Below are 143,420 nucleotides of genomic sequence, written 5' to 3' on the forward strand. Positions count from 1 at the left end.
ATTGATCCCCATCTGCTTGATTTTAAGCATCTATTTCAGAGAGGCAAACAACCTTCAAAAGCAATTTCAGGTTATTTCGAAATTGTTTCCAAGTATTGGCTTTTACCTTTTTTTTAAATGTAGTTTCATAGTGTGCAGTATTGAACTTTAGTGTCTGGTCAACTTGTTGACTGAGGTATTAGACTTGCTTAAAGGAGCCAAGCTAAAGAGGAATGATGAAATTGTGATACTTGTTTTCATGTCTATCGATTTCCTCATGCATCTGTGAGAACCTTGAGCGTCACTTTCATTGTAAAGAAAGCGGCAACTACTATAATTGCCATTTGTTATGGAAAATTATACCCTTATAATTGATGTGCTTTTGTACATAAGTGCAGATTTTCCTATTGAACTTTTGACTAATAGGGTATTGTATATGCAGGCAAGTCTTCTACTTTGGGTCGTCGGGTGGGTTTAATGCTAATATTCAAGTGTTCGATATCCAAAAAGTTCCGAGTGGAGGTAAAGTTGTTTGTTTGATTAAAATATTCATTAAGTAGGAGAATACAGATATTTGTGTGAAGTTTAAACATAGATATTTGTGCTGCATGCTTTTGCGTATAATCAATCCCTTATGAAAGTTGTCAATCCCTTGCAAAGATGCAATATACCTGGTAGATGTATCATACAATTTACTTTTTTTGGATTCCTCAATGTTTTGTGTAAGATCTCATCATAGATTAACCGTTCTGCTAAATGTGTATACATACATGAAAAAAGACCTCACTTTTCAACTTAATTTGATGATAACATGCTAGATTGGATCTCAACTTACACTTATTTCAAGTTTCTTAGGCTGTTGTTGCAATTCCCATATTGTCTTATGAGTTGTTTGTATGAATTTTGTAGAATGGTTTACCAGCAAAGTTCAATCCGAATGAATTTATCATGTAATGGTAGCTCAAAGATTTTCCCTTCACGGATTATTTTGTGATATGTATGTCCAATAGAATTCATATTGCTGTGAGTAGATGTTAGAATTAAGTGCACGAATAAAGTTCTCATAAGTAACTTTTTGGGTGTTTTTGCAAAGTTACTCTGAATTGGTAAGTTATAGTTTGTTGTAGCCTTAGTCATGTCCAAAATATTGAGGGAAATTTTAAAAGATAGTGAGACTGTATTCAGTCGTGATGTCGAAACTGGGCTGCATTCGGTCGTGACGAGGACTGAAAGCTGGGAATGGAATGTTCAGCTGCTGGATGGCATAGTACGTGATCACCGATTGGGCAGAGTTTGTTGCTGATCATGATATTCACTAATTTGAAATTGTCTTCTTGCTTTGTTATGAATGAGCTTTGCGTAATTATCTTGGTTAGCAGTGCTATAGCACCAAGTGATACAGTAGGTGCTGCTATTTCTGGGAATGAAGGTGTCGGTAATAAGAAAACTACTATGATTGTTTTTAGGCAACTTTTGTCTACCAGTGAAGGCAACTGTTTTTTAGGTTTCATGGTAAGTCATGCTTTCCGGTTGGAAAGTTTAACTACTACCGCATCACTTGCATCCATTGATTGGTGCATCATATGATATCCCAACTTTTCTAAGCATAGTTCACTAATTTAGTAGTAGGCTGCTTTAGAATAACAGGCCCGAAATTCCTCGTGCTAGCACGAGCTGTCCACCTAGTCATTCTCTACGTACATGATTAATTTGTACAAATTTCCCTACGTGTATGCTAAGAAAGAAATATGTAAACATCGCGAAGGTAACCTAGGTAGGCCTAGGGCATCATGTCTTGTCACGAACTTATGAAAACTTTCGCAATTTGTTGATTGAATTGAATTTTGTCAACTAATGAGAAAAGAACCAATTTCGTTTTGTCATTGCGCACCAAAACAATTTTACTCCATTTATTTGGTGTTTCGGGTCCGCGCGAACAATCTAAAAGAGTTCAAAATTTACCGGTTGAGTGGGATTTTGTGGGCCCAAAAGAAATGAATCATTTTTCGATGGGTGTTTACGTTGTGATTAACTTATACAGAATAATTTTTTGGTTGTCTTTATTTGATTTTTTTTTTGCATTTGTTTGTTTTACGCTAAACTTTTATGTGCTATGAGTGAGTAAGGATGAGAAGAATCGGAAACGTAAAATTTTAACTTTTACACAAGTATTTTGAGAATTATCCAAAGAAAAGCTCAAAAAGTTAGTCTTTGAACTTTTTCTTGAATATTTTCCAAAATACTTGTTTAAAAGTAAAAAATATTTTTCTCATCCTTACTCACCCATGTCACATAAAATTTTGGCACAAAACTAACAAATGCAAAAAAAATTGAATAAGGACAAAATCCAAAAATTATGGTGCATAAGTTAATTCACTAGCGTGAACGGGCATGTTGCCCGAAAATTGAAAGGAGTTTGTTTAGTCGTTAGTGAACAGATTGCTTCAATTTGGTTGGATATATATACGGGGCGGTTTCGGAGACACCGAAAGAAACATCCAAAAGTTTCCAATCAAATTTTGATGATCCAAGCCGTTCAATGTGTTTAAAACATGTTTTTAAAGGTATTCTTGAAAAATCATCTCAAAATATGACCAAGAAATGCTCAATCCAAACAATTTTTCATAAAACTATATATATTGACATTTAGGAAAATCTGTTTGGATAAAGCACTTTTTGTTATATTTTGAGCTGATTTTTCACGAGTACCTTTAAAAATAAGTTTTAAACACATTGAATGGCCCTTGCCACCTGGGGGGGACCAGAAAAGGCCTTTTGTTTTCCCCCCTTCGTCGGCCCTTGCCACCTTCCTTAACAACCCCTCGAGCCTCATTTGCGCCGCCTTCCTCATAGAAGCCGCCGGGTTGACCCTGAAGGCCAAATTCTAGATTTGGGTATTTTTTTAGGTGTATATAAGATTTTTGTTCGAATTTGAAACCTTAATAACCTACATTTAGTATTTTTTTTTTGGTTAGATATGAGAGAATAAATGTTTTATCGCATTCGATAATAAAATTATACAATGAGCCTTCTATTTATACAAGAGAGGGAGCCTAAATATAGAAGGAAATCATACTAATTAACTATTGAAGAAAATCATCCTAATTACAATCAGATCACAATGTCAAAATCATGATATGATCACGATATTATTTAGTATATGCAAGGATTCTAACATCCTGCCTCAAACTCAAGTAGGTCTACTGACTTGAGTTTGAAAAAGCCCATAGAAACTAAGAACAGCCAAGCCAAGCCAGGAGAGAGAAACAGTCAGAATAGCCAAAAACAAGGAGCCAAGAGAACAAACAGGAAGAAGACCAAGAGAAACCAAGAAAAAACGAAAAATGAAGAAGCCAGTAATTGAAAAGCAACGAGAGCGCTGGTGGTGAAGAGGCATGATAGGTGCAGGCAACTGGAAAGTGTGAAGGAGATTGACAAAACAATTAAGTGCCTGGCGGACGCCTACAAGGCTTAGGCTGCCCGTTAGGAGAGAATATCCACATGATCTAGATCTTATAGCTCTGATACCATGTTAAATATGTAACGACCCGGATTTTCGACCCTATTTTTTTATAATAGCGTTAATATTATTAATAGCATTAATAATATTATTATTGGTATTACTTTCTTAATATTTTTCCATAAAATACATATATGCATGCATTTATACTACATGCATGCATTCTTCTTTCTTTCTTTTTTTGTACATGCATGCACACACTCTCATCTCCCTCACCTCGCTCTCTTGCAGTCTCTCTCCCTCCCACAGCTCCATTTCTCTTCAACCATTACTCCCTCCCTTTACTTTTTCTCAAAGAAAATCAAAACTTATCCCCCATTTCCCAAAACAAAAAAATTCCTTCATCACCAAGCTAATCCGAATTCAATCAGTTCATATCCATTCTCTGCCTCCTCTCTAATCCCAAATTCGGCCCCAATTCATCCATTCCAAATCCCATGAACCCAATTCCATTAAATTTGATCTTATCACCTTATTCAAAATTCACCTATATATACTCCATCACGTCAACCCACGAGCTCCAGATTGCAACCACCACCCTCCTCTGAGTAAAAACCAAGAAGAAACCATGGTCAATTGAAGCTCCAATCCATAGGGTTTTAGAGATAGAAAGTGAGAGAGAGAAAAGTGAATTTTGTATCTACGCCCAACCGAAATCCAATTCAACTATACCAATCACCTTCTACAACCCATGGCATCCCCAAACAACATTCAATTCGGTCCCAAGGTTCCTCCATAACCAAAACCGTAGTCATCTTCTCCAAATTCAAAGTTTCGGTTTTTGATCCAATTCTACCAACCCAAGGTACTATAATCCTATCCAACCTCCTCTCTAAGTATATTTATGTATTTTTAGGCCTAAAGTCAGGTGAACCCATGCATCGAAACCGAAGAGAAACAAAAAAAATTCGAATCTAGCGTTCAACCTTGCGGCCGCAAGGTTCGGGCTGCAAGAACCAGTGCCGAGTTAGCGGTTAACTGTTTCACCACAAGGTTGACCTGGTCCAACATTGCGGCCAGGATCCTAGACGCAAACTTCCATCGATTTTTGATAAAAACGGTTCGAAACCATTTTGTGACCTTCCAAACATCATTTTTGACACCCGGACTATTTTTCCTAAACTTTTCACACCTCAAAGATCATAACTTGTCAATATCACATTTTCTTATTTTATTCTCTATTTATTATTATTTATTCTTGTTTTCATTTAAAGTTTACAAACGAAAAATCTTTGCGACCTTCCCAAGAACTTTTTTACCACTCAAACTATTTTTCCTAAACTTCTCGCATCTCAAAGATGATATCTTGCTAATTTTATTTTTTTATTTAAATTTACTATTTATTATTATTTTAAAGTGTTTCCAACCAAAATTACTTTACGACCTTATAAACTACGTTATTATTGCCCAAATAATTTTCTTTTGACTCTTTACACTCCTAAGATGAAACTTTTTTTAATCTCAACATATTGTATGTATTAGATTATTTATTATCTATTTATTTTACTTTCGGCAACTTTCGTTAATATCCTTTCTTATATATTTCCACGACCCTCCGAATCCAACTTTTGATACTCGAACATATTGCATAAGACTGTAGGACTCGTTTTAAGGTCATGCTACTTCACTCAATATTATCATCTATTTTTTTTCATTTATCATGGTTATTTATCTATTTTAAATTCTTAAATAAAACTAGTATAAGCCTAGGCTTACTAATTTTTGACCAAAATATTATTATTATTTTTATTAATTAGATAAAAGTTTCTTGCTTAATTATTAACTTTTTGGCCATACAAGACTAAGGGCAACGGCCCATTCATAAAAAGTTACGTGATTGCATTGCTTGTTATTATTTTAATTACTATTTTGATTAATTGCGTATTGTTCCAATGCTTGATTTGAATGCTAGATTGGACCCTAGAGACATGGGGTGGTATGCGAATAGAATTAACCTAGATGATGCTATGTTAATGAAAAAATAGTAAAGTGTTGAAGTTATGAGATTGTGGATTATGATTTGGCCATGGCTAAGGGTGACCTGCGGGGCCCGGTGATGTTATTGTGGTGACCCTAACATATGGTACGCCATGGGAAGTTTCAAAGGGTAATCGTGCCTTGCAAGGCCAGCAAGGGGGATTGTCCCATGACACAGTCATAGTTAGTGGCTTAAGTATGGTGGCGACCCTAACGGATGGTACGCCATGGAACATTCCAAAGGGTAATCGTGCCATCTGCTATGGTCTTAAATGAATTCATGCGAGGTACATAACTTAGGTGAATTCATTTAAGACCCCATGTGCAGGACAAGCAAGGGGGGTATTTTCCATGACACGGTCATAGTTAATGGATATGGGAGAAAGAGATCTCGTGGATGAGATCTTAGATTTCACGTAGGGTTAATGGATAGTAATAAACTGGTTTATGAAAACTCTCTGTTTTGCTTCCTTGCATCATTATTATATTTTGCTTGCTAGCTGTAAAGTAAGAGGGGTGGTTGGATTGGATTATTCTACTGGGTGATTTATCACTCACGGATACGTCTGTATCCTGGTAAATCGATTGCTTCGGCGATCAATTTACCAGAAGGCGCAAGATTCAATGGAGGGGATTCAATGATGGTGCAGTTCGACACGGAAAGAATATCAGGAACGAAGATCGAGTATGCTTGGGATTCGTATCAAGCCTAGAGTCAGCTCTGAAGTTAATGTATTTTGAATCAGTAAACTTATCTTGTGATTGTAATAGCTAACTCTTTATTTTGGAAAATTATATCTGTTTAGCAAAATTTTATTAAGATATTATTTTCTTTTGCTCCTGAAAAATTGGGGCATTACAAAATATGAGAGAATAAATATTTTATTGAATTCGATAATAAAACTAGGGAGCTAATAATGCCAAAACTCTTTTTGTTTCTGCCAAAACTATTTTTTGCTCATGCCAAAACTCAAGGTGTACATTTTATTGCATGACTTAATTGTCCTCCGGCCACTACATCACTTACTTTACGAAAATACCCCTTGAAATCCGGAGGAGCAAGCTTGAAGATGTAGTGGAGGGGACAGTCGGAGGTTTTTGGATATCTGTATTGGAGATTAAGCGCGCTCTCTCTCTCTCTCTCTCTCTCTCTCTCTCTCTCTCTCTCTCTCTCTCTCTCTCTCTCTTATTTTGTTCTTATGTAGAGGGAAAAAAACACAGGGGCTCAAATTAGGAAGAAATTTGGTGAGAACTAGCTAGTGTTAATTTTCGGCTAGAAACGAAATTTGATCTATGATTGATCTTTGTATCATACAATGGTAACTATTTCCGTTGTTGACTGTTCAGAGATTTTGTTTTGGGTCTTTCATTAAACTCTGGGATTTGGGTAAAGGGAAGAGATAGTGTACGTGAAAGTTTTTTTTTTTGGGGAAACTTAAATGGAGGTCTTATTCTACATTGATACTTAAATCTTAATCCTTATAGATTTGAAAACTTATATTTTCATCCTGAAATTTAAAAAATACTCATATAGCCAATAATTTTTTATATTTTAATAGAGCTGCTGCGCGGACCAAATTAAGTAAGGTATATTGACTTTGTCATGTTTGGACAAAGTCAATATCCATTATTTAATTTGGTCCGCGTAGCGGCAATCATGACAAAATCATCCGAAATCACGACAAAATCATCCGGGATGTAAAACTAACATAAAGCCGTGTGGGGCCCACTCCGAGCCGAGCCGTTCAATAATTTTAGAAAAAAAAACTGATTGGGCATCGCGAAACATTAGCTCGATCCGATATGTGTAGGTGCTCGGATCAACCTTCTCACCTTTCTGTACACCAGAAAATTAATCTTTCCATTTTTTTCGATTTTCCAAAGATGAGAAGGTTGATCCGAGCACCTACACATATCGGATCGAGCTGATGTTTTGCGATGCCCACTCGATTTTTTTAAAAAAAAAATTATTGAACGGCTCGGATCATCTGTGCGAGGCCCAGAGTGAGCCCCACACGGCATGCGGTGGCCGGCCACCGCATTTTGGTGCGGTGGCTGTAGACTTTCTGTTTTTTCCCACATGTCGTCCTACATTTTTTGTACTATATATATATATATATATATATATATATATATATATATATTTTGGTACCCCTAGCATTTTTGGTTTTTTTTTTTCCTCTTATATATCTTATCAGAAACATGGAGGTTTTTGACTTTTCAGTTCCACCATAAAAATCCTTTAGAAAGGATTTACATTGGCTGAAAATGGCCGTTTGGTTGGATAAGTTGGGTGCAAACATGATGAAATAGAGTAAGGAATTGAAAAGGGATTTCAATAGATATTTTCATAAAGCAAGTGGAGTAATGGAGGGCAATTGAGTCATGCAATGAAAAGTATACCTTGAGTTTTGACAGGAACAAAAATGGTTTTAGCATTATCAATTTCCTAAAAATATATAATGAGCCCTCTATTTATACAAGAGAGGAAGCTGAATTACGGAAGGAAATCATACTAATTAACTATGAAACAAAATCATCCTAATTACAATTTCAATATCACGATATGATCACGATATTATTTAGTATATGCAAGTATTCTAACAAGTTAAACCTAATCTACTATATTCTAAGGGATTTTGGGAGGGGGATGAGTGCTTACGAGAATTGAACTCTACCCATGTGTATGAGAGTATAAGGGAGGCACACTGCACTCCACTTCGTTTGCTTGTTTTGTTTTAAGTTGAAAATTTTGTTTTTGGGTAATTGGAATTGGGCGTCGGCGACAGACGCGGTGGTGACTGCGATGGAAGAGGTGGACGTGCATGGTGAATGGGTTTTACTTTCGAGTGGGATTAGGTGAATGGTGCTCGAGAAGTTAGGGTATAATGGAGGTGTTTATGAGAGAGGAGTGGGTGCTAGTAATAAATTAAGAGATTAAATTGTACACGGCCCCGCCATGTACAAGAGTTGTGCAGCAAAGGCATGGATGAACGTCACGTTACCACTTGGCTCATCCAGCGCCTTCAATTTCTCTCTTTCCAATCACTTTCTCATACTCAATTAGTTTAAATCGGTGTGAAGATCACAATTAAGTTGTTTCTAGAGCTCTCATAGTTAAATATTTGCTATTTATTTAAGACCTTATGGAGCAGAAACTTTATTATAACTTTAGAGACAAAATTAAATTATGACCCTTTAGAATAATATGATAAGAATAACAAGATATTCGCACCGGTTCAAACGGATTAAAAATTGAAGCACTTAAGTTTTTAATATATAAACGGTCTAAAAAAAATTAAGTGCTCCAATTTTTAATTTGTTTGAATCTGTGCAAAGATCTTATTGCTTTGATAATTTTGTTCTAAAGGGTCATAATTAAATTTTATTTCTAGGGCTCTCATAATCAAGTTCCTGCTCCAAAGGGTACCAAATACAGAGAAGATACTTAATTATGAGAGTCCTAAAGATAAAATTTAATTACGACCATTTCAAATAAAATGATCAAAATAATAAGATCTTCGCACTAGTTCAAACAGATTGAACATTGGAATACTTAATTTGTTTAGACCGTTTATATATTAAAAAATATGGTTAAAATCGGAAGTGCTCTAATTTTCAATCTGTTTGAACCAATGCGAAGATCTTATTATTCTGATCATATTATTCTAAATGATGATAATTAAATTTTGCGTTTAGGGCTTTTATAATCAAGTTTATGTTCCATAGGGTCACAAATAAAGAGCAAATACTTAATTATAAGAGCTCTAGAGATAAATTTTAATTACGATAATCGCATTGGTTTAATTAGATTGAAAATTGAAACAATTAAAATTTTAATATATATATATATATATATATATATATATATATAAATAGTCTAAAAGAATTAAACTAAATTAAGTGTGAGGAAGTGATTGGAAAGAGAGGAATTGAATGCACCAGATGAGCCAAGTATGACGTGGCATTCATCCATGCCTTTGCCGTACAAGGGCCTTTGCCGCACAACCTTTGTCCACAGCCCTGTCCACAGCGGGGCCGTGTACAATTTAATCTCATAAATTAAATGGTGTGAACATAATTACGATCAATAATTTTGATAACCATATTTGAGTACCATGTTTTGAATATAATGTGATGGGTCACCAATGTATTGATAGAAATATTATTTTGATGAAACATCACATGATACCCAAAACATGAAAGTGAAAGGTAATGACCATAACAATGCTCACCTACATGAGTCAAAGGACGACTTGTGCATGGCACGTGACCAGGGCAAGTGAATGGATGAATAAAAAAAAAGGGTAGATATCAAATATTTTTAAGTTTTCTCTTGTTTTATTCATATTAAAAAAAAAAATTCGAGCTTTTTGAGCTTTATTTTAGATATTTTGAATAGTATTTAGGTAAAAGTCATAATTTTTAACTTTTTTGTTTCGTCTTGACGAGTCAAATTAATAAGGGAGGCTTAATTATTCATCCTAGAAGCCTAACAGAGTTAAGATTTCATCCTCCCGTTTTTAACTAATTATGATTTTGTCCTCGTACTAGTTTTTATCCCATTATTGCCCTTTTGTTGTTGTTATATATATATATATATATATATATAAACATTGAAATTAGGGACGAAACCTTAATCCCTTTCGTCCTTGCGAGATTATCACGATTTCCGTTCAATTCCGAAAAATTTGGATCTTAAGATTATCAACCCAACAAATCCCATAAATTTTGGAAAAATCATTAAACAGTATCCCTCACCCCCAAATCCCATTTCCAAATTTGCAGATTTTGGAGAGAGCGGCGTCTCCGATCACCGCCCCTGCCACAGGCACGCTCAGAACAACCACCAAGATCGCACCCAGAACCAAACACGGCCTCGCGTCCATCATCCAGGTCTGTAACAACCCCATCAGCTCGTGGATCCTCTTCCGCAGCACGATCAGGTTCTCGTCCACCACTGATCTCCCGTAGTTCTCGTTCCACAGCGACGCCGATACGGTCGTCGATAATGCCCTGTTTGTTTTCCTGTGGGGGCTGGTTCTGGTGCAAGGAAACAGGGGTAGTGAAATTGCTGATGTGGATGCCAATGGTTTTGGGATTTGGAAATTACTAATGGGTTTGTGAAATTGATGGGGTTTTAGCGTATAAGCTCGCCGCACCGGACACCTGAAACAAATTGATCATCGGTGGCCAGAAAACGTTCGTCGGTGGTCGGCGAGGACTGGGCTTGAGGCACTGGCGAGGGCTGGGCTTGAGGCGATGTCTATTTTGGTTCGATTTATTCACGTTTTTCGATTTATTCATGTTTTGGTTCGATTCATAATTTGAGGGCTATTTTGGTTCAATTTATTCAGGATTTTCTCAACTACTCCCATTCGATTTAACTGGGTTCTAGAGGAAATCCCTTTGCTAGAGTTTCTCTTCCAAGACTCTTGTTTATTGCCATAATTTCTTGTTTGGCTGTTGAGAAAATATCCAAAGAAATTGAAACCGTATACCATGAAATGAAACCGTTGAGAAAATATGATTCTCTGTTATTTTCATTTGATAAATCATTTGAACCATTAACCATGAAATATTTGTTCGAATCATGGGATATTTGTCGTGTTCACGTTGTAATCGTCATGGTAATTTAACCATGTAACGATTTGAGTATGTCATGTTATTTCTTTTTTTTATTTATGGTAATTTAGCCATATTCCGTGTAATAAGATCAATGGAAAATATGACTTTTTGTTGTCTGTTTGGCCAACTCGAAGCATGAAGAAAACATGCAAAGATGTGGTCAACTTATCATGTCATGTTCCTAAAAAAATTGATCTTAATCCATGAAATACGGTTAAATTACCATCAAAACAGGTGTTATCGTGATCAGCGTTTCATAGTTAAATTACCATGTCAATTTCAACGTTTCATGACCATTCGTAATCTAGCTTGAAACCGATTTAATAAACATGACATACCTCCAAATATTATCATTGAAATATAAAAGTAATCAATCATATTAAAATTACCAAAAAATCATGAATTATGATTGTTTTGATGCAATTTAATTTTAAATATAAAAGTAATAGGATAAAAAAATAAAAGTAGTCAATCATATTAAAATTTACCTAATCCCACTGAATTAGGAAATCAATCAAATTCAATCCCACTAAATTGAGAAAGCAATAAACATAATATATGTATATCATAGTGAAAGGGTAAGAAAGGTAATTCACACATTAAGAGGATGACAACATAAGCATGAAAAAAGGGCATGATGAATTTTTACATGGCATGAATAAAGAGGATGTATATTTAAATATTTCAATTAATAATCCACAAGAGTTAGGCGCAAAACTACCAAATGAGAAAAAAAAATTGAAGAAAAAGAAGGTGAAATTACATGGAGATCCCTCATCTATACATTTTGGACACGAACACCCCTTAACTTTTAAAAATGCCCACAGACACCCCTTCATGTATTACCATTACCCAAGTTAACCCCTTCCATTGGATTGCCGTTTGTTTCAATGGCATGTGCCAGTGCTTTTGGCCTTTTTGAGACAAAAATACCCTTGCAAGAATCCCCCCCCCCCCCCCCCCTCCCCTCCCTTCTCTCTCTCTCGCTCTCTCCCCTACGGCAGCCATGGATTCGGAAGGGTAAATGGAAAGGCAATGGAAGATGTTGGTTTTGACGGAGACTAGCTAGACGAGAGGGACAAGGGAAATGAATCGCTTGGAGACCATGAAGCATCTGCAGAGGCATTTGATGTCGGAGATGTTGTCGAAAATGTTGACTACGACGTCGTCCGGCAAACAGTCGAACTGATTCTTTGCTTCTTCTTCTCCATCGACATAGCTCATCTCTCTTTCTCTCTCTACTGTAACTGCTGCCAGAGCCAAGTTTGATGAGCACTCAATATTGTAGATATTTGGTGCGCTTAGTCCTGTTTTATGTCGTTTATCTTATGTTTATCTGTCGTTTTTAGTGATTTTGCGCGTAAGGTTTTCCGTTGAGCATTTCAGCTGATACGCAAATAAGAGGGTTTGTTTTGATGTTTTGAACAACCCTTGAGGGCAAGCGAGTAGGTGAGGCCTTGAAGAATACAGCCGTCAGGTGTCAAAACAGGGCACGAGGAACTTGATCTGCCAAGAAGCAGTACCGTATCGATACGGGCAATGGAGTATTGATACGGTTTCAAAACAGAAGGAAATCCAGCTCTCAGCGTATCGATACAGTTTCTTGTGTATCGATATGGGTCGTCTACGAGGAATCCTGGGTTTCAGAGCAATTCCAGCTAAGTATCGTTACGGCTATGGAGTATCGATATGGGAGGCTTACCGACTCACTTTTTGTCAGCTTTTAACTTTCCATAAGTGGCAACTTCCCACTTTTTGGATATTTTCTGATATTTTGGAGGGGAGAGAGAACCACTTTGTATAAAAGGTTCCTCTCTCTCTCCCCTTTTGAGTACGCGGTCGTGACTCTCGCTTGAGTTATATTGAGAACCGGTAATGGCCTTTGTCAAGGGATAGACGATCCTTACACTTGCCTCTTTTAAGTTCATAAAGCTCATTTCTAGTCTTTTCATTAGAATTTCCACCTTTCAAAGCAAAACCAAGTTGGCTATCTTAAACGCCATAATCCATCTTATAAACCTACAATCCGATTAAGCTATCTTTGAATCCCTGTGGTACGATCCCGGACTTACTGGTTTATTATGCTATTGACGATCTAGCCCTACGCTTGGGGTTTCCAACCTTATATTTGAAGGCGAGGTTGCGGCGTTAAGCATTTTTGGCACCGTTGCTGGGGATTTCTTATTTTAGATTGTTTGAAGGATTGACAAACCACTGTAAGTACTCCGTTTATTTTTTCCTTTGTGTAACTCGAACTCAATTTAGCGGATACTTCTAACTGAGCCAGCAATTCGACTTGAGGTTTAACGAAGCTAATTTGAGCATCATTTGCCTTTTTACTGTTTTATTATATAGCCGTGCCGGTGGGATAACCCCACGAGACTGTTTGAGAACAAGGCGACAGTCTAGCCCTTCTAGTCTGTTTAACTAACTTGTGTAGGGAATATGCTCAACGTGTATCGTAGCCCTTTTTCAAATCGGTTGCATAGGTCTACTTCACCTCCGAGAGTACGTAATATCATCCAGGCATATTCTCCACTGCGCGAATTATCTCCTCCGTTAAGGCCAATGGCAGATCCACCGGCTCAAACTTTGCGGGATTATCTAACTCCGGAAAGGGCTCCACATGTTTCACCGATAGTAGTTCCGAACACCAATGCCTCAAATGCATTTGCTTTCAAGCCAGAATATCACCGGGTTATACCTGAGTTTCGAGGGTGTGAATTTAGGATCCTTATGCTCATATTTGGGATTTCGAGACTACTGTTGGTACCATTATTACTGGCCCGGTGCAGCTAGATCAAGCATGGCTAAAGTTGTTCCATTTCTCGCTCAAAGATAAGGCCAAGCAATGGTTCCATTCTTTGAAGCCCTGATCCTTACGAACTTGGAGGGAAGTTCAAGATGTGTTTACCACGAAGTTTTTCCCAGTCAGCCGAACAAAGCTTCTCATGGACCAAATTTAGAGTTTTAAGCAAAAAGATGGGGAGGTTTTCTACAAGTATTGGGAACGCTACAAGAATTTACTTGCAGCTATTCCACATCATAATTTCCCCATGTACCTCTGGATCAACTATTTTTATTTGGGTTGCTCTAGAGATAGCAAACAGCTCCTTGACACGATGGGAGGTGGAGATTTTATGGGAAAGAATCCCGATGATGCATGGGAGTTCTTGGACAATTTGGCGGAAAGGGCTCAAACTTGGCAGGACATAGATCCGGGTGAGCAAGCAATGAGAAATCAAGGCCGGAGTGGCTCCAACAAGTTTTCGGTAAGCGAGCATAATGTCTTTGAATCAAAGTTGGAAGAATTGTCGTCAAAGTTGGGGAAAATGAAGTTGGACGCGGCCCAAGTTAAGGAAGTGAAGGAAGTTCGACAGGTGGAGGAAGTGTGTGTCATTTGTGAGACTGTGGGTCATTCTACCAACAATCGCCATACCATTCCCGCCCTCCGACACCACTATAGTCAACTCCCCACAGAAGAGGTATGCGCATTGAACCAACGTTGGGACCCGTACTCCAATACTTACAATCCGGGGTTGCGGTTTAATCCGATTTTTCGTTGGGGAAATCAGAATGAAGCGGGCACTTCGTCAACTTCTCCAGCTCCTCCCCCCGTTCAGAATCAAACCTGGCGACAACCGCAAATTCAAGGCTCACCACGGTTTCCTGCAATTCAAGGCCCACCAGGATTCATACCACCGGGCCAATTTCCAGGGCAAAATCAATTTCCACAACAAGCGCCACCTCTGCGACGATCTTTGGAGGATACTTTGAATGCGTTCTGTCAATTGCAAGCTACTACCAATGAGCAGATTGCTCAAGCGATGAATGACATAAGGAATCAAATGGGTAAATTGACAACGGCTATTGGTGTGTTACAACAAGAGAAAGGGAAGTTTCCTACTCAACCTTTGGCAAATCCACAGGGTCAACATTTGATTGGTAGCTCTTCGGTGCCTTTCCCCAGCAAGCCAAGACCATTATTTCATTGAGAAGTGGGAAGACGGTGGACAATGCTGATAAGCACCCGAGAATGTAATGTAGGGTGCGCTAGTATCTAGTTTTAGTTTAATTTACTTACTTATTAGTTATTATTAACATTGTTTGCTCGTATAGTGTTCTAGTCTATTTTGTAGGTAAATTGCCACAAAGGGGAGTGTTCGTTGCATAATACATGTTTTTGCCCGAGCAGAACCTGTCATGGCCAAGGCAGAGGTTGATTGCCCGAGCAAAAGTTATCATTGCCCGAGCAGCACCAGATTTGCCCGAGCAAGAAGAGGCTGGCAAGACAAAGCAAGAGACTAAGGGCTGGGCTGAGATCGATCGGCATCGGTAGGAAGAAATATAGTCAATCGGTACCGAGCTTCAAAACAGCCCTAACTGGTTCGGTATTGGTACCCTGAGATTTCTCCTATCAATACCGAGATCATCATGCAGCAGCCCCTAATAGCTTCGGTATTGATACCAAGTGAAATAGTCTATCAATACCGAGTGGCACAGTGGCAGCCCTTAACCATTTCGGTATTGATACCACCTTTGGGCATCTATCAATACCGAGGTCATTAGCACAGCAAGTTGAGGGCTTCGCGATCGATACCGAAGGACTTAAAGTCGAATTTTCAGAGCATCTGGAGAATATTCCAGGCGCGGAGCTTGGAAGTATAAAAGCTTATTTCATTGTTTTGTACAAGGGTGTAGAATTAGATTTGCTTACCTAATTTTAGATCTAGATCTAGATTCAAATTGTTCTTGAGTGTTCTTGTTGTTCTTCATTTTTCCAACACTTATCTTTTAATTTTCTGTCCTTAGTTGTTACTTTTTGTTATTGTTACCTTAATTAAAGTTGTTTATCTTCTCCCGATCTATCTTAGTCTCTAATTTTCTTCTAGTGTTGCTTTTCAATTATGTTGAGTAGATTTTTGCTTGCTTTTATCTCTCTAGATATGAGTGAGTAGTTTCAAGGGTTAGGTCATGGGATGATTAGCATCTCATGACTCGGGCGAAAATTGCATTTTGCACCCAATAAAGCTTTAAACTTTGATTTGAAAATTGATGTGGGGTTCGGGTTTGTTTGTCAAATCACCGAGGTGTTAACCTCTTTGATCATGTGTAGGTGGGAGCTTCGCCTACCCACCACACATGATGCTTAGAGCTCTTTCGCACGAGGTATTTGCCAAATGAATTCTAGAGCTAGCTTGATTCCCAAATCATTTTATTTTCCAATTTGAGAACTTTAACCGAGTATCTTGAATTGTGTAATTGGGTGACGAGTGTGATTTAGCTCGGGTCTTGGGTGTTAATAATTCCTAGACCTAGCCTATCTTTTCTCTAGTTAATTCCTTTTTAATTTAGCCCTTTTATTTCCACCATTAAAGTAAAACAAAGTTGGCTGTCTTAAAGCCGAAAGCTCCTACTTGCATCTACAAATCCGAGCAAGACATATAATTATTCCCTTGGGTACGATCCCGGATTTCCGGTTTATTATGCTTCAACAGACGTTTTAGGCCCTACGCTTGGGGCGTTATTCCATTACATCGGAGCAAACGAAGCAAATGCTCAGGTGGAGCCGCCGGTCATGCCAATCTTGCTACCTTTTCCCATACCGTCAAAGCCAACTACATCACATGGGGAATCTCCCAAGCAAACTCTTACGGAAGAGGAGAAAGGAAAGACAAAGGAAACCGAGGCTCCACAAACCTTCACTGTTCCCGCCCCATACCCCAACCGACTAAAGGCGCCGGCCAAACCAAATTTGAACACCAATATCTATGAAGTGCTAAAGCAAGTGACAGTTAACCTTCCTTCACTGGATGCTATTAAACAGATTCCGTTTTACACCAAATTTCGGAAGGACTTGTGTACTCATAAACGCAAGCTCCAAGTGCAAAAGAAGGTGTTTTTGACCGAGCAAGTGAGCTCGCTTTTCCAGTCGACCCTTCCACCCAAGTATAATGATTCGGGGTGTCCTACGATATCCATCACCATTGGGGGTAAGGTTGTTGAGAAAGCTCTCCTCGATTTGGGTGCAAGCATGAATCTCTAGCTTTTTTCAGTGTACGAACAACTTGGGTTGGGATAAATGAAACCGACTCGGGTGACCTTACCATTGGTGGATTAGAGTATCCGAGTTCCTAAGGGCATGGCGGAGGATGTTCTTGTTCAGGTGGACCAATTTGTTTACCCGGTTGATTTCGTGGTTTTAGACACATGTTCAACGCTAGCGGCTCAGGCATCTGTTCTAATTATTCTCGGGCGTCCTTTCTTAGTAACATCTGATGCCGTGATCCATTGCCGAGATGGCCGACTTAACATGAGTTTTGGAAACATGAAGATGCAAGTCAACATGTTCCACATCGGGAACCAAATGGGGGATGATGATGATGTATGCAAAGTTAGCATGATTGACTCACTCGTTTAAGACCATGTTGATGAGTTCATTTGCAATGATGAGTTAGAATTGGCGCTTACTTCCATCGAGGCCGATTTTCTTGATGCCCCCGAGGTTGCGTATTTGTGCTCCTTGTTAGATGAGGAGGAGACGTTTGGTATCAACCATGGATCCCAAAATTTGAGGAGTTGCCTCCTATTGAGAAGCGAGCCGTTCCGTCTAGTGTGGAGCCCCCAACGCTCGAACTTAAACCACTACCGTATACACTCAAGTATGCTCATCTTGGCGATCGCCAAACATACCCGGTGGTGATCTCTTTCGCCCTAAATGAACTTTAGAGTTTAAATTGCTAACTATGTTGAGTAAGCATTCAAAGGCTATTGGGTGGTCCATAGCCGATATCAAAGGAATAGATGCATCCCTTTGCTCTCATCACATTTACATGGAGGATGATGTCAAGCCATCTCACCAACCTCAACGGCAGTTGAACCCGATCATGAAGGACGTCGTGCGAGCAGAGGTACTCAAGTTATTGGATGTCGGCATCATTTACCCGATATCGGATTCTAAGTGGGTTAGCCCGATTCAAGTGGTCCTTAAGAAGTCTGGGGTGATAGTAGTGAGGAATGACAAGGATGAGCTTATTCCAACGCGTGTTCAAACTGGTTAGAAGGTGTGTATTGACTACCGGAAGCTGAATGCAAGCACAAGAAAGGACCACTTTCCTCTTCCCTTCATCGATCAAATCTTAAAAAGGGTGGCCGGCCACAAGTTCTATTGTTTCATAGACAGGTACTCCGGTTATAATCACATTGAGGTGGCGTTGGAAGATCAAGAGAAGACTACATTCACGTGCCCATTTGGGACCTTTGCTTATCGTCGTATGCTGTTCGGGCTTTGCAACGCCCTCGGTACTTTCTCGAGGTGTATTATGGAACTTTTTAGTGACATGGTGGAGAAAATTATGAAGGTGTTCGTGGACGACTTCTCCGTTTTCGGTGACTCTTTTAAGGCGTGTCTCACCAACTTGGGGCTAGTGTTAGCCCGATTCGAAGAAAAGAACCTAGTGCTATATTGGGCGAAATGTCACTTCATGGTGACTAAAGCATCGTTCTTGGCCACATTGTATCTTCCAAGGGCATTGAAGTAGATAGAGCAAAGATTGGCTTGATTGGGAACCTTCCTACTCCCAAGTGCTTGAAGGACATCCATTTTTTCTTAGGGCATGCCGGTTTCTATCGGCGGTTCATCAAAGATTTCAGTGCCATCGCCCGGCCTTTATGCCATTTGCTAGCCAAAAATGTTCCTTTTGAGTGGACGCCGGCTTGTGAGGCTGCCTTTACCAAGTTAAAGTCAAGTCTTACCTCTCCACCTATTGTGCGGTCTCCGGATTGGGAGTTGCCATTTGAGCTTATGTATGATGCGAGCAATTACGCCGTCGGGGCCGTTTTGGGCCAACGCAAAGGGAAATAGCCGTATGTCATTTATTACGCTAGCAAGTTGCTTAATAAGGCCCAAATGAACTATTCAACTACCGAGAAGGAGTTGCTTGCCATAGTTTTTGCATTAGACAAGTTTCGGTCTTACTTAGTGGGAGCTCAAATCACCGTTTACACCGATCATTCCGCCCTCAAATAGCTTTTCACAAAGCAAGATGCCAAGGCAAGATTGATTCAGTGGATTTTACTTCTGCCTGAGTTTGACCTTACAATTAAGGACAAGAAAGGCGTCGAGAATGTGGTGGCCGACCACTTGTCTCGCTTGGAATTCGAAGATCACACTTCTTACATTCTGATTGGTGACTCTTTTCCCGATGAGCAATTATTTGCAATCTCCACGGTTCATTGGTATGCGGATATTGTGAACTACTTGGTTACCGGCTTGATGCCTACTCATTGGAATTTGCAAGAAAAACATCGATTTTTTGGCGGAGGTGAAACGGTTTTCTTTTGATGACCCTTATCTGTTTAAGTATTGTGCTGACCAACTTGTCTGCCATTGTGTATCCGACTCCGAGCAACAAAGTGTGATTAAATTTTGCCACACGGAGGCTTGTGGCGGCCATTTCTCGTTCAAAAAGACCGCCGCCAAGATTTTGCAGTGCGGGTTCTACTGGCCACACTTGTACAAGGATACTTTTGCCTTTTGCCGGGGTTGGGCACGGTGTCAACTTTTGCGGTGTGTGATGCAATGTAATAAGATGCCGCTTACACCCATTTTGATCATTGAAGTCTTCGATTGCTGGGGCATCGACTTCATGGGGCCGTTTTTGTCGTCCTTCGGGTACCTCTACATTTTGTTGGCGGTCGACTATGTCTCCAAATAGGTAGAGGCAATTCCTACGCGCGCAAACGATCATTCTGTTGTGGTAGAATTTCTAAGGGACAACATTTTGTCAAGATTTGGGATGCCGCGAGCTATAATTAGTGACTAAGGGTCCCACTTTTGCAACCGGTCCATTGCCGCTTTAATGAAGAAGTATGCAATTATTCACAAAGTTTCAACGGCATACCATCCTCAAACGAATGGCCAGGCGGAGTTAGCGAATCGGGAAATCAAGAATATCTTGGAGACAATGATTAATCCTACCCGTAGCGATTGGTCAATGCGTTTGACTGACGCCTTATGGGCTTACCGTACTGCTTACAAGACAATTTTGGGCATGTCACCCTACCGACTCGTCTATGGAAAAGCTTGCCATTTGCCGGTGGAGCTTTAGTACAAGGCGTATTGGGCGATGAAGAAGCTCAATTTCAATATGGCTAAAGCCGGTGCTCGCCGAAAGCTTCAATTGACGGAACTCGAGGAGATGAGGTATGATGCTTACGACCATTCTAGTGCTTACAAGTCTAAAATCAAAGCTCGACATGGTAAGAAAATCGTGGTTAAAAACTTTGAGCCGGGTCAAAAAGTGTTATTGTATAACTCTCATTTGCTTCTTCACCTTGGTAAATTGCGCTCACGTTGGGCCGGTCCTTATGTTGTCAAAACTGTTTTCCCTCGTAGGGCAATAGAAGTAGAGAGCATGAGCAACGACTCCTCTTTTAAGGTGAATGGTTAAAGGCTTAAGCCCGATGAGGTTTTGGCCGATCCAGTTTACACGGATGACCCGTTGGTATAGTTTTGTGTTTCATTCATTTGCACGGGGAGCGAAAGTGTAACCGCCGAACTTAATTGTTTGTCGAACCCGGCCCCTCGGGTAGGGGGTACCCACCATTGACTTAGGTATATATAACTCCGCACGTTGCTACTAAAAAAGGATCGTGTTCCCAACTCCGGTTAGTAAGGGCAATTTTAATATCAATGACATATGGCTTTCATTAGCTTTTCTAATAGGAGTAATTCACAGTGCACCACTCACGTCTTCCAGATTAGCCCCAATGGGGGCAGTATAGATTTTAGGTTAGGCCTTGATATTCCCGTGTTCCACTACCGCACTTGGCTCTATCTTGTGCTTGCCTACTTGCGATCTTAGGGGATGCTAGACTTCATTGTTTGGCAGTGTCCAGCTGTGACTTAGACGCTCCGAGCTCTAATACTAAATTCTGTATGCTTGTACATTTGTGAATATGGTATATATTGTTTTTGTTGTTTTGCATGTTTTCCATGTTTTGGGGATTTTCTCACCAAGAGATTTCACCAATGCATCATTATATCGGGCTTTAATTAGTCCTTCTTTGTAGTAGTTCCATTAATGATCCATGCTTTCCAGATATGTCCCTATCGGGGACAGTTTAGGTTTTTGGGTGAGACTTGATATTCCCGTGCTTTGGCGCTAGGCTCTGTCTGGTCTCACTTTGTTTTGATCATAGGGAACGCTGGGCTTAATTGCTTGGCGAGGTCAAGCGGTGAATTTTACTTCGGGCATGATGTAACAAGTTTCGATGGTCTAGTGTAGCCACCGTGTCTTAACTTACCAGTGAGACTCGGGAAGAAAAGTATGACTCGTGAGATTGCGTGAAAATCGGGTGGTGTTCCTTGTTGCGTATTTGTATTTATGTTTGTTGGCGCCCGGATAGCACGAGCCGAGCGGTTCTAATGTCATTTGGCTCTTAGTAGATAGTTCGAGCTTAAGTCTTTTGCAGGGTGTACGTGCTACCACACCAGCCTTGGTGGATTGGATCTACCGTTAGAGTGATTGAGGCATTCAGGAGCCCTCAGCATGGGTGCGATTGCGTGTCGCGGTTGTTAGGCCAACAAAGCTTTGACCATGATCCTGTGTGACTAGCTGTGGTTCCATTGGAAGAGCTGAAGGAGTCGACCTTAAAAGCCATTCGGATGACGAAAGGAGCCGGTGATACAAAAGCCTCCAACCTGGTCGAGGTATAAGGGGGTTGACATTCCCCCGCTGGTACGATCTTTTGTTCCCTTTCCTTACTGTTGTTCTCCATGGACGCTCCTCTTGCGAGTTCTACAGTATTGGACCGTACTCGCAGCTTGCTTGAGGGTCCCTTTTGCTGAGCTTGGTACTTGGGCGATCGAGTGGCTAGCTAGTGGAGTCTATGTGCAAAGTGTCTCCGTAAGGACAAGGGGCACCACGTTCCTTTGAGTCCCCATCTGAGCAGCAACGCTCACCAAGAGAGGACTAACCTGCCCATCGGCAGGAACCAGCAAGTAAGCAGCCAACAAACAGATCTGTTCTCATTGGGCTTATCTTAGGACACCTGCGTTATCTTTTAACAGATGTGCCGCCCCAGCCAAACTCCCTACCTGACAATGTCTTCCGCCCGGATCGGCCCGCATAAGTGAGCCTTCGGTCCAAAAAGAGGGGCATTGCCCCGCCTCCGATTCACAGAATAAGTAAAATAACGTTAAAAGTAGTGGTATTCCCATGGGATCCCTTTCCTTACTGTTGTTCTCCATGCTATGAGGGCATAGTATATTTCAAGTTGGGGGGAGGGGTGTGTGTGTGTGTGTGTGTGTTTTACTTTTTTGTTGTAGTTTTATGCTTTTCGTATAAATTTTTTGTTAAATTTTTCGTTTTCAGTAGAGCAATCCTTCCGTTATTACAAAATTAGTGGATTAAAACAACATGGCACATGCTCATGAAGTATTATTTGCAAAAGTTCGTTAATGCAAATTTTGTATATCGCAACTTGCATGAATGGACTAAGGTGGAATTCACGACGTTTGAGTATGTTTTGATCAAGTTTTTCCCATATCCCGTATTTGTTCTCATTACGTTCGTAGTTAGATAGATAATCTCATGCTCATGCCTAGATATGTTATTGTCTAATTTGAATCGATTTGGAATCTATGGTGCACTGAGGACATGATACAAGGCATTTTTGTGTGATTAAACCACATATGAGTCTCATTGTCCTTATGAAAAAGCCAAGTCCGAGTTGTTCCTACTTTTACCTTAGGAAACCGGATGTTTGGTTGGACTTGATTGTGTCTCAGTAGTTGAATTACTGGTTTCTCATGGTTTTGGGAATATTTTGGGTGTTTGTGAGTTGCATGTGGGTATTGGAATGAGCAATAAAGGGTTGAAAATTGAGGAGTGTAGGGGAAACAACAACGTATCGATACGGATCTCGATGTATCAATATGGTTCGAAAACAGTGGGTTTAAAAGGCTTCAGCGTATCGATACGAGTAATGGAGTATCGATACTGGATTAAAACAGAAGGTTTTGGAAGTTTCACCGTATCGATACGGAGTTCTGGGTATCAATACGCATGACCAACAGATTTCATGGTGAATTGTTTCGGTATCGATACGGGTCGGTAATTCGGGTTTTTAAAACATAACGTGCCCGACCTTTTTCACTTCTAAACATTCCACTCTTTCTCTCTTCACCTCCATAACCGCCCACCTCTCTCAAACCCTAACCCTTCTTCCAACCTAAAAACCTCCAATCCACCACCATATCCTTTCCTAACCACCTTCTCTCCAAGTCTCAAGCATCAAACCGTGGGTTTCAAGTATCAATCACCAAATCCAAGGTAAATCCGAACCTCTCTCTTTCTTTCTTCGTTTTCTTTGTTTCCACCACCAAAAACCCCCCAAACCTTCGTATTTCTTCCATATAATCTATCCTATACCCATTCCTAACATCATTTTCACCCCTACCTACCAAATTCCGAAACACTAACTTTTTCCCTTCCAAAATTTTCAATTTTCTTTTGAAATGCCGAGACTAAAGTGTGCTACTAAGAAACCCCCAAGGGTCCCGGTTCCAAATGTAGCTTCCTCCTCACGTCAAATTGAAATTGAGGAGAACGATGAGATTATTCGGGACATGGAGGAAGAAAAAGAAATGATGGAAAACCTGGAACAAGTGGCCCAAGTCGGTTCAAGGCGGAAACGGACTTCGGAAGAGGTTAAAGCTGATAAATAGGCTAGGTGGGAGAAAAGCTTTGCAAAACGGGGGGTGAAAAACGAACGCCATGACGATGTGGAAAGTATTGGACCAAACCACATTTGTGTCCAGCAGATCACCGAGCAAGGTTTGGCTTACTATTTTACTGAAAATCCTGGGTATATTAAGGGTTTAGTGGCTGATTTTTATAAAAACATGAAAGTTCCCGAGTTAGGGAAGATTGAGGAAAAGGGTGCGAAAATTACTTCGAAAATTGGTCGGGTCAAGATTGTGGCAGACCCCAATGTGATTGCTAGGGCTTTGAACTATGAGCGACCCCCTGCTGCGTCTGTTAATTTGCCAAGAGAAAATTTTGCCTCGAGTGATGAGGTTAATCAGGCTTTATATACGAATCCGGCGGAAGCTAAGCATCCTCATGTTCTGGGAAAGTTTAAGGACGAGTACCGTTTGATTAATCAGTTTGTACATCATAATTTGAACTCGAGGGGTACTGAGAACAAGCCGACGAGGATTGAGGGTGAGATGCTTTATCTTTTCATGGAACCAGGGAATGTGTTGGATTGGGCTAAATATATCTTTAGTCAAATGGTTGAGTTTAAAGTTAATGTACCTACTTATACAAGGATGTCATACCCGTGTATGGTTACCAAAATTTGTTTGGAAAAGGGTGTTTCGAAAGATGAATATGGGGAGTGGGGAAAACTAGAGCCAAGGGTTCTTAATAGTAGCATCCTAACTAGGAGTGTTTCACAGTCTCAAGGGGCTGTGGGAGCTGAGGGTGTTTGGGGTGGTAATTATCTCACTTCAATGCCGCCTAAACGTGCTAAGCAGTCGGTATGGCAACTATGAACAGCCACCGTAAGCTTAAAAAGGAAATTCTGGAGAATGCTAGGAGGCAGGAGAGGATCGATCACAAGTTGGATTATGTGCTGAGGAGGCAAGAGGGGTCTTCCAGTGAGCCTTATGTGCCACCACCCGTTGAGGAAGCCGAGGACAATGATGATTTTGCCGGAGAGGAACCGGAGTCGGGCGATAAGGAGTAGTTGGTGGTTTAGTTTTGTGAAAATCCCTCTACTTGGTCGGGGTGCTTTGTGGTTGACAGCCCACTTATCCTATCTTGTTTTTATTTTTATTAGTTGAACTCGTAATTAGTAGTTTAAGACGTTTTTGTTATGGCCAGCATGTGGCCGTTGACTTGGTAGTTTACTGTTGATGGCGGCCAAGGGTAGATAAACCAAGCCAGTATATAGCCGCCACCCATTTTGCTAACCGTTCTTTGTTAACCGAGGTCAATATAAGCTTAATGAAGTCCTTAGTTGATCTGTAGTGCGCATTTATTCCGTTTTGATTCAATTGTTGATGATGTGCATATTTAGTTATGGCACGTTTTCTTTCGGTACTTTAGTTTTCGGCTTTGTAGTTATGAAATCTGTTTAAAGGAGCTCTCCTCATATAAGGCATGGTTTTTGTTGTTCTCCATTGCCTAGTTTCGAGCCTTTTTTCTTGGGATATGGTTTGTATCGTGCGATTGCATATGTGTTGGCCGTATCCTCCTTTTTTTTATAAGGATACGGACTTTTGTACTTGGTTTGGAGTATGCTCAATACTTAGTTATCCATTTTAGTTTTCAGCTGTAAGTTGCGGGTTTTCAATAAATTTGTTTTTGGAACTCTTGCTAGTTGGAGCCGGTGTGCGCATGTACTAAGTTATTTTATCGGAAGGATTGCATAGTTAGTTTTAGTAGTATGTTTTTGCTGCTCAGGACTAGCAACGTTCAAGTTAGGGGGCATGATGAGCACCCAATATTGTAGATATTTGGTGCACCTAGTCTTGTTTTATGTCATTTATCTGTCGTTTTTAGTGATTTTGTGTGTACGGTTTTCCGTTGAGCATTTCAGGTGATACGCGAATAAGAGGGTTTGTTTTGATGTTTTGAACAACCCTCGAGGGCAAGCGAGTAGGCGAGGCCTTGAAGAATACAACCGTCAGGTGTCAAAACGGGGCACGAGGATCTTGATCTGCCAGGAAGCAGTATCGTATCGATACGGGCAATGGAGTATCGATACAATTTCAAAACAGAAGGAAATCCAACTCTCAGTGTATCGATACAGTTTCTTGCGTATCGATACGGGTCGTCTACGAGGAATCCTGGGTTTGAGAGCAAATCCAGCTCAGTATCAATACGGCTATGGAGTATCGATACAGGAGGCTTACCAACTTACTTTTTGTCAGCTTTTAACTTTCCATAAGTGGCAACTTCCCACCTTTTGGATATTTTCTGATATTTTGGAGGAGAAAGAGAACCACTTTGTGTAAAAGGTTCCTCTCTCTCACCCCTTTTGAGTAGCTAGCTCATTACACTTTTAGGTTTCTCTCCATTAATGTCTTTCTAAGCTTTTCAAGTGTAATTTTCATAGAACTCAAGTAAGTACTTCTCGTTTGTTCAATTCTCGTTTATTAAAGTTGAAGCTACGACTTGGATCTTTATTAATATCAAGTTTATTTTCGATTTCATTGGTTAAAAGTTATGTCTCATTTTTATGCTCTCTTTTGTGCTTTAACTATGTGCGAGTAGTTGTTTGGCTAAGTCTCGGGGTAATCTTTCTCAAGGACTTAGGTGGTTACTTGATTCTCAAACTTTTGGGCTTAAAAACATGATTTTCGGAATAGGGCTTAACTTCCATTTTTGGTCTAAACAAGGGGTGTTAACTCCTTAGTAAGGTGCTTAGTCAAGCGGTCTTAGCAAGCGGCTCACCGAGGGATCGTGGCCTCCTATGTGTTCGATTAATTTGTCAAATGAGTTGGGTTGCCTCCATTTAATCACATCTTTTAATAAACGTAATCATTAAAGTTAAATCTTCCGGGCGTGAGCACGCGGTCGTGACTCTTGCTTGAGTTATATTGAGAACTGGTTATGGCCTTTGTCAAGGGATAGATGATCTTTAGACTTGCCTCTTTTAAGTTCATAAAGCTCATTTCTAGTCTTTTCATTAGAATTTCCACCTTTCAAAGCAAAACCAAGTTGGCCGTCTTAAATGCCATAATCCATCTTATAAACCTACAATCCGATTAAGCTATCTTCGAATCCTTGTGGTACGATCCCGGACTTACCAGTTTATTATGCTACCGACGATTTAGCCCTACGCTTGGGGTTTCCAACCTTATATTTGAAGGCGAGGTTGCGTGTTAAGCAAAGTTCTACCTCACTCTTTCCTCCCACAGCTGTGAGATTTGAAACCCTAAACCCTTATTGTACGATTAATTTTATTTTTACCCCCTAAAGTGTGGAAAATCCATTCCAAATCAGTGAGCCACTCTCGGTTGGGTTTCGTTCTTCACCCAAGCTTTCCGGTTGGGTCCTCTCAAGAACCAGCACCGAAGTGCTCTCGGGTATCCATCGTTGCCGGGGGTAGGTACCTTTACCCAACAGATCTGAGCCAGAGCTGCTCGGTGGTTCACGGTGGAAGGCGGCGGCTCGCGGGACATAGCTCCGGTCAAGTTAGAGGTATTTCGGTTTATTGTTTCGGAATTGAGATTATTGCTCCATTTAATGACCAGAAATGGCGCCTTAGATCTGATTGCGCTGGGTTGCCGTTGGAAACTCGTGCTTTTCATTTGGGAAAAGAACTGACTGGAGTTGAGGTTGGCCAGAGATGGACGTGCTGAGTGAAGAGGGGAGGGAGATAAGGAGAGAGTTGAGGTGTGAGATAGAGGAGAGACAATGCAAGAAGGAGAGGGAGACAAAATTAGGTGTTTGCAATTTTTTTATATGTGAGTGTTATTATAACAAGGGTATATTTGTGTGAGTGCTATTATGACAAGGGTACCCTTGTCATTTCAGCCATTCCATTAACAGCGTTCATGATTTTTTAGTTTCAAGTAGATGAGGGGGTGTCTGTGGGCGTTTTTAAAGGTTAGGAGTATTCGTGTCCAAAACGTATAGATGAGGGGGTCTTTGTGTAAATTCACCTAAAAAGAAAAAGCCCAAAAAACTAAGTAGAATCGTACTCCTTTCGTTCCAATTTGTTTGTTTAATTTCAACATTTGTGCCCTTCAAAAGATTATCCATATCTTGCATTTATCAAGTATAATATATATTCCTTTTTTTTTTTGTCTAATACTAGAAAAAATTGAAATTTATCAAATATGATCTATATTTCATATGAAAAACATCACAAATCGCAAATTGTAGACAACTTTTTTAGATGTCTCAAATGTGAAGAGAGAAATAAATAGGATTGAGGGAGTAACAAAAAAACAGATGTAGGTGGAGAAGAATGAAAAATAAAAAACAAATACATGAAATCAACTTTGAAAAAAAGTTTGTAAAAAAAAAAGGAAAAAAAAGAAAGAATTGGTGATGATGTCATCAAGACACTGCTAAATTAGTATTTCTTTACTCTTCCTTTTGTTCTATGATTTTCGCGGGGTAGTGTGTACTTTAACGCTAATTTTGTTTTGTATCTTGACCGCCTTTGACAAACCCAAACGAGGTCTTAGAAACCTAAAGTTAAAGCGAGATGGCTAATGCCAAAAGTGCTCGTAGTATATTAATCTTGACTATCATCAAATTGTTAAAAATCATCGATCGCTCCCTTTTAAGTGTAGCGTTTCAAATGAAAAAGTTTGCGTCGACTAATTTCAAGAGTTAATAACCCGAGCTTTCAATGATCTTAAGAGTTTTGGTTTGGTTGGTGATGAGATTCGAATCTATGAGCTCGAAATTTGCTTGTATTCATTTTAAAGCAAGGTGACTTAAATTTGAAAAATGACACCAACACATCACTCTAATTTGTGAAAAAGAAATATGGGCGGGTAGAGTACTTCTAATTGCTACGAAAACTAGTTATGTGGTGCGTGTATCTATGAACAACACAGAATAAAGTCCTGGAAGTTCAAGTGCTTTGGATATCTTCTTTGCATTTACATCTTTAACCCAACAAACTTGAATGTTACTTAGAATATATGTTGTAACGATGATGACAAGTACATTTGAAAAAAAAACGAATACAGAATCGATATTACTTGCACATTTTTGCTACACCACTTTTTCGGTTAATCTCAATACACATGTCTGCATTTTAGGTCCAATTGTAATTCGCTTGATCAAGATCCAACTTTAAACTGAGGCAAAATTCACTTTAATAGTTCAATTTTTCTTTGAAATCTAAGATAAAAAGTTTGCAACCTGACAAGTTATTGTATAGACACACTGCGCTGTACATTGTGTTGATCTGGTACTAAAAAAAACTCCCAGTAAATTGGAGTTATAGGAGTTAGAAGAAGGCTCTGACAGAATTGTTGGGCAATGATTCCCGGAACTCAGTAATGACGCGTGTAGATTAGACAACAAGAAAATCGCAAAATCCTACAAGGCGGAATTAGGGTTTCACCTCAACTCCCTGCGACACGAACGCTGGTTGAATTTGTCATAGCACGTCTTGCTATAAGCCACATATAGTATTGCTCGACTGCACCTTACGATCTTCTATCATATTCCCTTCATGTCTAGAACACGAACGAGTGTGAACTCTTTCGTGATCTGTTTGCTCTCTCTAAGCCTGCCTCTATTTCGTAAATAATAGAAAACGTATATCTGACCTAGAAAGCATAACGTGTATATATAAGGCTACGATATAGACCTAAGAAGTAATAAGCCCGGGCTCCTAGTGTAAATAAGAAACCGTAATCCCACCAGAATTCTATTTCTTATTTCACTAATTATAATTCATCCAACTACAGAATTATAATTGCACCCACATTCTTATTTCAATTATATTACGAGCTTCATGATATTGAATACTTATTAATTTCCTCACATTAAAATTATAGATACCCGTTGATTAAAATAAATTACTAATAAGAATCCCTTTCAAGTCTCTTACTTGAATGTCAAGAGAGAGACAAAAAAAGGAAAAGAAACAAGATGCTGAAGTCATTGGTAATTCCAAGAAAACATGATGCTTGTTTCTTTTACTCAGAGACCTGGTAGAATTCTATATGTATATATATAGTGTGAATCGGAGTGGAGTCGATTGTTGGGGAGCTTGTTAATTAGGAAGAAATGGCAGAAAAGGATGATTGGGTGGTGACAATAGATCAGGAGGAAACGGCAGAAAAGGATGACAATTGGGTGGTAGCAGTAAAGGATGAATTGGAGCTAATGGCACCATCAGCCACTATCCGAGCTGCAGATCTAGAAAAGCGGCACTGGAAGCGATCCATATACAGAGTCCCTGCGTTCGTCAGAAACCTGAACATGAAAGCCTACGAGCCTCAGTCCGTCTCGTTTGGGCCTTTCCATCATGGCAAGGACGATTTGATGCCGATGGAAAAGCACAAGCACCGCGCTCTCCTCCATTTTCTCAAGAGATCCAACGTGCTTCTTGAGTCTTATGTCCGCTCTTTGGCCAAAGTCGCTCAAATTCTGAAAGACTCGTACGAGTCGCTCTATCCTTATTGGGAAAGAGACACCAACAGGTTCTTGCGATTAATGATTCTTGACGGCTGTTTTATGCTTGAGGTATTGCGTAACTATACGCAGACAGTTAATGATTATGCTGACAATGATCCAATCTTTAGTAGTCATGGGAAGCTCCACATTGTGCCTTATATCAAGCGGGACATGCTTATGCTTGAAAATCAACTACCTATGCTTGTTCTCACCACGCTTCTTGCTGTTGAAAATGAGGAAACTAAGGTCCATCATCTTGTATCTAATTCCCCCTCTGTTGCTTGTTTTAGATCGATGGATCTCCTTCTAATTTTTGCATTGTACAACATATGTACTAATTTCGTCTGATCGTTAACGCCACTGCTGGAGGTATGTAGGGCCTGGGGTTGCCCTGGCCCCTCCCGACATTTGAAATGTTTTACTTATATTACATGTAATATGGTTATTATTTATATAATTAGTATAGCAATATCCATAATTATGAATTATTTTGATTTGATCTAGCCAAAAATCAAAGGTATTTTAAATTGTCAGGTAAATTTTCTCAAATTCTTTAATAGACGAAAATAATCACACATGTGCGTAGCAATTGTCAACAATAATGCAAAAGATATTATATGCAATACCGATATACTAATATACCACAAAGCTACACCATATATGAGTACATTTTTGCATGAAAATACTTCTCTGCTTATATACTTCCCTCGGGCCAAAATTCTAGCTCCGCCACTGGTCAACGCCTTAAACTTTGGAATTTGCTCCCTTATAATATCTCAAGTTCGGAATTTCTTAGGCAAAGCATAAATTGACCTTGACACCGTATTTATCAAAATAAAGTAAGAGCTAGCATCCTCTCGTCCCGACTCATTTGGATGATCGAAAACATTTTTTTTTAGAGTCCCTTAGTTATATCAATCCTTTAATACAAGATCATATTGATTGGATATTGATCTATACGATTTCGGGACATTATTTTGGAAAATAGTATGCTGACACACTAAATCAGAATTCATTGATGTCAAGGGAAATGTGTTGCGACCATCAGAGTGAGCATGAGAAGTGCTCAGCCATAACAGGAACCCGACCGAGTCTGAATCCTATCGGAAAACATAAAAGTTAGATCGTGAATAAATTAAGTCATCCTTTACAAATTAAATTATATAGTAGTAAAGATGTGTACTTGGTTTTAACTACACATGCAGAAAGATGAGGAATTTGTGAACAAACTCATTCTGAAGTTTTGCTGCCGCACCCGGTTCCCACTCGACTCCCGCATGGGCAAATGCCTGCACTTACTCGACGTGCACAGGAAGATCATCCTTTGGGAAGACGAGATGAAAAGACATGATGGCGGAGGCGACAAGGGACAAAAAGACAAAAAGGGAAAAACAGACAGCAAAGCAAGTGCTAGAGGCGTCAAGATCATCCGGTCTGCAATGGAGCTCAACGAAGCCGGAATTATTTTCAGGAAAAGCAGAACCCAAAGCCTCAAAGACATCTCCTTCATAGGCGGAGAGCTAAGGCTCCCACCCATCTTGGTGGACGGCACCACCGAGTCTATGTTACTGAACCTCATTGCTTTCGAGCGGTTCCATGTTGGGGTGGAGAACGCGGTCACATCTTACATCTTTTTCATGGACAGCATCATTCATAGTGCCAAGGACGTCAGCCTCCTGCACGACAAAGGCATCATCCAGAATGCCATCGGTAGTGACAAAGCCGTGGCCGAACTTGGTGCATAAGAGGGTTGATAAGTACTGCAAGCATCCGTGGAAAAAGTGGCGGTTGAAGCTCTATAACTTATATTTTGCTCTTCTCGCGACAAGACCGTGGTGGAAATTCTCTGTCACATTGGCTCTCGTGCTTTTGGCGCTCTCTCTACTGCAAACGGTATACACCATGTTGTCCTTTCACCGTCTCAAATGATTCTCCGACTCCGTGGTCTCCACCGGTGCCTTTACCAGATCATCAAAGTTCACCTTCCCATTGACTTGGCTAATTTGCAATATTTACTTTGATTGCTTGCAAAATAAGGACTGTTTGTGAGTCTATTATACTGTGTGGTGTGTTCAATAAAGTGTTCCCTGAGGCTGGTAAACAAAAAGAATAATAATATGAGAGAAACTTATTCACGGTCCAAATTTTAATGAAGTTTTTTCGGAAAAAAGTTTAACTCCTCTGCAGAAAAGTTCATCAACATCCGGATCATCCAAAACACTTTTGGACGGTTACGATTGACTCCGTAAACAACTATTTATGACTTCGCCGTTGAAAAGATCTTCTCTAATAATATCAAGTTGTTCTTGTCATTCCAGTCATTCGTTATTTATGAGAATTTTATTGTGCTTACCATTTGTTCGACTACCTAAATAAGGAGTATTGTCTTGGACTCAGAACCCAACAACTTCGTCAAACTAAGGCTCCGTTTGTTTGGACGTAAGATATTTTCCCGTAAAATACTTTACCCATTTTCTGGCGTTTATCTGTGCAAAGCACAAGTAAATTGTTTTCCCCTGTAAAATGTTTTTGAGCTATGGAGAGAAAACAACTTCCGGAGGAAACCTCCGTAAGTCAATTTTCACCGTTCGCCGGTATCCCCCGTTCCCATCAAATTTTACAATTTCACCACGCGTATGCTAAGAAAGAAACATAATTAAGGGTGATTACAATATTCAATTGCGGTGAGATCAGGTGCAGGAAATTAAAACGCAGGAATGGTCTTGGTTTTGTTGGGTTCGAGCATTAGGTGTTTAGTTGGTTTCTTATCAACTATTTTATTTAACAAATCGAAGGGTTGAAGGGGGTAAGTTAAGTTAAGCGAGTTGCAGCACTAGGACAGTATTATACTCTTCGAAGCTCTCTCAATGTATTTTCTTTTCTTACTGTAATGATCTCATTTTTTTTTTTATCTTTATGATATGATAATGAGATTTTCTTTGTCGTTTAAAAAGAAAAAAAAAGAAAGAAAGAAACACGTAAGCATCGTGAAGGGTCCCACATTGGTTAATTATGTTGTTCTCGTATTTGTAGCCTATTATAAATAAGGCTTTTGGAGAACTTTTAGGAATTATCTTTTGGGCTTTCATATTGTGGCCTTTCTAGAGTTACGGATTATAGCCGGCTCTTTGTATCTCTTCTTCACGTTGGTTAGTGAATCCTCTCTCTCCTCGCCCGTGGGCGTACCCATCTTGGGGAACCACGTATATCTCGTTCTTAGCTTGCATTCATAGCGTTCGTTACAACAAACTGGTATCAGAGCTTTAGGTTGCAAAAACTAGGGTTTCGTTTCCGATTGTGGCTATGGCGGCTAAATTCGAGATTGCGAAGTTTGATGGGCAGAGCAGCAGTTTCAGTCTTTGGAGAGTAAAGATGAAGGCGTTGTTAACCCAACAAGGATTGCACAAGGTTTTGTTAGGCAAGACTAGTTCTGGAATTAAAGAGGAAGATTGGGATGATACGGATGCCAAAGCTCTGAGTTCTATTCAGTTGAGTCTGGCAGATGACGTTCTTCGCGAGGTGGAAGAAGAAACTTCAGCGGCAGGAATTTGGCTGAAGTTGGAAGGCATATATATGACGAAGTCGCTCACCAACAGGTTATATCTCAAACAACGTCTTTATACATTTCGTATGCGAGAAGGTATACCTGTTAAAGATCATTTAGACGAGTTCAACCGTATTATTATGGATCTGAAAAATATTGATAGTAAAATTGAGGATGAGGACCAAGCCCTAATTTTGCTATGTTCTTTACCACTCTCGTATGAGCACTTTGTTACAACCCTATTGTATGGCAAAGACACGATATCCATGGAGGATGTTAAGGCCAGCCTATATTCGAAAGAATTGAGGAAAAAAGTGTCAGGTGAGGGTGATGCACATGCGGAGGGTTTGTTTGTTAGAGGAAGAACAACAGAAATGGTGGAGTCGAGTAATAGGGGAAGATCCAAATCATCAGGTAAGAAGAAGGGAAAGTGCAATTATTGCAAGAAACCCGGGCACTGGAAAAGTGACTGTTTAAAACTCAAGGAGAAGGAAAAAGAAGACCAGAAAGGGGGTAAAGTAATTGCTGGAATTGCTAAAAGTTCAGATGAGTCAGATAATGTGTTATCAGTTACAGAGGGCGATTCACGCTCTACTACCGAGTGGGTTCTAGATTCTGGATGTTCATACCATATGTGTCCGCATAGAGAGTGGTTTTCTACTTATGAGGCGGTCAATGGTGGTAAAGTTTTGATGGGCAACAACATGGCCTGTAAGACTGTTGGTTCAGGAACGATTCAGCTTAGAATGCATGACGGTATTGTTAGGACTTTATCTGAGGTTCGACATGTTCCGGATTTGAAGAAAAATCTTATATCCCTGGGTGCTCTTGATTCTCATGGTTACAAATTCCTCGGTGAAGGTGGAGTTTTGAAAGTCTCAAGGGGTGCATTAGTGCTGATGAAGGGTCAGAAGCGTGGTAACCTCTATACACTCCAGGGCAGTACAGTTTTAGGTGCTGCAGCAACGGTTGCTTCATCCAAGGTTTCAGATTCAGACTTGACTCGTTTGTGGCATATGCGCCTTGGGCATATGAGCGAGAGGGGGATGACAGTTTTGAGCAAACAGGGTTTGCTATGTGGCCAGAAAATTGAGAAGCTGGATTTCTTTGAGCACTGTGTTTACGGCAAGCAGTGCAGGGTAAAATTCAGTACAGCTGTTCATCGCACCAAAGGCACGGTGGATTATTTTCACTCAGATCTTTGGGGTCCCGCAGAGGTAACTTCTAAAGGTGGTTTTCGATATTTTATGAGTATTATCGATGATTTCTCTAGTAAAGTTTGGGTGTATATGTTGAAACATAAGAGTGACGCCTTTAATACATTCAAACAGTTTAAAACTTTGATTGAGAATCAGACTGGTAAGAAAATAAAACGTTTGAGAACTGATAATGGTATAGAGTTTTGTCTTGGCGAGTTTGATAGGTTCTGCAGTGATGAGGGCATTGTGAGGCATCACACAGTGAGAAAAACCCCTCAGCAGAATGGTGTGGCTGAACGAATGAACATGACTCTTTTGGAGAAGGCACGTTGTATGTTGTCCAATTTCGGATTGGGCAAAGAATTTTGGGCTGAAGCCGTTTCCACAACATGCTATTTGGTGAACAGGTCTCCGTCGACTGCTATTGAGTGTAAGACTCCGTTTGAGGTATGGTCAGGTCATCCGGCTGATTATTCTGTGTTGCGTGTTTTTGGGTGTCCAGCTTACGCTCATGTGAATGAGGGTAAATTGGAGCCACGGGCCAAGAAGTGTATTTTCTTGGGTTATGCAGCAGGTGTCAAAGGGTACAGGTTATGGTGCTCTGATGATTTGAAGTTTTTGATCAGTAGGGATGTGACTTTTGAATTATCTGATTAAGGGGTCTAAGCAGGTTGATGATACAGTTCAAGAACATAGTGTTCCAAAGCAGGTGGAGTTTTTGAGTGAATCTTCTGACTCAGGGAAGAAGCACATTGAGAAGCCAATTGAAGAGGAGTTCAAGAGTTCAGACACAGAGGTTGATGCGTTAGTTGAGCAATCACACACTATTGCTAAAGATAGGCCAAGAAGGGAGATTCGGCCTCCTGAAAGGTATTCGGCTTATTCTGAGATGGTGGCCTATGCTTTATCAGTTGCTGAAATAGTTGAGTATGAGGAGCCTTCAAGCTATACGAAAGCTGTTTTGAGCGCTGAGTCTGCACAGTGGTTTGTTGCTATGAATGAGGAGATTGAGTCTCTTCAGAAGAATCAGACATGGGAGTTAGTAGAACCGCTGAAAGGGAAGAGGATTGTTGGATGCAAATGGGTCTTCAAGCGCAAACCAGGTATTCCAGGGGTAGAAGACGCTCGGTTCAAAGCTCGGCTAGTGGCGAAAGGATACAGCCAGAAGGAGGGTGTTGACTACAATGAGGTATTTTCACCAGTTGTAAAACATAGTTTCATTCGCACTTTACTTGCTATTGTTGCATGTTATGATCTTGAGTTAGAGCAACTTGATGTCAAAACTGCGTTTTTGCATGGCGAGCTTGAGGAACAGCTTTATATGCGTCAGCCTGAGGGATTTGTTGTTTCTGGTAAGGAGGATCACGTTTGTTTACTTCGTAAATCTTTGTATGGCCTCAAGCAATCCCTTAGGCAGTGGTATAAGCGGTTTGATACTTTTATGATAAGCCAGTCATATTCAAGAAGTGAGTATGACAGTTGTGTGTATTTTCGAAAACTTCCAAATGGTTCATTTGTTTATCTACTGTTGTATGTTGATGATATGCTTATTGCTGCCAAGAGTGTGTCAGAAATCAACAGGTTGAAACAACAGTTAGGTGGTGAATTTGAGATGAAAGACTTGGGTGCGGCAAAACGTATTTTGGGTATGGAGATTTGCAGAGATCGAGTAGCTGGCAAATTATTTTTGAATCAGAAGTCTTATGTTCTTAAAGTACTTGAGCGCTTTGCCATGCAAAACTCAAAGCCAGTCAGTACCCCTTTGGCAGCACACTTTTGACTTTCAGCTTAGTTGTCACCACAGTCGGAGGATGAGGAGAAGTATATGTCTCAGGTTCCATATTCGTGCGCAGTTGGGAGCCTTATGTACGCCATGGTATGTACTCGTCCTGATATTTCACATGCAGTTAGTGTCGTTAGTCGGTATATGGGGCGTCCAGGAAAGGCACATTGGGAGGCTGTGAAATGGATACTACGGTATTTGTGCGGAACTGCATGTGTTGGTCTATTGTTTGGGGTTGCCAATTCTGGTAATCATGCTATTGGTTATATTAATTCGGATTTTGCCGGTGACCACGATAAGAGGAGGTCTCTGACAGGTTATGTCTTTACTCTGTCCGGAAGTGCCATTAGTTGGAAAGCTACTTTACAGGCTACAGCTGCGCTGTCTACAACAGAAGCGGAGTATATGGCCATTGCTGAAGCTGTGAAGGAGGCATTGTGGATGAGAGGTTTGCTTTGTGAGCGTGGTCTTGCACAGGGTGTGAGTTCAGTTTTTTGTGATTCGCAAAGTGCTATACATTTGACTAAAAATCTGATGTATCATGAGAGGACTAAGCATATCGATGTCAGGTATCACTTCGTTCGAGATATCATCTCACAGAAGCAAGTTGAGGTGAAGAAAGTGGGTACGGCAGATAACCCAGCAGATATGTTGACTAAACCGGTTCCGGTTGCCAAGTTCAAGCATTGCTTGGGCTTGCTTGGTATTTGCAGTTGATCGCCCCTCGGGGGCATTTGGCGAGTGAGAGGTTAGAAGGGGATAACTATATTTGGTGATTTGGTTCAGTGGAATTCAAGTCAAGGTCAAGAATTGTTGGGAATGCCTTGTATTCTTTAGTCCCACATTGGTTAATTATGTTGTTCCCGTATTTGTAGCCTATTATAAATAAGGCTTTTGGGGAACTTCTAGAAATTATCTTTTGGGCTTTCATATTGTGGCCTTTCTAGAGTTACGGATTATAGCCGGCTCTTTGTATCTCTTCTTCACGTTGGTTAGTGAATCCTCTCTCTCCTCGCCCGTGGACGTACCCATCTTGGGGAACCACGTATATCTTGTGTCTTTGTGATTTCTTGTTTAGTTTTCAATTTCTCGTTCTTAGCTTGCATTCATAGCGTTCGTTACAACAGTGACCTAGCTAGGCTTAGGGTATCATGTCTTGTCACAAACTTATGAAACCTTTCGGAATTTGTTATCGAATGGAATTTTGTCAACTAACGAGAAAAGAACCAATTTCGTTTAATCATTGCGCAACGAAACAATTTAATTTAATTGGTATTTAGTGTCCGATTGACCAATTTACTGCGCTTATCCGCCTTAACAACAAATTCCGAATATATTGCATAATCCATATATCACAACTGAAAGTTCATACAATATCGGTGGTTTAAATGCTCCACCAAAACTACCAGAAAACTACCAGGCTGTAGCATAAGCAATCCTTTTGTTCTTGTGATGCTTTTTTTGGTAAGCTATATAAGTCTAATAAATGAAACCAAACAACATGTGCAAAAGGGACAATTCCCCTGAAACTAAAATATCATCAGAGCTTAGAATAACCACCAAAACAACCTTAAAAGGAAAGAAATCTAAATAAGTACTTATTTTTTAAGAAGATAATTTTAAGCTAAAAAATTATGTATTTACGCAAATAATTTTTCTAGCAATATGGATCTTGTTTGATAAATCTTATTGAGATCTTTTGAACAGTGCAAAAAAATTGAAAATTTATTTTCCATTTAGTATATTATTTTTGAGTTTGAAAATGTGAAATAAGCTACTTATTTTTTAAGAAGGTTTTTTAGAACGGAAACAAAAATCTAAACAAATCAAAGGACACCTTTTTTTTTATAGGCAACAAAATTTTATTCGAAACTCGACAAATGATAGATCGAGGAGAGACCTCTTACGGACCACATAGATTGAGGTACCAAAAGAGGCCTCCAAGAAAAGAAGAAGAAAAAGGTGCATGGAACACCTTAATTAGTGCATGAATCAAAGAACACCTTAATTAGTATAAGCAACTCCAGATATCCTTCAAAATGCTAGCTAGCATTCACACTTGTCCTTATGAATTAGTTGTGGTTAGATTAGACTGTGTAACTAATTACCAAAATCGTGCTAAATCGTGCCTCAAACATCAATTTTAATCAATCAACGTTCACGAAAGTTACAACATGAACGAATAAATAGACAAAAAACACTCATGGCAACTTATCGTGCCTCAAAATGTAGCGTAATTAAAGAACTGGTCGAGTTTGGTGAAATTGGTTCCCCACTTGAAAAGTGAATCGATCATTGTCATCGATGCAGTCACATGGAATTTCAATATTCAGAGACCGAACCCAAGTCAACTTAGCGAGGAACCAGAGAACAGAAGTCGGTTTTTTGGGTTTTGTCATAATTTTTAACTTTTCCTATTCGTCTTGACAAGACGAATTAATAATCCACAAAAGTAACGCGCAAAACTAACAAATGTGAAAGGAAAAAAATTAGTAAGGACAAAATAAGAAGAAAAAAAAACAAAAAACTTATTGGAGTTGTACTCCCCCTGTCCCAATTTCTTTGTCCAATTTTGACTTCGAGCCGCTCAATGTGATCAGAACGTGTTTTTAAGGGTACCCGCGAGAAATCAGCAAAAAAAATGACTGGAAAGGGCTTGATCCGAACAGTTTCGAACGATTTTTTATTGAACGGTTTAAATAAAAACTGCTCAAATCAAGCCTTTCCCAGTCAGTTTTTTTGCTAATTTCTCGCTGGTACCTTTAAAATCACATTCTGTACATATTGAACGGTTCGGATCATAAAAAATTGATCGGGAACTATAAGATTCAGATTTGGGGTTTTTTTTAGGTGTTTTTTTGGTGTCCCTTGAACTGTCCCGATATATATACATATTTCTCGTGGGTACCCTTAAAATCACGTTCTGCACACTTTGAGCGGCTCGGATCGTCGCAATTCGATCGAGAAAGGGGAGTCCCGCACGGTAAGGCAATGCATGATCTCTCATTGGATCCCGAGTGTGTGTATATATATTTGAATTTTTTTTGTCTACAAGAAAAATAAATAAATATTATGAATCCCAAATTGTAGACAACTTTTTCAAAGTTTTCAAATAGTGAAAAAAGGACAAACAAATATGACGAATGGAGTAAAAATAAACAAATTTAGGTGGAGTTTGGGCTATAACTTTTTATGATCATATTTCACTTTTGGGATTTGTCTCAACGAGAAAAATAGAAAGAAAAAAAAACAAATAGATGAATCCAACCTTGAAAAAAGTTCGTAAAAATAGAGGGAAAAAAAGAAAAGAATTGGTGATGATGTCATCCAGGTGATGTCAACAAGACACTGTTAAATAGCCTTCTTCCTTTTGTTCTAGTATGATTTTTGTGGGGTTAGTGTGTACTTTAATGCTAATTTTGTTTTGTATCTTGACCCCCTTTGAGAAACCCAAACGAGGTCTTAGAAACCAAAAGTTAAAGAGGGATGGCTAATGCTAAAAGTGCTCGTAGTATATTAATCTTAACTACCAAATTGTTAAAAAATCATCTTTCGCTCCCTTTAAGTGTACCCGAGCTTCCAATGATCTCAAGAGTTTTGGTTAGGTTGGTGCTGAGATTCGAAACTATGATCAGCTCGAAATTTGGTGCTATCAAATAGGAGAGTTCTGGAAACAAAGAATACCTAATGACGCGAAATGTTTTGATTGTATTCATTTTAAAGCAAGGTGACTTAAATTTAAAAAATTGACACTAACACCTCACTCTAATTTATGAAAAAGAAATATAGGCGGGTAGAGAGTTTCAATTGCTACAAAAATTAGATGTGTGTTGCATGTATCGCTATCAACAACAGAATAAAGTCCTTGGAGTACTGCAGGTGCTTTGCATCTCTTCTTGCATTTACATCTTTAATTTGTCCTTTAAATCTTTCACCAACAAACTTGAATGTTACTAAGAGAATATAATAATGATGACAAGCACATGTCTTGTCTGCATTTTGGGACCAATTGTAATTCGCTTGTACAAGATTGTTGACGCGCTTTTCTCCAAGAAGTAGGAGAAAAAGAACCCCAACGCAAGTTGGGCGTGCGATATAGAAAATGCGCGGGCGTGCCAGGACCATGGTTGGTCCGTCGTGAAAATTAATTGATGCGGGTGCGCGAAAATCTGACTTCGAACAAGAGATTGCGGGTCTCCTTGCCACAATGAAGTGGACTTCAAATTTTCTCGATCGATATGAAAAAGAAAATCGAGCGCTGGACTCAAAGGATTTTCATTATCGAGATAAAGGTTACAGGTTACAACTATATATGAAGTTGCAGAAAAGGAAATACTACTAGACTACGAATACGTACTATAATTGAGAGATAAACTAGCTAACGTTTGAGTTGTGTGGTCGGGGACCCCTTCTGTGAACTTGGTCTTTACCTTTTATACGCCCGAAAATGGCAGTTACTTCCCATAATCCCATTACCCCCACTTTGCAACATGCGCGAGAAGTTCTTGAAGCAAATTTTCCAATTGCATTGTAAATTGCAAAGTGTCCCATGAACTCCAAAACCAACTGCCTTGAAGTCCATAATTTGAACCCTTTTATATCCAAGTAATCCCATGCAAGATAATTCGGCTACACCAAAAATACATGGGGCCGGCGCCACGAGGCAGCTTTTTAGTGGGTGGTCATTTTTGGTATTCGGCTACACCAAAAATACATGGGGCCGGCGCCATGAGGCGGCTTTTTAGTGGGTGCTCATTTTTGGGTACAAACAAAGATCCAACTTCAAATTGAGGCAAAATTCACTCAATAGTTCAATTTTTTTCTTGCAATTTAATTTTTCTTATATTAAGGTTTACTTTTCCCCTTCCTTCCTTTTCGAAGTTTCAGTACATACCCAATTGAGTCTGGTACTAAAAAAACTCTCAGTAGACACACTGCAATGTATGTTGTGTCTGGTACTAATTAAAAAACTCTCAGTAGACACACTGCAATGTATGTTGTGTCTGGTACTAATTAAAAAACTCTCAGTAAATTGCGGGGAATGAATCTAGTTAGAGGATTTAGAAGGCGGCACTGACAGAATCCCTTTCAAGTCCCTTACTTAAATGTCAAGTGAGTGAGATAGAAAAAGGAAAAGACACAAGATGCTGAAGTCATTTGTAATTCCAAGAAAACATGATGCTTGTGTCTTTTACTCAAAGACCAGCTAGAATTCTATATATATAGGGTGAATTGGAGTGGAGTGGATTGTTGGGTAGTTTTCTGTACCTAGTGGTAAAAAGCCCCTAGTTAATTAGGAGGGAAATGGCAGAAAACGATGATTGGGTGGTAACAGTGAAGGAAGAATTGGAGCGAATGGCACCATTAGCCACTATCGGAGCTGCAGAAAAGCCGCACTGGGACAAGCGTTCAATATACAGAATCCCGGAGTCTGTCATGGACCAAAACATGAAAGCCTACAAGCCTCATTTTGTCTCGTTTGGGCCTTACCATCATGGCGACTCTCATTTGGCACTGATGGAGGAGCACAAGCACCGCGCTCTCCTCCATTTTCTCAAGAGATCCAATAAGCCTCTCGAGTCCTACGTCAACTCTCTAGCCGAAGTCGCTCAATGTCTTAAAGACTCGTACGAGTCACTTGATCTTGTTTGGGAAAGAAACACCAATAGGTTCTTGCAAATGATGATTGTCGATGGCTGCTTTATGATTGAGGTACTGCGTAACTTTACGAAGGCAACGAATGATTACGCTGACAGTGATCCAATCTTTAGTAATCATGGGAAGCTCCACATTGTGCCTTATATCAGACGAGACATGCTTATGCTTGAAAATCAACTCCCTATGCTTGTTCTCACCACACTTCTTGCCGTTGAAAATGAGGAAACTAAGGTCTATCATCTTATATCTCATTCCCCTTATGTTGTTTGCTTTGGATTGATTGATCTCCTAAATTTTTGCATTATACGACATACATAATAATTTGATATGATTGTCAATGTCTGGGAGTTAGGAGTTTGCTTCTCCTAATATCTTAAGTTTGAAATCTCTTAGGGGAACATAAACTGGCTTTGAGACCAGAGTTATCAAAATAAAGTAAGAGCATCTTCTCATCTGGGCTCATGTGGATGATTGGAAATATTTATTTTTAGAGTCCCTTAGTTATATCAATCCTTTAATAAAGAACCATATTAATCGGGACATTATTTTGCAAAATAGTATGCTAACACAAGTACCAAATCAGAATTCATTGATGTCAAGGGAAATGTGTTGCGATACGATAGTGTCTGTATTCGATTAACATGATCTTTGAACTTCGTCAAGAGTTTTTAAAATTGAAAGATTTGGACAATCAAAGTGAGCACGAGAAGTGCTCTCGTGCTCACTCATAACTGGAACCGATAGAGTCGAGGCCCCGTTCCATGACGAAGAAAAAGTATTTATTTTTTAAGAAGACAATTTCAAGCTCAAAAATTATGAATTTATTGAAATTTAAAAATATGCAATATGGATCTTGTTTGAAAGATCTCATCAAGATCTTTTATATGATGCAAAAAAAATTAAAAAATTATTTTTCATTTACATTATTTTTGAGTTTAAAAATGTAAAATAAGCAGTTTATATTTTAATTAAGAAGGTTCCTGGAACGGGGCCTCAGATCCTATAGGAAAATATACAAATTGATCGTGCATAAATGAAGTCATTTTTCTAGCTTATTAATTCAGACGTTAAGAACAAGATTTTATAGTAAAGATGTGTACTTGTTTTTAGGGAAAATGACGGCCAATGACATATTTTTATAATTAATACCTTTCAAGAATATGCTAAGAACAATTGTTAATGCTGAAAATGTTCTTAGCGGGTATTAATTATCAAAACACGTCATTGACCGTCATTTTCCCTTGTTTTTAACTATATGTGCAGAACGATGAGGAATTTTTGAACAAACTCATTCTGAAGTTCTGCTGCCGCAACGGGTTCTCACACAAGGCCCGCATGGGCAAATGCTTGCACTTACTCGATGTGCAAAGGAAGATCCTCCTTGGGGAAGACACAAGCGAGACAAAAATACATGAAGGCGGAGGCGGCGAGAGAAAAAACGACAAAAAGGGAAAAACAGACAGTGAAGCAAGTGCTGGAGGCATCGAGATCATCCGGTCCGCAAAGGAGCTCCACGAAGCCGGAATTACTTTCAGCACAAGCAGTACCCAAAGCCTCAAAGACATCACCTTCAAAGGCGGAAAGCTGAGGCTCCCGCCCATCGTGGTAGAAGACACTACCGCGTCTATGTTTTTGAACCTCATCGCTTTCGAGCGGTTCCATGTCGGGGTCGGGAACGCGGTCACCTCTTACGTCTTTTTCATGGACAGCATCATTGATAGTGCCAAGGACGTCAGCCTCCTGCACGACGAAGGCATCATCCAGAATGCCCTCGGTAGCGACAAAGCCGTGGCCGCACTCTTTAATTCCATTTCTAAGGACGCAACACTCGACCCGACCAGCAGCCTGGACTTGGTGCATAAGAAGGTTGATAAGCACTGCAACAAGACGTGGAACAAGTGGAAGGCGAATCTCAAGCACACCTACTTTAGGAACCCTTGGTCGACTTTCTCTTTCGCAGCGGCTATCTTGCTTTTCGTGCTCACTATACTGCAGACAATATTCACCATCTGGCCATCCAAATGATTCTCCATCGCTCTCCGTCTCCTCCAATGCTTTAAGCAGATCGATCCAAGTCTGCCTTCCCATCGACTTGGCTAATTTGCATTATTTACTTTGATTGCTTGCAAAATAAGGACCGTGTGAGTCTATTACAGTGTGCTGTGTGTTTTCAATAAAGTGTTTCCCCAGGTTGGTAAACAAAAAGAACTTGTTTACAGAGGAGGTGCAAACGTGGGGTTTGTCATGTTTGCATCCCTCCATGTGTGGGCCCCATCGCCATATGTTAGGCTATAAGTAAGGTGTTAGGCTATAAGGAGCTTTGCCTTGTCTTTGCATTAATTAAGAACTCATAAACTTCCTCTGCAAAATGAATCATTAGTTATGGCATCGTGTCTTTTCTTTTTCTTTTTTCAAAATAACAATTACTTCAATGATAACAAAAAAGAAAAAAGAAAAGGTACACAAGATATAATCACCTAGAAGATAGTATTCATCTTTAATTAAAAGACTAGAAAACTGGAAAGGAGCGTAACCTTTCTAGGTACAAATACCTAGACGACTGCTACCTCTTGTATTGATCATCCTTTTCTCCCTCCAACGTACAAAAGGAAACTCGCACCGATAAAACACATACTTCACCCTAAGTTTCGATGGAAGTCCAACCGAAAAATAAAAAAAATAAAAAATATTAGTTCGCACTTTTGGCAATTAGGCTTACATTCAAGGGCCGGGTAACATTTGGGCTGGGCTTACATCGCATATTGATGACACTTGTATACATGTATCCAAGTCTATCCAATTAGTAATTTACGGGCTGGTCTAGTTTAGGAGGTCCAATTCCCTTGAAGTACAGGCCCTAATTAGAAAAAGTATGGGTAAGGATTTCTGATTTTTTGTCCCAAAATTGCCCCCTCCTTCCTGAATCTTAAACACATCTCTATCTCCTTTCCCCGCCTTCTCTCCTCCTTCAACGCAGCCACCACTGCCGACGACTACAACAAATTACACAATTCCCGACTAAAATTGCCGACTAAAACAATTTTGGTCGCCAAATATTAACCAATTAGCGACTAAATATAAATTAGTCGGTAGAAGTGATAATTATTCCTGACTAAACATATTTTAGTCGCTAATCATTTGTTTTTGCGGACTAAAAGTAAGTTTAGTTGGGGAAAATTATTTTTTAACCAATTTAAAAAATCAATTAATAAAATACATTTTCCCGATTAATTGTTGTGGTCGGTATTTATTCATATTAGCCGACTAAAAATACATTTAGTCAGTAAAAATCATTTATAAATCATTTAAAAAAATCAATAAATAAAATATATTTTCCCGACTAATTACTTTTGTCGGTAATTATTAATTTTAGCCGACTAATAATATGTTTAGTTGGTAAAAACAATTTTTTACAAATTTGAAAAATCAATAAATATAATATATTTTCCCGACTAATTATTTTGGTCGGTATATTGATTTTAGCTGACTAATTAGAAGTTTAGTCAGTAAAAATCATTTTTTACGAATTTAAAATATCAATAAATATAATACATTTTACCTACTAATTAGTTTTTTCCGACTAATAATAATTTTAGTTGGGAAAATATGCATTTTTCACCAATTTTAAAAATTAACAAATGAAATAAATTTCCCGACTAATTTATTTGGTCGGGATTTATATATTTTTGCCAACTAATAATAGGTTTAGTCTGGAAAAAATAAACTTTTTACGAATTTTTAAAAATCAATAAACGAAATATATGTCCCGACTAATTAGTTTGCTCGGCATTTATTTATTTTTGCCGACTAAAAACAATTTTAGTCGTGGAATATCAAAATTTTCCCCCTTTTTAAAACTTTCAAGAATGGAAATATTTGTTTCGACTACAATGATCACAATGCAACTTTCCCGATCAAAACCATTCATTTTTTTGTCCTTCTTAATCATAAGTTTTTCGTAAAATTTTGGCTTGATCAGGTTAAAGTAGCCCCTTTATCGGCACACAAATTCTTAAATTAAAAACAATTCTTGTTTGATTAAGTGTCTACCCATATGGGATTAAGTTCATTTTTGGTACAAATGATCTTATTCGTATTACGTCAAAGATAGATGATTTCGATTGCCAAGAAAGATCTCAGGCGAGACTCATTTAGTGCATTATAACACTTAAACGTCTCCGAACGCATTAAAAAACTTTCGATCATGTGGTCGCTGATATCGAATGATCTTCGATTTTGGTGACAATACTACAATCGGTAAGATGTGAAATCCTAACGATTCAGATCGAGCATATAAAAAATGACTCGATAGCTACCTTTGCAATCTATACGTTTGATTTACTTGATAATCAACTAAGCCTTATGTTGTATTCATTGTTATAGTAGCCGCACGATTGCAAGACCATCATGACGATCGAGACCGTTGACTTTGTTGCACTTGTGGAATTATTTATTCTCGAAAATTTGCAACTTGACCAGATTTAGAAAACCCATTTATCGAGACATGAACTCATTAGAAAAATAGGATTTTCCTTTCGATCAATTGTCCAACGAAAAGTTATCAACTATAATCTCGGTAAGAAAGATACAACCCATAAAAAAATTAAAGATATATTGTTTTGATCGCGCAAAAAGACCTCAAGCGAGGCTCAGGTGGTGTGCTATAAGACTTTATTGCTTTTGGACACAATAAAAGTTTTTCGATCGTGTGGTCGCTGATATTGATCTTTGATTTTGGTGACAATAATATAATTGGTAAGACATGAAATTCTAACAGTTCAGATCAACCATTATAAAAATATTCATAGCGATAAAGTTTGGAGTTTGTATGCAATGGTGACGCAATTAGAGCCCACTAAATATTTTCCCTTAAATCCGAAATCAGACAATTGTCCATTAAGTTAATTTTAGTCGGGGACATTGTATATTTTTTTGCTCCAATTAAATTGAAATTTTCGTGAAAAAAATGGCGGCATTTTGATAAGGGGCTAGCTATTTGCAACCACAAATTTCCTATACGTAGCATGTTCTAAAATTAATCACTTTCGAACAAAAAAGTCCTTAAAAAAATGGACAAAAATACCCTCAATAAAACGACATCGTTTTAGGTCATCTTCCTCCCTATTCTTTTTCCCCAACCCATCTCCCACCTACCAGTCTCCTCCACCACATACACTAGCAAACCCCCCCCCCCCACCTCCATAACCGCCGCACCACCACCAGTCATTGCCACACCACCACCACCTGCTATGGACAAATCAATTTGGCCTGCTTCCCTCCTGTTGTTTATCACCTTTTCGATCAAATTCCCCCAAATCGTTACCAATGAACAGAATCAAAATTGAAAACTGTAAAATCTGGAATTGAGGTCTAGTTCCACTCAATTTATAAACTTACAGAGGTCCAAGAAAAGGAAAATCACCCACCACTGCCACTGCCATCCAACCCCCATCACCACCTCCACCGAAGCTCCTCCGAAGCACGGTCAAATTGCGAAAATTGAATCGCCCACCTCCGAAGCTCCATTGCCAAGATCTCTCATGATTTTCTCCATTTCTCTATCGAGAGAGATTGATCGATCAAGAGAGGGAAAGAGATGGACCTTGTGCATCTGAAAATTTCAAAAAAAATTCCCAACATAATCGGATACACATTTCTAAAAAATTTAGACAATTTCAGATTTTAAAACTTGAAAATGTTTACAAATTTCAGATTCTAATACTCGAACACTTTATAATGCATACTGAGGATGCGTCATGTATTTTTTTTTTTGTTTGTTAAAAACGCAGATTATGACTGTTAAAAATGCAAAAAATACAAATTCCGAATGCGTCATGTTCCGCAGAACGAATTCACGAAATGCGCGATCAACATCGCGCATTTTGCTAATGTGCGATGGGATTGGGTTCGTCGGCGAAGAAATGCGTGATAGTTAGGTTGTAGTAGAGGAGAGAACGGGGAGAAGGGTGGTGATGGTGGGTGATGCACAGTTGGTCGTGGTGTGGTGCGGTGGTGGTGTGTAGTTCTGGTGGTTTGAGGGAGAGGAGAAGAGGAGGGAGAAACTGATGACAACAGGGAGATAGAAGGGGAAAAGGGTGGTGATGGTGGTGTTGGTGCTTAACAGTAGAGGAGAGAACGAGGAGAGAGAGAAGGGGGAAGGGGGGGAGGAGGAGGAGGAGGAAGATGCATGTTGGGTGGGAGGGGTATTTTTGAAAGTTTAGGGATATTTGTTATATAGAAAATTGTTTTAAGATTTGTGGGTTAGGTTTAGAACAGGTTAAGCTTAGAAATTTTGTGGTTGTAAATAGTCGGCTCCAAATGAAACGGCACCGTATAACCACGCCTGCTCTAACCCACCCCTCGGTTTCGTCACTCGCCCAAATGAACGGCAATTTTCTCTTCCTCACATTTCCCCTCTCCCGATTGCGCTCTTTCTCTCTCCCCGCTACTCTCGTCAACAACGACAGCAAAATCGACAACGGCGGTGGAAACGAACAACTCGACGACAGCACCAAAATCCTTTGGGTTTTCCGGTTTCGGTATCTTCTGTTCTTCTTGTTTGGTTTGATTTCACGTGAAAGGAAAAACTTTTGGAAAGCCCTAACATATAGTAATCTGTCTTATCAGACAAGACTTGTTGGGCTTTTGAATTCTAATAGTGGGTATCGTGTGGAAGCCTTTGTTTTCCCTTACAAAAAAACTCTGATTAGCTGGAATTTTTTTTTGGGTTTCTTAGGGACAGATCTGTGAGGCTAGGAGTGGGCAAGACAAAATAATCTGATTGGCTTGTGTTGAAGACTTTGTATGGTATTCATGCTCTTCTATACTCGAATCTATGATTTTATTGTTCAATTCCATACTTGGCATGCAACTAGCACTGAATTGAATCCATGAGAGAGGGTTTTAGAGGTTGGAGTTGGGTTTAATTCCAGGAAATTTGTATATCTTATGAATATGCTAAACTATGTTTTTGACCGAGTTGAATCTGTCATGTATTTGAGGAATTTTTATCATTGATGTGCCAATTGTGTTATTTTCTGGTAATTTTACTGGAGATGCCTCTATGTGTTTAGCATATGCTGTAAAAATTTCAGAATTTTATATGAGGTGAGGAAAAAGATCAAAATCATGCACCAAACTGCTGTCAGCTGTCAGATTCGTGTATGTGCAGACAGCACCGACACGTCTTGAAGAAACGAACATATCTCCTAGCTCGGGTATCGGTTTTACGTACCGTTTCTTGATTCTGAAACTAGATTTACATACCTTTTTGAATATGTAAGGTTTGTGCCTTAAATCCTTCTAGGCAAAATCAGCTTTTGTTCCAAAGTTAATGGTTTGGTAATTCTGGAAATCTGGGCAGCTTTTGGAGCTATGTTTTTCATCAATTTTATCATAGTTGAATGTGTTACTGACTATGGGTTCGCATGGGTTTTAAACCTTGGTCAATTGGTGATGTTTTGGTGTTGGAATCATTGGAAAATATTGAGTATGTGATTTTTAATGAGCTTTTGAACACATTTATGGGTCACTTTTTCTACACCAAAACAGAAGATAGAGACTTTAGAGACTAAACTGTGGGCTCGTGAGAAAACAATAACCTCGCAAAAAAATCCAGTTTAACCGGACATCATATATATAGATATAATGAACCACTTATAGCTCAAAATTACATTTGCCTCTATTTTGTAGTGTAGAAAATACCGTTTGTTCATGTATCTCTAAATGAATTGTGAAATTGATTTCTTAGGGAGGTATTGTTCTCTGCAGCATCTACAATATGGACAGTTCAAATTTGTCGTTGGGCAGTTCAAATTTATAGTTGTATGTCCAGGATAGGACCAAAAAGTAATGAAGTAGGATATGGAGGGGAGCTGAACCCCAAGGAGTCTCAGGGGGAAAAAACAGATAACCACCAGGTACAATGAAGTAGTACATCCAATTCTATTAGTACATTCAATTCTGGTAATACGACATTTCTAGTTGGATCCATCAAACGGTCACTTTCTTTTGTTTTGGTAAATTGTCTATTGGTCACTTTTGCTCCACTAAAAAGAGGACAAGTTAGAGAGGAAATACTCGTGGACTGCTTGTTACGTTCCCTTATACTGGATACGAATCTGCTCTTTTGTTCTCAGACATATTAGTCTTGTGTGTGGCTCTCTTTCCTTATCTCTACCTAAACCCCCCCATCTCTTTTTCCAAACACAAGTACATAAAATGAGCATGCCAAAAGCCAAAAAAGAAGGATTAATCGTTCAATATAATGCGTGCATTATCTCTAAATTTCTTCCCTTCTGTTAGTCTTTCGAAATCAGTGTTAAAACCAAGAACCATGTCCGAAGAAAGGAACGAGAAGCCGGAGGAACAACAACGGCAACAGTGGCCCAAACTAAAGCTACCGGAGTTGCTATACACGGACATGATTAGGAAACTACACGAAGTGATATGGCAATATGTTGATTAAAAATAGTTTTCCCTTTAGTTAACTGTTTGTTGGATATGAATTAACTATCTTGATTTCCTCTCCATGCCACTGCTTCCTGTAATTTTATTTTACCAGCATTTATGTTAGTTTCTTGTTCAATGTTTCCATCTCATGATAGCTTATTGCTGACATATTTGTCCTGCTGTTCCATCACAAAACTGAATTTTATTGAATTGGTCTGCCCGTTTGGGTTTCTCGATCGACTGACTTATTTATTAGTTTGCTTTTGTAGGCAATGCACCTTTGGTAATAGCACATGGAGGCTTTTCAAGGCTGTTTCCCGACTCCAGTGAAGCTGCCTACCAGATCATCGGACAAGTTAGTTTAGCCAATGTGATCTTTTGGTGTGATGTGCAACTCACAAAAGATGCAGCTGGCGTTTGTGCTCCAAATCTCAACCTTGCGAATAATACTGACATCTCAAGTATTTTCCCAAACCAGAGCAATACGTACTCAGTAAATGGGGTATCTATACAGGGATGGTTTTCTGTGGATTTCACTCAAGGAACTTGCAAGTGTAAATTGTAAGTGTGGATCTTTGCTTGTATCTCTAATAAGTTTCATGAAGTTGAAGTACCTAATATAAATGACATTCTTTCTGCTCTTGACTGTATTTTTTAACATAAGGGATGACCTGTAGTATTGTATAACAGTGATAGAACTCTGTGTAAGCACAACCCTTAACCCTTCATATACCCTGTGTAGTACAAATATGTTAATCAGCATTGTGAATAATTTGAGGCAATTGAAATAATTCTATAATAACATCACCCGTTCTCCATGTGACTGCCGTTAGTTTCCTCATGTAGATACCAACTTTGATTTACCATTACCTTATTGTGGCAGGGAATCTCTACTCTTGGGTAAAGGTAAATTATACCTTTTTAGATGTGTTATTTCACTCGTAAAATTTCCTACTTTTTATGAATTTGTTTATAACTCAGTGTTTAGATCAACCTTATCCGCAATTCGACTAATTATACTGTACTTTACCGTGACATAACATAGCCCCTGATGGAAGACTTACCAGTTCTCTAACAAAGGCGACGCAAGGAGGAGCAGGAGGAGGAGAAGAGTCAACTGGAGGAAGAGCAAAAGCAACGTGAGGAGGAACAAAGGCGACTTGTGAGGAGGAACAAAGGTAAATATTTGTTGGCCCTTTTAATCGGGAAAAAATAAAAACTCATCTCTTCTGTATCAAAATTGTTATCAAAGTTTTTTTTTTAAAAACTTACATGTTCTGATAATGTTGGGGCAAACCTCATGAATTCTTGGTACCAGTTAGTTTGAGAGACATGTAACAGGAACATAGTTTTTTTTTTATTTATTTATCGGCAACAAGAACATAGTTGTGAGGATCAACTCAGTCCTAATGCTTCTTGGGCTTCCTCCAGATTCTCCTCAAAAGACTCGGACACTTCCAATATAGAAATAGTACTTGTATTGGCACTCTTTGTTGGCTTTACCGAACAAAGAATCTTTTATGCTTCATGAATAAGTTGTAGTTTTTATATCAATCTCATAGTCCATTGAATTTGATGTACTTGATGTTTGATTATTAGCTAGTGTTAGTATTTCATTTTTCCTGTGACAAAATTTTGAAATTGCTGTTGTGCTTTTGTGGTTGCAGACTTGTCCTCTTGGTGAAATGCTTGAAAAGGTCAAGATCGGAGGATGATGGGTGCATAACCATCTGAAGGAAGTTAGAGTTCGTGGATTTTGTGGGAGCAAGTCTCAGATCGAGTTTGCTATGCACTTGGTGAAAAAAGCTATTGATTCTTGAACAAATGGTAGTGTGACCATTAGAGTGAATCTTGTTTTTTGGTCATCCGTTTATTGAAGTAGAACTTTTTAGTATTTTGCGGTCTAAGGGTTTGAATACATTTTGTTACGAAACCTAGATTTTTTTATTTTTCCATTGTGGTTGGACGCGTTATTTTGCGCTCTAGGAATTTGGATACAAGTTGTTTAAGTATTTGCTGGACACCTCTACTTATGAAAGCTTGTATTTATTTTTTGGAATTTTTATTTTGTATTAATTGCATTAGGTTGGCAATTTTGTGGATGTAATGATTGTTGGTTGAAATATACAGGGAATAATTATGTGAAAAAAATTTGTAGAAAATTCTGGAATGACAAATTGGTATGGAATATTTTCCGACTAAAGTTTAGTCGGCAATAGACCACAAATTAGTTAATTCGAAAAGACATTTGCCGACTAAACAATTATTCGGTGATAATTAAAACACATTTCCCGGCTAAAGTTTTGTCGGCAATAAGCCATAAATTAGTTGATTCGAAAAGACATTTACTGACTAAACAATTAGTTGGTGATAATTGAAACACATTTCCCGACTAAAGTTTAGTCGGCAATAGGCCACAAATTAGTTGACTCAAAAGACATTTACCGACTAAACTATTAGTCGGTGATAATTAGAACACATTTCCCAACTAAATTTTAGTTGCCAATAAATCACACATTTACCGACTAAATATCCAAAGGGAAAATTACCGGCAGGAGGCGTGGACCAAGATTAATCACCAATAGATGGTCTCGACTCTTAAAATCACCACTTTCATGACACAAACAAAATTATTCACCAAGACATGGTATGAGAAGTTGAATTGACAATTATTTCCTCCCTTATGTACCAATAAAATCCCTAACCCTCATTCCCCTCCCAAATCCCCAATCGTCTCCTCACCGACTCTCCTCTTTCCCCTCTCTCTCTCTCTCTCTCTCTCTCTCTCTCTCTCTCTCTTTCTGATAAGCCCACAATTGTGGTTATATTCGAGCTTATCTCACTCATTTTTGGTACGCGCGCGCGCATAACTCTATGTTTTTGAATAATATTGCGCGAAAGGTGCGTTTTTGGTGTTTACAGGTTCTTTTCTTTAATAAGGCGGATTGTGCGCCGTGAACTTATCCCATCATGAATCGGGGACCCATGAGGTATAAATGGAGCGTTAGCGGAGTTCGGAGGAGCTGTGTCGAATCGAAGCCCCGGAGAGTTTGGAGAAGCCCAAAAGAAGCTGATAAAGTTTCATAGAAAAGGAAGTTCTACCGGTAGGAGATCAATGCCTATCGGTATAATCCCATTCCTACCGGTAGGAGGGCCTGCTCTACCGGTCCAACGCCTGATCAGAGAGGTCACAAATTTGCACCATTCAAGTTCTACCGGTAGGAGATCACTGCCTACCGGTAGGAAGCCAGATTGTTCAGTGTCCTCCTTTTGCTCGAAGCCGTTCTACCGGTAGGAGATCAATGCCTACCGGTAGGAGTCCTCAGTTTCTGCAGATTCTTATTTTCTTTTTGTTTTTCTTTTGTAACTTTAAAGGGGTGCTATAAATACCCTTTTGCACGTTTTTAGGGTTATGTTATGTTATTGGACATCAGCTCTTTCTCTCTCTACCACCTCTTCTCACCAACTCTTTTCTCCTTCATTAATGGAGCATTGATTGGGGGATTTGGAGGGTGATTGCTTTCATTAATGTTGTAAGTTCCTTCGGGATCCTTATTAATCTAGTTTTTCTTTATGTTTTCAGCATGATTTCGTGTTCTCTCATCCGAATCCTAATACATATCACTTCTCCTTTCATTATGTGTGAGTAGTGTAGCAAGGTTAGGTTATGGGATGATTAACATTCTGTAACCAGGGGTGTGGCTCGTTCTCCTCTCGAGAACTCCTGTTTTCCAGCTTAAACATGGCAAGGACCGATTTTATGAATCAAAACTTTGAGGTGTTACTCTCTTGGATCAAATGTAGGCAAGGGTTAATCTTCTTGCCACATTTGATACCTAGAGCTATGTCCCTCCTCGTGTTTGTCTAAATGCCCAAAAAGGACCCCAGACATGTTTAGCACTTTCGTTAAAAAGAGAAGAATCGAGCTTATCCTTGCGTTACGGGTGTTAGTTATCCCTAAACCGAGCCTTTAGTTTAATCTCCAGTCAAAAAGCCGTAGTTAGGTTAAGTAGCCAGTTAACCAAATCTTTCAAGTTGACCATCTAAACGCCAAAGATCGGTTGGCGGTCCTAACGCTAAAGCTCTCTACAAGCTAATCTCTAAAACAAGTTATAGATGCGCTCCCTGTGGATTTGACCCCGGATTTTCGGGTATTATGCTTTCAACCGACCTAGCCCTACGCTTGGGGTATTCTTATTACAACACACATTAAGGTCGCAAGCATTTTTGGCACCGTTGCCGAGGAGCGCTTTCTCTAATAGCTCATCTTGGAGGTTCGCCAACCCATTGTAAGTATCTTGTTAATTTTTACTTTGTGTGATTTGTAAGTAATCTAGTGGATACCTCTAACTTGAGCCTCTCAAACGTGAGGTGTAACGAAGCTAGAGTAAGTACAAATCACCTTTTCTTATCGAGGCGGCGGCATAGCCCCTTTTGTCTGTTTTCTTTATTCTTGTTGTCCATTGTTTCTCGAGAAGGGTTTTTCAAGTGTATGCGTGGTGGTCATCGTGGAGCATTTCGGAGCCCAACTTCTAAAAGGCTTCATCGATCTTTTTCTCCTCCTCGACCCAAAACTCCTCGTCGGGTTCGAGCAAGGACACCATCACCCCAAAGAACTCCTTTTTCTGACCTAACCCCTCCTCGAGAAAGAATGGCCGGAAACGGTGAAGGCGAAATGCCACCGCTTGTGCCCGAAAGGACCATGAGTGACTACATGAATCCGGCCCGTTCTACTCCGCGGCCCACTATAGTCCTTCCGGCAGCAACCGAGGCGATTACTTTCACCGTGAAAATGCATCACATTAACATGATGCCATCTTTTTATGGCAAAGACAAAGAATGCCCGTACACTCATATGCGGGCATTCGAGGAGTTGGTATCCGCAATAGTGTCCACGCCCGTTCAACTTGAGTCCGCAAAGCTAAAACTCTTCCCATTTTTAGTAAAAGACAAAGCCAAGATTTGGTTGAATAATATGAGGCCCCAATCCTTGGCAAACTGGGCGGATTTATCAAAGGCTTTCTACATGAAATTTTTCCTCCCACATCTCACAAAGGAACTCATGCATCAAATCCAAACGTTTAAACAAAAAGAGGGGGAATCATTTTATCAATATTGGGAGAGGTACAAGGATTTGCTAAACTCCATCCCACATCATGGCCTTCCGACTTTTCAAAAGGTCGAGTACTTGTTAAAGGGATGTTTTCAAAGTACTCGACACCTTATGGATAGCATGTGTGCTGGTGGAGTTATGGCAAAAACCCCTGAAGCGGCGTGGGACTATTTTGAGGAATTAGCGAAAAAAAACTCAAAACTGGGATTGCTCAGACCCCTCTGAAAAGAATGTGTTTAATCCGGCTCCGAGCAATCCCGGTAAATTTCAATTGCATGAGCAAAATGAGCTAGCCCACAAGGTCGCCCAGCTTTCCCGCCAAATTGAAACTTTACAACTTAATAAAGTTGCTGGGGTGGCCTCTGTGGCCAAGGCGGAAGACATTTGTGTTTTATGTGAAGTTGCAGGTCATGCTACGGGAGATTGTCAAATGCTCCCAGCTGTCAAGGATATTCTTCAAGGAACCGGCCCATCGGAGGTCAACGCCGTTAATCAACGGTTTAACCCTTATTCTCAAACTTTCAATCCGGGGTGGAAGATGCATCCTAATTTCCGGTGGAGCGATTCTCAACCTCCCGGACCGCCACAAGTTCCACCACCTCAACAACACCAAACTTTCCGGCCTTCTCAATCTCAAGGAGCGCCGAGGTTTTCTCAACATCAACAACCACCGGGGTTTGCACCGCCGGGACCTCCGCAAGGGCCAAATCAATTCCAACCTCAGAAGCGGTCCTTGGAGGAGATTATGTCATCTTTCATGCAAAGCCAAACATCCCTCAACGAGCAAACCACTCAAACACTCGGGGAAATCAAGAATCAAATGGTGAAGCTGACTAATACGGTGGGAATTCTCCAACAAGAAAAGGGGAAACTTCCGACTCAACCCCAAGCGAATCCCAATGGAACTCATTTTCTGGGGAGCTCTTCGGTGCCTAGTCCCGAGCAAGCCAAGTCTATTATAACACTGTGGAGTGGCAAGGAAATTGATACGGTCGTTGTCCCCAAGCCTAGCAAGCCACGGGTTACGCCAATTGTTGTGCAAGAGCCGGATGTTCTTATTGACTCACCAACCTTGGAGCCCTCTCCCGTTGGTGAGCAATCGGCAAAATCTCAGCAAGAAGAACCCAAGGCTCCCGTTCCTCAAATTCTGGCCCCGTTTCCCCAACGTTTGAAAGCTCCGGCCCATGCCAACAACAACTCTGAGATCTATGAGCTTTTCAAGCAAGTGAGGATCAACATTCCGTTGGTGGATGCAGTCAAGCAAATCCCTACCTATGCCAAATTTTTCAAGGACTTATGCACTCAGAAGCGTAAGTTAAATGTTCACAAAAGGGTGTTGTTGACAGAGCAAGTGAGTTCGATTATTCAAACCAATGTGGTTCCAAAGTATAAAGATCCGGGGTGTCCCACTATTTCCATCACAATCGGAGGCACAAAGATCGAGAAAAGCTCTCCTTGATTTGGGGGCTAGTGTGAACTTACTCCCGTATGCCGTTTATGAGCAACTTGGATTGGGGGAGATGAGGCCAACATCAGTGACCCTTCAATTGGCCGATAGAAGCATTCGTGTCCCACGCGGGATGGTGGAGGATGTACTCGTGCAAGTGGATAACTTCATCTATCCGGTGGATTTTATCGTGTTGGATACATGCCCTGTGCCTTCCTCACAAGTGTCAACGTCGACTCCGGTCATTCTTGGGCGTCCATTCCTGGCCACTTCCAATGCCGTTATCCATTGCCGAAGGGGTTTGCTAAACCTCACTTTCGGCAACATGAGGATGGAGGTGAATGTGTTTAATATCGGAAGCCAAATGGGGGATGACGAGTGTGTTCATGAAGTCAATCTTATAGATTCTTTGGTCCAAGAGCACATCGATACTTTCTTATACTAGGATCCGTCGGAAGTTTTCCTTACCGCTGAAGAGGAGACATTTCTAGACTCACCGGGGGTGAAGTACTTGTATTCCTTGCTTAACATGGAAGATGTGTGTGAGACGGCTGTTTGGTCCCCAAAATTTGAAGCGCTACCACCTTTAGCAAGCAAGAGTCTCCTTTCAAGTGTGCAATTTCCAAAGCTTGAGTTAAAGGTTTTGCTCGATACTCTCAAGTATGCTTTCCTTGGGCCCGATGCCACTTTTCCCGTGGTGATTTCTTCTTCATTGAATGAGCATCAAGAATCACAACTCTTGGAGGTATTGAAGCGGCGTCGCGTAGCTATTGGGTGGTCTATTGCTGATATTCAAGGAATTGATCCTTCCTTATGCACTCACCATATTTATCTCGAGGATGACGTCAAACCTTCCCGTCAACCCCAACGCCGTTTAAATCCCATTATGAAAGAGGTGGTCAAAGCAGAGGTCTTGAAGTTGTTAGACGTTGGGATCATATACCCTATCGCTGATAGCAAATGGGTTAGCCCGATAAAAGTTGTTCCGAAGAAATCTGGAGTCACAGTGGTAGCCAATGCCGATAATGAACTAGTGCCCACTCGGGTCTCCACCGGTTGGCGAGTTTGCATTGACTACAGGAAGCTCAACTCATGCACTCGCAAGGATCATTTCCCTCTCCCGTTTATTGATCAAATCCTCGAGCATGTTGCCGGTCATGCTTTCTATTGCTTTCTCGATGGCTATTCGGGGTACAACCAAGTCGCGGTCTCTCTGGATGATCAGGAAAAGACTACTTTCACTTGCCCCTATGGGACGTTTGCGTATAGGCGAATGCCATTTGGGTTGTGCAATGCTCCGGGCACTTTCGCCCGATGTATGTTGGGTATATTCAGTGATATGGTGGAGCGCATTGTCGAAGTCTTCATGGATGATTTCTCGGTCTTCGGGGACTCTTTTGAGGATTGTTTATTGAATTTGGACAAAGTGCTGGAGAGATGCGAGGAGAAAAATCTTGTGCTGAATTGGGAGAAATGTCATTTCATGGTTACACAGGGCATTATCTTGGGGCATATCGTATCACAAAAAGGCATAGAGGTGGACAAAGTGAAAATCGACTTGATTGCTAATCTTCCAACGCCCAAGTGTGTAAAGGACATCCGCTCCTTCCTAGGCCATGCAGGGTTCTACCGGCGATTCATTAAGGATTTCTCCACCATATCGCGTCCCTTGTGTCATCTTCTCTCTAAAGATGCTCCTTTTGAATGGACCAGCGCTTGCAATGAGGCTTTTCAAAAACTGAAGTCGAGTCTTACTTCTCCTCCAATCGTGCAAACTCCGGATTAGGAACTCCCGTTTGAATTGATGTGCGATGCAAGTGATTATGCTGTGGGAGCCGTTCTTGGCCAGAGGAAGGATAAGCATCCTTATGTCATTTCCTATGCGAGCAAAATGCTGAATGACGCGCAAATGAACTACTCAACTACTGAAAAGGAGTTGCTCGCAGTCGTCTTCACTTTGGATAAATTTCGCTCATACTTGGTGGGAACTCCTATCACAGTTTTCACTGATCATGCAGCCCTTAAGTACCTTTTTGCAAAGCAGGACGCAAAGGCTCGGTTAATCCGTTGGATCTTGTTGCTCCAGGAATTTAATCTCTCTATCAAAGATAAGAAAGGAGTAGAGAATGTGGTAGCCGACCATTTGTCTCGGCTTGAGTTTGAGGACCGTAAGGCCAATCTCCCAATTGTCGACACCTTTCCCGATGAGCAACTGTTTGCTGTTTCTCCTAGCCCTTGGTACGCCGATATTGTTAACTACCTTGTAACCGGGCAACTTCCTAGCCAATGGAGTGCACAAGATAGGAAGCGATTTCTCATAGAGGTGAAAAGATTCGGCTTTGATGACCCTTATCTTTTTAAATTTTGCCCGGACCTCATTATCCGGCGTTGTGTTCCGGAGGAGGACCAACAAGGGATCTTGTAGTTCTGCCATTCCAAGGAGTGCGGTTGCCATTTTTCTCATACCAAGACCATTGCCAAGGTTCTACAATGTGGCTTTTACTGGCCCACACTTCACAAGGATGCGTATTCCTTTTGTCGAACTTGTGAAGCTTGTCAGAAATTGGGCGCGGTGACTCGGAGGAATATGATGCCCCTCACCAATATCCTTATCGTTGAAGTGTTTGATTGCTGGGGGATTGATTTCATGGGGCCATTCCCCATGTCGTATGGTTTTCTCTACATTCTCCTCGCGGTGGACTATGTCTCTAAATGGGTGGAGGCCATCCCGACCAAGACCAGCGATCACAAGGTGGTGCTGGAATTTCTCAAGGAGAACATTTTGTCTCGGTTTGGCACACCAAAGGCCATTATAAGTGATCAAGGCTCTCATTTCTGTAATCGGCCTTTCGAAGCGCTCATGAAGAAATATGGGATCACGCACAAGGTGTCCACCGCATACCACCCTCAGACCAATGGCCAAGCCGAGCTTGCAAACCGTGAGGTAAAACGCATTCTAGAAAAAACCGTTAATCCAAATCGCAAGGATTGGTCACTCTGTCTGACCGATGCCTTATGGGCATATCGTACCGCGTATAAGACCGTTTTAGGCGCTTTGCCTTGTCGGCTTGTATACGGTAAGGCATGCCACCTTCTGGTGGAGTTGGAGTATAAGGCCTATTAGGCCATCAAAGCTTTAAATTTTCGATTGCCTGCCGCTGGCGCGCATCGCAAACTCCAACTCAATGAACTGGAAGAAATCCGGAGGGATGCATACGATAATACGGACATTTACAAATCTAAGGTGAAGGATTTCCATGATAAGAACATCCAAGGGAAAAATTTTGACGTCGGTCAGAAAGGTCTTCTTTACAATTCAAAACTTCATCTTTTTCTGGGCAAGTTGCGGTCCCGTTGGGTTGGTCCTTATGTTGTACAAACCATTTTCCCCCATGGGGCAATTGAAGTTGTGAACCCTTCGAATGGAAATGTTTTCAAGGTTAACAGCCAGAGACTTAAGCCGTTTTTGGAAAATTTTGCAAGTAATGAAATAACGGAGGATTTGAACGCTCTGGTTTACGTGGATGATCCATTGATTTGACATTTCGAAAAAATGTTTTCACGGGGAGCTTTTGCGTACTTCTGGACTTAATTGCTCCGAAGGCCCGACCTTTACGGAGGTACCCATCATTGACTTGGGTTTATAGCTTTGCACGCCGCTATTCAAACAAGGCTCGTGTTCCCAGCTCCGGTTAGTAAGGGCAAATCTTTTGTGGTCCTGTATAGCCACCTCTATTTCGCTTAGGGTGTTGTCTATTTTGCTTTGCGACACCTTACGCGAACCATGGACAGAAAAGTAGTACCCGTTTAATCACGTGACGATTCGGTGGTTTACATACTTGTGCATAATAATTTTTGTGCCGGGCTACCACGAGCCGGTAGTGCTAATGTCATTTGTCTCCTAATAGGTAGTTGGCTCTTAAGTCTTTTACAGGGTAACATGCTACCGCACCAGCCTTGGTAGTTTGGGTCTAAAAACCGGGGTGAGTGAGGCATTCAGGAGCCCTAAGCATGGATGCGACTCTGTGTCGCGGTTGTTAGCCCAAGAAAGCTCCGGCGATGGCTCTGTGCGACTAGCTTTGGTTCCGATGGCGGGACCGAAAGAGTGGGCCTTGGAAGCGGTTCCGATGATGAACGGTGGCATTGACGAAAAATCCTCCAACTTGGTCGAGGTATCGGGTGGTTGACATTCCACCCCGTCGGTACATTTTTGTTCTCCCTTCCTTTATTTTTCGTCTTTTTGCATCGAGGGCGCTGCATATTTCAAGTTTGGCGGGGGGGGGGGGGGGATTATTCTTGCATTTCTTTCTTTTTTAAATTGCTTTTGCATAGAATTTTAAATTTTGTAAAATTTTCTTTGCAGAATCTCCCCTTGTTCTAAGTTACTTAGCATATGCTCGTTTTGGTTTCGTATGTAGCAAGGACATCGATGTGAATGCATCTCTTGAAATTTGTGCAACTCATCTCGTTAACATGCCATGAATCGTGTGGAACAAATCTTTAAGTGCATTTGAGTCGGTTGAATATGTAGAGTGGAGATTCATTTTTGTCGTATCCCATGTTTCTTTTGTTTATCGTACCCTTAGAGTAGGATTTCATCTTCTCTTGTACATACTTTGGTATTTTTTTATTCCGGTTGTGCATTGCAAAGGAGGCTAAGGTGTGTTCGAAAGATGATTCAAGGCATTGTTTTTGTGAATAAACCACATATTGTCACTTTTGATCCATATTTGAGCTGTGTCCGAGTCCAATTCTTTTGAAAAGCTTAGGAAATCGGTTGTTGGAAGGGCGTTCGGGGTTGCACTTTTTGATTTTGGGTGTGGCTGGTGATAATTGGAGGTGGAGAATTGCTTTGGAGAGTCAATCTGCAACTTTCAGATTTCCAGAAGTTCTACCGGTAGGGAGGTCGAGCCTACCGGTACAAATAGCAAGCAGAAAGGCCATCTGACGGTTCAACAGAAGTTCTACCGGTAGGGGATCAGTTTCTACCGGTAGGAATGGCAGTTCATAAACGGTTCAACAGGAGTTCTACCGGTAGGGGATCAGTGCCTATCGGTAGGTCGGCTGACTTCCAGAAAAAAAATTTAAAAGGGTCCGTCGGTTCATTTTTGTTTTAAACCCAAACTCCTCCTCTCCCTCCTCTTCCAAACCAACGGTTACCAAACTCCTTCTCTCCTCCTCTCCAAAACCCATGGAAATCCACCCCTACCCCTTTCAAATCCCACCAAAACTTCACCAATCTTCATTAATCCCAAACCTTTTCCCCAATTTCAAACTCGTGGATCCACATCTCTCCACTGTGCACACCCAGGTAACTCTCTCGCTCTCCACTCGAAATTTTCCCAAGAAACCCACCAAGTTAGCACCCCAAATTCCATTTTCTCATCTTCTCTCCTCCTTAATCCTTCATAATCATTCCCCCATTTGTCCTGTAAACCCTAATATCTCAAACCCCCTAGCCCTAGACTCAAAAATTCCTACCTTTTGCCATGTCGAATGTGATGTATTTGCGGGATAGAACCGGGAAGAGAGTTGATCTGGGTACGCGGAAGAGGGACAGTGGGCCATCAAGAGAGCAAAGGGAAGAGCGCAGGAAGAAAAGAAAAGAGGAGGGAGAGAGAAAGAAACACATCGAGTGGGTGGCCACCCTTAAGGGGCGGAAAGTTACATGCGAGCGGCAAGTTTGCGAGCATAGCTTGGCGGAGAATAGGTACATTAGCGTCATCCGGGAAAAAGGTATGCAACATTTCTTTAAGGAGGTTAGGGGCTATGTTAAGAACTGGGTTGTTGATTTCTTTTCACGTATGAAATATGATATTGAGAATTCAGAAATTGAGACCACAGTTGGCGGTGTTGACATGATAATAACCCCGGATACCATTGCTGAATACCTGGGTTATGAACGACCGGAGGCTGAGACCATCACGTATCCTCGACCTGATGAGGAGGATATTGATATGAATGTAGTTTACGTCGAAGTATTTGAGGGGGGTGTTGTTGGAAAAGCAGGAAGTGATTTGAAAGATGAGTATAGGACCATGAACAAGGTCCTGCATTACAACCTTTATCCCCGTGGGACGGAGAAGACACCGGGAGATTTGGAACTTGAATTGCTATATGTGTTTATGAATCCGGTTGAGACCATGGACTATGCTAAATGGACTTTTGATCAATTGGTGCAATTCAAGCATTCATGCAAGAAGGGGTTGAATTTTCCATTTCCTGCAATGGTCACCCAGTTTTGCCTAGCCAACGGTCTCCGCCTAGACAATCAAAAGCTTGACCCTAGCTCACCGGGCATTATCAACGCTACTTCGGAGCATAAAAGCAAGACGAATGTGACAAGGGCTCGTGAAGCCCGTGCCCTCGCCCAAGCCCAAGCCCAAGCGCAAGGCCAAACAGCTCCTCAAGCCAGCCCTTCCCAAGCCCCCTCAGGTTCCGTTCCTCAGAAGAAAGGGTCAACTCTAAAGAAGCTCCTGTCTAAGCTATTGTGCTGTGCGGCTGAAATTCAGGAGGGCGGATCACAAGGCAAATTTTTACTATGAGCAGATGGCTGAACAGTCGAGGAGGAGGTACGAGCCCCCAGTGGTGTTAGCAACGGATCGCGCTGTTGGGGAGCATCGCAGCCCGGAGTACCCGGAGGATGAGCTTAATGAGGATGAGATCCGTGAGTTGGAGCAGCAATATGGTTTTTGAGCGCACCTTTGGCCCGGGAGCTCAGTGATGGTGGTAGTTTATGGATGTGCAGGAGGATACGGGTGTTAGAATTAGCTTTTGTCGAGTCGGTGGTTGAGTCAAGTACTCGTTTATTGAGTCAGTCGTTTATTTTCCGTTCTTTATTTTTGTTTGGTTAGGTGTTTGGTGGTTTGGGTAGCCTAGGCTGTGGTTCCCGTCGTGGGTAATTTACCAGGCTAGCACAGGTCAGGAATCACTTTGTTTGATCTGTTTTTCGTTTCCCGTAACTCGTTATAAGCCAAAAAGCCCTTAGTTGATTTCAGGTGCACCGGTGTGCTTTTTGCAATGCATTGTCGGAATTTTTTATTACTTTAGTTATGTCTTGTTTTGAATTTCATTAATCTTTGCACTTTTAGCTTTAATTCTCTGTCGAGCGTTTCTTTGTTTGCATGCGTAACTCTTTTGTTCCCGTTATCGCATTAGCCTTTGGTATCTGATCATGGGATATGTTTTGCATAGCGGTTGCTTCGTTCAAGCTTAGAAGTTTTTGAGTGTTACCTTTGTGAGTGCTGGAATCGGAGCTCGGTCGTGCTTTCCCCCTCACGTGGTTCACTTGAATGAGATTTGTTTAATATAGTTCATGGCCTGTTGGTGAGATGATTGTTGCACCCTTTTGAAAAACAAAAATTAGTTTGATTCTTGCTATTTTGAAGTTCAAGCATATGTTTCGTACCTTGTTGTGTTGGGGAGCTATGGTAGTTGCATTCGTAGTGTACATCTTTTGCTAGGGACTAGCAAAGTCCAAGTAGGGAGGTGTGATAAGCCCACAATTGTGGTTATATTCGGGCTTATCTCACTTATTTTTGGTACGCGCGCGCGCATAACTCTATGTTTTTGAATGATATTGCGCAAAAGGTGCATTTTTGGTGTTTACAGGTTCTTTTCTTTAATAAGGCGGATTGTGCGCCGTGAACTTATCCCATCGTGAATCGGGGACCCGTGAGGTATAAATGGAGCGTTAGCGGAGTCCGGAGGAGCTGTGTCGAATCGAAGCCCCGGAGAGTTTGGAGAAGCCCAGAAGAAGCTGATAAAGTTTCGTAGAAAAGGAAGTTCTACCGGTAGGAGATCAATGCCTACCGGTATAATCCCATTCCTACCGGTAGGAGGGCCTGCTCTACCGGTCCAACGCCTGATCAGAGAGGTCACAAATTTGCACCATTCAAGTTCTACCGGTAGGAGATCACTGCCTACCGGTAGGAAGTCAAATTGTTCAGTGTCCCCCTTTTGCTCGAAGCCGTTCTACCGGTAGGAGATCAATGCCTACCGGGAGGAGTCCCCAGTTTCTGTAGATTCTTATTTTCTTTTTGTTTTTCTTTTGTAACTTTAAAGGGGTGCTATAAATACCCTTTTGCACGTTTTTAGGGTTATGTGTTATGTTATTGGACATCAGCTCTTTCTCTCTCTACCGCCTCTTCTTACCAACTCTTTTCTCTCTCATTAATGGAGCATTGATTGGGGGATTTGGAGGGTGATTGCTTTCATTAATGTTGTAAGTTCCTTCGGGATCCTTATTAATCTAGTTTTTCTTTCTGTTTTCAGCATGATTTCGTGTTCTTTCATCCGAATCCTAATACATATCACTTCTCTTTTCATTATGTGTGAGTAGTGTAGCAAGGTTAGGTTATGGGATGATTAACATTCCGTTACCAGGGGTGTGGCTCGTTCTCCTCTCGAGAACTCCTGTTTTTCAGCTTAAACATGGCAAGGACCGATTTTATGAATCAAAACTTTGAGGTGTTACTCTCTTGGATCAAATGTAGGCAATGGTTAATCTTCTTGCCACATTTGATACCTAGAGCTATGTCCCTCCTCATGTTTGTCTAAATGCCCAAAAAGGACCCCAGACATGTTTAGCACTTTCGTTAAAAAGAGAAGAATCGAGCTTATCCTTGCGTTACGGGTGTTAGTTATCCCTAAACCGAGCCTTTAGTTTAATCTCCAGTCAAAAAGCCATAGTTAGGTTAAGTAGCCAGTTAACCAAATCTTTCAAGTTGGCCGTCTAAACGCCAAAGATCGGTTGGCGGTCCTAACGCTAAAGCTCTCTACAAGCTAATCTCTGAAACAAGTTATGGATGCGCTCCCTGTGGATTCGACCCCGGACTTCCGGGTATTATGCTTTCAACCGACCTAGCCCTATGCTTGGGGTATTCTTATTACAACACACATTAAGGTCGCAAGCACTCTCTCTCTCAAGTTCTGAACTCCATCTTTCTCTCTCTTTTTCTCCATTGATTCACTCCAATCTCCTAGGGTTTCTTTTGTGATTAATGGAAGATGAATTGAGGCTATCTGAGGTATACTCACATTTGTCTATGATTTGATTAGATCTATGTATTTTATCTCATTTTATCCTCGCTAAATCAGAAATCCTTTGATTTGAACGAATGGGTATTATTCGTTAGTTTCATTGGTAAGAATCATAAAAACAGTAAAAAGATTTTCTTGGCATTGGGAGATTGTGTTCGTGGCTTTTTGGATGAAATTTTTTAAATATCATTTATAGAACTATGAGTCAATGGTACTGGGTTAAGAAAATTATTCTTCTCAGGAGCAAGGGAAAATTTTAGTTGGCATTCTTTTGCTATTCAATGTAAGAATTTGAGGTTTCAGAATACATATATGCCGCTTTTAGGACAATATGATTAATATGCCTAAATATGTTTTGGGTGATTTGTGATTCAATGTCATGGACAAAACTTTTAAGGAGCGGAAGGGAGTTGGCCAGCCCACTAATTTATCACACTCGAGTCCTGCCCTTTGCTTTGTTCTTAGTTCTCGGATTAGACTTCCGTATTCGCCATTGATTTTGGGTATAGAAAAGAATTGGCAATTGTTGTATGAACAAATTTGTGGTGTTTTTTTTTTTTCTCTTACTTTGTTTCTTGTTTTTTGGAGACTTAGTGATTTGAAATTATACACCACGACCTTTTATTTTGCATATCCATTGTTCGACAATATGCTTGAATGGAATTTGTTACTACAGTCACCATCCGAGAACCCATATATATGATAGGAGTGGAAAAATATTAGTTGTAAAAGAATATTAGTTGTGATTGGGATTTAAAGTCCAATTATAGAGAACTAAAAGTCGCTTTAGCATGGCGGTATTTTAGTAGCAATTGGGATTTAGACATGAGTAGATGACCATTACACAAAGGTAGCATTGTTTGATTGAAAATTTGAAGCATTTTGAAAGTAAATGGAATGATAATTGGTTGGCCTTACTGGAATGGCCAAGGAATAAGATGGACTACCTAGCTTTAAATAGAACCATTTCTGGTTCTTGTCTATTTTGGTGTTAATTTCACATATTTATTATGTGTATGGTGAAACTCTAAAGGTCCCAATTAGAATTTTTCATCAAGAATTTTCTTTACCATGCTGTCATTGCGGAGAATAATATGAGGGGTTTGCATTTTACTAACGAGTCAACTAGAACAACATTCACCAGGTAGGTAGACTAGGTGATGAATAATTCTAGACTTTTGTTCTTTTCCGTACAATAGTCATACGAAGCTTTCATTACCTATAGATGATCTTGATAGACTTGGTTGGAACCTTATGCAGGACCTTGAAACTATGAATTGAACTTTAATATGTGGCATGAGAAGAGTACTCTTCTGAATGCTGCCGTCATGACCAATTTGCATTTGAGATCCAATTTGGAGCTTAACTTGAATGTTAATGTCTTTGTTGAGGTATGCGATGCTCTATTTTGAAGCTCATCTTTTTAACTTCCTGTCATATTCCTTTAATTATTCTTTCACAAACAATTGGCTGGCTCTTGCTTGTTAGAAGTATTAACCAATCAAAAAAAATACTAGTGAAAGTCTCTATTGAGTGATGCAAACTTGGCATATTGGCAAGCGATTTTTTGGATGTCAACTATGGAAGAATGTGGCAATACAACAAATAAGCCTTTCATAGCGTAAACAAGACAATTCTATGGTGTGAAAAATAGGTTAATAAAGAGGTTGAATCTTTTCGCTCTCCTATATACTTCACCACCAACTTTTCAATTTTAACCAATAAAAGATATGTTGTGTTTCAATATTAAGATGCTTTGTGTAATAAGTGTCAAACTTAATTTGCTCAATTTGTAGGTACCTTTATCTTGCTGACAAGGTAGACATTGAAGATCTTACGGCAGAACAAAGATACTTATATGCTAGTAATGAGCAGTTTTTTTAAGGTAATTTTGCATATGTTTAAGTTGTGTATAGACTCTTATAGATTACTTCAAGCTAACAACTATCTATCTTTATTGTATATAACTTCTCTGTTATATTTTTACTTACCAGACTTAATTGCACTTGTTTATTTTTTACTAGGATAAGCATAGATATTGAAGTCCACTTTGCAACTAAACTTGAATGTTGTTGTCTCCCTTGCTGAGGTATGTAATGCTCTATTTCGGAGTTCATCTTTTAACTTCCTTGTTAGTGGTTTGATTATGTTGTCACTTATCCATTTCCATTCTTTCTGAATTGCAGGTCTAAGAGTTGAAGGGTCAATTCAGTGTTGATCATTCTCTAGCACTTATTCTTTTTTAGTAGAAAGATTTCTTTTAGCTAGAAAGAGATGTACATTAGTTTTTTATTTTTTTATTTTTTATCACTACATGTATAGAGTTCTTTTCTTAATACTTTGGAATTTCTGATGCAATTTATGGTGAAGATGCATTAACATTCTCATTTTTATGATACCGGCTTATTAGTTTGTTGATACCAAGGAATGAGTAGTCATTGGGACATTTTTGGTTATTTTTGTATGAGTGTCGTATGAAATGGTATTCAAGTTATCGCAATAGTAGTGATGATGGTTAAACATATAGAATATATCTTTCATAGGATCATTTCAGCAATGGAAATCTTTCATGTAGAGCTTTTTGGGGGAGCTGTCCAGTGTTGTGTCACAATTGGAATCCGCCAGTGCCATCTCCCCTTGATGAAGGCAACTCCAACAACATATGGACACAGATGATATAAACAAGATATTGGCGAACTGGAGGGGAAGTCGATATAACTATCCATGATACCACTTTCGCACCCCACTTATATAAACAAGATGTTGGCACTTTTGTTTTTCTCACTAATATAAATAAGATGTTGGCGAACTTTAGGGGAAGTTGATGTAACTATCCATAACACCATTCACCATTTTCATGATTTTTCTTTAGACCTCCTATACTAAAGATGGATTACCCAACAAATATATATATAAAAGATCAGGTTATTAATTATAACATTTCACACTTACCACTTGCCAAAAAAATATGACGTGGTCTTTACACAATAAAGATATGGTCCACAAAGACATACAGTGTAGTCTTTTAGCAATATGGACTTCGTCTTAAAAGAACCTTCACCTAACTTTCAACGCTTACCACTTGCCAAAAAATATGATGTGCTCTTTATACAAAAATCATATGGTCTAGAAAGACATAGAGTGTAATCTTTTAGCAATATGGACTTGGTCTTGAAAGAACCACCAACTAACTTTCCACGCTTATCACTTGCCAAAAAATATGACGTGCTCTTTATACAAGAAACATATGGTCAACAAAGACATAGAGTGTAGTCTTTTAGCAATATGGGCTTGGTCTTTGTTTTGAAAGAACCACCACTTAATTTTTCACACTTATCACTTGCTAAAAAATATGACTTGCTCTTTATACAATAAACATGTGGTCCACAAAGACATAGAGTGTAGTCTTTTAGCAATATGGACTTGGTCTTTGTCTTGAAAGAACCACCACCAAACTTTTCACACTTATCACTTACCAAAAAATATGACTTGCACTTTATACAATAAGCATGTGGTCCACATAGACAAAGAGTGTAGTTTTTTAGCAATATGAACTTGGTCTTGGGCTTCAAAGAACCACCACCTAACTTTTCACACTTGTCACTTCCCAAAAAATATGACTTGCTCTTTATACAATAAACATGTGGTCCACACAGATAAAGAGTGTAGTCTTTTGGTAATATAGACTTCGTCTTGGTCTTGAAAGAACCACCACCTAACTTTTCACACTTGTCACTTCTCAAAAAAATATGACTTTCTCTTTATACAATAAACATGTGGTCCACATAGACATAGAGTGTAGCATTTTGGCAATATGGACTTGGTCTTGGGCTTCAAAGAACCACCACCTAACTTTTCACACTTATCACTTCCCAAAAAATATGACGTGCTCTTTATACAATAAATATGTGGTCCATACAGACATAGAATGTAGCCTTTTGGCGATATGGAACTGGTCTCGGGTAAATTAAAATTTGGTCGTTGAAGATAAAAAGTGTAGTCTTTAGGAACCATAGACTGTCTTTCATGATAGTGTAATAGAAAGTCTTTTCTATCTTTTTAGTTGCCCTTTTTGGCCCAAATAAACTTGGTTGAGGTTGAAAGGAGGATAGGTCGGTTGAGGTTGAAAGGAGGATAGGTCCCATTGGGGAGACGTAAAAGGCCAACAAAATACATAATTCCTACATAATAATGTAAACCGAATAAGCCAACAAAATATATAATCTCATTGGCATCATCATTACACTTTTACTCACTAACTTTTCAAAATAGAATATACATTTAGGAACAAAATGAAAAATGCACCAATTTTTATCCACTAACTTTACAAAATGGACACTTATTAAGGAACAGTCTTAAATGAAATACTGGACTCTAAATAAAGGACGCAGAGAGTAGCATTCACTGCATGCTATGTACACTACAAGAAATTACACCATTCCCGACTAACAATTTAGTCGGCAAAAGGTAGGATTTTAGTCGGTAATAGGAATTCCCGACTAAAAAATTTGGTCGGGTATTGCGGTCAGCAAAGGTAATCACCGACTAAATCATATTTAGTCGGCAAATTATTGTTTTTTCTGACTAATTATTTAGTCGGCAAATTTAAATTATTGCCAACAAAACATTTAATCGGAAAAAGTATTTAGTCGGCAATGTTTAATAAATCACCGACTAATCATTTAGTCGGCAAATATTTGATAAATTACCAACTAATTATTTAGTCGGCAAATTTAAATTATTGCCAACAAAACATTTAATCGGAAAAAGTATTCAGTCGGCAATTTTTAATAAATTACCGACTAATTATTTAGTCGGCAAATATTTGATAAAATATGGAAAATATAATGATAAATTACCGACTAATTTAGTCGGTAAATGTGAAAACAATTAACAGTTATAACTGGCATCTTTTACCAACTATTTTAGTCGGCAAATATAATATTAAAAATTTTAATACTAATTTTAATATCTGCTTAGATTTTTTATTTTTTGTGATTCACAATAAATTAAATTAAGCAACATTTATTCACCAATCTACTGTAATCAAGTATTGAAATTCAAGAACAATTCATTCATAACTTCCATAAATAAAAGGTATTCACCAAATACTTAACAAACGGTATCTAATTTCACAGAATACAAAATAACAAAAAATTGTACCATGAAAAGTGTACGTAGCATCAAACATAACATATCCAAACCCTAGAGCGCAAAATAATAAAAAATTTCAACAGCGAGAAAACTAGATTACAGTAGAATCCACGGCAAAAATCCAACTTCTTCATATATAGTCCTTAATGAGGGGCCAAATACTCCAATATCTGTGAAAAGAATAAAACACAATAATAAGACCCATGATATTGATACAAACTTGACAAGGGTATATCAAGAGAAGAAAAGAAATCGAACACCATGATATTGATACATGCACATACAATAACATTTCTCGAGTATGGGTATAAGAATGAAGAGAGCCATTTAAGCAAATCTAAGCATCTAGAGTATGAGTATAGAATTCAAAACCTCTAACAGCAAAATAAAGAGTAAACAAGTGACTAAGTTCAGTTGTTCAACTTCCTCATACAAACTTACTGACTTTACATGCACTATGGTTTATGTTTTGGGTGGCAATAATGCCACGAACCTAATTTTTACTGCCACGACATTCAACTTTGATTGACTATTATGCCCTCTTATAACAAAGAGAAAGGGATAGTTTGTCTCGTTGTCGTCACCTCTCATTCCTCTCTCCCAATTTGCAAATACAAAGCAATCCAAATGTACTATCTCTCTCTCTCCATCACCGACACAATGATTCACATTCTGGAAATGCAGAATCTAGTTCATATGCAGAGCCATATATAAACTACTTTCAGCTATTTAAAACAAAATGAAGACCTCCACCCATTTTTTCCATTTCCCCTCAATTGATCGCCCCCTGTAGATTTATGTAGAATTGGGCAATGGATATTATGGGTGTACTTAATTCAAAGATCACACAACTACCACCGTCATAGAGAAATGAATTAAGGGACATCAATCTGTAACAGATGGGTCCATACAACAAGCGAGGACAAAAGGTTCAGTCTGGATACAAGAATGGCCGCGAACCAAATCTCGAGATTTCTCTATCAAATCTATGGCCCTTTTCAACAATCGTAGATAAACTAGGAATTTACTGGAATGAGAGAGTAAAAATGAGGGAGAAGAGAGTTGTATTAGATAGAGAAGTGGGTTTGGAGTCGGAGACGAAGCTGAAGAAAGCACATACAGAAAAGTTTGGGGCATAAGTGGAAGACTTGGTTAAGGGATCGTGGCACTAAACAAAACGTCATGGCATTATCACCGTCCTATGTTTTAACATTCTTAATACAACTACTAACCCACAAATTTTTTTTATTTTTTTTGATCATTTAACCCACAACTATTTAGCCCCCTCTTTTTTCCCAAAATCTGTCTTCTTCATTCTTCACCAATCTTCTACTCTTAGATTACCACCTCTTTCTTCCCCCTTCTTTGCATTTTCTACACCTCCATCACTCCACCAATGAAACCCCCACCAACCACCACCGGACCAGCTGCAAAACAGCTCTAAAAAGAGCCCAACCCCGCCCCGAAATAGCTGGGAAAAGCTGCCCAGAACCAGCTGAAAAACCAGCATTGAACCAGCCCCATAAACCAGTCCCAAACAGCCCGAAATCAGCCTGCTTCGACCCAAAAAATTAGCTCTAATTAGCCCCCGAATAGTTCCACAAAACTAGCTCAAAACCCTAGACAATGAGCATGTATGGTAAAACTAGCCCATGGCAGAACCGCCAAAACTCCTCTGTTCCATAAACAAACCAAAACATCCAAATCCCATAATCCCACATTCAATAATAATGTAACTAACTTCTCCTACACTTGTCCCATTCACCCATACTTCACAAATCTCCACAGCCCACACGCGCACCGCGTTGCACACACAAAACACCACAACATAACACACTCACTTCCATCATGCATGTATGGTAAAACTCTTCCATAGTTTAATCGCATAAGACAAATAATTTCAGTCGAACTTGTGAAAAACTAGAAACAAAACCCATATTTGTCCCCTCATTGACTCCACTGATACACCACCAAAAGCCCAAGTTTTGTTCTCTAGTTGGAACTCAAAAACTAATAGATAATAATGCAAGGAGTCGTATCAAAATACGCTACAGTTAAACTAAGCAATAGCAGACATAATAGCCACCACAAAAAACAGTATTCAACTATCACCAAATCCCAAAAATGCAAGCAAAGTAAAACAACACAGCGAAGAGGAAGGAAGTTGACAATTGATATGCAACCCATTAAAAGTTAACCCATTAATTCTTAGCAAAGAGGAAATTACGTACCGAATATTTCCCACCATCACCTCAATCACACATTGTCTCGTCCATGCATTTGCCTCATCATCATGGCTTTGAGTTCATCAAATTCATGTTGTCTTTGCTCATCTCTTTGCCTTAGATCCTCATCTCTTAGCCTTAGCTCTTCATCTCTTTGCCTTTGCTGCTCTTCTCGTTGTCTTTGCTCCTCGTCACGCCGGTTTCGCTCCTCCTCCCACCGCCTTTCATACTCCTCCCGTTCTCTTCGTCGCTCCTCACGAAGTAACTCCATCTCGGATTGGACTTTTTGTAGCTCTTGTCGTGCTGAGTTGGAGCTGGATTGGGAAGAGAAGGATGAGGGCCTCGGGCCAACCCCAAATCCCCTTACGTAATACTTTGCTTCCCAAGACAAATCCTTGAAAGTTCTTCGTCCGTCAGCGGACATCCTGATTGAGATGCCTCATCTCGCTTGGCCACCATCCTCGCCTGTGGTTTGCAAAAAGAAGAAAAGAAACAACGAAAAATATAAGGAATAGACTAATTGAAAAAGAAAAAACAAAATGTCTACAGATATTAGATACATACATGTATCTCCTCACATTGAGGATCGATCCATCCACCATCTTTCAATGTATGTGATGCCTGGTATCTCTCACATAAATCTGGCACCTTTCCATTAGGCTTGTCTGCCTAACATATTCAAATAACTATTAGTTTTAATCACTGACAATAATGCATACATCGAAGGAATGAGATAACTTCAATGTTTCCATGCTAGATTTCATGTTCTGCATCTAATATGCTCTGAATTGAAGCCATGGGAGAGGGTTTTTGAGGTTGGAATTGAGTTTTTATTTCAGAGAATTCGTGTATATGATGAACATGCATAACTGTGTTTGAACAAGTTCATAATCTGTCCTGTTTTGACGAATTTATTCAAGGTACCTAGAAATCTTCTAAATTCTTGAAAAAAATCCTGAAGGTTCATCTGTGAGTCTATTGCATCGTGTTAAATTTTCAGAAAATAACTCGAAGTGTTCTGGCCTACAAAATTCGTGGACTGAACTGGTGTCTGATTCGCGTCTGTGCAGACAGCACAGACACATGTTGGAAAAATGGGCATAACTTCTTGCTCGGGTGTCGGTTTTACGCACCGTTTCTTGATTCTGAAACTAGACTTACATACCTTTCTGAACATGTAAGGTTTGTGCCTTAGTTACTTCTAGGAAAACTCAGTTTCGGTTCTGAAGTTAATGGTTTGTTAACTCTGGAAATCTGGGCAGGTTTTGGAGCTATGTTATTCATCAATGTTGTCATAGTTAAATGTACTTACTGGCTATGGGTTCTCATGAGTCTTAAACACTGATCAATTGGTGATATTTTGGTGTTAGAATTAATGGAAAAGATTGAGTATGTAATTTTTAATGAGCATTCGATCACAGGCTGTTCTGCAGAAACTGCAGAGTTGTGTTTCTAAGTGTGCATCTTTGGACAGTTGTAACTTTGTCATTCGAAATCTATTTAGGACAAACTCTATATCGATATTGGTGTACTGAAAGTCTACTTTCTAATGGTGGTGGTTTCATGACCCAACTTTGATCCTATAAAATGCTACAGTCTTTTAAAGACAGGGTGGTTGTAGGATGTCTGACAGATTCAAGAACAATGACAATGTGAACTACAACATCTAACAGATTCAAGAACACAAAAAAGGACAACGAAAATAAGAATTGTAAAAGAAAAATAAAGCTATAATTTGATGGGCTATGGTACAGGAATTAGAATTTTTTATAATGATCGATCTGAACCGTTAGAATTTAACGTCTTACTTATTATAGAATTGTCACTAAAATCGGAGATCATTTGATAATGGCGACCACATTATTGAAAGACATTTAATGTGTTCGGAGACGTTTAAGGGTTATAGTGAACTAACCGAGCCCCGCCTGAGGTATTTTTTCATGATCGAAATCATCTATCTTTAACGTAATACGAATTTGAACATTCATACCAAGAATAAAGTTAACCGCACATGGATAGACAATGAATCGGACAACAAAATTCTTTACATTTAAGAATTTTTGTCCCGATACAGGGGTTTCCTAAGCCTGATCGAGCCAAAATTTTATGAGAGTCTTATGATTCAAAAGGAAAAAAAAATGAGCAGTAGTGATCGGAAAGGTTGCATCGTGCTAGCTCAATGTAGTTCGAACAAATATTTTCTTTCATTGAAATTTTTAGAAAAAAGGAAAAATTGATATTCTATGACTAAATATATCAATTGGGAAATTATTTGATTTTTTAATTCGGATCAAATGAGATTACTCGACTAAAATACATTTTGGTCGGAAAATATAATTTCATTTTTTACTTTATTAAATTAGAAATAATTATATTTCCCGACTAAATTCACTTTTAGTCGGACAAAAAAAAAATTTACCGACTAAATTTATTTTAGTCGGCATTATTTCCATAAATTACCGACTAAACTTTAGTCGGCCAAAAAAATCCCCCGTCACCCGCGAAATTCCTTCCTTCGCGCCACAATCCTACCGACTAAAAAATAATTTTAGTCGGGAAAAATAGTTATTCAGCGACCAAAAAATAATTAGTCGGTGATATTTTTCCATTTTCCGACCAAATAGTAGCTAGTCGCCAATTTCATAACTATTGCCGACTAAATAAAATTTAGTCGGGAAAATTAGTCGGGAATTGTGTAATTTCTTGTAGTGGTAATGACCCGCACTTTTCCTAACCATTTCATTTTGAATAGCATAAAAAGGAACTACCAAAACAAATAGTCAAACATCCAATTGCCAAAATGAAACACCATTATATTCCCATATTATCCTTACATTTCATCCAACAATACTACTTAAGCATAAATGGAAGGAAATTAGTAGAGAGCTAGCCTCCATAGCCTTACAGCATTTACAAAGAGAGAACATAACCTACAAATATCTCAACACGAAGTTGCCTAGCTAAATGTATTGATACAACAACAAAAATAGTCATCAATGCAAAAACTTAAATTGCTTTCCAACAAACGGTATCAAGATTACAATCTCCATCTTCAACAAAAAGAAACGAAGTATCGATCTGTCTCTTTCAACCAATCGGCCTACATACAAGATAAGAGACTTAGAACATAGCACTAAATGAACTAAACCTAAATGGATCCACTTTGATCTCTTGAACTAGAGGTCCTAAGAAAGAAGTTAGCTTACCTAATCCATCACCAAGGTTGACCCTTCTCATCATACTTGGACTTTAACTTGGCTACCTCCATCCATGACAATGGTCTTCATGCACTTACAATCTAAGAGTTAAAGTTAAAAACATGAGAACTCAAAATAGAAAAAAAAATTGTGCTTAAACAAAAAAGAAAAAGTTGTAGGAAAAAAATTAGGGCCTGATAGACCATAACATGAAGAATGCACACCAGTAGATAAATTATTATGAGCAAATTTTCGTAGTCATCCCTGTAGTTTTACGATTGTCTCACTGTCGCCCCTCTAATTTCAAAGTGCTCTAATTTCGTTCATGTAGTTTGTTTTACGTTCCAAATTGGTAAAATCGTTAACACTGTTAACGAAACTAACAGGAAAAAAAATTAAGTGTTCCAATTTTCAATCCGTTTGAACCGGTGCGAATATCTTATTTTTCTGATCATTTTATCTTAGATGGTCATAATGGAAATTTGGCTCTAAGGTCTTTCAATGAGCACCCTAAGAGACCCCTGAAACTAAATAAGAAGTCTTCGGGTGATCGTTGAAAGGCCTTAGAGCCAAAATTTCATTACGACCATTTAGGATAAAATGATCAAAAAAATAAGATCTTTACGCCGGTTCAAACAGATTGAAAATTGGAACACTTTTTTTTTTCCGTTAGTTTCGTTAACGGTGTTAACGATTTTACCAATTTGGAACGTAAAACAAACTACAGGGACGAAATTAGAGCACTTTAAAACTAGAGGGACGAAAGTGAGACAACCGTAAAACTACAGGGACGACTACGAAAATTTGCCCAATTATTATTGCAGTCATTGGACACACTCCACCTCCTGGACACGTAAAGGGAAACTTGTCCTTCTTTCCCTTAGTTGTTATCCTTCTTTCACCTAGTGTATTAATCTTCTTTTTTTGCTTCTTCATATCCTTATCTCTCCAATATGTATGGAAGAGAAAAAAACCTCACAAGTCACAACCATACAAAGCTGATACTTGACAAGGGGAATGGAATGGAATAGAAAAAGCGCAAAGCACTAGCACTATAGGGTTGGGTTTTTTTTTTTTGGGGGGGGGGGGGGGGGGGGGGGGGGGGTTGGGGGGATAAGCTTGTGAAGAATCAAGTTTTTCCCTGTTAAACAATTACACTCTTTCCTTTGTTTGATTGATGGGCAGCCCATGCAAAAGTTCTATTTATTATCTCTTTCTCAACATCGCCATAAGCATAATCAAAAAGGAGAAAATCTAACTGTGCTTCCAATCTTGGAGTTGTGGTGGATTTGTTCCAATATGCGAGCATCTTCCAATCTTGGAGTTGTGGCCAATATCATAAAAATGAGAATTTTTTTATCCGCCACAAAAATTTTATTAGAACTTGACAAAGGTTACATTGAGGAAGAAAAACACTAGTTACAAGGAAATCTTGAAACACGGAGAGAGCTAGAAAGAAAAAGGAAAAAAGGAAAAAAAAAATACATTCAACAAGAAATTATTAGGAGATAACAACAATCCCAAGCACTATCATAATTAAAGTAGCACCAGCACGAGAATCAGCACTTGTGAGAGTCGAAAATCCAGGTAAAAGTAGCTTTGGAGGTAGGATAGCACAAGAAAGTATCACTTCTAATCAGCACTAGCAGCATCAAGGGACCTAGGGCAGTAGGTAATGGCATTAGATAACACCAACAAGCTCATTTGAACTTGATTTTTAGTAGCACCAGCAATCATGGGGAGCAAGGGAAATGCCAACAAGCAGTAGTAGTAACAAACAACAACAGTTTACTAATTGATCCATGATAGAAAAAATCAATAGACTAAAGAAACTAGCTATGCGCATCAGCAAGGGTATTTGCAGCATCAGAAGCAGAGAACAACATTTCAAATGATATCACTAGCAAGCAAAATTTGTATCATCAAAGGTAGGCAGCAGCAGCAAACAAATGATTCACCAGCATCAAAACCATCTTCGATATTAGGCCAAATGTTATGGTCAAACCATAATTATAGGAGGCTTAGGACAAGACTGGAAATACCTTAATGCAATAATGATCTAAGGATTTGGGTTTTTAGAATAACGTTAATGTAGATTGAAGTAACTGGGACAAGGGCTTGAAATCTATGTATTTAGTTTCCGCAATTATGTTTTTTTTTTTTGGTACGTATGCAGTTATGTATTTGCTTGAATTCTTCTTTGATTTGTTTTCCGTTTCTATTTGTATAAGTGAAACCATGATTTGAATGATCTGTCATTTGCTGATGAGCATGCATAAAAGCTGGAAATACCTTAATGCAATAAAATGGTGAAATATGCCATGGGAGCAAGTCGAGTTCCCATGGCCTCTGCATTGTAGATGGTCCTATCTTACTGTACTAGTTTTGTTTCTACTACTACTGTTATTCTTGTTCTGCCCCCCATGGTAGGGGCAGGTAGAGGGAGGCCTGAAGACAACCATCAAGATGGAGAATCCAATGGATGGATCTGCAGCTTGTCACGTAGAAACTGAAAAGAGGATGTAGGTAGGTCCTTGGTAAATATATCAGCTACTTGATCCTTGGAGGATATAAACTGAACTTGGAGTTCTTTGCGAGCCACTTTATCACGCACAAAGTGAAAATCAATCTCGACATGTTTTGATCGAGCATGAAATACCGGATTAGCAGATAAATACATGGCTCCAAGATTATCAGTTGAGATAATTATTCAGTGTTGAGATAATGATTGTTAGATATTCAAATTCAAATGTACTTCCATGCGTATTCATTGTAACAGATTCTCTTATATATTTACAACACTCTCAAGCACAAATTGTGTGAGAGAACATTTTATTTCCCAAACACAAATTCAAGAGCAATAGAGTCTAAATTACTTGAATGTATGTATGTATATATATATACACACAAAACACATATGTACTTGACTCTTACCCGATCGAGCTGGGTAAGACCTAGTAGGGTTTTAGAAATATTTTCAAGTCCATCGCCAAACTATGCAGTTTGCGGATTCTGCCACTCTCTACTTGGCAAAGAATTGGTAATGATGTCATCCACATGACATCAAGACACTGTTATATAAAATTAGCGTTTCTTTTACTTTTCCTTTTGTTAGTACGCGCGGAGTATGATTTTTGTGGAGTAGTGTGTGCTTGGATGCTGATTTTGTTTTGTTTTGTTTTGTATATCTTAAATCGCCCATGACAAACCTTAGAAACCAAAAGTTAAAAAGAGAGATCGATGGCTAATGCTAAAGTGCTCGTAGTATCTTAATCTTAACTACTACTGTAGTAAAGTGATTATATATCATCGATCTCTTCCTTTTGAGTGTAGTGTTTACAAATGAAAAAGATTATAATTATGCCTTGTTCTCCTTAGTTTTTTGGACTTTTTAGGCGTTCAATTTTTTTTTTTTTACTCTTTGTTAGTTTTGTGCTAAATTTTTATGAGATTGATTCGTCTCAACGAGAGGAATTAGAAAGCTCTAGAAACAAAGAAAACATATATAATGGCGCGAAGCTTGTGCTCGTTTTACAGCAAGCTGACTTAAATTTAAAAAATGACACTAACACATCACTCTAAATTGTGTAGAGTACTTCTAATTACTACTACAAAAATAAGATGTGTGGTACGGTGCATGTATATATGAACAACAGAATAAACTCCGGGAAGTGCAAACAGGTGCTTTGCATCTGTTTTAACATTTACATCTTTAATTTATCCTTTGAACTTCAATAACAATTAACAAAAGCACTTTATTCCTTCAACATTATTTGTTAGACTAAAAAACTTCAATGTTACTAAGAATATATATGTTGTAGTAACAATGATGACAAATACATTTTGTCTTTGCAAGAAACGAATACGGAATCAATATATTACTTGCACTTATTTGCTACACCATTTTTCTTTTTGCTTAATTTCAATACCAGTACTCTGCATTTTGGGTCAAATCGTAATTCAATTCGCTTGAAATTAATCCGACTTAGACCAAGGCAAAATTCACTCAATAGTTCAATTTTCCACTTTAATTTTACTTATGTTAAGCTTTTTTCCCGTTTTTCTTTTTCGAGTTTCATTACACCAAACTAAATACGTCTACTTGCATCATAATTTAGAAAGTTTGCAACCTAACAATTTAGTTGACACACTGCACTGTATTTGGAGCCCACAAACATTGTGTCACGTACTAAAAAACCTCCCACTAAAAAAAAACTCTTCTGCTAGGCGTATCCGAACTTGCCCCTCCCTTGGATTGGATGTAGCAGCAATGGTTTTGGATTTTCGTGAGTTTGCTTAGAGGAATGGAGTGTTTTTCTTGCTGGGTTCGAGTCTCGACATGCCGCAAGCAAGATGGCTCATGCCATGGCTTGTATGGTTCTGAGAGGGTCTCTCCGGCCCATTGAACTGGGTGGCTTCTCCCCCATTTTCCTTTGTCTATTTTGATCTTTGATTTCGCTTTGCAGCCCTTTAGGCATTCTCGAATGATCAAAAAACAAATTTGCGGGGAATGAACATCTCGTTGCAGGATTTAGAAGAAGGCACCGAAAGAATCCCTTTCAAGTCCATGACTTGAATGTTGAGTGAGGGATCTGGGGCTCTGTACAGTGAGCAAAGTCACTACAAGCTATAGTGAGCAATCATAGCCGTCCATCCAAAATTGTTTTCAACGGTACGGATTTAAAACAAAATCCTTGATCGGCGGAAGAGTATTTTCTTCTGTGAAAAAAGAGCTTGTTTTAAATCTAGATCGTTGATTGCTTAAATAGATGGCTGAGATAACTCACTACACCCTGTGGTGACTTTTGCTCACTACAAGGCTCCCGGGTCCGTCAAGTGGGTGAGATAGAAAAAGAAAAAGGAAACAAGATGCTGAAGTTATCTTGTACTCTTAGACCAGCTAGAACTCTATATATAGGGCGGATTGGAGTGGATTGTTTGGTAGCTAGTTAAGGAGGAAATAACAGAAGGGGATGACTGGGTAGTAACAGTAGGGAAAGAAATGGCAAGAAAGGATGATTGGGTGGAGACAATAAAGGATGAATTGCAGCGAATGGACACTATCCGAACCGTAGAAAAGCATCACTGGGACAAGAGTTTCATATACAGAGTTCCGGAGTCCGTCGTCACATACCAAAACATGAAAGCCTACAGGCCTCAGTTTGTCTCGTTTGGGCCTTACCATCATGACGAGTATCAGTTGAAGCCGATGGAGGAGCACAAGCACCGCGCTCTCCTCCATTTTCTCAAGAGATCCTACAGGCCTCTCGAGTCCTACCTCAACGCTCTGGCCGAAGTTGCTCAGAGTCTAAAAGACTCTTATGAGTTGCTCAATCTTGTTTGGGAGAGAGACACTGACAAGTTCTTGCGAATGATGATTCTTGACGGCTGTTTTATGCTTGAGGTACTGCGTAACAATACGCAGACAGTCGATCAAAAAAGTACACAGACAGTGAATGATTATGTTGCCAATGATCCAATCATTAGTAATCATGGGAAGCTCCACATTGTGCCTTCTATTAGACGGGACATGCTTATGCTTGAAAATCAACTCCCTATGCTTCTTCTCACCACGCTTCTTGATGAGGAAACTAAGGTCTATCATCTTATGTCTAATTCTCTTTATGTTGTTTGTCTTAGAATTTAGGTTGATTGATCTCCTTCTAAATTTTTGCATTGTACAACATAAGAACTAATCTGGTCTGATCGTCAACATCTGGAATTTAGGAATTTGGTCTCACCTAAAATCTCAAATTCGAAATCTCTTAGTGGAGCATAAACTAGCCTTGACACTGGAGTTATCAAAATAAAGGAAGAGCATCCTCTCATCCGAGCTCATTTGGATGATCGGAAACATTCATTTTTAGAGTCCCTCATTATATCAAACCTTCAATAAAGAATCATATTGATCAGATATCATTCTAAATAAGTTCGGAACATTATTTTGAAAAATTGTATACTGGTACACCAAATCAAAACCCATTTACGTCAAGTAAATTGTGTTGCGATCAGATAGTGCTTGTATATGATCAACATGATCTTTGATGTTCGGGACGAGTTTTCAATTGAAACATTGCGACCATCAAAGTGAGAACGAGATGGGCTCAGCCATAACAGGAACGCGGCAGAGTCTTGAATCATATAGGAAAATATACAAGTTGATCATATAAATTAAGTCATTTTTCTAGACTATTCTGACCTTAAGAACAAAATTATACTAAAGTTGTGTACTTGATTTTAACTACATGCTTGGGCAGCAAGATGAGGAATTTGTGAACAAGCTCATTCTCCAGTTTTGCTGCGGCAACACCCGGTTCGCAGCGTACCCCAGCATGGGTAAATGCTTGCACTTACTCGACGTGCACAGAAAGATCCTCCTTTGGCCAGACACCCGCAAGGCAAAAACCGGCCACCAGACGAAAAGCTGGTGGAATTGGAATCTATGCAGCAGAATGGCCCATGAAGCCGGTGCAGGCGACGAGATCATCCGGCGGTCTGCAATGGAGATGCACGCTGCCGGAATTAGTTTCAAGAAAAGCAAAAGCCAAAGCCTCTTAGACATCACCTTCGAAGGCGGAAAGCTGAGGCTCCCACCCATCGTGGTAGACGACACTACCGAGTCTATGTTTTTGAACCTCATCGCTTTCGAGCGGTTACATGTTGGGGTCGGGAATGCGGTCACCGCTTACATCTTTTTCATGGACAGCATCATTATTGGTATTGCCAAAAACGTCAGCCTCCTGCACGTCAAAGGCATCATCCAGAATGCCATCAGCAGCGACAAAGCAGTGGCCGAATTCTTTAATTCCATTGCTAAGGATGCAACACTCGACCCGGCTAGCAGCCTGGACTTGGTGCATATGAGGGTTGATAAGTACTGCAAGCATTGGTCGAGCAAGTGGCGCGCTTGACTGGCCAATCTCAAGCACACGTATTTTAGGAGTCCTTGGTCGATTTTCTCTTTGGCAGCGGCTATCTTGCTTTTCGTCCTCACTTTACTGCAAACAATATTCACCATCTGGCCATCCAAATGATTCTCCGACTTTGGTCTCCTCCTATGCCTTATGCAGATCCAAGACGTCCGCCTCCCCATCGACTTGTCTAATTTGCATTTACTTTGATTGCTTGCTTTCAAAATAAGGACCGTTTGTGAGTCTATTAACGCGTGTGGTGTGTTCAATAAAGTGTTTCCTGAGGCTGGGAAATAAGAAGAATGAAATTATCAAGTGGTTTCCGGTTAATCCAAATCATTCATTTATGAGAATATATTTTATTGTGATTGTCGTATGTTCGACTTCCAACGTAAGGAGTATTGTCTAGAAATAAACACAAAAAAATTTGTCAAGCTAAATGAATCATTATTTGTGGCATCGTACCATTTTCTACATGATTTGTACAAATTTCACTACTTGTATGGTAGCTAATTACCTGAGAAAGAAACATGTAAACATCGCGAAGGTAACCTAGCTAGGACTAGGGCATCATGTCTTGTCGCAAACTTATGAAAACTTTCGCAATTTGTTGATTGAATTGAATTTTGTCAACTAATGAGAAAAGAACCAATTTCGTTTTGTCATTGCGCGCACACCGAATCAATTATAATTTAATTGGTACCTTGGGTCCGAACAATCTAAAAAAATTTCAAAGTTTCCCGGTTAAACGGGATTTTGTGGGGACCAAAAAGAAATGAACCATTTTTCGATTATAGACGGTGTAGATTTACGTTCTTTTTAAATTTTCGTTAAGATGAAATTTTTTTGTTTTTTGGGTAATTGGAATTAGCGCAGTTAGAGGTGACGGAGGCTACGGCGATGGACAAGGTGGGTGCATGGTGAACGGGTTTTAAAAACCACTGATAAATGTCACTAATAACGGCGGGAACGTGAAACCGCCGACAAAGGCAACTATCAATCAATGATTATAACTTTATGTAGCTCAATTTTGCGGGCAACTATCAATCAATTATCATTATTTTCTTAATAAAAGAAAAAACTTTTATTTATGTAGCTCAGTTGTTATGTGACATCCAAGGTGTTTAATTATGTTATTCATGCTTGTTTAAGTATAAGTTAATCATAGCTATTAAATTATGTGGTTTTAAGTGCTTACGTGTCATTTATGGGCTATGAGACACAAACGAATTATGTTTAAATTATATGTCATGTATATGATTTATGTGTTATGAGTTAAATTTTCTAAGACAAAATATAGAGATTCATAAAACAAGATTATGGACCAATGTGAAAATATTATTGGGTCCTTATTTGAAGAAAATGTTATGTGAGGGTTCATTTGATAATTAAACCACCCTTTTTCTAGAAAAATCCAGACGTAGAGGAAGAAAAAAATATCAGCTCCCACCTCCTCTGTTACCCAAAAATTGCAACCTAGAGGGGGTGAATCGGGTTGCTTAATAATCTCTAACAAATATATCCAAGATAATATGAGCAAGTAAAAGAGAGAGAGTTAGAGAGATAGAACCCGTTTATAGTGGTTCGGCCCGAATTTGTCCAGGGTCCGGTCTAGTCCACTTTTCCTCAAGCAACTACTTGAAGGTTTCTTTAATCTTCAAAAAGATTGTAGCAGTAAGACTTGCGGGTGCTTACAACGACCTTATCCCCTAGCTTTCCCGATGAGCTAGTGCAACCGCAAGAGTTTTCTCCGAAAACCTCTCAAAAACAATAACACCCAAATTCCAACCCGAATTTGGTCTTCTAAGCTTTCAAGTGTTTGACTCAAACACTCACTTAAGAATTACAAGTATGTGGAGAAATTTGAAGCTCTCAAATAACAATAACCTCACAAGGTAGATATGAAAGTGAAAGCTCTCAACTTATACAAAATTTCTCTCAAGATAGATATGAAAGTGTTGGCTTGATTTTTGAAGAATTTGCTTGGGGTGATATGAAAGTTGTAGCTTGAATCCCCACTCATCAATGAGTTCTTGAACCCATATATAGCCTTTCAATCTCCTACTAGCCGTTTGTAAAGTGATGGAACCGTTGGAGAGTTGAGCCGTTGGAACTAGCCGTTGGAGCTAGCCGTTGGAGGCCATTTTACACTGGCCGGTTGACAGAGTGGTCGTCCGGGTGGTCGGCCGGCCGGTTATCCGATGGTCTCCAGTTGTCACAGCTCTGTGTTCAGACAGCCGGCCTGTCAGCCGATTCGTCAACCTGTGGCTCAAAATTTTATCTAAATAAATCCGTTAAAGCATGTATCGAGCTCATTAAGTCTTTGTAAGATTTGAACTTTGAATCCAAGAGACTTTATGCAATGTTCCAAGGCCTAAAATATTTAGTCCAAAAAAGACTTTTCGAAAGATTAGCATTTGCCGAAACATCATAATATCATTTTTTTCAACATTCATCAAAATAAATATATAAATGTAATACATATAATTTTTCTCAAATTATTATGCATACATTTTTCAACACCCTCATTCTTCCAACGTCCACTTCCTCTCTCACTCCTCTCAAGAAAAAAATTAAGAAGTTCCCCCCATCTTCTACTTCTAGGGTTTTGGTTCTAGGGTTCAATTAATCAAGTTCTTGGAGCAAGATTCAATCTCAAATCTATCTCTCACCCAAATGTTTGAAGCTCTCTCAATCCATGGTTTAAACCTAAAAGAGGTAAGTTTTCTTGTAATGAGTTTGAAGAGAAATCTGTCCAGAAATTTACTGGAATTTGTACTCTAAGCCACGAATTTTTAGTCCTAGTAAATCATCTTCAAAAATTACTAAATTTTTATGGGATGTTCCTCAATGAGTCTAAAATGGTGTATAAAAATTTGGGATTAATATTCGTTAAAACGAAGTCTAGAAAAATCTCGTACTAGACTGCACTCTGTTTTACTGCTATTGCTGAATCTCTGTTTTGGCCTTCAGTTATTGGTGTGTTTGACCCAGTTTCTCATCACGTTATTTTCTGAAATTTTTATGTGCGGTACCCATATGTGTCTATTGTATTGTGTCCAAAAATTAGAGTAAAAATCAAACAAAATAATTTTAAACAATTCGTTTACTAAGCTGCGTTCTGTTTTGGACTGTGCTGAATTCTGCAGTTTCGTTCCTTGTACTTCAAATTTGTAAGGGAAGTTCTTGGCCACGTAAATTCTCAAGAAAATTTGATACCATGTGCATATAAGTCCCCTCTATGCATTAAAATTTTCGAGACCTAGTTCATTGTGGTTTATCCTCAAGAATTATTGGAGCAGGTCATGGTTAACTTGTCATTCTTTTTAGGGAATCATCCATGTGCATCGTTTAAGGAGTTCTTTGTGTAAATGATGTATGTTCATATACATATGTCGGATTTGGTAAACAAGAGAAGGATATAAGGGATACAAGTTGATGTTTACTTGAAGTACAAAGGAAGTGAGTAACCTCATACTTTGAATTGAGAAATTTTATGAACTCTTTTTTTCTATGAAGTGTGACTTGATTTTCTATGTTATGAAGTGATATATTTAAGTGTTTTGAGTGCTATGCTATAATGAAAATGTTCCTTAATGTATTTCCTAAGATGTTCGAAGTATGTATGTTACAAGTTTTATTTTACGAAGTATGTATGTCTTGCCCTTGCTTTACCGTATGTGCCCGCTGGTGGATTCCATAATAGCCAGCATTATGTGCCTTTTTGGAGGGTTCTATAATATCCAGTATGTGCCTTCCTGGAGGGTTCCATAATATCCAGGTAGGTGCCCTTGCCGATGGGTACCAATAATCGGCCGGGATCCCGATATGTGTCAAGTATGTATGTGTGTGATAAGCTTGGCGGTATTGACTATGTAAATGTGTTCGAGTACTTTTTGCTTTCATGTAAGATATCTTTTGTATTTCTTTTAAATGCTCGTAACTAGTGTGCTATATATGTATTAAATATTCAAAACCCAAATTAGAGTATGAGCTTTACTCACTGAGCTTTCAGCTGACGGTTTAATTACCAATTTCAGGTGATGAAGTACAATAGCTTATAGGTGCAATGTTTTGTGCAAGTTTGGGCTTCATGGAATCGTTTTGCATATAGAATGGAAGTAGAAAGAAGACTTGTATTTTTGGACATGTTTTATACTTGTTTCCCTTTTGATCAAGGATGTATATAATTTTTGCAAAGTGATGTACGTAAGTTATGTAATTTAGGGAAGGCTATGGATGTTCATGCTAATGTAATTATGATATCATGAAAGTTATCAATGTATGGATGCTCTAGACCAAATGGGTTGTGTTCATTTTGCTTAAACTTGTTTATGGTTACTTTTATCAATAGACCTCATAAATTAGTAAAGTTTTCTTAATCGCTTCTGCAAATGTTCATTTTTTTTTTATTTAGAGCACTTTTTCTGAGCTCATTTGGTTATGTAAGAAGGCCTTGTTGGCCGGTCACGGGCCGTGATTCCCTTATAAGGGGTCTAAGGATAGCGGGTCATGACATGTTAAGTGCTTGGGTACTATTAAAAGAGTTGCGGGTTTGAATCTCAGCATTATGATTTTTTTTCTCAAACCTTTATCGGCGGTTATAGTGTTGGTAGTATGGAACTTTTACTGGCAGTAGATTACTAGATTACCGCCGTTTTTTCTTTCCCAACACTTACTTTGATGGTGGTATAAATTCTGACATTATTACGGCCGGAAATACTTTTATCGGCAGTTTGGGAGCTATTATGGCAGTTATTTAATGCCGCTAAAATCAAATTTTAGAGAGAAATTAGTAAATGCCTTTGATTTTTTATCTAATCACTTATCATACGTGAAATCTAAGAATCTCGTTTTCAAGAAACTTTTGGTCACATTAACCATTAAACTATGACCGTCAGATGATTCAACTTCCCCCTTGCTCGACCTATCTCCAAGGTCCGGAGGTGACATCACTCAAGAGATTGTGGAGCAGCTCCACCGCGTCAAGTTTGCCGATTCTGCCACTTCCTTCTTAGTAAAGAATTGGTGATGATATCATTCACGTGACAACACCCAAGTGATGTCATCAAGACACTGCGCTAAACTAGTCTTTCTTTACTTTTCCTTTTGTTCTAGTATGATTTTTGTGGGGGTAGTAATTTGTCAAGATAGGGCGGTTAAGATACAAAACAAAATCAACAATAAATGATTTTTGTTTTATCATTGACACCCGAACCGTCTATAACATTTTTGGATGACCGCACCCAAACCGTCTACAAAACAAATTCACAGCTCAGCCGTAAATAAGTTTCTCTCCTACTAGTAAATTGTTTATATATCAAAGATCGCTCCCTTTAAGTGTAGTGTTTACCAATAAAAAAGATTCTAATTATGTCTTGTTCTCCTTAGTTTTTTTTTTGGAATTTTAGGCGTTGAAATATTTTTTTTGTTTGTTAGTTTTGTACCAAACTTTTATTGATTATCGATTAGCCTCGATAAGAGGAATCGGAAAAGTAAATTTTTTTTTTTTTACTTCTGCCAAATTGAACTTTGGGCTTTATCTTGAATATTTCCAAAAATACTTGGGTAGAAGTCATAATTTTTTACTTTCACGAATTATCAGGACGAGAGGAACTAATAATGCACAAAAGTTTGCCGACACAAAACTTCAAACTCAAATATTTTTTGAGTAAAAACAAAACTAAAAAATTGGGCTTTGTTACATACAGCAAAACAAGGCAAGTCTACTAACCCAACAGATAACAACTCGACAGAGTTTGTGTGATCTCGAGATTTTCGAATTGGTTGGTGCTGAGATTCGAAACTATGAGCTCGAAATTTGGTGATGACAAATAGGAGAGCTCTAGAAACAAAGAATAATGACGCAAAGCTTGTGCTTGTTTTACAGGGGAAGGATCCCATCCAGTCGCTCCGGACCAATTTGGTCATGTTTTTTGCATCTGGCCGGCCGTCCAAAAGACTTGTTAGGGGTGTTTTAGATATGTTGTAATAAAAATTTATCCGAACAAATCTGAATCATCCAACACATTTTTGCCTGAATACAAAAAACTTGACCAAACTGATTCGGAGCAACTTGGCGGGATCCGACCCCCCCTTTTACAGCAAGGTACGTGACTTAAATTTCAAAAATGACACCAACACATCACTCTAATTTGTGAAAAAGAAGTATGGGCGGGCGGGTAGAGTTCTTATTGCTACAAAAATTAGATGTGCGGTGCATGCGTCTATGAACAACCAGAATAAAGTAGTCATGGAAGTGCACGTGCATGCGCGCTTTTTCATCTCTTCTTGCATTTACCTCTTTAATTAGGTCCCGTTTTAGAAACTTTTTTAAAAAATAAGCAGTTTATTTTACATTTTCAAACTCAAAAATAATGTAAATAAAAAATAATTTTTCAAATTTTTTTTGCACCTTATTAAAGATCTCAATGAGATCTATCAACTAAAATCCATAATGATAGAAAAATTATCTGCGTAACCACATGATTTTTGAGCCTGAAATTACCTTTTTAAAAAATAAGTACTTATTTATCGTTCTGGAACAGATTATTCTTTGCACTTCAGTAACAAAAGCGCTTTATTCCTTCAAGCTTTCTAACCAACATATATACTTAAATGTTTCTTAGAAGTTAGAATATACTCCGTATGTTGTAATAGTGATCATCACCAGTACATTTAGTCGATCTTTGCAAGAAACGAATACGGAATCGATATTACTTGCACATTTTTGCTACACCACTTCTTCGATCTTCTTCTTGTTGTTGCTGCTGTTAATTTCAATACAGTTCAGACATTTTGGTCCAATCGTAATTCATTTCGCTTGGGATCCAACTTAAATCGAGGCAAAATTCACTCAATAGTTCAATTTTCTTCTTGTGATGTAATTTTATCCCATTCTTTTTCGAGTTCCATTACACACCGAATTAAATGATTTACTTGCTTCTTATATACTCTGTCTGTCCCAAATTTTTGATCCTCTTTCCCTTTTTGGAAGTCTCAAAAAAATTGGCTATATCTCTTAATCTATAATGTATTTTATATATATCAAATATAGATCGTATTTGATAGATCTCAATGAGCTCTTTTATATCAAAATTTTAAAATCACCTAATTAAAAGATTATAGATGGTAAGATAGTAATAAATTGAAAAATGACGCGCACTCTCAAAGAGGACCAACAAATTGGACGGATGGAGTAATTTAGAAAGCTTGCAACCTGACAAGTTATAGACGCACTGCACTGTATATGGACCCCACAAACATTGTGTCTTGTACTAAAAAAAACGCTATTTTGCTGAGCGTTTCTGAACTTGTCCCTCCCTTGGATGTGGCAGCTATGGTTTTTGGATTTTCGTGAGTTTGATTAGAGGAATGGAGCGTCTTTTCGCTGTGTTTGATGCGCCGCGAACAATATGGCTCATGCAGTGGATTCTATGGCTCTAAGAGGGTCCCTCCCGTTGAACTGGGTGGCTCCTCCCCCATTTTGGATCGTTTGTCTATTTTGATCTTTGATTTCGCTTTGTAGCCCTTTCGGCATTCTTGAATGATTAGTTTGTTTATTTATTTATTTATTTTTGCGGGAAATAAACATCTAGTTGTAGGATTTACAAAAAGGAATTGAAAGAATCCCTTTCAAGTCCCTTACTTAATGTCAAATGACGGATGCGGGGACATGTAGTGAGCAAACTCACTACAAGGTGTATTGAGCTATCATAGCCACCCAAGAGAATACTTTGGAAGAATTTGTTTTAAATCCAGACCGCTAATTGCTTAGATAGACGGTTGAGATGACTCACTACACCCTGTAGTGACTTTGCTGCTTACAACACGGTCCCCGGCCCGTCAAGTGAGTGAGATAGAAAAGGGAAAACCAAACAAGATGCTGAACTTATCTTGCACTCTTAGACCAGCTAGATTCTATATGTAGGGCGGATTGGAGTGGATTGTTTGGTAGCTAGTTAAGGAGGAATGGCAAGAATGGATGATTGGGTGGTAACAGTAAAGGATAAATTGCAACGAATGGACACTATCCGAACTGTAGAAACGCAGCACTGGGACAAGCGTTCCATATTCAAAGTCCCGGCGTCCGTCCGAGACCTAAACATGAATGCCTACAAGCCTCAGACTGTCTCGTTTGGGCCTTACCATCTTGGCGAGGATCATTTGACTCGAATGGAGGAGCACAAGCACCGAGCTCTCCTACATTGTCTCAAGAGATACCACAAGCCTCTCGAGTCCTACGTCAACTCCCTGGTCGAAATCGCTCAAATTCTGAAAGACTCGTACGATTCGCTCGATCTTACTTGGGAAAGAGACATCGACAGGTTCTTGCAATTGATGATTCTTGACGGCTGTTTTATGCTTGAGGTAATCCGTGACAATATATATAGGCAGACAGTGAATGATTACGCTGACAATGATCCAATCTTTAGTAATCATGGGAGGCTCCACATTGTGCCTTACATCAAACGGGACATGCTTATGCTTGAAAATCAACTCCCTATGCTTCTTCTCACCACGCTCCTTGATGAGGAAACTAAGGTCTATCCTTTTATATCTAATTCCCCTTATGTTGTTTGCTTTAGATCGATGATCTCCTTCTAAATATCTAAATATTAATGAACATTATACTGTTATGACTCAGTTTCGAGTCTTGTCAGTGGCAAGGGGGTGTGGAAGTAAACACTTATGCTCACTTGTACTTAGGTGGTGCTGTGATGACGGTCTGTCCTCTCGAACAGTAGCTATGGCTTGAATCGGACATTTTACAGTGGATAGGAAGCCTCTATGGTCATGCCCAATGGGAGTTGTTACGTTGATCGTCTCCTCCCACCCTTTTTCCCAGTAAAAAAAAATTTGTTGTTATGATAGTTTTCTTTTTATGAAAGGAGGAGAATCCTAACCCAAATGGTTGGTTTGATCGTCAAGGCCTGGGATTTTGGGTTTGCTCCCTCCTAAAGTTTTAATTTCAAGACATTTTAGGAGAGCATAAACAGACCCAGACACCTGACTTATAATGAAAAAGGAGGAGCATCTTCCATCCGGGCTAGTTTTAATGATCAGAAACTTACGTTCTTAGAGTAGTGCCTCAGTTACACCAATCATACAATAAAGAATCATGCATGTTGATTGGATATCCATCTACATGATTTCGAACATCATTTTGAAAAATCGTATATTGACACACCAAATCATAACTCGTTTATGTCAAGTGAAAGGTGTTGCGATGAGATAGTGTTTGTATCTGATCAACATGGTCTATGATGTTCGTGAGATGAGTTTTCAAAATTGCAAGGTTTCGACCATCAAATTAAGTGAGCGCGCACAAAAAGGGCTCAGCCATAAGAGGAACGCGATAGAGTTTTGTAGGGGTTCGATTTGGAGGGAACTTGACCTGAGTTAGTATTTCTCTTCCGTTGCTCCGTTCACCCGCCTCTGAACCTGCAACAAGTCACTAGGGCTAGGATAGCCCAGTGACCCTCCAACGATCAAGTTAGATCTCAGAGGAGGATATAGATATAGGGTTAGGGAAAGATGGCATACCTCTTTAGATTAGTGTCCCTTTGTATTTATAGATCTAGGTTTGCTTGGGCTCCAAGCTAGCGCGTGAGGGATACGCTCGGGTAACCGCCTCGGATGACATCACAGATGACGCATCGGATAAGGCAGTTACGAAGCACATGGCCGGACCAGGCCTAGACAATCCTTTCTGCCACGTGTCGCTCTTGGTCCCCTCTTGCTATGCTACATTCTTTCAAGAGGCCTTAGCGGAATGCTTGCTTCGGTAATTTACCGAGGTGTTAACAGGAGACTTGATACTGAGCGAATAACCAAAGGATATAAGCCGTGGTCTGCCTGTACTGTCCCATGGATCGTACCAGCATGAGACCTCGGTTATCGGTGGCTCAACAAAGTTACCGATGCCACAACCGAAGCCTCCACAATAGCCCCTTAACTCCCTGATGCACCGGTTCTTTGCTTCGGGGAGTTAATCCCTTCCGTGATCCATAGTACTTTCGACCTCCAATACACAAATCACCGAAGAGAAAAGCGACATCGGAGATAATCAGAGCATCATTCCCAACTTTCGATGCCACGTGTTGCTCATCGCCGAGGTTCATAAATCAACAGCTGTCTTGGCACGTGCAACACCAGTTGATTGGTACGGGGTGTCCTTTCGGTGACACGCGTCAACAACCCAATGGCTCGGTGATTCGGCGCTCTGACCTCGGTGCAGAACTTTTCACCCTCATCCGTCAGATGGTGCCACGCGTCAAAGATCCAGCGGCTCGGCGCACGACGCTTTGTTTCCCGCGCACCCCCTCAAATTGCCCGAGTATATAAGTGAGAAGGGAGAGAAAAATCGATAGAGCTTCCAGGATTTTTAAAATCGAACTGCCGCCGCTGTCATCCTCCACCTTCTGATTGAGATTTCGTGCGTTTTGGCTGGGAGATCTCATACGAATTTGAGGTATGTCGATCTCATTGCTTTAATCTTCATGCTTTGACCATTTTTTCGAGTTCTTCGTCGTTTCCTGCGTTCACTCTGGCTAAGCAACCATTCGCCGCCGTCTGGTTTAGGGCGGCGCTGGGCTTTTCCGGCGCTGCTCGTGTTTTTTTCGAGGCCTAAACTCATCCCGAGGCCTAGATTCATCCGAGATTTAAATACATCCCGAGGCCTAAATTCATCTGAGACTTAAATTCATCCCGATGCCATAGGAATAGATTTCTGAACCTCAAAAATCCTTCCCGAAAGGGAAGCGCTTTCGTAGGAACCTACACCCGAGGGTTCCGAGGAGTGATGACCATTCCGTCCCGAGCGTTAAACCTTGATTTTTCCCTGAGCATATAGCTAACGGATTTTTGCATTCTTTTCCTTGGTTAGGTAGAGGCGAATGGTCATCGAGCTTTCTTCGGACAGTTCCAGTAGTTCAGGCTCTTCTCCCATCGAAATTCCCGAGGATATTAGCCAGACACTTCGAGCTCTCGCATTTTTTCGGACTCCAATCAATTGCATTGAACCACTCGACACCTCGAGAGCTCCTTGAGAGCTCCTCGTGAGGTGACGACGTTTGACCCCCAAGAGATGGAAGCCCCAAGTACCTCGAATCAAGGTCCGGGTCCATTCGCGGATGCCCCCGAGGAGGTTCGGGGACGCAGGAAGGCAATGAGGCCATGCCCATATCGAAACCAATATTTTGATGGCTCCTCGGCTTCTTATGCTGAGTTCAAAAGGGCGTACAGCGTTCCTCATGACGTTGACATTCGGATTTTATCAAACAGTGACCCCAAAGACCTTCCTCACCGGGAGGGAGCACTGATCTTCCCCTTGATGGCTATCACCGAGGGGGGCGTTAGATTCCCCCTGCATCAGTTCGTCCGAAGGGTTCTCCGAGCCCTCTCTCTCACGTCTTCTCAGCTCATGGTGAACTCCTACCGGATCATCATAAGCATCATAGAGCTGAGGAGGCAATACAACCTTACTTTTGGACTCGAGGAGCTCTTCGGTGTGTACCTCGTTGGAGTTAACCGAGAGAGCGATCGATATTACATCTCCTGTAGGACAGGGTATGATACATTCCTTATTGACCATCTTCCCGACTCGGAAGGATGGGCGAGCATTTACGTATCGGTTACTGGGAATTTTATGTTTGGGCCCGGGGAAAGCGCGGACACTGCCACTATGGTTCAGTTCGAAACCGGGGCTCCTGGTCGGTAGAAATCTCTTTTTACCTTTTGTATATGTTAGCACATTTTTCTTTCCTCATCGTATACTGATTCTTCCATTGCCTTTCTTTCAGCTGAGGGCGTCGTTGCAGAGCTTCGGGAAAGGGCTATCCGAGCACGGATAATAGCTGCTTATGCCATTCCTATCACGAGTCGGTATGCACCTGACCTGCTCGAATACAAACCAACTTATACCGGCTATTTGAAAAAGAGGCCGAGGCAGCAGGTGTTCCTCCAGCGGGACGAGGACGTGGCAGAGGGAGAAACCGAGGAAGAGGAGAAGGGAGGGGAGGCGGAGGAGCTGGGGCGCCAGAAGACGAAGTGGGTGATTCTGGTCCCCGAAGCGTGATCCGAGAAGAAATCGACCGGGAGACCCCAGAGAGGACGGGACTCAGCGACGAGATGAGCGGTCGCGGAAGAGAAGTGCTCAACCTACGCCGTCAGAGGCCACGAGGACGGGGCGCTGGCGTCACGATTGGTTCACCGAGGGCCGGAACCTCGAGGGTAATCCCTGTTTCTCCTCAGGAGCCTCCGGAGAAAAGGGCTCGGACCGAGGAAGAAGCCTTCGGACAATAAAGAAGCGGGGAGCCGATCTTGATAAAAAAGATAGGAACCAGAGGAGATGAGGGAGATGTGGAGAGCAGGGGGGAACTGACACGGACACTCGTGTTCCGGCGAGGGAGATCCCGTGGGCCCCCGAGGTTCGTCACTACGCGGGGCGCCTAATTCATCACACCGATAATGCGTCCTCCAACATCGGGATGGCGTTTAGGCTGCTTCGGTCTTGTATTCTTCCGAAGGACGCCCGAGCCGTCGAGGGTTGCACCGAGGACCTGACAGGAGAGATAGCGCAGGCACTCTTGAAAGTAAGTTACTTTTCTTATCCCCTTGATAGAATGTTGGAACTTGATGATCATTTTTACTTGTGTTGGTAGGCTGGAGCTCGGGCGCTCGTGGTGAATGACCGATGCAAGGCACAAGAGCAGGAAATAGAGCTGCTGAAGAAAACCCTTGCTCAGAGAGAAGACGACCTGAAGGTGGCGAGGGAGACTTGTGACCTCTACCTGGTCGACTTTCAAAGGTGCGACCGGGAACGGGTGGCTGCTGAGGGGAGGGCCACAAAGGCTGAGGAGGACGCTACCACCTTGAGGGTTGCTAGAGCCCGGGAGGTTGAATTTACGAAGAACAAAGGCTACGATGAAGGCTGGGACATATTCGGAGTAGAATATAAGAAACAGGTTCGGGAGATAGAAGCCGAGCTCTTCAGAGATCGGTTCTTGGACGGGCTTCGGTATGGGCACGAAGCCTTGAATAGCAAGCTTACTCTGCCAGAGGGTTCTGAGCTTCAAACCGTGCCTGAGCCCCCTCCTGAAGAGCTCGTGCTACCAGAGGAGGAAAGCGAGCAGGTGCCGAACCCAGAGCCCTGAGCGTCCGAGAACCAAGTTGACCCCAGCGCCCCTATTCCTTGATGATGCATAGGGACTTTATCTCAATTCTGAAAAACACTTTAATCTTTTATTTTGAATAGTCAATTAACTGGACGGCTCCGAACATTTGGAGTTTGCCGTTCCAGGTCTTATAATTATTTGATATCGAAGTAGTTAACTTTTGTTTATGGTTTGTTGCTAGAGCCCATAATGCTTTGTGAATGAATACTTTTCTTTTCTTGAATGTTTTATCTTTGAAATGCTTGTATGATTGGTTTGCTCCTTGGGTTATGATGCCCCTGCTTCGGTGAGACTTGAAAAGTTTGTAGAAACAAGTTTAACCGAAGCGTTAACCAAAGAGTTTTGCCAAGCATAAAAAATATGTTTAATCAAGAAAAAATGACTTGATCCGAAGCCCCTGCTTCTAGGAGGGTCGGTAAGGACCGAACCAGAATCAATTACTTAATGAATTTTGGGTTGCACGCCCGTTTGCTTAATGGAAATAAGTCTAGCGAGTAAACGCGAGATGGTGTTACTGCTTAGGGATGTAGGCCGGAGTCACGAAGGGATATGGCTTCTGCCATAGGTTCGGGACACAGCGAGTCCGAGCAGTGGGAAACTTTTGGTGGGTCGGTATAAGGGGCTCGGGAGGAGACCGGGTATCCTTAAAGCGAGTGACCAGAAATCCAGACGACCGAAGAGGCCTGGGCGACTTGGTGGGAATTTTGTCCGAGGGTATCACCTATGGGAGAACAATATCCTTGAAGTCGGCTTAAAACGGTCCGGGTAGGAACGGACCGAGTGTAAGTAATTTAAACAGCAAAGGGTACGAATATTGCAAAAGAGAGAATTCTCATTCAAACTTGTTGGAGTGTTGTCAATACATAAGCAAGTTGCCTTCGAAACTTTTTAAAAGAAAATGCAACATAATAAAGATTAATTGGGCTTCGGTGACCGAATGCTATCCTTAGAATTTCTTCAAGTTGTTTGCATTCCATGTTTTAGCAATGGGGGAACCATCCAACTTCTCCAGTTTGTAGTTTCCTGATCCGAGGTGCTTGAGGACTCGGTAAGGGCCCTCCCAGTTGGGCATTGGCTTTCGCTTTTTGGACTTCTCCACCACTTTTTTCCATACGAGATCGTCAGGTTTGAACGACCTAAGGCGGACACTTCGGTTGTAACCTTTTGCAACCTCCTGTTGGTATGATGCGAGCTTGATCCTTGCGTTGTCACGTTCCTCTTCGGCTAAGTCGAGATCCGAAGCAATGCTGTTGTTGTTGACCGACTCATCAAAGTTTTCTGTACCCATTGTCGGGAGTCCGACCTGGAGAGGGATGACCGCCTCTATTCCAAATGCCAAGGAGAAAGGAGTGCGACCAATGGATCGCCGAGGAGTAGTACGGTAGCCCCAGAGTACCCTGGGTAGCTCTTCGGCCCACTTTCCCCGTCGTGACTCGAGTCGTCGCTTAAGTCCAGATGAAATTGCCTTGTTTGCAGCCTCGGCCTGTCCGTTACCCTGGGGGTAAGCCGGAGTGGATGTGTCCCATTTGATACCGTATTCGTCAAGCAGGGCCCGATACTTCTGCCCTGTGAACTACTTTCCATTGTCTGTAATTATGGTGAACGGCACACCGAAGCGAGAGATGATGTTTCGCCATACGAAGCGGATGACGTCTGTTTCTTCAATGGTGACCAGGGGCTCGGCCTCGACCCATTTTGAGAAATAATCGGTTGCGGTTAAGAGGAACTTGAATCCACCCGGAGCGACTGGGAGCTTTCCAACGATATCCATGCCCCATTGGGAGAAGGGCCAAGGGCTGGTGAGGGGGCTAAGGTCCCGGCCGGCTGATGGATAATGGGAGCGAACATATAACACTTATTGCAACGCTTGACGAACTCTTCAGAATCCTTCTTCATTGTCGGCCACCAATACCCCTGAGTGATGGCTCGGTGGGCGAGGGAGCGTCCACCAGAGTGACAACCGCTGTCGCCGGCATGAAGCTCTTGGATGATGCTCGGAACTTGATGTGGGTGCGCAACCAATAAGTATGGCCCGGTAAATGATCTTCGGTAAAGCTTGCCGTTGGGGTTAAGCCAGAAGAGAGCAGCTTTGTTTCGGAGTCGGTGAGCCTCCTTTTTGTCAGCGACAAGGGAGTCATCTCTCAGGTAAAGGACAATTTCGTCCATCCAGCTCGGCGATGAAGTCGGCGAGTACCTGGGCTTTTATTGCTGTCCGAGGCTGAAAATGGATTTCAAAATTGGCAAGCTCAACAGCCCACTGTGAGATTTGGTTGGAGAGGTCGGCCTTCCGGAGGAGATACTTGAGAGGGTACTCGGTAAGGACAATGATACGGTGTGACTGGAAATAGGGAGCGAGCTTCCTGGAGGCTGAGACGAGGGCAAGGACGAGCTTTTCTAACGGTAGATAACGCGTCTCGGCGGGAGTCATAGTTTTGCTAGAGTAATAGATTGGCTGGTGCTCCCGATCCTCCTAGCGGACAAGGACCGAGCTGACAACGTGAGGGGAGACGGCTAGGTAAAGGAACAAGTCTTCCTGGTCCCGAGGGGTGACGAGGAGTGGAGCTTTTGAAATATACGCCTTTAACTGTTGGAGGGCTCGGTCGCAATCTTCTGTCCAATTGAAGCTCCATCGGCTGCCTTTTAAAAGTGCGAAAAATGGCTGGCATTTATCCGAAGAGCGGCTTATAAACCGATTCAGGGCTGCGGCCATACCGGTCAAACGCTGAACATCAGGCTTGTTGTGGGGGGCCGAGAGTTGAGTAATAGCGAGAATCTGGGAAGGATCGGCCTCAATACCGCGTTGGGAGACGAGGTGGCCAAGAAATTTGCCGGAGCTGACACCGAAGACGCACTTCTCGGCATTGAAGCGGAGCTTGTGTTTCTTGAGTATCCCAAAGACTTCGGCGAGGTGAGTTAAATGATCACCGGCGTGCAAACTTTTGACCACCATGTCGTCGATGTAAGCCAGCATAGTGTCGCCTAGTAACCCCTCGAACATCTTGGTTATCATTCGCTGAAAAGTGGCTCCGGCATTTTTTAAACCGAAGGGCATAACAAGGTACCCGAAGATGCCATGGGGGGTGATGAAGGCTGTGTTCTCGACATCGCCTTCAGTCATGGCAATCTGGTGGTAGCCCCGATATGCATCCAAGAAGCTAAGTCGCTCGTGTCCGGAGGTGGCGTCGACGAGCTGGTCAATACGAGGGAGTGGAAAGAAGTCCTTTGGGCAGGCGTCGTTGAGGTTTGAGTAGTCGACGCAGACCCACCATTTGCCACTCTTTTTCTTGACTACGACGGTGTTGGCCAGCCACTTGGGATACTGGACTTCTCTGATTGCCCCTGCGTTCAGGAGTCGGTTAACTTCTTCAATAACGGTCTCGGAATGAAGAGGAGAGGGTCATCGTGCCTTTTGCAAGACCGGACATTTGGCTCCGTCAATGTTGAGTTCGTGGCAAATAAAGGAGGGGTCAACCCCGGGCATTTCATATGGGGTCCAAGCGAACACTTCGATGTTTCGGTTGAGAAAAGCTACCGTCTCGTTCCGATCAGTATCACTAAGTGAGAAACTGACAAAGAAGAAGCGGGAACCGTCTTCGGTTATTAGGATGGTGGCCACGTCTTCTATGGTTTTGTCGTCGGGGGATCTACCGACGTCCTCCAAAACTGGGGCCTCGGGGACTTCAATGAGACTGACCCGGGAGGTCTGTTTATTACTTCGGACGGCGTTAATGTAGCACTTCTTGGCTGTAGTTTGATCTCCGTACAAGTCTTCCTGGTGCTCATGAATGCCAATGAAATGGACCACTTGGTGATAGGTGGAGGCAATCGCTTTAAGCCTATGCAGCCAGGTGCGCCCAACAATTGCGTTGTAAGGGCTAGGGACGTTGACTACCACGAATTCCATCTTAACAGTCACCGAGCCGGCGCGGACTGGAAGAGTGACCATACCGATGGGCCAGACCGGTGCTCCGTTGAATCCGATAAGAGGGACCTCGGAGGGACGGAGGTCGGTGTTGGGAATCTTCAGATCTTTGAACAAAGAGTAGTACATGACTTCAGCCGAGCTGCCCTGGTCAACGAGGACGCGACGGACGTTGAAAGTTCCGATGCATAGTGTGACCACGAGGGCGTCATTGTGGGGAAGCTGGATGCGGTCGAGATCCTTCTCGATGAATGTTATCGTCCATTTGGAACCGTCATCGGTTCTGGGGTGCTTCGGTTCGGGACCGACCAACATGACCTGTTTGGAGGAGGAGGCTTCGTTCAGATCGGCCCGGATGATGCGAGCGGCTTCGGGGTTTAGGGGACCGTGTATGACGTGGATTGTCTGGACCTCTTCCTCGGTGTTTGTTTCGGTCCATTGTGCCCAGGCCGTCGTCTTCTCGTGATCGATGAAGTTGCCGAGGTGGCCACCCGTGATAAGCTGTTCCAAGTAAGCCTTGAAGGGCTTGCATGCTGTGGTGAAGTGACCATGCTCGTTGTGGTAACTGCATCGGACGATGGGATTCTTGATTTTCCCATTTTCGGTTCCTAGCTTTTGATTTAGGAAGGAGAAAAAGGGCTGGTCCTTCACTTGTTCGATGATCCGGTAGATGGGAATGGTGAAGACGATCTTCTTAGCGTTAAAATCGCTTGGCTTCGGTCCCATCCTCAGCGACTGCTTAATGGTGTTGACCTGTTTCTTTGGCGCTAAGACAGGTGCGGGGACCGGTGTGGATACCGAAGTGTTTAATGTCTTGGAACTCGTAGGCTTCCCGATGCCTCTCTCTGCCTTGGACTCGATGAGCTGACACCAGCCCTCAATACGAGTCATAAGGTTCTTCATAGAGTTTGGCTTATGGCGAGCGAGGTCGTCATAGACTTGCTCGTCCTGGGAGGTGAGACCGAGCTTGAATCCTCAGGCCGAGATGACGCCATCGCAACCCTCGATCTCCTTGAATAGTTCTCAGTAACGACCAGCGTACTGCCGAAATGTTTCGTCATTCCTCTTGCGGAGGGCCAAGAGGGAGTCGATCTCCTTCTCGTGCTTGTTGCTAGTTACGAACTGGGAGTTGATTGAACCAGGTGAGGCCCAGGTTGCCGAGGCTTGCAGGAAACACTTTACACAAGAAGGCATCGTCCGAGGGTTCATTTCGAAGAAACAAAGACATGACAAGTTTGTACTGGACCAAGTGGGTGTATGCCTCGGTCTTGCCGTCGTATTTGGCAAACTTGGGTTGGGTGAATCCCTTGGGAGGGGTAACCGAGTCGATCTCTCTTGTAAATGGGGAGGTCGTGAGTCTGGTGAGCCGTGCGTCGCGGTGAGGTTGGATTAAACGGTCGAGACCGTCTGGACGCTCAGTCGCTGCACGCTTCTTCGAGACAAGTTTGTCCAATCGTTCGTATTCCTTTCTATTTGGGGCAGTACTAACCAATTTCCTGGGAAAGCGTTCCTGGCGGTGGTGGCGGTAGTTATCCCGAGCAGAAGGCTCGAGGCGCTCGGTGATCGAGCTCCTGCTGTGTGCTCCGCCGGGGTTTGTGACGATGGGGCTTCTGGCTCCGGGGCCCTTTGGGCGCTCGCGGTATCCCCTAGTCTGGATCTCCACAAGGCCGTCATTTCCCCTGGCTGCTCTTGTGAGGCTAGGGGTAGATTCCCGGCCTGCCTTGCCCACCTGGACCGAATGAGTGGAGGAGGCAAAGACGCTCTCAGCACCGAGCCTTTCGAAGGCTGATGGTCTCCTTCGAAGTTGCACAGGGGAGCGGAAACGGTCCCTGTGCGATGTGTCCCTTGGGGCTCGGGCGTCCACCGCTCTAGGTGACTCGAGACGATCCTTGACGGAAGGGCGGGGTCCATGCTCTAGCAGGTGACCGACTTCGTGACTGCGAGGGGGGGTACGACGGTCCTTCCTTCCGCCGCGACTCCCAAAGGAATGAGACGGGGAGATTTGGAGGAGGTGTTTGATCTCCGCCAACTCATCTCGGACTTGTCTGTCGCGCTCCATCACTGTCGTGAGATCGTCGATCTTCCGCTCAAGATGGCGGATGTAGGAGTGGAGCTCGGAAGATGGGCCTGCGTCTGGAACTGACGCTTCGGCGCCAATTCCGACGGATACATGGGTCTTTCCTAGGGCGGCAGCTCCGCCGGAAGCCAGGCTGTGATCCACGAGGGAACCGAGGCCGTGGGTGGTACCACCGTGATGCGCGTCGTCGATCTCAACCATGTTTGATTTAGGAACGCTGACATGGAGCAGGGAAGGGGGAAGAGGTAAAAGTTGAAAGGGTGGCTAGGTCCCCAGCAGAGTCGCCAATTGTAGGGGTTCGATTTGGAAAGACCTTGACCTGAGTTAGTATTTCTCTTCCGTTGCTCCGTTCACCCGCCTCTGAACCTGCAACAAGTCACTAGGGCTAGGATAGCCCAGTGACCCTCCGACGATCAAGTTAGATCTCAGAGGAGGGTATAGATCTAGGGTTAGGAAAAGATAGCATACCTCTTTAGATTAGTGTCCCTTTGTATTATAGATCTAGGTTTGCTTGGGCTCCAAGCTAGCGCGTGAGGGATACGCTCGGGTAACCGCCTCGGATGACATCACAGATGACGCATCGGATAAGGCGGTTATGAAGCACATGGCCGGACCAGGCCTAGACAATCCTTTCTGCCACGTGTCGCTCTTTGTCCCCTCTTGCTATGCTACATTCTTTCAAGAGGCCTTAGCGGAATGCTTGCTTCGGTAATTTACCGAGGTGTAAACAGGAGACTTGATACTGAGCGAATAACCGAAGGATATAAGCCGTGGTCTGCCTGTATTGTCCCATGGATCGTACCAGCATAAGACCTCGGTTATCGGTGGCTCAACAAAGTTACCGACGCCACAACCGAAGCCTCCACAATAGCCCCTTAACTCCCTGATGCACCGGTTCTTTGCTTCGGGGAGTTAATCCTTTCCGTGATCCATAGTACTTTCGACCTCCAATACACAAATCACCGAAGAGAAAAGTGACATCGGAGATTATCAGAGCATCATTCCCAACTTTTCGATGCCACGTGTTGCTCATCGATAAGGTTCATAAATCAACAGCTGTCTTGGCACGTGCAACACCAGTTGATTGGTATGGGACGTCCTTTCGGTGACACGCGTCAACAACCAATGGCTCGGTGATTCGGCGCTCTGACCTCGGTGCAGAGCGCCGAAAGGTGTTGCGATGAGATAGTGTTTGTATCTGATCAACATGGTCTATGATGTTCGTGAGATGAGTTTTCAAAATTGTAAGGTTTCGACCATCAAATTAAGTGAGCGCGCACAAAAAGGGCTTAGCCATAAGAGGAATGCGATAGAGTTTGAATCCTACCGCAAAATATACAAGTTGATCGCGCATATAAATTAAGTTAGTTTTCAAGCCTATTCTGACTTTTAGAACAAAATTATACAAAGTTGTGTACTTGATTTGAACTACGTGTGCAGCAAGTTGAGGAATTTGTGAACGAGCTCATTCTCCAGTTTGGCTGCGGCAACACCCCGTTCGCAGTGTTCCCCAGGACAGGTAAATGCTTGCACTTACTCGACGTGAACAGAAAGATCCTCCTTTGGCCAGACACCCGCAAGGCAAAAAGCGGCCACCAGATGGCCACCAGACGAAAAGCTGGTGGCCCTGGAATCTACGCAGCAGAATGGCCCATGAAGCCAGTGCAGGCGACGTGATCATCCAGTCCGCAATAGAGATGTACGAGGCCGGAATTAGTTTCAAGAAAAGCAAAAGCCGAAGCCTCCAAGACATCTCCTTCGAAGGCGGAGAGCTGAGGCTCCCGCCCATCGTGGTGGACGATACTACCGAGTACCGAGTCTATGTTTTTGAACCTCATCGCTTTCGAGCGGTTCTATGTTGGGGTCGGGACGAGGTCACCTGATGTAGGACAAAAATGGAGAGTTTTTGTATTTTATTTTTATTGTTTTAGAATAAGAATTTGACTAGGAATATTTTCGTTTATGTTAGAATTATTAACTTTTCGTATTCGGTTTGATTTTGATTTTTGCCTTTATTAGGATTCTTGGTCTACAAGAATTAAGATTTTATTTTAATTAATTAGGAAATATGTTTTATTTAATGCCGCTTGTTTTGGCATGATTTATTATTTCTTTTACAGTAGGATTTCTAGGGTTAGGGTTTTATAAAAAGGGCTATAACCTATTCAACTATTCAACTTTTTAAACTTTTATCAATAATATTCAGAGATTTTCTCTTTCTTTCTTGTGCGCAAGAATTGCTCATTGCGACGAGTTGTTTATCTCGTTTGGACAAGTAAGCTAACTAGTCTCTCGTGAATTCCGCCGCGTCATCACCTCTTACCTCTTTTTCATGGACAGCATCATTGATAGTGCCAAAGATGTCAACCTCCTGCACGACAAAGGCATCATGCAGAATGCCCTCGGTAGCGACAAAGCCGTCACTACAAGAAAAAGTATGTTTAGTGACGAAAAAGTGGCGACAAAATTTAATTTCGTCGCTAAATGAGTATATTTGGCGACAAAAAAATACATTCGTCATTGTTTTGATAACTTCCTTGACGAAATTATTTTGTCACCAATTATAACTATTTAGCGACAAAAAATATATTTTTGTCACCAAAGGCTCCTATTTGGCAACGAAATAAAATTTTCGTCGCCAAAAGAGTAAAAAAGGAGACGAAATTATTTTTTGTCGCCAAAGATAACTATTCGGTGACGGAAAAAATATTTTGTCGCCAAATGAACCAATTTGGCGACGAAAAATATTTTCGTCTTCTTTTTACGTTTTCAGTGATGAAAAATTTATCCTTTGGTGACGAAATTTATGAATTACGCTTTGTCACCAAATATATTTCGGGCATAACTCTTTGCTCAGAACTCCGATTGAGATAATTTAAATTGGGTTTGAACAATAACATAAAGAGCTACGACTTTCATGTTTATTAAAATTGCTAATTTTAATGTTTAATAGTTCAAAATGCCGTTCAAAATATATTTTAATGTTCAATGTATGTGTTATATATTAGATATTTCAAACATATGCTGAAAAGTTTGTGTGGTGTAGTTGGTTAAAGTTTGCGTGCAAAACTTAGGAGACTCGGGTTCGAAACCCCGCAGGAGCAAGAAAGTGAGATTTTTTTCACATTATTAGAATGTCTTTTGTGACGAAAAATTTCGTCACCGATGGGTCACCTTTGACGAGCCAAAGGGAATAATTTGTGACGAAATTTTTTGTCATCAAAAAAGCACAATAGGTGACGAAGAAAATTTCGTCACCAAGTCATTTTTCCGTGACGAAATTTTTCGTCACCAAAAGGCACTATAGGTGACGAAAAATAGATTTCGTCACCAGGTAGGAATCCTCGACAACCTTTAGTCGACAAATTTTTTTTCGTCACCTATATTATTTGTGACAAAAAACATACAATTTGCGACGATTTTCATTCGTCACCCAATGCAATTTTTCTTGTAGTGCGTGGCCGAACTCTTTCATAACATTTCTAAGGATGCAACACTCGACCCGGCTAGCAGCCTGGACCGTGTGCACATGACGGTTAATAAGCACTGCAGGCAGCCGTGGAACAAGTGGCGGGCGGTGCTCAGTCACACCTATTTTGCATTTCTCGCGACAAAGCCGTGGGCAATTATCTCTGTCTCAGCGGCTTTGTTGCTTTACGCGTTCACTATACTGCAAACGGTAAACACCGTCTTGTCCTATTACAAACCAAATGATTCTCCGTCTCCTTCGATGCCTTAACCATATCAAAGTCCGCCTTCCCATCGACTTTGGCTGATTTGCATTTACTTTGATTGCTTGCAAAATAAGGACCGTTTGTCAATCTATTACAGTGCGTGGTGTGTTCAATAAAGTGTTTCCTGAGGTTGGTAAACAAAAATAATACAACAAATATCAAGTTGTTCCAGTCAATCCAGTCGTTCTAGAGAACGCTGTGGATTACATACTGAAAATGTTATTGGCATTTTTCGGGTTTTGACAAACCCTTTGTGCTTGTAATTGATTCACAATTATGTATAGTTTTTCTATTTGGGCTTGAGAGTAGTGTGTCTAAGTGTTTTTTAGATATTCCCGTCTTTAATTAAAGTCGCTACACAAAGAAGAAGTTCACACTTCGTGTCATGCACCATCGAGATCAATCCGGAAAGCTATAAATCATGCATTTCATAATGGCTTTTAATCATGCTTTCTTTTGTTTGATTTACTTGCACTTAATTATCCTTTCTGTAGGTTGGTTTAATTGCATGTCATTAGAATATAAATCTGGCGGCAGTTGAAATCAATTTGGGGTGATTTAATTGTGTTTTGGTCCGCACTTAGTTTAGCCTTTACTTTTTCCAAGACATTTGTACGTGGCTATGTGTGAGTCTTGGGTAGGAGCCAAAATTCGGCTAAGGCAAGAACAGAACAGTGGGTCTGCGCTTCAAAGCGCATGCTGTGTGCATCCTTAGTCTTGGCTGCGCTTGTTCGCGTCTGCAAGGGGAGCTAGCGCTCTCCATGCGCTATTCAAGTGTTCTTGTTCTTTTAGAATTATATTTTAATTTCTAGTTGAATAGCGCAAGCAATCCGCCCGCACAGCGTTGCGGGGCTAGTATGCGCCATCAGAGCGTCGGGGCGCTTTGGCTTTCCAGCCTTCTGATTGGTTAGGCTTATGTCATCGTACTTGCACCTATATATACATCTTATTCTCTCATATAGGGTACGTACAACTTTGCACCAGTCTTTTTCTAGATAGGGAAAAACCATTCTCCTTTCGTTTTTATGTGATTTGGTGCATTAAAATGATTTAAACTTAGTGTTTGATCATTTTTATTTGTCAACCTAGTGTTACTCTGTCAAACTCCATGAATACATTCTAGATTGATTATTTTTGTCCAAAAATCTTCATCACACTCTCATATCATACACATGGACTTTTCTTAAACTTGAATGATTTAAATTTAGTTCTTGATCAATTTTTGTCAATCTAGAGGAATACTCTAATAATTATGTGTTCTCTCTAGTTTGACTTGATTTTCAAAATCCTTCACATTTTTTCATATCCATACATTATTGCCTATGATACTACTTGGCCAGATGAGACCGGAGCCGTGGTGATCTGAAATTGAGGCGTTGGACTTGTGGTGGCTACGGGATCAAGAAGGAGCTCGGGGAGCTACATCAAAGTGGTGGAGTTAGGTTAAGATTTTAGAGGTAAAGTTGGAATTCCTCTCTTTGCACTTTGTAAACCTTTTGACATATCTATAGCAATTTGGTTGTTAGGCTGTAGTTTTATGTTTAGGGTAAGTTTACCCTAAGTAGTTTTCACGTATATCTTTGCGTTTGACTTCTTTAGATTTATTGTTATTGACTTTAATTGTTAAATTGTTCGACTAGCATGGAACTTGGTTAATGGATTAAAATTGGAGGATGCATTACTCTTTGTTGGTTTAATTACCTAAGTAGATCCTGTTATTGCATTATGGATAGAGATTCCCCGATGGAGGGTGCTTCTAATTTTTGACTACCTTATTTCGATGGAAGTGACTATGCCCTTTGGAAAACGAAAATGAAAAATCATTTAATATCTCAAGGTGTCACACCCTCGATTTTCAACATAAATAAATATTCGATTTCAAGAAAAGATTTTCGCATAACATAATAATACCCAAAAGGAGTTCCCACTTGTTTAACTTTACAAATAAGTCCCGAAGTTTAAAGATATACAACTTTGACACTCTGGCCCCGAATAAGCTTAAATACATGTCCCATCAAGTATTAAGTTACAAACGAGTTAATCAAAAGGAATTCAAGAATAATTAGTTACAAAACCATCTTCATCAAAAGAAAGTCAATACAAAGATGTTCAAGTAACTAAATGAGGATAACTTTCAAAAATCTTCACATCCAAGCACACAGAGCATGTAAGCTATTGTCCAGCATTTTTTCTTAAAAGAATGATAGATTGAGCTACACTAGCCTAGTCGAAAAATCTTTACCAATTCTATGTATAAATATAAAGACAAGTGCAAAATGAGTTGACAAGAAGATGTAGCTCAATCGCGAGATAACGATTGACTCATAGGTGTATCGACATTCATTTGAATCATTCAAAGATGTGTCGTTATCACAAACAGTCACACAATTCACAAGACTCATGCATTCTACAATCTTAGCACGACTCGCTATCCCAAAATCCCACTATTGGTATTTTCGCCCCTTGCGTTACCGTAACAACATGAGGGTTACCGTGTTGCCACCCCTTGCATCATGGTGATCCCTAACGACTCGGGTCACCATATTACCACCCCTTGCGTTACAAGGCCCGTCTAAATCTCCGTATTACCACTCCTTATGCTATGAGACTCCCTAAACCAAATTTCGACCCAAACAACTACTTTCTCATACAATATGCAAGTTAAAACTCCTCCATGATCACTCTCATAACAAATAACATCATACAATATGCAAGCGTTACCACAAATGAGCCATAAACATTCACAAATAACCAACAATTAATAGGATTCATTTTAACAAAGTTTTAACCAAGTAATTCCCTATTCATTCCTCACTAACGGAAGGCCAATAAGTCAAGAATAACATCCACTAATCATAGAAAGTCATAACGACAGAACGAGAATCTTAGGAGTAGCAAGCGGATGTTGGTAGACTGATACACCCCCACTCCAATGGTCATAACTTTTTGTGTACTCGGAGTTTTAAGACAATTCCGGTGGCAATGAAAATTTGACTTCAAGACCTTCGAATCGATATAAAGTTTGCATGAATCAGACATCGGACAAGAAAGTTACGACCATTTGAAGTTGGGCTAAAACTTAAAAGATGATTAGAGTTTCCAGAGAGAGGATCGATCCTTTATGTGAAAAATCTAGATTTGAATTGAGGGATCAATCCCTGGGCGATTTCTGCACTTTTTTGACAGCTTTTTAGAGAACGAAGGGGACAGTTCGATTTTCACACTAAATCAACATATAAACATATATATAAAAGAGGTAAAGAAGTCCCTACCTCGCGATGATAGCAAAAATACAAGCGATTTAAACAAGCCCTAGCCCCTTTGAACCTCAAAGCTTCGTTCCAAGCTTGACCCAAGGATTTTCGAGCTCGAAAACGCGATTGAAAGGCTGGAGGGAGGTTGATTCTTGAGTTTCTTAAGAGATGGAGCAAGGTTTCTTAAGAGATACTTGAGGAGGGGGGTTCTTCTCAAGCTCCACCACAAGCTCCTCAAATGCCTTGGAAGCAACCTCAAAATGCTTTCTGTTTCCCTCAAGCTCGAGGTCCGCCGGGATTTGCTTCTTCTGGTTCGTTCCCACATCCAAACCAATTTCAGCAAGCACTGGCACAGTTTCAACAACCACCAAAGCGTTCTTGGGAAGATCAATTCAGTGCTCTCTTGCAAGGTCAAACTGTAATCAATGAGCAACAAACTCAGATGATGAATGATATCAGAAATCAGTTGGGAAAGTTGACAACTACCGTGGGTATGCTTTAGCAAGAGAAGGGGAAGTTTCCAACGCAACCTCAACCCAACCCGCAAACGACGTCTACTCCGCCAAATTCTCAAGGTCTCCACTTTGCTAGCTCTTCGGTGACTTTCCCCGAGCAAGCAAAGGCTATTATTTCACTTCGGAGTGAAAAGACAGTTGACAATCAAGTGGTGATGCCTCCGGAACCATCTTATTTGCCTCCTCCTATCGATCGTTCAATTCCAACATCAACCCTTGGGGAATCTCCCAAGGAGGCAAGCAAAGAGGTTTCAAAGGAAAATGGTAAGGGTAAGGCGAAGAAACAAAGTGTACCGGATCCCCGAGTTATTCCAACACCGGCACCATTTCCCAACCGCTTGAGAGCTTTGGCGAAACCAAATTTGAATACGGAGTTGCATGAGTTATTCAATCAAGTGAAGATTAACATTCCTCTTATGGATGCAATTAAGCAGATTCCGTCATATGCCAAGTTTCTTAAAGATCTATGCACTCGGAAGCACAAGCTTAATGTTCAAAAGAAGATATTCCTTACTGAGCAAATGAGTTCCATCATCCAGACGAATATCGTGCCTAAGTACAAGGATCCGGGGAGCCCTACTATCGCGGTCACCATTGGAGGGAAGCGTATCGAACAAGCTTTACTTGATCTTGGTGCAAGTGTCAACCTGCTTCCGTTTTCTATTTATCAAGAACTTGGTTTGGGGGAGATGAAGCCTACTCGTGTCACACTCCAATTGGCCGATCAAAGTGTTCGTATACCAAGGGGAGTAGTGGAATATGTTCTAGTCCAAGTTGATCAGTTTGTCTATCCGGTGGATTTTGTGATTCTCGATACAAATCCGACAAACTCTTCTACTGCTTCTACTCCAGTGATTCTTGGAAGACCTTTTTTAGCCACGGCGGATGCAATCATCAACTGTCGAAACGGACTTCTTAATATGACCTTCGGTAACATGAAGATGGTTGTCAATGTTTTTAATGTGGGTAGTCAAATGGGAGATGACGAGAATGTGAATGAAGTGAGCTTCATCGACACTCTTGTAGAAGAACACGTGGACGAGTTGCTCTATGGTGATCCTTTGGAAGTTGCTCTTACAACCAAAGAGGCCGAATTTCTTGAGTCTTCTGAAGTAAGTTATTTGTGTGCATTGCTCGATAAGGATGAAGTTTGTGCCATGACGTCTTGGACTCCAAAATTTGAAGAGTTTGAAGAACTACCCCCAATAGAGAAGAAAGTTCTTCCCTCTCTTGTGGATACCCCTTTATATGATGATCCGGGGGGAAAACGCCTCACCTCTAAAGTTGTCTCTTTCGATCTCCCGTATCTTGATTCTTTCCCGGAGGACTTACTCCTTGCTCACGAGGTGAACATGCTTGAAACGTCGGACGGCTACTATGAAGATCCGATGGAAAAACCTCTCACCGCTAAGGAAATGGATGCCGAAGTGGATTACTTGTATTCGTTGTTGGCTAAACAAGATGCTTATGGACCAATCTTTGAAGATGTGGAACCCATGGAAGCTACAATTGTCCCTTTGAATCCTCCATTCCGTGATCTTCTCACTGCTAAAGAAATGGATGGCGAGGTAGATTCCTTATACTCTTTGTTAGAAAAGTAAGATGCATGTGAGCCTATTTTTGAGAAGTTACCAATCATAGAACCAATTGATTTTCTTGGTGTTGACAATTTTCTTGTGGTTTATCATCCTTACATTGTAGATTTGGTCAACAAATTGAAAATTGATTTTGTTTGGGCTATGCATTTGGTGGAACTTAAGTTTTTAAAGTGAATTCAGCAATTGCTTTACTCAAAGTATCTTATCTTGTGGCATGGTCGAGTTCAATTCTTGACAAAGAGTGTAGCATATGGTGTTATATTCATTATATTAGCTCTTCATGGCATGATAACAATTCGAAACCATCATGTGGATGAACATATTTTCTCTCTCTTTCACTCATTGTCACACTCTTTTTCTCTCTCTCATTTCTTTTTCACTTTCAACGGTCTAGTGTAGCCACCCATTTCTTACCCTAACGGTAAGAGATGGGAAGAAAAGTATGACTCGTATGATTGCGTGATGATCGGGTGGTGCATTGCATTTCATTCTATTTTGCATGTTTCTATTTGCTTTGTATGTTTTCTTCGTGTTCTCTTTATCTTTTATCTTTTTACTTTTTGTTTTGTTTGGAAGACGGATAACACGGGCCGGTGTTTCTAATGTCATTTATTTTGTGGAAAGTCGTCCTCTTAAGTCTTGCAGGTTTATGTGCTACCACACCAGCCTTGGTAGTTTGGGTCTAAAGCCGGAGTTAGTGAGGCGTTCAGGAGCCCTAAGCATGGGTGCGGCTAAGCGCCGCGGTTGTTAGTCCGATAAAGCTTTGGATATGGCCCAGTGTGACTAGCTGTGGTTCCGAGTTGGCAGAACCGAAGGAGTAAACCCTGGAAGCATCTAATTTGGCTGGAGCAAGACATTGACATGAAATCCTCCAACTTGGTCGAGGTATTTAGGGGTTGACATTCCCTTTGGACGGTACATTCGCACACTCTTCCTCTCTTCGCTCTTGTTCTTAATGCTATGAGGGCATAACATCGCTTTAAGTTGGGGGGAGGGGTTAGCTTATGTGCTATTTGTTTGCATTTTTGTGGAAAATTTGAAAATTCAAAAACAATTGAAAATTTTCAAAAAAATGAGAAAATTAAAAAATTTCAAAAACATAAATAAAGCTTTTTACTTGCAATTTCTTCCTTTTGTCATAGTTTTTAGTTTTGTTCATGACTTGTTACATGCTCAATCATTGTTAGTTAGCAAGAAGTCGTAGCAATCCTAAGAATTTTGTGCTTCTCATTTTGCATGCTTAGTTGACAATTGAAAGGTTTAGGTGTTGAGTTAAGTTTTTGAGCAAGTTTTGGCCATATCCCCATCTTTCAATAAACATACTTGTAGTGTAGGTGAATAATCGCATGTCCATCCCTAATTGTGTTTAATGTCGATTTTCAATCATTTTGGAATTTAACGCACACTTAGGAAAGGATACAAGGCATTCTTTGCATGATCATACCACATATGTGTCACATAGTCCTATTTTACATCCTGTCCTCTTCCCGCTCTTTGCTTAACCTAGGCGACCGGTTGTTTGGAGGGTTGTTGGTGTGGTTTTCAATGTGCAAAGGTCTTCTTGGGGATTATTGAATGAGTTATTTGAAGTTCTGGGTTTCAAATTGAAGGAATGGCAAAGTTGCTACGTTAAGTGGTTCGGCATCGATTGGAAATAATACGGTCCATCGATGCCGAGTGGGTTCCAAGGGGTCTGTTAAGTGGATCGGCATCGATGGGAGAGGATATGTTACATCGTTGCCGAGCAGCTTACCCCACTAGGTCGTTAACAGCATCGGCATCGATGGGATGAAATCCTTTACATCGATGCCGAAGGGATTTCAGCAACAGAACAGTGCTAATCTCGTCAGAAACCAAAGGAAATCCATTCCATCTTCTAAAACCCGACTGCCCCACTCTCCATACCTCCATTAAACCTCAAAACCCTAACCAAATCACTTCAATCACCCACTTAAACTTCCATATTCTCCCACAAATTCCCCAAACTCTTCAACCTCTTCAAGAATCTTCAAGTTTTCTCCATTAATTTCAAGTTCTAAGCCAAAAACAAGGTAAACCCACTTTTCTCCCTTTAAATCCGAATTTTCCTCATTTTCTCCATAAAAATTCTTGTTTTCTACCTATTTTCCCCACATATACCAATCTCCCATCATAATCCTAGCCTACATTCCATTCTTCCATTAAAAAAATCAAAAACCCCATAAGCCCTAGCCCAAAAATCCGAAAATTATAAAAAATATAAACTCTAGCCTTTTCAACCTACAATGCCAAGGATAAAGCAAACCGCGCACCGTGCTCCTCCCTCTCAATCAGAAATCGAAGAGGAGGATGATTTTATGGCTGAGAGTGAGGAAGAAAATCAACCCGAGGAGGCTAGTGGGTCTCGAAGTAAGAGGAGGCGTAGGACTCCGGCTCAGATTGCAGCAGCTAAGAGGAGGACTTGGGAGAGCAGTTTTACGGGCAAAAAGTTCAAAAATGAGCAGCAAGTGGATGCTAAGGCATTGCCCGATGATCACACGAGGCTTCGATACATCATGCGAAAAGGTTTGAATTTTTGGACTGAGCAGTTACTTGGATATAATAAGAATGTTGTTATTGAATTTTATAAGTTTATGATAATTCCTGAGGGTGATTGGGAGAGCGATCCGGCTGTTGGAATTGTTTCGAGAGTAGGGGGAATTGATATTGTGATTACTCCAAATGATATTGCTGCATATTTGAGAATTCAAAGACCCCCTACTGAGTCTGTGAATTACCCTAGGAAGGATGAATTGATTGATTTGCAGGTTGTGAATGAGACTCTGTATAGTGACCCCGCTTTGGCTTCATTGCCCCATGTGCCCGAAAATTTTAAAGCAAGTTTTAGATTTCTGAACAAAGTAATTCATTATAATCTTTATCCCCGAGGCTCAGAGAGTAGGCCAACAAGGAAAAGTGGAGAAATTATGTTTGCATTCACGGCTAATGATTTGATAGTAGATTGGGCCATGTTCATCTTTACTCAGCTGTGTGATTTTAGGGCCAATACTCTGATTACTGCCAACATGCCCTTCCCTTGTATGATTACTAGTTTGTGTAAGGAGAAAGGAGTTAGGGGGGCAGCTTATGAGAAATTGGAGGAACTCTCTCCAGGGCCTATAGATGATATATTTGATGTGAAGAGCTCATCTCAGATTCACACTGCTAAGGGTAAACAGGCGAGAAAGGGGGATTATTTGACTACGATGCCATCAAGGAAGGAGAAACAGGGGTCTTGGATCAAGAAGCTGTTTTGTCAAGGGGTGTCAATAATTAACTCTCAAAGAAAGGAGAAGGCTGAAAGAAGAAAGATGATGAGGGAACAAGAAGCACAGAGGAGAGAGATAGCCTGGCAGACATCAATTCTGGAGCAGCAGTATAGGGTGAAGTATGTCCCCGAGCCGGTTGATAAGGGGGAAGTGAGTGATGACTTTGCAGGGTACGAAAGTGAGGAGTTGGTTGATTGATGGGATGACTTGATGATTGGATGATGTGGTGATGATCCGATGCAGAGTTGGCGGTTTTAGAAATTCCCCTTACTTGGTCGGGGTCTTGGTTGGTTGACATGCCAACTATTCTATCCTTTTATTTTGTTGCATTTTCATTTCGTAGCATAACTTTGCACATTGTTAGTTAGTAGTTGGTTTATTGGTTTGGCCGGTTTGGCCTTGACTTGGTTCATTTCATATGTTGGCGGCGGTCACTCGGGTAGTTAACCAAGCTAGAAATAGACCGTCGCCCATTTTTGCTAACCCGTTCTTTGTAACCAAGGTCACTACAAGCTGAAAAAGACCTTAGTTGATCTTTTGTGCGCATGGATTCCATTTTGATTGACTGTCTGATAGTTGCATAATTAGTTAATGGCATGCTTTCCTTTCATTATCCAACTTTCATCCGTTAGTTGTTAATTCTGTTGAATAAAGTGCTGTAGTTGTTTGAGGCATAGTATTTCTTGTTCGCTGTTGCCTGTTTGTCAAGCACTTTTTCGGTGGATATGGCTTTAGTTTGAATTCGAAAGTTTTGTGTCCCGTATCCTCCCCTTGTTCGAGGACACGAACTTTTTAGCTTGCTCTTTAACCTGCTTGATACTTAGCCTGTTTAGTTGGATGCTGAAAATGTGAATTGTAGAAATGAAATAAAAAGCCGGATTGTTGAACTCTTGCTAGTTGGTAATTTTAAGCATGTTCTAAGTTGTGAATTCGGAAGGATTGCATAGTTACTAGTTTTCTATTTTCCGCATTTTATTTGCTAGGGACTAGCAAATATCAAGTTGGGGGGTGTGACAAGCACCTGGAAATGTAATGTACGGTGCGCTAGTGTCTAGTTTTAGTTTAATTTAATTGTTAATTAGTTTTTGTTAACAATGTTTGCCTGTAGAGTGTGCTAGTTTCGTTTTGCAGAAAAACCACCAAATAAGGAGCTTTAAAGACTAAGGCGCGTCACAAGCCTAGGCAAGGATGACCCGACGGCTAGAATTGCCAAGGTAAGGCAAGGCAAAGGCCAAGGCAGAGGAACAGACCAAGTGCTGGAGCTATTGGGCTCGGCATCGATGGGAAGTTTGAAGATCCATCGATGCCGAAGTTAATAGAAGAGCAGTCCTAAGCTGCTCGGCATCGATGTAAAGAGAAATGGTCCATTGATGCCGAGGCCGTTAGTGAAGCAACCTAAGCCTGCTGCCATTGATGCCGAGGGCCTTAGGGGCGAATCTTTAGAAGCATCTCACAGTATACTCTGCACGTGGATCCCCGGAGTATAAAAGCTTGTGACATCATTTTGTACAAACAAGTAGAATAGATTGAATAGTACAATTTTCTAAATCTAGAATAGATTTTGAATCTCTTTGCATTGTTCTTGAGTGTTCTTCATTTTCAGCTTTGAATATTTTAATTTCTGCCTTTAGTTGTTAGTTTTTGATATTGTCGCTTTAATTAAAGTTGTCGCTTTAATTAAAGTTGTTGCTTTACTCCCGATCTATCATAATCTCTAATTTTCTTCTAGTCTTGTTATTTCATTATGTTAAGTAGATTTTTGCTTGTTCCTATCTCAATAGATATGGGTGAGTAGTTTTTCAAGGTTAGGTCATGGGGTGATTAGCACCTCATGGCTCAAGTAAAATTGCGTTTTTCACCATAAAGTCTAAACCTTTGGTTCGGGAATCGATGTGGGGTTCGGGTTTATTTGTCAAATCGCTAAGGTGTTAATCTCCTTGATCATGTGTAGGTAGGAGCATCGCCTACCTACCACACATGATACTTGAAGCTCTGACACACGAGGCATTTGCTAAATAAATTTTAGAGCTAGCTTGGTGTTCGAACCATTCTATTTTTCCAATTCGGGAACCTTAATTGTGTATCCTGAATTGCGTATTTGGGTGAGAAATGCAGTTTGACTTGAGTCGTGAGTGTTAGTAATTCCTAGACCTAACCTGTCTTTTATTTTAGTTTATTAGCTTTTCAATTTAGCCCCTTTTAATTTCCACTACGCACGTAAAACCAAGTTGGCTGTCTAAAAGCCGAAAGCCCTTGCTTGCATCTACAAATCCAGCAAAGCCGTATTAATTATTCCCTTGGGTACGATCCCGGATTTCCGGATTATCATGCTTCAACTGACGTATTAGGCCCTACGCTTGGGGCGTTATCTCTTATATCGGAGCGAACGAAGCACAAACCCACTATTTATACTCATATATCTTTTTATCACACCCACACTCCTTCAAGTTTCCATTCAATCACTTCAATCCCCAATCTAATTAACCACCAAATAAACCATACTTTCTCAATTAGACATTTGATAGGCATTTCAAGAATTAAAAATATATGGGTCTCTACACAAGGCATTAGGGTTTGGAGGTCTGTTCTGTACGATTTCGAAGAACCTACTATCGAGGATGTCACCACTAAGGTGATTAGAGCAAAAAAGGAGTCCGAGTGGAATTCCGGTGATAATACGAGTTGTGAGGCTAATGCCCATGCTTTAGGTGCCATCTTTGGTACTACGTCTAGAAATGAAGTCACACGCATAGGTTTCGAATCCCGTCCAGTTTTGTACTGTCCATTATGGTCCATTTAATGGCTATGATTTGCTGCAAGAAATCCAAGGCTCCCTATTAGGCCACGTTCCAGTCTTATTTTTGCTCTCAAATGGCACTAGCAACTTGTTAACGGAAAGCCCCTTCAATGTGAAAAAAATTTATTCTTAAATGAGCATGATTTTGTGGGGCCCATTTCGGGTTTCACAAAAAAAATTCAAACCACAAGTTATTCTTAAGATAGATTTTTTATGGGTTTATGTAAGAAATTAGCTCAATCCGATATCCGTAAGGACTTTTTCAGCATTCGTAGAGGCCTAATGAACACTGGAACATCCTACAAATTCTGAAAAAGTCCTAATTGATATTGAATTGAGCTAATTTTTTTCAAGAACCCATAAAAATTATTTTAAGAATAACTTGTAATTTGAATCATTTTTGTAGAACTCGTAATGAGCCCGACAAAAAAAAAAAAAAAAAAAGCTATGTACTCCCTGTTTGTACCCATTATAAATTATAAATGGGCAATGATTTTTTTGATTTTTGTGGAGCTCATTACGGTTTCTATTAAAAATGATTCAAATTACAAGTTATTCTTAAAATAATTTTTATGGGTTCCTGAATAAAAATTAGCTCAATTCGATATTGATTAGGGCTTTTTCAGAATTTGTAGGATGTTCGGTATTCGTTGGGCCTCTACGAATACTAAAAAAGTCCTTACAGATATCGGATTGAGATAATTTCTTACATGAACCCATAAAAAATGTATTTTAAAAATAACTTGCGGTTTGAATTATTTTTGTGAAACCTGAAATGGGCCCCACAAAATCATGCTCATTTAAGAATAAATTTTTTTCGCGGGTTTTCAGTTAACAAGTTGCTAGTGCCGTTTGAGAGCAAAAATAAGACTGGGACGTGGCATAATAGGGAGCCTTGGATTTCTTGCAGTAAATCATAGCCATTAAATGGACCATAATGGACACTACAAAACGGGATGGGATCTGAACCCACACGCATATCCTCTTGCGTCACAGCCGAAGAAGCTTGACTATATTGCAAACAATATACACCATCTGGCCATCCAAATGATTCTCCTACTTGGTCTCCTCCAATGCCTTTAGCAGATCCAAGTCCGCCTTCCCATCGACTTGGCTAATTTGCGTTTACTTTGATTGCTTGCAAAATAAGGACCGTTTGTGAGTCTATTACAGCGTGTGATGTGTTCAATAAAGTGTTTCCTGAGATTGGTAAACAAAAATAATACTACAAATATCAAGTTGTTCCGGTCAATCCAGTCATTCATTTATGAGAATTTTGTTGTTGTATGTTTTGACTACCTAAGTAAGGAGCTTTGTTTTGAACTAATTAAGAATCCATAAACTTCCTCAAACAAAATGAATCATTAGTTATGGCATCGTATCATTTTTATTTTTATTTTCGCAAAATGACAATTGCTTCGCAGGTAGGAAAATAAATAAATGGTACGTCACACAAGATAATCACGTAAGAGTAACATTCATCAATAATCAAAAGACTAGAAAACTAAAAAGGGGTGTAACATTTCCAGGTACAAATACCTAGATTACTACCTCTCATATTGATCATACAAAAATGCTATGGACACATACATTTGTACACATATCTTGCACATACACTTTTATGGGTCCCACCTCGAGTCCCACCAATATGATCCGAACCGCTCATTATTTTTAAAATAATGTTTTAATAGTTTTTTGTAAAAAATCAACTCGATAGGATATCGGTAAGGGCTTTTTTCAGAAATCGCAGTGCGAATCAGACTGTTTCACCCTATGATTTCTAAAAAAGCCATTACTGATATCCTATCGAGTTGATTTTTTACAAGAACTCTTAAAAAATTATTTTTAAAATAATGAGCGGTTCGGATTATATTGGTGGGTCCCGAGGCGAACCCTATAAAAGTGTATGTACAAGATATGTGTAAAAGTGTATGTGCAAGTAGCATGACTGTTGATCATATCCCATTCTCCTTGCAACGCACTAATGAAAACTCGCATTGATGAAACACACATTTCACCTTAAGTTTCGATGGAGGCCCAACCTAAAAATTAAGAAGAAAAAAAGGGAAAATGACGGCCCAGGACGTGTTTTGATAATTAATACCCGTCAAGGACATGCTAAGAACATTTAAGAACATTTGTTAATGCTGAAAATGTCCTTGGAGGGTATTAATTATCAAACACGTCCTTGGCCGTCATTTTCCCAGAAAAAAATGAGTTCGCACGTTCGGCAGTTAGGCTTTACATTGGGCCGGGTCAGAATCGGGCTGGGCTTATATACATTGCATAATGATGACACTTGTATACATGTATCATAAGATTCAACTTCTTCCTTGCATAATGTATATGAAACTGCAGGGCCGCCCAAGCGTAATTATGGAGCAGCTAGCTTCCCACAGCCTCGAGTTTCCCAATTATGCCACTTTCTTCCTGGCAAATAATTTTTTTTTCTGAGGAAAAAAAAAAAAAAAAGAATGGTGGTGATGTCACCCAAGTGATGTCATCAAGACACTGTTAAATGGGGAATTTGCATTTCAGTGGGAGTTGGGGCAAATAATGCCCAACTCGTGGAGAGGTTTTTTTGGAATTGCATAAATATGGAATGGAGGAAAAAAAAAATTCCCATACATGAAACGGAGGAAAAAAAATTCCCCATACATGGAGTCGGTTGTAGTCGATTCTGGATTTCCTAAGTTGCCCCTACTATGGAACTAAGTTGCCTCTTCTATAGACCTAAGTTGATCCTTCTATGGACCTAAGTTGCCCCTTTTATGAACTTCCTGAGTGTTCAATTTATTAAGCATTTCTTCAATCTCGCTATTATTTCCATTATTTTCTGAGAAATTTGGGATATGGGTTACTTGTAGATTTGGATTTTTAAAGTACTTTGAGATATGTCTTTTGGGTAATCTTTTAAAAAGAGAAATGATAGAGAAAATAAGGTGCATATTTTCTAGCATTCACTTTATTCTTTTGCTTTTAAATTCTAGAAATTGTTACTTGAAATTTTTTGTTTGGTTTTACTTGAAAATGTGAAAAAGTTATGCTACTAGCTACCAATTTGCTTCACTGGCTGCTTTTCTTAGAAAAAAATAACATTCATAGAAAGGGTAACTTAGGTCCATAGAAGGGGCAACTTAGGTTCAAACCTAAATTCGACTACAAACCGACTCCATGTTTCAGGAATTTTTTTTTCTCCGTTTCATATATGGGGAATTTTTTTCCTCCGTTCCATATTTATGCAATTCCGTAAAAACCTCTCCATGAGTTGGGCATTATTTGCCCCAACTCTCATAGAAATGCAAATTCCCCCTGTTAAATTTGTGTTTCTTTACTTTTCCTTCTGTTATGATTTTTGTGGGGTAGTGTGTAATACTTTGATGCTGATTTTGTTTTGTTTTGTATACTATATATCCTAACCGCTCTTGACAAACCAAAACGAGGTCTTGGAAACCAAAGGCTAAAAGAGAGATGGGCAATGCTAAAGTGGTCGTAGTATCTTAATCTTAACGAGTAAATTGTTTATATGGTTTTTTACCTTTAAGTACAAAAAAGTGACACTTAATTTCTATTAAGGAGAGATGAAATACTTAATTACCACTAGATCTACTTTTACAAAAATACATTTACTATTAATGGAATTGTCACCCTAGGGTTTTAGGATATGCTAGGATTTTATGGTACCCTAGTGGGTACCTTAGTACCCTTGGGTACCCTAGGGTTTTAGGGTATCTTAGTGTTTTAGGGTACCTTAAGATTTTAGTGTTTAGTAGACCCTAGGGTTTAGGTTTAGACGTTTTCATAGAGCCCTAGGGTTTAGGTTTAGACACTTTTATAGGAGTTTTAGGGTGCACTTTCTTATTATAGGGTTTTAGTGGTTTAGGCATTTTCATAGGGTACCCTAAGGTTTTGGCATTTTTATAGAGTACACTAGAGTTTAGGCGTTTTCATAGGACGCCCTAAGGGTTAGGCACTTTCAGTGTTTAAGATTTTAGACACTTTCATATGATTTTATTGTTTTGTTTATTAGAGGAGACCTGAAGGGAATTACTTTCTATTTTCTAAACCTAGAAGTAAAATGCTTGTTTTATATATCATCGATCGTTGCCTTTTGAGTGTAGTGTTTACAAATGAAAGAGATTAGAATTATGCCTTGCTCTCCTTAGCTTTTTGGACTCTTTAGACGTTCGAATTTTTTTCGCATTCGTTAGTTTTATGTCAAATTTTTGTAAGTTAGTAATTCACCTCAACGAGAGGAATCAGAAAGCTCTAGAAACAAAAGAAAACATAAGGACGCGAAGCTTGTGCTCATTTTACAGCAAGGTGACTTAAATTTAAAAAAATGACGCCAACACATCACTCTGAATTGTGTAAAGTTTCTAATTACTACTAAAAAATAATATGTGTGGTACGGTGCATGTATATATAAACAACAGAATAAAGTCCTGGAAGTGCATGCAGGTGCTTTGCATCTCTTTTAACATTAATTTACATCTTTAATTTATCCTTTGAACTTCAATAACAGTTAACAAAAGCACTTTAATTTATTCCTTCAACATTACTTTTTGTGACTAAAAACTTCAATGTTACTAAGAATATATGTTGTAGTAACAATGATGACAAGTACATTTTGTCTTTTGCAAGAAACGAATACGGAATCAATATTACTTGCACTTTTTTGCCACACCATTTTTCTTTTTGGTTAATTTCAATGCATGTCTGCATTTCAGGAACAACCGTAATTCAATTCGCTTCAAATTAATCCGACTTAGGCCGAGGCAAAATTCACTCAATAGTTCAATTTTCCACTTTAATTTTACTTATGCATGTTAAGCATTTTTCCCTTTTTTCTTTTTCGAGTTTCATTACACACCAAATTAAATAGATCTATTTAATAGGCGTATCCGATCGCTCCCTTGGATGTAGCAGCTATGGTTTCGGATTTTTGTGAGTTTGCTTAGAAGAATGGAGTGTAGTGTTTTTTCGCTGGGTTCGACGCGCCGCGAACAAGATGCCTCATGCAGTGGCTTCTATGACTCTGAGAGGGTCTCTCCGGCCCATTGAACTGGCCGGGTGGCTTCTCCCCCATTTTCCTTTTTGTCTATTTTGATATTTGATTTCGCTTTGTAGCCCTTTAGGCATTCTCGAATGATCAAAAAAATAAATTTGCGGGGAGTGAACATCTCGTTGTAGGATTTAGAAGAAGGCACTGAAAGGATCCTGTTGTATTGACTGCTCGAAAAACAAGAACGTATTACCTCGGAATCTGCTACTGAAATATAGAATACCAAAATGAAGAACGACGGCTGGGTTGAGTCGCGGACTAGGTCGCTTTCTTTAAGACGTTTCGCGGTTCTGCCCAGTTTGTGCAACCAGTTCGTCAATGCCCCGCCGTTCCCAGGATAAAACAGCCCAGAATTCAGCACCTCTGCTCGGCTTTCTCTGCACGGAAGAAAAACCGAAACAAAACACAATTCTACCTAAAGCTCGAACTCAGAAAACATTTTAGGGGAGGAAGAGAGAGTCGTTTTTTTCTGTCTTACAAACCAATCCCGACGAATTGCGTTAATTTAGCACACGGTTTCTAAACGTTTACCTTAATCTGCTCAAATCAAATTCCTTTGATTTATCACACGTTTTTATTCAATCAATCCGTTAATCAAAAGGGTGTTTCAGAATTTTAGCAAAAACGTGGGCTTTACTAGTACCTGCGCGAGGCTCAAATCCCAGATTTGCACCCCCCTTGAGCGAATAACCCGTGACGCGCACCTGGTTAACTAGTTTCCGAATCAGTTTTTCAAATTGCCGCCCATTTTTCTGAGCGCGCGAGACCTCTCCTTGGGTTTTTATTCACAAACTCATTTGTGTGCAAAGTCATTTAAAGTGGATAGAAGTTTTGTGATTTAGCAATGTGGGACTAGAGAAAACATGCACAATGTGTTTTACAAATACATACCAAAGTTCCAACAGATCCCTTTCAAGTCCCTGACTTGAATGTTAAGAGAGGGATCTGGACTGTGTACAGTGAGCAAAGTCACTACAAGCTGTAGTGAGCTATCAAAGTCGTCCATTCAAAATTATTTTCGACGGTCCGGATTTAAAACAAAATTCTCCGCGGAAGAGTATTCTCTTTTGTGAATGAGTTTGTTTTAAATCTGAACCATCGATTGCTTAAATAGACGGTTGAGATAACTCACTATACCCTGTAGTGACTTTGCTCACTACAGGATCCCGGATCCGTCAAGTGGGTGAGATAGAAAAAGAAAAAGGAAACAAGATGCTGAAGGCCTAGATCGTCTGTATAGACAGACTTTTTGAGTGCTAAGATCCAAAGTTGAGAGGGAAACAGCCCAGATCGTACGCTAAGGTCCCTTCTCTTGTACTCTTAGACCCGCTAGAATTCTATATATAGGGTGGATTGGAGTGGATTGTTTAGCTGCTAGTTAAGGAGTAAATGGCAGAAAAGGATGACTGGGTGGTAACAATAAAGAATGAATTGCAGCGAATGGACACTATCCGAACTGAAGAAAAGCAGCACTGGGACAAGCGTTCCATATACAGAGTCCCGGCGTGTGTCGTCACAGACCTAAACATGAAAGCCTACAAGCCCCAGTTTGTCTCGTTTGGGCCTTACCATCATGGCGAGGATCATTTGAAGCCAATGGAGGAGCACAAGCACCGCGCTCTCCTCCATTTTCTCAAGAGATCCTCCAAGCCTCTCGAGTCCTACCTCAACGCTCTGGCCGAAGTTGCTCAGAGTCTAAAAGACTCGTACGAGTCGCTCGATCTTGTTTGGGAGAGAGACACTGATAGGTTCTTGCGAATGATGATTCTTGACGGCTGTTTTATGCTTGAGGTACTGCGTAACAATATGCACACAGCCTATCAAAAAAGTACACAGACAGTGAATGATTATGTTGCCAATGATCCAATCTTTAGTAATCATGGGAATCTCCACATTGTGCCTTACATCAGACGGGACATGCTTATGCTTGAAAATCAACTCCCTATGCTTCTTCTCACCACGCTTCTTGATGAGGAAACTAAGGTCTATCATCTTATGTCTAATTCTCCTTATGTTGTTTGTTTTAGAATTTAGATTGATTGATCTCCATCTAAATTTTTGCATCGCACAACATAAGAACTAATTTGGTCTGATCGTCAATCTCTAGAATTTAGGAGTTTGCTCCCACCTAAAATCTCATATTTGAAATCTCTTAGTGGAGCATAAACTAGCCTCGACACTGGACTTATCAAAATAAAGGAAGAGCATCCTCTCATCCGAGCTCATTTGGATGATCGGAAACAATCATTTTTAGAGTCCCTCATTATATCAAACCTTCAATAAAGAATCATATTGATCAGATATCCATCTACATAAGTTCGGAACATTATTTTGAAAAATTGTATACTGGTACACCAAATCAAAACCCATTTATGTCAAGTAAATTGTGTTGCGATCAGATAGTGTTTGTATATGATCAACATGATCTTTGATGTTCGGGACAAGTGAGAACGAGAAGGGCTCAGCCATAACAGGAACGCGGCAGAGTCTTGAATCCTATAGGAAAATATACAAGTTGATCGTACATATAAATTAAGTCATTTTTCTAGCCTATTCTGACTTTAAGAACAAAACTATACTAAAGTTGTGTACTTGATTTTAACTACATGCTTGTGCAGCAAGATGAGGAATTTGTGAACAAGCTCATTCTCCAGTTTTGCAGCGGCAACACCCGGTTCGCAGCAGTGTACCCCAGCATGGGTAAATGCTTGCACTTACTCGACGTGCACAGAAAGATCCTCCTTTGGCCAGACACCCGCAATCTAACCAGCCGCCAGGGGAAAAGCTGGTGGCACTGGGATCCAAGCAGCAGCAGAATGGCCCATGAAGCCGGTGCAGGCGACGAGATCATCCGGTCTGCAATGGAGATCCACGCAGCCGGAATTAGTTTCAAGAAAAGCAAAAGCCAAAGCCTCAAAGACATCACCTTCGAAGCCGGAAAGCTGAGGCTCCCGCCCATCGTTGTAGACGACACTACCGAGTCTATGTTTTTGAACCTCATCATTTTCGAGCGGTTCCATGTTGGGGTCGGGAACGAGGTCACCTCTTACCTCTTTTTCATGGACAGCATCATTGATAGTGCCAAGGACGTCAGCCTCCTGCAAGACAAAGGCATCATCCAGAATGCCCTCGGTAGTGACAAAGCCGTGGCCGAACTCTTTAATACCATTTCTAAGGATGCAACACTCGACCCGGCTAGCAGCCTGGACCTTGTGCATAAGACGGTTGATAAGTACTGCAAGCAGCGGTGCAACAAGTGGCGGGCCAATGCCAAGCACACCTATTTTACGAACCCTTGGGCGATCATCTCTGTCATAGCGGCTTTCGTTCTTTTCACGCTCACTATACTGCAAACGATATACAGCATGTTGTCCTATTACAATCCCCAATGATTCTCCACATCCGTCTCCTCCAATGCCTTCAGCAGATCGAAGTCATCGACTTGGCTAATTTGAATTTACGTTGATTGCTTGCAAAATAAAGACCGTTTGTGAGTCTATTACAGTGTGTGGTGTGTTCAATAAAGTGTTTGCCGAGTTTGGTAAACAAAAAGAATCGGAATATCAAGTTGTTCCAGTCATTCATTTATGAGAATTTTGTTGTGCTTGCTATATGTTTGTTAACCATTCGTCTTACCACATGGCTCAAAAAATTAATCTCAAGTTATGTAGTAGCTGCTCGCGATCACTTATATTCCACAAAAAATTCCCCTTTTTCCACCAATGTGGGACTAAGAGTTGGGGTCTCACAATATTGATCATTCCATTTGCCCTCCAACACACGAAAGAAAACTCGCACTGATGAAACACACATTTCACCCTAAGTTCCGACGGAAGTCCAGTCGGAAAATTAAAAAGAAAAAAAATGAGTTGGCACGTTTGGCAGTTAGGCTTACATTCAAGGGCCGGGTCAGATTCGGGCTGCAGGGCTTACATTGCATAATAATGACACTTGTATACATGCATCCGAGTCTGTCCAATTAGGCCCCGTTTCAAAAACCTTCGTAAAACATAAGCAGCTTATTTTACATTTTTAAACTCAAAAATAAAGTAAATGAAAAATAATTTTTTAAATTTTTTTGCATCGTCTAAAAGATCTCATCAAGATCTTCCAAAAAAAATCTATATTGTATATTTTTAGATTTCAATAAGACCATAATTTTTTAGCTTGAAATTGCCTTCTTAAAAAATAAGAACTTATTTTGGTTTCCCGAACGGAGCCTTAGTAAATGGGCTTCACTTCTTGATATTCGTAAATCCACCCCATTAAAACTTTATTTTCCCAAGCCCATTTAATTAGCTGATTTATTTCGTTTCTATAACCTCTTCAGTTTAGCAAGAATTGTTTTCAAAATCTCAACCTCTCTCGTATAGTACAACTTCTACTTTGCCTTAATTAGCAAGATCACTAGAACAAATAGCTTCTAAGAATCTAAATTACTTGAATGATACACAAAACACATATCTACTTATGTCTTCTTCTTTTTCTTTTTTTTTTTAATGATATACAAAAGAATTTTATTAATCTTTGAAGTCAATACAAAGACTAAAAAGGAGCATGAAGCAAGGCAACAAATGTCCATCTGAGATCCAAATCCTTAATTGGCAAGATACTAATCAAGGAGAAAGCTATAAGGGCCAAAACCCAACATCTAAAAGGCAACAAGCCCAGATAAAACAACAAAGAGCAAATGGGAAATATACTTATGTCTTGTGCGAGCTGGGCCAGACCTACTAGGGTTCTAATTAATTATCAAAATACGTCATTGGCCGTCATTTTCCCTTTAAGAAATATTTCCAAGTACATCGCTCTTATTAAGGGGCTTAAAAACACTACCCATAGTCCCACGAATTTGAATACTAATCCCAAACTTTTGAAAATCTGGGTTGGGTTGGCTTGTGTACGTGCACCCCTACATGAGTCAACGGACGTCTTATGAATGGCATGTAGGCAACCCGTTCGATAAATAAAATAACCGATAAATTTCAGATGTCAAATAATTGGAAGTGGAAGTGGAAGGAACAATTCAACAAACCGGGCATAGGGACGATTGGCAGGGTGTATAAAGGTGGCGTTCTACTTAGATGTTTTGGTTTCCTGCTCGATTTTGTGTCTTGAACTTTTTTCTTTCTCGGAGAAAATTAGTATTGTTAAAATAATTAGATTAGCACCTTAGAAGAGTTGAATTTCTAACATCGTTACTCTTAGCACCTAAATTCACTCTGATGATGTTGTTGGGCCAAATGCCTCCTAACTTCTCTTTCTTTTAACTTATTGAGCATCAATCAATCACCCGGGCGATCAAAAAAATGATCAATCATCCTGGGAAAAAACCAAAGAAAATTGAGAACTACAGAGGAAAATACAGAAAGAGGAGAGAAAATTCAACAAATGTAAAAGCCTTAGCTCGAATTCTATTGGAGTTCACATGTTTTTGGATAAGTAGACGACACACCACCAATATCAGCACTAGAACTTCAATTATGGGCCTTCTTCCCCTTCGGTTTGAAGGCAGTTTAAGCACGAGCTCGTAGTTTGTCGTTTGTTTATCCGTTGGTGGCCGGTGGTATATAGAGGGGCCGACTGTGGTGGTGGAGGCGACATGGAAGGCAATTGGTGCTGCTCCAAAGTCCAATCCAAGGTAGCGGCTGCTAGTGACGGACCCAGAAATAACATAGTGGGTCAAATTGTAATTGTTTTAAAATTTTGGGGGCCAAACTGTAATTTTTGAAAAAATTGGGAGTCAAACCGTAATTTTTTTTAAAAATTTGGGGCCAAATTATAATTTTTTTAAATTTCTGGGTGCTAAACTATAATTAATTAATTATTTATATATATAAATAAATATACACGAAGCGTGTCCCCCGTCGTGTCTGTGTCCCCATTTTTTTAGAATTTCTGTGTCCCAGTGTCGGTTTCGGTGTCCGTGTCCGTGTCCGTGCATCATAGTTAGAGTATATATGTATTTTAATAACTAGCTACTTGGGCAAACTTGTGTACCTCGATTATATGTATTAAAACAACATTATCACATGTTCATCATCAATTTTTTTATTATTAACTCTACAAGTACAAGTTTCGGATACCAAAAGTATACAAATACAATATGCGGGTTCATGTTTTGTACTACGCAAATAATCGGAGATGTTGGGAGAGTGGGGGTGTAAACCTTGGTTGGATTGGTTGGACTTTGGAGCATTGGTGTGGCTTGTTTGAAAGATTTCTGATCTGTTTTTTCGTTCGCCCCCAAAGGTACGCTCTACTGCCAGGATTCGGGGAAAAAAATACTCCATCCGTCCCCTTTTTAGAGTTCAGTATTCCATTTTGGATTTTCGCTTAATAAGTGTCCATTTTGTAAAGTTAGTGGGTAAAAGTTGGTGTATTATCTATTTTGTCCCTAAAAGTATATTCCATTTTGAAAAGTTAGTGAGTAAAAGTGTAATAATGATGGGTAAGTAGGTAAAATGGGGGAAAAAGTTGATGTGAAAGGTATAATGATGTTTTTTTAATAAATTGGAGTTACGAAGCAGGACATTTAAAAAGGGACGGAGGGAGTAAAAAACACGGGATTTGGGGGAGACTTGAACCTACATTCTCTTGTTCACACATAGAGCACCTTACCACTACACTAAGAGATAACTACTTGCATTAATTCGACATATATAATATATATCTACAAAATCCAAAAAAAAAAATTAATTTTAAAGGGCGTTGGGACACATGACCCCACGTGCTCCATGGTGGGTCCGCCCCTGACGGCTGCAGTTGACCGCTGGGAAACAGCTCTCATGGGGTGACCTTTTTTTTTTTTGTCATTCGTTAGATATAATCTATGCTATCCTAGAGGGACTTTGGGGAGGGGAATGAAGCTCTCGAAAATCGAACCTTGTCCAGATGCATGAGAGCATAAGGCCTCACCACAGAGGCAGCGAACCACTTGCTTATGGGGTGACCTTGGGGGAGTGCAATGGTTAGGTGTTTGGCTTTTGAGGATTTTGGTGTTTATTTTTAAGTTTTGTTGGTTTCTTGCCGACACTTGGGATTTTTCCTCCTTTCCTCTATAATATTTTATAGTTATTTATGAAAGTTCCTTTTTTGCAGTTAAAAAAATGAGAATAAATTTTTTACACCGCTGATGTAAACATTTGTTTTCTCCAAATTAATTGCATTGTGATACGTGTCAAAATAGTAGTCCTAATTAATAAAATATGACGACATGGCGCAATGCAATTAATTTGGAGGAAACAAATATTTACATCAGCAGTGTAAAAAATTTATTCTCTAAAAAAATAAGAGATACGTAAATTTCCCGCCGCCAACCGTCTTTGTCTTTGCTTCTTGCTGCCGGACACAAGATTGTCACACCAAGTACGTCCCTCTTGACTCGCCGGACCAAACGTTGACCGAAGCTCTACAAAATGAGGCCCTTCTCTCACTAGTTCAAAATCTCTTTCATTCAACAAATCTCTGTCCGTTTGTTGTCTCCAAGGCCAGAAGATTTTCGTCAGAGTGCCCTTTGATCCTCAATTTCTGAATTACGTTGCTATTGTATCTGAATTTTTGGATTTTAGAAATAGATTTTTAGTTTAGGGGTTCTGAAATTTGGGGGCTTTTATGTGAAAATTTGCTCTTAGTTGGATTCATGTTCAATGAAAATTATTTTGTGCAATTGTTTGAAGTAAATCGTGCCATGTGAATTGCTTCCTATAACAATGGAATACCCTTTTTTTTTTCCCTTCTAATGGACATAGAATACCCTGTTTACCAGTATTCCTCCTTAACAGTATTGTGCAAAGTGAATAGTGGTGGTAAGCTCTTTTGTACACGTCCTTGAACTGCATTCTCCTTAAAAATCTGTGCACTAACTCTTTTGAATTTGATTTTGATTGCGATGAAGCTTGTTTTGTTCTTGAATTCATATTTTGTCTGTATGTTCATATTGTCCATGATGTGTGGTGGTAGAAATTCTACTTCTGGCAATTGATTTTACAGGAAGGTCATCTGCAAAGGAGCCAAACCTCAGGGAGGTAATCCGTACTTTGTCAAAAAAATAAGAGATACATAATTTTTACATAGAGAACAATAATGCAATCTAAACTAAGAAGCGTGCCAATTGATTCTATTTCCCATTTGTTTTACATTGCAATAGTGTGAATTTATGGCGGTGAAATTATGCGCTAACTCAATTAGGGGTGAGCATGGTCCGGATTGGTTTGGTTTTATAATAAACAAAGAACCAAACCAATATCTAAAGATTATGAATTTGAAGAACCAAACCAACCCACAAAAAGCATAGAACCAAATCAATCCAACTATTAAATACGGTTTGATTTTGGTTTTAAACCACGGTTTGCTTTAAACTAAGTTATCATCTTCAAAAAATATTTAAAATACCTAAAATTACAAAGATAAATTAGAAGAAAACTTATATTAAAATCAATTCCATTCAAATTATCAAAACACACTAACATCACTCATTCCTCTTCCCAAGTCCCCTAAGATAAAGTAGATAAAGATTAACGAATGACAAAAAAAAAAATGTAAGAGTGGGAATCCAACAATTGTCTCAAGTCTTAAACTAAGAAAATGAAAAATTGGTAAGTCACTAAAATGAACCAACTAAGAATACCAACTACTAAACATTTTAAGATTATTTAACCAAATAAAAAGTCAAAGAAAACTTCTAAAACTATTGAATTGAAATGAGGCAGCAAAAGAGCAGTAGTAGCAGCATGGTAGCAACCAACTTGCCTATATTTATTTGGTGAATCATAATTAAATTATTTATATGTAACTACAAATATATATATATATATATATATCAGTCCGGATCAGGTCAAGGATCTCTAACCTGATTCCGGTCTGCACATCCCCTTTTCCAATCTAATTTCGATGATCCGAGCTGCTCAATATGATCAGACATGATTTTAAGGGTACCCGCGAGAAATCGAAAAAAAGAATCATCGGGAAGGGCTTCATCCGAATAGTTTTTTATTGAACGGTTCAATAAAAAATTGCTCAAATCAAGCCATTCCCGATGTTTTTTTTTGCCGATTTCTTTGAGGGTATTCTTAAAATCACGTTCTGAACACATTGAGTGGCTCAGATCATCGAAATTCGATTAGAAAATGGGAGGTGTGGATGGTCCAAACCGTAAGAGATGTGGACTTGATTGGGACTGCATATATATATATACACACAATCCGGATCCAATGAGGGATCCCGCACGGTGCTACTGTGCGGGACTCCCCTTTCCTGATCGAATTGCGACGATCCGAGCCGCTCAAAGTGATCATAGCGTGATTTTAAGGGTACTCACGAGAAATCAGCAAAAAAAATGATCGGGAAGGGCTTGATCCGAACAGTTTTTTATTAAACGGTTCAGTAAAAAATTGATCGAATCAAGTCATTTTCGATCATTTTTTTGTTGATTTCTCGTGGGTACCCTTAAAATCATGTTCTGCACACTTTGAGCGGCTCGGATCGTCGCAATTCGATCGGAAAAGGGAAGTCCCGCACCGTAAGGCCGTAAGGCCGTAAGGGATCCCTCATTGGATCCGGACTGTGTGTATATATATATATCGGGGCGGTTCCGGAGACACTTAAAAAAACCCTTAAAAAAACACTTCATAGTTCCCGATCGAATTTTGATGATCCGGGCCGCTCAATATGATCAGAACGTGATTTTAAGGGTGCCCGGTAGAAATCAAAAAAAAAAAAGACCGGGAAGGGCTTCATCCGAACAGTTTTTTATTGAACTTTATTGAATGGTCCAATAAAAAACTGCTCAAATCAAGCCTTCCCGGTTAGTTTTTATGCCAGTTTCTCGCGGGCACCCTTAAAATCACGTTTTGAACACATTGAGCGGCTCGGATCATCAAAATTTGATCGAAAATTATGAGATTAAGATTTGGAGTGTTTTTTTAAGGGTTTTTTTAAGTGTCCCCGGAACCGCCCCGTATATATATATATATATATATATATATATATATATATATATATACAGGGCGGTTCAAGAGACACTTAAAAAAACACCCAAATCTCAATCTCATAGTTCCCGATCAAATTTTTATGATCCGAACCGTTCAATGTGAGCAAAATATGATTTTAAGGGTGTCTGTGAGAAATTAGCAAAAAAAATGACCAAAAAAGACTTGATTAGAGCAGTTTTTATTTGAAGCGTTTAATAAAAAACTGTTTGAAACTGTTTGGATCAAGCCCTTCCCGGTTATTTTTTTTGCTGATTTCTCACGAGTACCCTTAAAAATCACATTCTAGTCACATTGAGCGGCTCGGATCATCAAAATTTGATCGGAAACAATGAGGTATTTTTTTAAGTGTTTTTTTTAGTGTCCCCAGAACCACCTCGATATACACACACACATATACATATATATATATATATATATGCATTATACAGTTCGGATCGGTTTTGAACAATAACCGTGAAGGTAAATCCACAAACCAAACCATATAACGCAGTTTTTAATTTTTTTAAACCGTGACCAAACCATACTACTTAAAAAACCGAACCAAATCTTTCGGTTTGGATCAATTTTGACTGAATTCGCGGTTTAACAGATTTTTTGCTCACCCCTAAACTCAACCATAAATTCGCACTATAGCAATGTAAAATATCTCAACAATTAGTAACATCTCCACACGTGTATGGTTGACAGCCAATATTTTCCGTTAAAAAGGAAATATTTTTTTTAAGTGAAACTGCCAGTTATTCCTAGCTAGAATAACTTTCATTTGTTGAGCGACAAAAGTTCTTATTGGGCACGGTCAGATCGCCTAGGCTAACTTTCGTCATGCTATATGTATGTCAGCTCTTTAGTTTAATTTCTTGAAGTGAATTGTCAAGAATCAACGTTTCATTGATGTATGATCCGACGGTTCGAAGGTGCGCAACACGGTCCTGCGCATACCCCTGCACAGCACCATCTCCCATTCGATTTAAAACATACACCTAACATTTTCTTAAATTTTTTTTTTTTTTTTAGGTGCAACGGATATGTAATATTCCTTTATATAAGCTACAAGATACAAGGAAACATTTAAAACAAGGAAACCATATCATCTAGAAAGCATGAATAATTACATAAGTATTAAACTGGAAAATCATAGTAATAAAGCCCAGAAAATATTATAACATAATATTTCGCGATATTATGCTAACATTATGTATCATCATTAAAGAAATTAAACTCCCCACTTAATTGCATGATTTCCCAACACGTACCCCATATAAATATTAAGACCCTGCAGGCTTGTTGAATCTTCTCTCACTTCCAGTTTCTCCCATTGCTTTGTTTCCACACAAAGAACACAGCCACCAAATAACTTGTCGTAAAGTAAACACCAGATTTCCATCCCTCCGTTGAAAAACGCAAACCCAAAAATATGGCAAAATTGAATGATTTTAAGACCTGTTTCATTGTGTTACCAGTGATTCTAGCCATATCAGTCTGTTCTTGCCTTCTCCCTCTTTGCTACAGTCGTCTTCGCAGTCGCCAAAAGGACAAAGGAAATACCGAGGCTGGGGCGCCCCAAGGTACTCCTTACTACGAAAAGACATATTATTCTCGGATTTAAAAAAATAATAATTAAATACGTCTATGTGTAGTTTTTTAAAAATTTTCACTACCAATTTAAAGACTTACTAATTAGTACAGTAAGATCTTTAAGTTGGTGCAAAGAAATTTAAAAATTATGCTAGGAAGTACTTTGCATTCTAGCTAATTCGAAAAACTGCACGTCTAATTTTCGTAGAGGACTTAATTTGGGGGAATGAAGGGAGTATTCCGCTTGCCAAACCGGTTGGTAATGGGTTGGCAGGGTCTTCATGCTCTTAACATCAATGGTGAAATCAAAAGGTACGGGGGGCTTAAAGCTGGTGATCGCAATAATCCGCAGGAAAAATTCCAAATTCTTCATAAATATTGTAGTAGAAGTTAGGTCACTATATATAGGTCTGTTATTCTGTCAATCACTATGTTAATTGTAGGCTTGCTTTCCTCTGTTGCTACCTTGGACCCCATGATTTGAATTGGTTTGCATATTGTTACACTTTCTATTTGGTATTTGGGTTTTTTTGAAAAAGCGAAAAATTCTATTTGGTATTTGGATTAAATAGAAATTGTGGGGGCTTATGTTCCACTTGCCTAAATTAGTACACTATGATCTATCGAATCACGCATTTTATATTCTTACTTTAGAGCATTCACACCGCATGTCCAAAATAGCAAAATTCCTTTCCATTCCTCCAAAATGGCAAAAGAAATCGCATACAAATGTAAAATTGCAAAACAAAGTAAAATAAAACTACGATTTGAATAGCAATTTTCCCTTTCCCTGCAATTGTTGTACATACTCTTACATCCTCAAAAAGTGAAATGGAACCACAAGAGTACATGATTATTCATTTATGGTGTACCAAAAAATAAAAAAAGAGTACATGATTATTTTCCCAGAACACCAAGAAAGGCCCATCATAGCAGACTCAACAAACATTCCAGGCAATGAAACAGAAAAAAGGAATAGCACGGCCTGAAAATATTTTTGACCGTGCAAATATTCCCTACCTATCTCAGCTTCTGCTTCTCTTACTCCTTTAACCACGCGCATCTGCAGAAAGTAGTGGAGGATGAACCTCCTACAAACTAGCCAATCGGGTCATCCCGGAGTAGGGCTGTAAACGAACCGAGCAGCTCGTGAGCTTGAATTTTCGGCGCTAATTCGACAAAAGTTTTGCTCGTTTAGTGATGACTAAGCTCGGCTCGTTAAGGCTCGGGCCGAGCTCAAGCTCAAGCTTTTGGCTCATGTAATAAACGAGCAGACCTCGAGCTCGACAAAGCTCGGATCAGCTTGGCTCATTTACAGTTCTATCCCGGAGTATCATGTGATATGACTTTCAACAAATAAAACATCTTCATCGCACAACGTGGGTTATTTTTTCTCTCTCAATTACTGAATTACCCAACAAAGTGAATGATAATATTATTACCATAAAAATTATCGCTACGTAAATGGTTGAGAATGTCACGGAGACATCGCTACGTAATATCCTGGGAGCGTTGAATACTTACTCGAATACTAGTGGCAATTCCTTTTGAACTTTCAAGAATTCTTTTTGCCTTAATAGGTTCTCCCCCTGCATCACATGATTTTTTGCAGTTACCAGTAGCTTTCCCAAGCTTTTGAACCATTCCGCTGCCGCTACTGCACGTCTCAAATCTCAAAAACACAAATAAAAATGCATGGTCAGTTAATGTTTGACTGTTTGAGTTTCAAAGTCTTTCTAGTCTTTTGGTGAGGGCTAAGTGTTCTATCTAATGTCGCGGCACGCGGTGAACTTTGGCTTCGATCGACCTTATGTAAGTGTAATGGAATATCTTGAAGATATTATTCATATGTATTTCACTACACTTATATCGGATCGAAGCTGCCATATAGGTGCAATTGAATCCCTTGAAAATAAGTCTAAGGTGCTGAAAATAATACTTCGTAGCTAATATGAAAAATGTGCTAATTTCATACCTATTTTCAGTAAAAAGGGAAAAAAGAAAAAAAAAAAAAAAAAACAAATGGAGGTACAGAGAGAGAGAGAGAAAGAGAGGGAGAGAGAGTACAGTGTGCTTCTGACACAGATTTGGTACTGAACAAGAGGATACTCTATTCTACCTTTAGGAAAAAGTTGGTTAGCATTGTCTTCTGGGATTTACTTTCCACCATCCCCAGCAAAAAGTGTTAAGAAGGTGAACAAAGGGCTGTTGCTGAAAAACTTTAGAGAGAGAGACGACATGGGAGTTCTTGACAGAGCACTTGAGTGGCTAAGGCCCTTTGTTGGGACTAAAATTTGGGACTACTGTGTGGTTTGGAAACTAGGAGACGACCCCTCAAGGCACTCAAGAAAATCCCCAAATATACCTTCCTTTGTGTTTTTAATTTTCACGTCTTTCTCGTAATTTTTTTTTTTTTTTTGGTGTTCAATTTCGATTTCGTGATTTGGGTTTCTTCTGTTTCCATGTTTGATTAGGTACATTGAATGGGTTGGCTGCTGCTGTGGTGGTGCTTATGGTGATTCAAATGGCATCAAAATCAAAGAGGAAAGGCCAGAGGGAAAACCCCAGTTGCTAATTCCCCAATGCAGGGACACTCACATTCAGCATCCTGCTAATACCAAGGCTTGTTTGGCCCTCTCTCACTTTCCTCCTTCCATTCCCTTGTATTCTGGGTACGATCATCTCTCTCTCTCTCTCTCTCTCTCTCTCTCTCTCTCTCTCTCTCTCTCGTATTAGAAGTTCTAAGGTTTGGAGTAAAACCAGGGTACATGGGGAGGCAGTGCTATCAACAGAACCAAAGTGGCTTAGCTGCACCAAGGACTCAGATTCAAATCAGTCGCATGTGGGTATTTGAAATTCTAATCTTCGTTGTGTTTATTTTTTTGATCATATGGGTATGATTGTGATGAAACCATACTTGCTTCTGATTGGGAGAAACCAATTACAAGTGGAAACGAATGAATCAAGATTTAGATATGAGTATAGGTCCTGTTGTTTTGTATACAACCTTCTTGTTAAATGTCCAGACCGAAAGATCATATACACTTGCCTGTACAAATCCCTCACAGAGTAGCTTAGAACTTCCCCACTAATTTCAAGCATCTTAGCTGACTAGTAACTAAATGGTTTTTCGTGACCGTAAGCTGAGAAATCTCTGAATCGGGTGAGAACTCGTTTTTGTTTCGATTTGCAGAAATCAGATGGAACGCAAGTGTTGATCCCAGTTGTTGGTGGTCTTATTGAGCTCTTTAGCACAAAGCATGTAAGCCTAGCTATTCTCTTTACATGTGAGTAAAATGTTCTTAAAGACTAAGAAAGAACTGACCCTTCTTTTGTTTCTTCTTGTTATTCTTTTTTTCCCCCAAGTTACCCAGAGATCAAAAGATAATAGCGTTCATCGTATCACAGTATAACAACAGAATGGAGCAAGATTCCATAACTGCAAAGAGCTGTTCCAATATGCGCTTCAATGTACAATCTCACGATACATTACCTGGTGCACATTACCCGGTGAACAATTGGCCAGCTCCATTTGAAGCCAGAAAGTTTTTCCCAAGGCTACCATTTCTTCCCCCAGTATCCCAACTCAATCTCCATCCTACACTTGAAGGATCATCCACCGGTTCCAATCCTTCAAATGAACACTCAATATCCTTCAATTCGGGTTCTGTTCATGTGTCTCCAAACGTGTCTGTGAATGGAACATTTGGCGAAGACCCAACGAACGACAAGTCCAACAAATGTAGGAATCTGTCACCAAAGCAAGATCACTTGGTTGAGACAGATAAATTAAAGTCTAAGCAAAGGATGGAAAAAGAACAATACCATTCAAAGAATCTGGTTACGGAAAGAAACAGGAGGAGAAGGATTAAGGATGGGCTGTTTGCCTTACGTGCTTTAGTCCCCAAGATTTCCAAGGTAACGCCTGACCAATTAGTGAACAATATCCTTGATTTCATTCAAATTGTAATCAAGTAACAAGACGTCTTTATAATTGATTTGTTAAGATGGATAGAGCTGCAATAGTAGGAGATGCTATCGAATACATTGAGGAATTGCACAAGAATGTGAAGGACCTTAAGGCTGAGCTTGGGGAAATGGAAGAAGTGGAATGCAAGAAGAAAAACGATGTGTTGGTGATCCCAAAATTGAATGCTAAAAAAGGCACCAAAACCTCAACTACTACTGCTGATGAAAAAGGAAAAATGGAGGTATGAAAAGCCCATGCATCTATATTTTAGAACGGTGAAAAGTGTCTAAGTTATTTTGATTGTAATCTTGGGCTATCTGTAGTAATATATGTTTCCCCTGTGCTTCTGGCTTCGGTTTTGCTTAGGTGCAAGTGGAAGTACACCAGATTGGGACAAGAGATTTCTTTGTTAAGCTATTGTGTACGCAAAAAACAGGAGGGTTTGCGAGATTGATGGAGGCTATGCATTCCATAGGACTACAAGTTGTTGATGCCAATGTTACAACACACAATGGCAAGGTCTTGAACATTCTAAAAGTAGAGGTAAGAATAAGATTGACAACTCAGATTCCTAACTTAATATTAAGAAAACAAATAAAACATGTATTTTGACATTGGAAATTCATTTGAAGTCGTAAAATTGTTGAACCGAAAGGACTGACTCCATCTCCATGCATCACCCTACCCCTCTCCCTTTTCTGCATATGCATTGGACTGACTTTCTTCTAAATGCTGTGAAATGCAAGGTAAACAAAATGGAGGTAGTTCAGCCGAAGAGACTGAAAGATTCATTGACCCAGCTGATAAGAAAGACGTTGCAACAGTAGATCGCAGCCATTCGATAAAACAAAGAAGAGAACAAAGTGATAATCAAAGGAACAGTCAGATGGAAGGAATTGAGCGGTCTCTATGCTCATATTTGTCGGTTACGTTAGGTTCTTGTTTTGTCAGCCTGATTGGAAAACAAGCTTGTTGCTATGTCATTTTTTTCCCTTTCTGCTTCTAAACTATATGTCATATGACCTGATGCTTAATTATCACCCTTTTGGTCTAGTTTTTCATTTCTGGAAAAAATACAGTAACGTGTCTGATTCATTTTGATGGTTTTCGAAACTGTTTCTATGGATTTTTCAAATCGAAAAATCAAATGTTTCTAAATTCTGCGAATTTATGCCGCCATGTATGATAAAGCATCTAGCTCATTGGCTGCCTTCGGATCTTGGAATTTATGGAGGTATTACGGAGGGAAAAGAATAGAAATGAGAAAAGGGATCTAGGAAATATATCTTTTTCTTGTGTAGTCCAAAAAAATTAATGTTGCATGGCAAAAATTGGTGTTTTGAATTGCTGTGACTTTGTATTGGTTACTCAGGACATTATCTGTTGCATGGCAGCATTTCTTGCCTAGTAAGAAGATATTTTCGTGGAGGATGATGATGAATTTGAGGATGAGGCCTCTTTTTCTTTTGAATTCTAGTTCCGTGGTTTTTCGGTGTGATTTCGATTTTCTTGCTTTTTGGTTTTGGTCTATCGGCTTGTTGGTTTTTTTAAGGTTGGGGTTTTTCTTTTGGCGTTAGATTCTTTTGGTGTTAGCTTTTGTTTCTTTTGGTGGTAGCAGGTTTTCAGCTTTCGTTTTAGTTTGTGGTGTTTTGGTTGGCATTTTGCCCTCTTGAGGTTTTGGTTCTCTGGTGATGTATGCCGGTGTACCGGTGATCCTTTTAATCTTTGTATTTCTTTTCAAAGATTAATAAAATTTTCTTTTTGCCATTTCAAAAAAAAAAAAAAACATTATTAGGGACCAAATTAGAGACATACTCTTTCTTAAAACTTCCCACACAAGTGGTTCGTATTTGTTTGCTTTTCCAATTCCTTGATCCCATAACTGGCCTGTGCTATGACCCAAGAGGCGGCCCACCTTAACCCCCAATTTTTAATACCTACGATATAAGCTCAATAATAATAATAATAATAATAATAATAATAATAATAATAATTATTATTATTATTATTATTATTATTATTATTATATCACTTCCTATAAGAACGTCCTTAACTTGTAAAATGCGGACCTTCCTTTTTCCGATCAAATTTCGATGATCCGAGCTGTTCAATGTGATCAAAACGTGATTTTAAAACCCTCCACGAGAAATCAACAAAAAATATGACCGAAAAATGCTTCATCGATCCAAGCAGTTTTCATTGAACGGTTCAATAAAAAACTGCTCAAATAAAATCCTTCCCGATTATATTTTTTGCTAATTTGAGAACCATTAAAATCACGTTCTGAAATGAAGGTCCATATTTTAGCAAACTAGGACGTCCTTAAGAAAGTTTTGTGCGTATATATAAGCCCAAAAAGCAAAATTAGGGCCACTCCAAAATTTTCCTCCGGCTCTCGAAATGTCAGGAATGGCCTTGCTTGTTAGAAAATTCCTTTAAAATAGTAAATAAAATACTAAAAAAGATGTCAAAAAGCAGGTCACACGTGTCTATACCATCCACCCAAGCTCTTGCATGTGGTCCCTACAACACGAAAAAGTTCCACATTAAGTGATGGTACTGCCACGTATATCTTCTACAGATTAAGTGGGGACTACATTAATGGATTCGATTTAGACTTTTTGACTAATTATTATTATTAAACCTTGGTTTGCATTTTTTGTACATATATGGCATTGAAGTTAAATCTCTAATGATCCATTGTCTAGTACTACAAGAAAGGGAAACTAAGAAATGCCATAGTAAATGTTTTTCCAAGTATTGGTGGATTTGTAACAAGTTTTGGGGTTGCAGGGTGGCACCAAAATTAAAGACAAATTTATTGCCTAGTGTTTTGGAGGGAAATTAAATTGAAAAAATAGTTTAATGTTTTTCCAAGTATAGGTGGATTTGTATTAAGGTGTTAATAATTAAGAACATGGACAACTGGGACGAAATTGCTGTCTATAGAGTTGTCCAACTGCATTTTTATCTGTGTGTTACCAAGTAATTAAAATTATTTAACTAAGGTTATGTAATCCCACGGGATTAAGATAATATCAAATTCCCAAACGCAAATTCGGAAAGTAAATGAATGGTACTTCTAAATATGCATCCAAAACTTCTCTTTACACAACTCTTGTGAGAGCGCCAGAATTAGTAGAGCTGTGGGTAAGTTGGCCTGGACATTTGGTTATAAAAAAAAAAAAAAAACTCTTGTGAGAACGCTGCTCTAATGTGTTGTGTGGGCGCTAAAAGTAATTGTGATGATGTTTCCAAGAGAATAACGAACTTGTTTATTCGCTAAAAACGATCACAAAATAATTTGAATTCTCTATTCGCTAAGTATTTATAGTGGGCTTCTCCCAATTATATGTCGTCTCATATCGAAAAAGACTATCGATTCTCTATCGCTATTTTTTCTTCTTCTTCGTATTTGTGTGATCTCACACAGTCACAATTTGTCGCCATAGAAGTTAGATAAAGAATGCAAACAATTCGTGGAAGAATTTAAGTAGCCGACTCCAAATAAACAAAAAGTAGTGCTTAAATTCGGTAGGGCTAATTGGAAGTTTGAGTTGGTTCTTTTTCTTCCCACGATTAGTCGGTCGGATTTCTCGGTTCCCCAAATTTTTCACATGTTTGCGTTTCTATTTACAAAATAGAAACGTATAATACGGCGTGCATCAGAGAAAGAGTACGGTGGGGACAGAGATTTTCAGGGCAAAAGACTCCGGTGACTTGACTCACGCATGCCTATATATAGTGAGTTCAGCTTGTTCGAACTTCTCAACCTGCGTGTCTGGAAAAAACATAGAAACCAACCTTTATCTCTCCTGTTTTTGCTTTCAAGAATATCTACAAGGAAAGTTACATTGCCAGAGGTACGTAAAATCTTTCTTCTTTCTTTCTTTCTCTCTTGATTTTTCTTCCTCCATTTGATATGTTTCATGAACAAATACTTGATGAGAACAATGATGCATAGTTTCACTTGCTGAATGCTGACCTGTTTGAATTGTTTTTCGAATGAATAGATGGCGCATCGCGAAACCCCGGTGCCTGTTTCCGAAGGGCAAGAATCAGACCAATTTTTCGCTTTTTTATCGCAACAAGGAATGACTAGAACAGAGGAAGGAAACAGGGAGCATGGGTTTATCAAAAAATGCCTTTTAAAGGGAATGGGTTTTTTTGGAAATGACACAGACGTTGTGGCCATCCATAAAAACACGAATTCCAGTCCAACCACGCAGGCTCGGTTGGAAAGGTTTCGCATATTTACTCAGGCGGTGGCGGAAAAACGTGGCGGGAATGCAAACATCAAGCATGCTTGGTACGGGGCTTCTAAGGGTGAGATCTGTGAAATCATGTCTCATGGATTTATTAGTAGAAGCAGACAACGTGAAGAGGATGGCTATGGTTTGGGGGTCTATCTATCTCCTCTGGACTTTGCCATTAATGGGTAAGCACAAAAAATTAGAAT

The 143,420-nt window shown here is 40.0% G+C and overlaps 8 protein-coding genes, 2 long non-coding RNA genes, 1 other non-coding gene and 1 pseudogene across 18 annotated transcripts; 9 read left to right on the top strand and 3 right to left on the bottom strand.

Moving 5' to 3' along the window:
* The first annotated feature begins 29,830 nt into the window (after positions 1-29,830).
* LOC131309567 (UPF0481 protein At3g47200-like) lies at positions 29,831-32,018 on the top strand. Its single transcript, XM_058336183.1, has 2 exons — positions 29,831-30,519; positions 31,479-32,018. Exons 1-2 carry the CDS (start codon positions 29,884-29,886, stop codon positions 32,016-32,018), a joined length of 1,176 nt encoding a protein of 391 aa, XP_058192166.1. The 5' UTR covers positions 29,831-29,883.
* A 9,860-nt stretch (positions 32,019-41,878) lies between these two features.
* On the top strand, positions 41,879-44,840 carry LOC131311188 (UPF0481 protein At3g47200-like). Its single transcript, XM_058338536.1, has 2 exons — positions 41,879-42,688; positions 43,721-44,840. The coding sequence occupies exons 1-2, from the start codon at positions 42,104-42,106 to the stop codon at positions 44,480-44,482; spliced, it is 1,347 nt and encodes a 448-aa protein (XP_058194519.1). The 5' UTR covers positions 41,879-42,103; the 3' UTR covers positions 44,483-44,840.
* A 4,033-nt stretch (positions 44,841-48,873) lies between these two features.
* On the top strand, positions 48,874-52,080 carry LOC131311190 (glycerophosphodiester phosphodiesterase GDPDL1-like). 7 transcript variants are annotated; one of them, XR_009195434.1, is made up of 5 exons: positions 48,874-48,996; positions 49,194-49,264; positions 50,228-50,376; positions 51,178-51,808; positions 51,954-52,079. XR_009195434.1 is itself a non-coding variant. In XM_058338537.1 (5 exons), the coding sequence occupies exons 3-5, from the start codon at positions 50,284-50,286 to the stop codon at positions 51,958-51,960; spliced, it is 405 nt and encodes a 134-aa protein (XP_058194520.1). In that variant the 5' UTR covers positions 48,874-48,996; positions 49,194-49,264; positions 50,228-50,283; the 3' UTR covers positions 51,961-52,080. The 7 variants fall into 7 exon arrangements, 2 of the variants coding, with proteins under 2 accessions (XP_058194520.1, XP_058194521.1); XM_058338537.1 differs by having other exon boundaries at positions 51,165-51,469; positions 51,954-52,080; XR_009195436.1 differs by lacking the exon at positions 50,228-50,376 and having other exon boundaries at positions 51,165-51,808.
* Positions 52,081-55,964: 3,884 nt separating this feature from the next.
* Positions 55,965-56,071, bottom strand: LOC131312236 (small nucleolar RNA R71). The gene has a single exon (XR_009195804.1). It is a non-coding gene; the product is annotated as a small nucleolar RNA R71 (small nucleolar RNA).
* Positions 56,072-59,272: 3,201 nt separating this feature from the next.
* Positions 59,273-60,735, top strand: LOC131309568 (uncharacterized). Its single transcript, XM_058336185.1, has 2 exons — positions 59,273-59,791; positions 59,990-60,735. Exons 1-2 carry the CDS (start codon positions 59,273-59,275, stop codon positions 60,590-60,592), a joined length of 1,122 nt encoding a protein of 373 aa, XP_058192168.1. The 3' UTR covers positions 60,593-60,735.
* A 6,972-nt stretch (positions 60,736-67,707) lies between these two features.
* Positions 67,708-68,928, top strand: LOC131311195 (uncharacterized). 2 transcript variants are annotated; one of them, XR_009195441.1, is made up of 3 exons: positions 67,708-67,901; positions 68,307-68,599; positions 68,697-68,928. It is a non-coding gene; the product is annotated as an uncharacterized LOC131311195 (long non-coding RNA). The 2 variants fall into 2 exon arrangements; XR_009195440.1 differs by lacking the exon at positions 67,708-67,901 and having other exon boundaries at positions 68,196-68,599.
* A 4,967-nt stretch (positions 68,929-73,895) lies between these two features.
* On the bottom strand, positions 73,896-74,921 carry LOC131311191 (vicilin-like seed storage protein At2g18540). Its single transcript, XM_058338539.1, has 2 exons — positions 74,454-74,921; positions 73,896-74,354 (listed from the first exon to the last, which is right to left on the bottom strand). The coding sequence occupies exon 2, from the start codon at positions 74,311-74,313 to the stop codon at positions 73,921-73,923; it is 393 nt and encodes a 130-aa protein (XP_058194522.1). The 5' UTR covers positions 74,314-74,354; positions 74,454-74,921; the 3' UTR covers positions 73,896-73,920.
* A 1,760-nt stretch (positions 74,922-76,681) lies between these two features.
* LOC131311193 (uncharacterized) lies at positions 76,682-78,408 on the bottom strand. Its single transcript, XR_009195438.1, has 3 exons — positions 78,346-78,408; positions 77,096-77,187; positions 76,682-76,989 (listed from the first exon to the last, which is right to left on the bottom strand). It is a non-coding gene; the product is annotated as an uncharacterized LOC131311193 (long non-coding RNA).
* Positions 78,409-81,929: 3,521 nt separating this feature from the next.
* LOC131311192 (UPF0481 protein At3g47200-like) lies at positions 81,930-84,170 on the top strand. The gene is made up of 2 exons (XM_058338540.1): positions 81,930-82,682; positions 83,344-84,170. Exons 1-2 carry the CDS (start codon positions 82,089-82,091, stop codon positions 83,995-83,997), a joined length of 1,248 nt encoding a protein of 415 aa, XP_058194523.1. The 5' UTR covers positions 81,930-82,088; the 3' UTR covers positions 83,998-84,170.
* A 7,736-nt stretch (positions 84,171-91,906) lies between these two features.
* LOC131311189 (UPF0481 protein At3g47200-like) lies at positions 91,907-107,692 on the top strand (annotated as a pseudogene).
* A 17,022-nt stretch (positions 107,693-124,714) lies between these two features.
* Positions 124,715-127,032, top strand: LOC131311187 (UPF0481 protein At3g47200-like). Its single transcript, XM_058338535.1, has 2 exons — positions 124,715-125,407; positions 126,043-127,032. Exons 1-2 carry the CDS (start codon positions 124,814-124,816, stop codon positions 126,814-126,816), a joined length of 1,368 nt encoding a protein of 455 aa, XP_058194518.1. The 5' UTR covers positions 124,715-124,813; the 3' UTR covers positions 126,817-127,032.
* A 9,989-nt stretch (positions 127,033-137,021) lies between these two features.
* LOC131311186 (transcription factor bHLH90-like) lies at positions 137,022-140,074 on the top strand. Its single transcript, XM_058338534.1, has 8 exons — positions 137,022-137,330; positions 137,466-137,663; positions 137,755-137,833; positions 138,185-138,253; positions 138,358-138,909; positions 138,999-139,202; positions 139,328-139,504; positions 139,708-140,074. Exons 1-8 carry the CDS (start codon positions 137,230-137,232, stop codon positions 139,786-139,788), a joined length of 1,461 nt encoding a protein of 486 aa, XP_058194517.1. The 5' UTR covers positions 137,022-137,229; the 3' UTR covers positions 139,789-140,074.
* Positions 140,075-143,420: the final 3,346 nt, after the last annotated feature.

This window comes from Rhododendron vialii, chromosome 12a (genome assembly GCF_030253575.1).
Source record: "Rhododendron vialii isolate Sample 1 chromosome 12a, ASM3025357v1".
Classification (NCBI taxonomy): Eukaryota; Viridiplantae; Streptophyta; class Magnoliopsida; order Ericales; family Ericaceae; genus Rhododendron; species Rhododendron vialii.

Bases quoted from the DNA above. Each gene is read 5' to 3' on its own strand.
- LOC131309567 (XM_058336183.1), top strand. From the start codon at position 29,884: ATGGCAGAAAAGGATGATTGGGTGGTGACAATAGATCAGGAGGAAACG. The intron at 30,520-31,478 runs GTCCATCATCTT...CTACACATGCAG, and splicing joins TTGAAAATGAGGAAACTAAG to AAAGATGAGGAATTTGTGAA.
- LOC131311192 (XM_058338540.1), top strand. From the start codon at position 82,089: ATGGCAAGAAAGGATGATTGGGTGGAGACAATAAAGGATGAATTGCAG. The intron at 82,683-83,343 runs GTCTATCATCTT...ATGCTTGGGCAG, and splicing joins TTCTTGATGAGGAAACTAAG to CAAGATGAGGAATTTGTGAA.
- LOC131311187 (XM_058338535.1), top strand. From the start codon at position 124,814: ATGGCAGAAAAGGATGACTGGGTGGTAACAATAAAGAATGAATTGCAG. The intron at 125,408-126,042 runs GTCTATCATCTT...ATGCTTGTGCAG, and splicing joins TTCTTGATGAGGAAACTAAG to CAAGATGAGGAATTTGTGAA.
- LOC131311191 (XM_058338539.1), bottom strand. From the start codon at position 74,313: ATGTCCGCTGACGGACGAAGAACTTTCAAGGATTTGTCTTGGGAAGCA.
- LOC131311188 (XM_058338536.1), top strand. From the start codon at position 42,104: ATGGCAGAAAACGATGATTGGGTGGTAACAGTGAAGGAAGAATTGGAG. The intron at 42,689-43,720 runs GTCTATCATCTT...CTATATGTGCAG, and splicing joins TTGAAAATGAGGAAACTAAG to AACGATGAGGAATTTTTGAA.
- LOC131309568 (XM_058336185.1), top strand. From the start codon at position 59,273: ATGTGCGATGCAAGTGATTATGCTGTGGGAGCCGTTCTTGGCCAGAGG. The intron at 59,792-59,989 runs GTGAAAAGATTC...ACACTTCACAAG, and splicing joins GGAAGCGATTTCTCATAGAG to GATGCGTATTCCTTTTGTCG.
- LOC131311186 (XM_058338534.1), top strand. From the start codon at position 137,230: ATGGGAGTTCTTGACAGAGCACTTGAGTGGCTAAGGCCCTTTGTTGGG. The intron at 138,910-138,998 runs GTAACGCCTGAC...TGATTTGTTAAG, and splicing joins TAGTCCCCAAGATTTCCAAG to ATGGATAGAGCTGCAATAGT. The intron at 139,505-139,707 runs GTAAGAATAAGA...GTGAAATGCAAG, and splicing joins TGAACATTCTAAAAGTAGAG to GTAAACAAAATGGAGGTAGT.
- LOC131311190 (XM_058338537.1), top strand. From the start codon at position 50,284: ATGTCCAGGATAGGACCAAAAAGTAATGAAGTAGGATATGGAGGGGAG. The intron at 50,377-51,164 runs GTACAATGAAGT...CTTATTTATTAG, and splicing joins AAAAAACAGATAACCACCAG to TTTGCTTTTGTAGGCAATGC.